The 128,276-nt window shown below is 41.4% G+C and overlaps 9 protein-coding genes, 1 long non-coding RNA gene and 1 other non-coding gene across 16 annotated transcripts; 4 read left to right on the forward strand and 7 right to left on the reverse strand.

Annotated features, from left to right (window-relative positions):
* The first annotated feature begins 22,391 nt into the window (after window positions 1–22,391).
* Window positions 22,392–26,662, forward strand: prss23 (serine protease 23). Its single transcript, XM_085179567.1, has 2 exons — window positions 22,392–22,650; window positions 24,178–26,662. Exon 2 carries the CDS (start codon window positions 24,195–24,197, stop codon window positions 25,296–25,298), a length of 1,104 nt encoding a protein of 367 aa, XP_085035693.1. The 5' UTR covers window positions 22,392–22,650; window positions 24,178–24,194; the 3' UTR covers window positions 25,299–26,662.
* Window positions 26,663–27,943: 1,281 nt separating this feature from the next.
* Window positions 27,944–34,747, reverse strand: cfl1 (cofilin 1). The gene is made up of 4 exons (XM_085179607.1): window positions 34,606–34,747; window positions 30,629–30,939; window positions 30,466–30,542; window positions 27,944–28,971 (listed from the first exon to the last, which is right to left on the reverse strand). Exons 1-4 carry the CDS (start codon window positions 34,606–34,608, stop codon window positions 28,859–28,861), a joined length of 504 nt encoding a protein of 167 aa, XP_085035733.1. The 5' UTR covers window positions 34,609–34,747; the 3' UTR covers window positions 27,944–28,858.
* A 3,038-nt stretch (window positions 34,748–37,785) lies between these two features.
* LOC146524859 (atlastin-3-like) lies at window positions 37,786–54,464 on the reverse strand. The gene is made up of 14 exons (XM_085179543.1): window positions 54,260–54,464; window positions 50,941–51,164; window positions 49,690–49,824; window positions 48,308–48,412; window positions 48,173–48,223; window positions 47,773–47,829; window positions 46,472–46,564; window positions 46,184–46,322; window positions 45,952–46,079; window positions 44,527–44,583; window positions 44,356–44,427; window positions 43,992–44,183; window positions 43,619–43,858; window positions 37,786–39,896 (listed from the first exon to the last, which is right to left on the reverse strand). Exons 2-14 carry the CDS (start codon window positions 51,142–51,144, stop codon window positions 39,834–39,836), a joined length of 1,536 nt encoding a protein of 511 aa, XP_085035669.1. The 5' UTR covers window positions 51,145–51,164; window positions 54,260–54,464; the 3' UTR covers window positions 37,786–39,833.
* A 1,953-nt stretch (window positions 54,465–56,417) lies between these two features.
* Window positions 56,418–62,127, reverse strand: LOC146524860 (uncharacterized). 2 transcript variants are annotated; one of them, XM_085179559.1, is made up of 5 exons: window positions 60,607–62,127; window positions 59,332–59,954; window positions 59,044–59,165; window positions 57,983–58,038; window positions 56,418–57,628 (listed from the first exon to the last, which is right to left on the reverse strand). In XM_085179559.1, exons 2-5 carry the CDS (start codon window positions 59,917–59,919, stop codon window positions 57,297–57,299), a joined length of 1,098 nt encoding a protein of 365 aa, XP_085035685.1. In that variant the 5' UTR covers window positions 59,920–59,954; window positions 60,607–62,127; the 3' UTR covers window positions 56,418–57,296. The 2 variants fall into 2 exon arrangements, with proteins under 2 accessions (XP_085035685.1, XP_085035678.1); XM_085179552.1 differs by having other exon boundaries at window positions 57,959–58,038.
* Window positions 62,128–62,243: 116 nt separating this feature from the next.
* On the reverse strand, window positions 62,244–70,192 carry yif1a (Yip1 interacting factor homolog A (S. cerevisiae)). 3 transcript variants are annotated; one of them, XM_085179587.1, is made up of 9 exons: window positions 69,967–70,192; window positions 69,536–69,587; window positions 66,953–67,197; window positions 65,893–65,997; window positions 64,554–64,632; window positions 64,398–64,455; window positions 64,154–64,309; window positions 63,911–64,004; window positions 62,244–62,894 (listed from the first exon to the last, which is right to left on the reverse strand). In XM_085179587.1, the coding sequence occupies exons 2-9, from the start codon at window positions 69,564–69,566 to the stop codon at window positions 62,736–62,738; spliced, it is 927 nt and encodes a 308-aa protein (XP_085035713.1). In that variant the 5' UTR covers window positions 69,567–69,587; window positions 69,967–70,192; the 3' UTR covers window positions 62,244–62,735. The 3 variants fall into 3 exon arrangements, with proteins under 3 accessions (XP_085035713.1, XP_085035704.1, XP_085035721.1); XM_085179578.1 differs by having other exon boundaries at window positions 69,963–70,190; XM_085179595.1 differs by lacking the exon at window positions 69,967–70,192 and adding an exon at window positions 69,753–69,936.
* A 7,358-nt stretch (window positions 70,193–77,550) lies between these two features.
* Window positions 77,551–82,793, forward strand: fosl1a (FOS like 1, AP-1 transcription factor subunit a). Of its 2 annotated transcripts, none has more exons than XM_085130446.1 (4): window positions 77,551–78,106; window positions 78,432–78,686; window positions 79,555–79,662; window positions 79,756–82,793. In XM_085130446.1, the coding sequence occupies exons 1-4, from the start codon at window positions 77,993–77,995 to the stop codon at window positions 80,308–80,310; spliced, it is 1,032 nt and encodes a 343-aa protein (XP_084986572.1). In that variant the 5' UTR covers window positions 77,551–77,992; the 3' UTR covers window positions 80,311–82,793. The 2 variants fall into 2 exon arrangements, with proteins under 2 accessions (XP_084986572.1, XP_084986563.1); XM_085130437.1 differs by having other exon boundaries at window positions 77,559–78,106; window positions 78,429–78,686.
* Window positions 82,509–84,349, reverse strand: ccdc85b (coiled-coil domain containing 85B). Its single transcript, XM_085130457.1, has one exon. The coding sequence runs from the start codon at window positions 84,347–84,349 to the stop codon at window positions 83,651–83,653; it is 699 nt and encodes a 232-aa protein (XP_084986583.1). The 3' UTR covers window positions 82,509–83,650.
* Window positions 84,350–87,742: 3,393 nt separating this feature from the next.
* fibpa (fibroblast growth factor (acidic) intracellular binding protein a) lies at window positions 87,743–94,315 on the forward strand. Its single transcript, XM_085182238.1, has 11 exons — window positions 87,743–88,097; window positions 88,179–88,263; window positions 90,672–90,870; window positions 91,018–91,144; window positions 91,394–91,494; window positions 91,717–91,850; window positions 92,875–92,983; window positions 93,093–93,156; window positions 93,245–93,331; window positions 93,466–93,563; window positions 94,102–94,315. The coding sequence occupies exons 2-11, from the start codon at window positions 88,179–88,181 to the stop codon at window positions 94,169–94,171; spliced, it is 1,074 nt and encodes a 357-aa protein (XP_085038364.1). The 5' UTR covers window positions 87,743–88,097; the 3' UTR covers window positions 94,172–94,315.
* A 6,284-nt stretch (window positions 94,316–100,599) lies between these two features.
* Window positions 100,600–121,660, reverse strand: LOC146524865 (uncharacterized). 2 transcript variants are annotated; one of them, XR_014877495.1, is made up of 3 exons: window positions 108,618–121,621; window positions 106,506–106,806; window positions 100,600–105,216 (listed from the first exon to the last, which is right to left on the reverse strand). It is a non-coding gene; the product is annotated as an uncharacterized LOC146524865 (long non-coding RNA). The 2 variants fall into 2 exon arrangements; XR_014877493.1 differs by having other exon boundaries at window positions 100,600–106,806; window positions 108,618–121,660.
* efemp2a (EGF-like fibulin extracellular matrix protein 2a) lies at window positions 100,750–107,456 on the forward strand. The gene is made up of 10 exons (XM_085182226.1): window positions 100,750–100,889; window positions 101,497–101,545; window positions 101,634–101,822; window positions 102,297–102,419; window positions 102,891–103,007; window positions 103,905–104,024; window positions 104,098–104,217; window positions 104,375–104,501; window positions 105,004–105,199; window positions 106,623–107,456. Exons 1-10 carry the CDS (start codon window positions 100,788–100,790, stop codon window positions 106,794–106,796), a joined length of 1,317 nt encoding a protein of 438 aa, XP_085038352.1. The 5' UTR covers window positions 100,750–100,787; the 3' UTR covers window positions 106,797–107,456.
* Window positions 108,417–108,489, reverse strand: trnak-cuu (transfer RNA lysine (anticodon CUU)). Its single transcript has one exon. It is a non-coding gene; the product is annotated as a tRNA-Lys (tRNA).
* Window positions 121,661–128,276: the final 6,616 nt, after the last annotated feature.

Below are 128,276 nucleotides of genomic sequence, written 5' to 3' on the forward strand. Positions count from 1 at the left end.
AACTTTGCTAGCGAGAGACGGAGAGAGGCGTTGAAAGGCTGCTCCAACGGAACTTATTGTTTCAGAGGAAAACACGAACACGGTGTACAGTCGAGTCTTAATAGCTTACTTACAACTGGGCTCGTCAGGCACTCTTCTTGGCTGCAGTGGTTATTATTATATTTACATGCTTCCAGCTCCCGTTTTTGCTCGATGACAGCTCGTACTTTTCCTTTTTCTCCCTCCCTCGCTCACAGACACATAACGGGTATGGCAGTCCATTCTCCCTGCAGCACGGACTACACTGCCCATGATGCTACATTCTTTAGAGCTATACCTGTAGCATTCTGCCTGTTAGCTTAGCATAACAACAACAAAAAGGCCTCTCTCACCCAGGAAACACGCAGAGAGAGAGCGGCACCCTGTAACCATGGCAACCGTAACGCTGCCACCTGGAACAACAGAACGTAGCTGTCAAACAAAACCAAACAGGCCTGACCCGCCACAATATGAAACAGGGAAGTACCGCCGTGTAATCCATTTATTTCAACAAAGTAACTGTATTCTAAATACCACCTTTTTAAACGGTAACTGTAACGGAATACAGTTACTCATATTTTGTATTTTAAATACGTAACGGCGGTACATGTATTCCGTTACTCCCCAACACTGTCCACCTCATCCCAAAGGTGCTCTATTGGATTGAAACCTGATTATGTGGAGAACATTTGAGTACAGTGAACTCGCTGTCATGTTCAAGAAACCAGTTTGAGATTATTTGAGCTCTGTGACATTGCGTGGAATCAGACTGTGGTCATAGAAGGGTCGACATGGTCAGCAACGATACTCAGGCAGGCTGTGGCGTTTCAGCAGTGCTCACTTTGTACAAAGAGCCACAAAGAGTGCCTGGAAAATATTCCCCACAGTGTTAAATCACCAACAGCCTGAACCACTAATAGAAGGCAGGATGGATCCATGTTTTCAGTTTTTTTACGATAAATTATCGCCCTACCATCCAAATGTCTTAGCAGAAATCGAGACTCATCCCACCAGACAACATTCTTCAAATGATTTATTGTCCAACGTTAGTGAATCTACACAAGTTGTAGCCCGCGCTCTTCTGTTTGTGTGGTCTTCTGCTGCTGTAGCCATTCTGGAATCAGAGATGCTCTTCTGCATAGCTTACCTTGGTTCCAACGAGGGGTTATTTGAGTTAATGTTGCCTTCTTATCAGCTCAAAGCATTCTGGCCATTTTCTTCTGACCTCTGATATTAACAAGACACCCAGAGAATTTTTGCTCTTTTTCGCACCTTCTCTGTAAATCCTAGAGAGAGTTGTGATGGAAAATCCCAGTAGATCAGCGGCTGCTGAAATAGTCAGACAGGCCGGTCTGCCACCAACAGCCACGCCAAATTGAAAGCCACGTAAATCAAAGTCAAGCACTTTGTTTTCTTATTCGTCATATTTTTGTCACATGTGAGATGCTGGCAGCTCTACGTGTCCATTATCAACTTTCCCCTCCTTTGAGTCTATTTGTCCACACCAGAGGTCCTCTGATGGCATGAAATGAAAGAGTTCAGTAGGCCAGTGTGAAAACATACACACTCATGCAGGGGTTGAATTAACCCAGCAGGGTGTTAGCAAATGAGCAGCTTTCATGCTGCTTCCAGAAGCTGCTGCTGTCTCTCTTCATCTCCAGCCCTCCTTTCTTCTCCTAATTGGGAAAACGACACTGGTTCCTGGTTTCTGAATGAAGGGAATGTAACCGGGACTCTGAACCAGGTGTGTGTTTTACCTTTGATGTTTCCATAACTGAGCTGCAGCAGAAGCGTGACTGAAGGATGGGTCGGTTTATTAACCGTTTATTTTCCCAGATGGTCCCCAGTTTCTTGTAATGTGCTGCTGTGAGGGAGCCATGGCTTTAGCGGGAAGGTCAACCCTGTGCATGGGAGAGAGAGAAGGAAACCTCCAGGGCTCATATACAAGATGGAAATCTAAACACTTCTCTGCAGTACTTTGGCACAAGAAACCTTTAAAGGTGCAATAAAAAAGAAAAAAACAGACTTTTGCTGACTCCTTCAGGGAAAGAAATGGCCAAATTTCATGGCTGATATGCTTGTATATAATTTATAGTCTGAAAAATAATTCTATCATTATTCTACAAATAGTCTTTTCTGATTTGTGTGCTTGGGTAAAAGTTCCTTCAGTCCAAAACAGGGATGAACTTTGACCTCTTTCACATTATCCACAGGTTGCATGTTTGCACTCCTTTAATTTTAATGCGGTTAGATCCACATTACATATTAATGTACGTATCATATGTGGCTCATGTGACAAATAATCCGGCAATAATCCAAATAATCCAGAAAATATTTACTGGCATGCTTTAAAGAATTAGAATTTCAAAATAAGAGCATTCTGTTGAGCTTTTTAAACTTCTTATTGTCAAATATTTTGTCTCTTCAGCTTTTTTTTTAGCCACACCTGTTGAGTAGCAAACAACAAAATCAGCAGACAACAGTAAAAAGTCCTCTGAATTTCTTCCAGGCTGTGCAAAGTCTTTCAGTTTATTAATGGAAGATAAAAATGCTTTGAAAAATGCAAAATCTTACATCTTAAGCTTCACCAGACGATGCAAGAAGACAATAACTGGCAACAGCAACAATCAAATATCAGATTATAATAATAACGTTTAAAAAGTTTAAAACCTTCAGCACCAGTTATCAAAAGATTTAAGTGTAAAGTATATGTACATATATTTATGTATATTTGAGTCTGTATCTGTGTGGATTAGGGAAAAATCAAATAACCAACCAAAAATCCAAAATAAATTAAAACTTGCATCCAATTTTTGTTTTTTTAAAGTCATTAAAGATGTGTGCTGTACAATCATTCCACCCTGTCAAAACAGACAGTTTAAAGAAATTATTAAAAGCCCCAAATTACCAAAACCTTCATGCCTTTGATGAGTGTAAGTAAACTTCAGGTCTTCACAGTGCAGTTTTCATGCTCTAAAATGAACGTTTGCCAAAAAAATTCAAAGTTTAGCTGGAGGCTAAAGGTGTCAGTGGCAGTAATAAGGTTTTAGAAACCAGTCGGCTCATTGAAACTTTATTTTATAAGCTGCAATATTACACATCAGAACCCGATAGTAAAACCAGAATTGTAATGGCTCAGATGATTCCAAACACTAGAAATCTTTCCCCCACAGGAACGCTTTTATGTTCTTCTTGGCTCCAGAAATGGTGTCCTCATTGTTTTGTTAGAACAAGTGGTCACTGGAGGGTATTGGCTTCTCACCAGACCTTTCTGCCTTTATTTCCCTTCGACTGAAAAGCACAAACTTTGAGGGGAAACATACTAAAGTGATTAAACTCAGAGCCAAGGCCAAAATGTGGAAAATGGAGCCCAGAGTAATTCAGGCTTGCTCATTACCCATAATCTCCTGCTGATTGCTGCTTTGTTTGTGTACCTGCGACTTGGATACCTGAATTATAGGTCTTCTAATGATCACTGAATTTATACGCGAGCCTTGCTCAGCTCTCCTCAGCACGTGATCGGCCTTTTTTCCCTTTCCCTCCCTTTTTACGTTGAGGATCAAGGTTGCGATTTGTGTTCAGGTGTCTCCGATTTCTTCACCTTCATGCTCCAACACCCGCTCTGATCACTCTCCAGACATCATTAAAGTGAATAAATTTCCTGATCTCCGGATCTAGTCCTTGAATTATTTCTCGTGTTCATATCGTGTGTGATTATTGCTCAGTGACACCAGATGCTGACCCAGAGCTATGTTACCCTTCTGTAGGTCTGAGAAGAATGTAGACAGCCCCCCTCACTCCTCAGATTCTTTAATTTCACTTTAAAGATGAAGACTTGTATTAAGACTCATGAAGATGCACTGAACTATAATCTTTTAAAAACCGCCAAGCTGCATCTGTCCCAACTTCAGCTCTCAAAGTGTTTCTTACTGTTTAACATTTTCTGTCTTCGCTGTGAGCCGTCGCTTGTTTGAAGCGGTTTCTTTGCTGTCTGCAAACTCTGCTGCTCGTTTCAAATTTATAAGTGCGCCTTATTGGACTTGTTGCTGTGTGTGCATGTTGTTCATTAAGACATCAAAATGCTTTACAGTTCATTGCTCTTTTACACTGCCCGCTGGAGCCGGAGCTGTAATTCCAGTTAGTTAGGGATCAGATGGAGGTCACCGCTGGCCTGTTGGGGGGTTTGCAGTGCACCACACGTCCATCAGACCTCTCTGGACTACATTACAGCTTTTATCCTCACTAATGGGATCTCTTGGTGGGGAATCCCAAGGGTGGTGGGGATTAAGATACCTGGCCATGTGGGGCACAGCAAATATGTTGCACATGCTCAGACTTCTGCTCCTGCTGCTGCTCTAACCTAAACATCTTCTGGATACACAAAAGTGAAAGGGGGGTTACGTGCTCACACCCAGATTGTTAGGGATCTATCTTACATGCAGCCTCTCCTTGGACGTTTGCGGCATTTCTGCCTTTCCACACCTCTGACTCCTTGTGCAAGTCGCTGAGAGAGTATCAGATGATGGAGCGCTGGGACACCATCTGAATGTTAATTTTCTACTCTGTTTGACTTGAGTGACATTGTTGTATGTGTTCTGGGGTTTCCCAGCAATCCAGGCAGGGAGGAAGAAAGAGGACAGAGTGAGAAAAACTTAACTTGGAGGACAAATAAAGTGTTGAGGCGAAAAAAAGCTGTGAAGGAGGAGACCGGCTGAGAAAATCATCCCTTTTATCGAGATATTGCAACAGAGCAGGAATTGTTCCTCTCAGCTTGTCTCTGTCCTCTTTTGTGTATCTTAAACCTTCATCACGCTCAGTTGCTACAGTCTGTGTGAGTCACGACTTAACGCCCCATCTGTGGTTCACATGGCGTCTGGGCGACTCGTTAAAAGCAACAACACAGCTCAGTAATTCTCCACCTCCTCCTTCAGCGTGTTTGTTTCCATGTTGTTCATCAAATGGTTGATGAGAAGGTTGTGTGTCAATGACAGCAGCCAGTTATAATAAAGCACACTGTAGCACGTAGCTCGCGGTGCTTTCACACACTCCTTATTTTGTGTTGAAACAGCGCGCTCATGCCCGTAACCCTGCTGGGCTGCACAGATCATCAGACTCACACCACCCTGCAGCAGCAGCAGAGGCAGAGGCGCTCTGGTGCTGAGAGCAACAACAAAGAAAGGTCAGGTGGAGTCCATTGTTACAGAGCAGCAGGTTCACACTGTTTGCGGTGCCCTGACTCACCCACTATTTCCATATTTTCGTTTCATATACAGGAAGAGACAGATAAGATACAGACGGGAAACAGCATGCAGACCCTGCAGAGCGATTGCTGCACAGTCTCACTTTTGAACTTTAATCATAGCAGCTTTAGAGCAGAGCTGGAACTACTATTTACTATCAGTCAATCTGCTGAGGCTGTACTTGAATTGTTGTTAAAGTGTAAACATGCAAAGCATGGAAATGGTGCATGACAGAATACTTGATCCACATGTTAGCTGTGGATTAGTGAAGTTTAAGTAGCATCTAATAAATGTTTATGCTTCTTGTGAATATTATTCAAAAGAGGGGTTAAGAGCTTAATACGCTGCTTTTATAAACATCTTTTTTGAAAGAAAGTGTATTTACATATAAACCGGCCACTTTGTTTGTTACAGCTTGTTAGTATCTAGTTGTCTTCAGAGCTGCTTTAATTGTCCTTGCTGCCATGTAATTATTAAAGATTTGTGTTAACGAGCAGTGGAACAGGCGTGCCTAATGAATGAAGATGTTTCAGATAAAAGCACAAGAACATCTTGTTATTTGTGTTGAAATCACTGTTGATTACAGTATTATATGCTCTTGTCCCTGAGCTGTTTTTGTTTTTACAGCTTTCTCCTGTTTCATTTCTCTTTTGTATGGAAGTGACACGATGTAAAACAAAAAGAGTGAGAGAGAAATAAAATGAAGCATATAATGCCCATTTCTATATTTACCATTCCGTCTGCAAGTTACTTCTTATATTGTCCAATTCAAACCTGAAAAATAATTGGGAAGTTGAAGGAAGAAATTTACACTTTATTCTGCTGAACAACTAAAAAAAAAAAAATCTTCGAGTCGCATCTGTGAATGATCCAATTACCGCCATGTTGCATTTACAAGGTAGAAAGACTGGTTTGTGGTCTCAGTGTTGCTGATTCGTAGCAGTAGGACAGGGAGTGACACATTGTTCGCTAGAGTCAACCTTAAACTACAAATGCAACAATCAACTGTGAAACAGGGTGCTAAGAATACCACAAAGTCTAAATAAAGTTTTTATGAGCTGTTTTAAATATAATAATACTTGTAAATGTTTTTTTTTTGTGTGCTTTTTTTCACCTAATGTTGAGGACCTAATGACGGCATGGTTCAGGTTACATCCTTTGTGCTTTGTATGTGTCCCCAGGGGGAGTGACGGGGTTGCTGTGGGTGACTTGGCGGCTGAATGGAGTTGCTTTGGTTTTACAGCAGAGTTGGTGAACTGCTGCTCTTTAAGTTGACAGTCATTCAACACGCTGCCAAGTCACAGACTCATGATTCAGAAACACCTTCTGGCTCCAGAGGCCCTGCATTAGAGGAGAGGGTGACGACAACACAAACCCTGTACCCAGCGCAGAGGGGAGCTTCAGAGAGACGTAATGCAGCCTTTACATAATGAGTAACAGGTACAAAATATATACACTGATTAAATTAAAGGAGGAACCCAGAGGAACTTTATTGAAAAAAACATAGGCTGTTTATTTATGTGGACTCTGTATCATGACTTTTTCTGAAGATTAGGTTAGTTTACCCACAAACCCTAGAGCACATTTACACAATACAGGATAATAATGGGAAGCTAGAGAGAGCCAAAAAGCTTTCATCTCTTCTCAAATTTCTGTTTAAGGTCAATGTTAAGGTTAAAACCTGCTTTTATAGGCTTTAGCCCTGTTGCACAGTAAATCAGTATCAGAGTGTTTTTAATGCAAATGTATACCCGTTATAGGCTACACAACACAGACTGTATATAAAAGATGGTCATAGCTCCTAGGTCTGAAAAGTAAAGCCACCAAGGAAAAGCATAAAACCTGCAATTTTTCTAATGAACAGTAGGGGGCAACTGATCCACATGAGTGACGTAACCTCAGTATATGTTACCAATAAGTTTGTGATCTCAGTTATTACTTTCAAATCCTAATGGATGTAACATGGTATGTATTTTAGTCAAAGAGGAGGGTATCCTTATGGCGTAGCTATCTTGTGATTGGCAACTCGGCTGGGCGAAAAACCTCCAGAGTCTAACTTGAGTTGGCTGCTTTCGCAAAAACTACTAGTGTCAAAATTATTAGCCCACCTGATGCTAATAGTCAACTGTGCATCTTCTTTCTTGATAACACCCGGAAGTTGTTTGTTGTAGTTTTCAGTAAGTCTCCCAGTGCCTCCTGAGCAATTCCAGTCTGTTCTTTACGGTGGCCCCTAGAGACAAAGCACATACAAACTCCAAAGCACGTACAAACTCCAAAACATGTACAAACTCCAAAACACCATTGAAGTCCTTCAGGACACTAGGGGCAGTGTTGAGCTTGATGTGCAAAATAAACGGCAAGTTTGTTGCAAACACACGGAGTTGGATCAAACACCTGCAAAGATAGAACAACCACGCGTTATAAGACAGGATAATGTGCAAACTGTTGTGAAATAATTTATGCTTTCTATCTAAATGCTTTGAAAGAAAACACATGGGGAAAAAATCTGACAAAAATGTGCATGGTGGTGGCTAAATAATTTTGTCCTCATTGCGTGCATCAGCCAGCTGTCATCCTGCATTTCCATCGGTCTTATGAATGTACATCACATTGCACAAGTGCTCCCCAGCCAGTGCGCTTACTCAACGCATCAGGAAACCATTACTGTGCGGCACAAACCATAGAAAAAAAATGGTTACAGAGGGCATGCCATTTTCTATGAGAAAGGGCCCTCAGTCAGAAACACTCATCATTCCTGCATCCAGTGCACTGTTCACAGCAACACTTTCACCCGCCAGTGTGTAATTAGGCCCGTGTTTTATAGACGGTCTGTGCACCCAATTCACATCGCTGTTGACCACGCTGAACACACAAAGATGAAGAAAACAAAACAACAAATATTTTTTTATTACTTTTTATTACTAATTTTGGCCAAGCAGTGAAGCCCTTCTTCTATCGTTTCTTCTTCCTGCCATTGAAGTCTATAACAGCTCAAATAAAATAAATAAATCCTGATGTAACCATTGAAAGCTTGGCCCACTGACTGTGGATACTCCCTGACTCTTTTCACCGAGTTTCATGTCTGCACCTCTAGCACGAGCGTTTTGAAGTAAAACTATACCAAGTTTGATTCCTTGGATCAACCTGAGATCAGGGTTTTGTTTCTAATTCATGTAATTAAAAAAATCTGAATATTTAGGTCACAAATTTGTTCTAGCATTGGACATCTACAAACCTTATTTTTTTTGCTTGCTAACTGGATGTCCTGAAACATCCTCAGCAGAAAAGTGATGCAGCTGGTTTTGGACGACCTCAGAAGAGGCTTTCCAAGTCATACATCAAGCTTTGGTGTCACTACATGCTGAGATATGACCTAGCTTTCTTCTTCATTTGGCTGTAACAGACAAACGGATTTGAAAATCTGAAATCGTGTTAGCGTTTGTGAGACTCTATGGCCTGTAAAATTTTATAAAAATGTACTACGTTTTATAAAACATTACAGACTTAAAACAAGACCATACAATATAAAGGTCTTTAAATGATAATATTCAGTTATGGGACAGCTGTTGCTTGGTGTCTCTCTTTTTTCCTCTTTTATAATTGCTTTAATATGTGGTATAGTACATTACAGCATCGTCAGCTGTCAGTATGCGTTAGAGTTCAGTATGGATTATGAGACAATGGTCCCCTGGGCACAGTCAGACTCAGCCTACAGAGGAACAAACAGGATGTGTGCATCCTGTAGTTGATCCTACTGGTCTTTTTTGGAGCTTTTTGTGTCTCTGTGGTTATTTTTGCTTCCTTTTACTGCCATTTATTCTTTTTGTTGTTGTGTGCATTGTTTCTGGTCTCATTTGTGTTGTTTTGCATTACTTTCTGTTATAATATCAGGCCCTGTGCCAGGTAAAAATCCAGCTGAGTAATGTCTCAGTCTAGTGCATTAGACAGGCCTATTTATGATGCTAACAGTTTGCATCTGCATCCTTGTCCGTGTAGTTAAAATCAATAATGAAGCCATTTACAAATTGTGAACAGACACATGCTGCAGACACATCAATAGAAAAATAAAGAGCCCAGCTTTGTGTAAATGTATACCACAGTGCATTTAGGTCCAAGTGTCAGTGGGAGCAGGTCTTGGCTGAGTAACAGTGTTACTAATCTGGATCTAAAGGGGAGTTGAACATGAGGACACACAGCTGCAGCCCAGCCTTCTCTTAGCTGAGATCAGGCCTTGGCCACCTCGGCTGCCTCGTGCGTGTGTGTCTGTTTTTCAGTGCGATTTCAGACTGTTGTCACCCTTCCCACTGCCTGCTCCGTGCCTTCAGACATTTGGGCCGCCTTGAATGCTTTTGGGAAAAACAGGAACAATTAGTGTGAGATGTCAGAGGAGTTTCATCAGTGGGAGTAGGAGGGGGGTATCGAAGTGATTATCATGGGTTGTAATTTTTCACAGGATTGCACAATAGTCACTTACATAACAATTAGAGAGTGAGATAATTGTGAACAGTGGAAACTAAAATGTTTAATGGGTTCAGAAGAGGAGAATAAAATAGAGGAACAGGTAGACACGACTGCACACACTGGTTTTGGTGATACAGGACATCCCCGCCAACTGGATCTCCGGTGTTTTCTCCAACTTTTCTTTGGCTCTGAGTGTTTTGCATCCCGTCACATTATTATAAACAGACACGGTTTAGGAAAAGCTTTTGTGATCGCCACAAATCAAAGGCCTCTGAGCTGTTTGTTCTTTAGATAAGTTTACAATTAAACAGTTGTCGCTGGAATGTTTTGCAATTGCGCTGTTGTCTCTTTGGAGCTGTAAATCTGTTGCACCTCCCGTCTGCTGGATTTATAGACCAGAGTCAGCTTTGGATTAAAAGTTGGTCAAAACCAAAAAAAAAGCTCCAGCTGTGCACAAAGGAGAGACGTGCCCATGCTGGAATCTAATTATCAGCTGCATTTTCTTCATGAATCTGTCTGCAGCTGAAAGGAGTACAGGTTTGGGGGACAAAACACTGAGTCAAAGCTTTTGGCTGGTCTGCGCAGAGAGTGTTATTCTCGGGCAAATGAGCTCCGCTGTGTTCAGAGGTCTGTTACAGACACTTTGTTCATGTGTTTTATGCAGTGTTTAAGGATGAAACTGTGGGTGTGTAGTTGCCCTGAGCACTTGGACAGCTCTGAAGCCCAGTCTGCGGCTTCCCCATTCAAAGCTCACTGGGACAAGTAATGGACGGCCTTGTTATTCCCAGACGAGCAGGAAAAGGCTCCAGTAAAAAAAAAAAAATGAAATGCACGGCCAAACCTCAGTGAATTCCTGATGAAGGAAAGAATGCGGCAGAGGAAGCCACGTTCTTGTCCTTCTTCGACTGTTTTTCAGCGTTCTCGCTTTTGGCTTGCACAGCTCTGCTCATTCACTTGCACAGCTCTGGCATAGTCATGACCATAAAAATCCTTGGGCGGTGGGAGGAGAGAGGTGAGCGGTGAAATAAAAAATTGCTTTCATTTCAGTGAGAGCAAGCCCAACACATGCACTGGTAATTAAGTTCTTGTTAGGAACTTTAATTTGCTCGGTAGAGACAATGATTGGGGTTTGTCTGGCTCTTGAATCCAGCCCAGTGTTTTTTTTTCATTCACAGAGAAGTTGTTCAGTATTTTGTCAACGAAGTGATCCTGACAGCCGTTACCATCATGAATTTGGAGTTGTTTAAACAAAGGGAAATAACAGAATTATAGAAGAAACATACAATAAAAGAACAGCAGCTTTTTCAGTGAAGACGGGGAAATGCCAAGTGTATTAAAAAGCCAGAGGGCAACTTGCACCAGTGTGATGGAAGTCAGCCAGGGGAATTAAAATAAAAGATTTTTTTTTAAAAATGCTTGTGTGAATAATGCATGTTGTATAAAGTGCTTTGAGTGCTCAGGGACAATAGAAAAGCACTATGTAAGAACCGTTTACCACTAGCTTTCTGGGACGTTAGTTTATTTAAGTGAAAGAAATGTCTACATGCAGTAGGTACTTTCAGCTGTTCCCTTATTATCACATGGATCTGCATATTTGATTTTACGCCAAATGCCCCCCGCCTCATCCCTCCCTCCCATTTATCTGGGCTTGGAAGCAACACTAGGAGAATCCCTGAGGTCAGGTCTGTGTCTTCTCCTGGAATAGAGCCAGGGCTCTTTCAGGTGTAAGATTAATGTGTTATTCATTATTATCTGCATTACAATAACAATCAGTGTTATCTGAGAGTAACTCCTCTGTGTGGATATAAATGCAGCAGTTATCTGTGTTTAAAACTGACTTGTAACTCAGTTTTAAGTAGATGATTGCTCTTGATGAGGAATATACATTCTTTCTAAAATTATTTATGCTTTTCTGAAGTTACTTTAAGATTTTCTGGTTTGTGATTTAGTGAAGCAAACTCGGAAACTAGTTTAGCTGGTGACCCTCAGTCCTGACTGTTTTACAAGCATGAACTGCTTTATTTCTAAAAGGTGCTGTTGTGTGTTGTGTTTGGTGGGCTTGAGTAAACACACGCACACACACACACACACACACACACACACACACACACACACACACACACACACACTCCCTGGATTCCTCTCCTCAGTCAAAACTCCACACAGTGGTCGTTATCAGGTCTTCTTAGTTTCCCAGCAACCGCACAGTTCTCGTGGGTGGGCTCTTTGTGAGTTCTTCAGAGTGGAGAACTGTGGCGATAACATTCCAGAATGTCGCAGAACATTCCATTCAGGACTCAGGTACCCCTCCACCACCACCTCCACCACCACCACCCAGCCTCAGGCTTGACTCGGTGGATGTAACTGTCCACTACATGATGCAAGACTGAAAAAAAAATCATGTTATCGTTTCTGTTTTTTTAAAGACACGTTACTGCGTGAGACATGTAAACCTTTTCTCTAGTCTCCAATAAAAGCTTCAGCAAAATATTATTTAAAAAATTGTTTAGGAATTACCGACATTTTTATACAGGACCGCACTCAGCTACCTTGTTGTTTCATTACAAATGAAGCAGACAATATATGCAAAGTTTATTAATAGTGTTTAATTTGTGTTTTGTAATTTTAAATATGAGGACAAAAGAGATATGAGTGCATGTGGAGGAGGTCAAAGAGACAGCAAAAGTTTTAGCAAATCATCAGTCTGGTGCATTCTTAAGAAGAACGAATGCTCTGGCCACCTCAGCTACACCAAAAGGCCCAAAGGACCACAGAAGACAACTAAAGTGCATGATGGCAGAATTATTTCCATGGTTAAGAAAAACAGCTTCACAACATCAAAGGTAAAAACAGTCTAGAGGAAGTTAGGTATCACTGTCAAGGTCTACAATCAAGAGTTGTGTTCACAAATACAAGATGCAAACCACCGGTTACACTGAAGAACAGAAAAGGGCGGATTAGACTTCACCAGAAAAAATCTAGAAGAGCCTGCACACCAAAAACCAAATTTTAGTCAGATGAAACCAAAGTATACTTGCACCAGAATTATGGGAATGATTCAAGACATATCACAAAGTGTACGACATCTTCTGTCAAACATGGTGGATAGAGTGTCATGCCATGGACATGTATGACTGCAGACAGAAGCAGAGGGATGTACTGACACCGACTCACGGTGCAAGTGGATAACAACCCAAAGGAAGCTGCAAAAGCAAGAAAACAAATGAGATATTCTTCTATGGTCAGTCACCTGATCTCAGCTCAACAGAGCAGCTTTTCAGTGAATGCAGAAAGAAGCACCAACAGCAACTAAAAACTGTCTTTTTCCAGCAAATTAATGGCCTAACTGTATATGACATTTTCTATATTAACAACACATGCTTGTGTTTTTAAAACAGTCCACCAATTAGCACTGTTAGTAACTAAGAAGCTAAAGAAGTAGCGATTGTCATCTACTACTGGATAAGCAAATTAGTTAGTTCTAACACTTTCCCACTGCAAAGCTTAAAAGTTGTTTTTTTTTAGCTTGTTTCTATGTCCTTTATCAATCTATGCAGCCTTAATTAACAATTTATTTTGGTAGTGAATCAATGGAGCCCATGCATGCTTTACTCTTTGTAAACTTACTCATAAACAGTGCATAAAAAAGATTATTTATCTATTATCCATAGGCCTGAAGCTTTTTAACAAGACTGATTATACACAAATTGGTGATACTTGTTAAAGAATATCAAATATAATAAATTAAACTCAAAGGAGCTCATTTGGTGCTCCTGGTTACAAGTTTAGTTTCATGGAAACTTAAGCCGGTTTTCAGGGCAGGTAGGCAGAGATCTGAAGGAATATCACGCTACTCAGAGGGTCGAGTGAGGACATGCAGGTGGATCAGAGGGTATTTTTAGCAGCAAACTCATCAGTGAAACTCAGCTGCGCCTGTGCCTGCACGAGAGATCCACACAGCCAGAGTGTCAGTGGGAATGTTCACCCCGAGCCTGTAAATATTTGAGTGTGTTTACAGAGTCCTTCACACCAGACTTGTTCCTGCGCTCGAATAGCTTGAATGCTTTTTGTCTCCATCACCTCTGCAGAAACAGCTTTAGCTTTAGTGTGATCCATCTTTTGTGGTCAGATGGTCTGCAGTCGCCTGCACTGTGTTCCCGTCACAGACTCTTTTGATGATCTCTGGATATCCAGACGTTATTGGTGCGATGAAAGCTCCGCACTCAGTCGGCCTACTTTGCACAGCCTATCCACGCCTGTCTTTTCCTCCAGATGCTTTCGCTGTTGTTGACAATTGACAATTCTGCATTAAGTCTGGTGTCACCAAATACCTCCAAAGATTGCCAGCATTCCTTTGTCCTTCTGGTATAAATTACCCAGATATTCAGCTCTTTGGTGCCTGTCACTCTTGAGTTTTATCAAATATTCTAGGAGCGATCTTTTAATTTTGCTTATAGATAGCTAAGCTGAAAGCACAACTTATTTACTTGTTTTTAGGGTCAGGGTTTGTTCAGGGTTAAGATAAAACAAAAAAAAAGTGTTTTCTCGTGATGCAGCAACAACTAATGCAGCAACAATCTGGGAGGCGATTTTATAATGATTAGTGGATTTATTTTCGTCATTTTTGCTCCCACCATCACTTGTAACTTGATTAAACAAACAGATGCCCTTCTCCTCTCCATATATCCAGTTCAAAGGCTGTTAAAGGAGGCCTGAAATCGAGAGCCGGCTGTTTGGGATGACTTCCACACTCTCTGCCCAGAGTGGTTAGAGATATGAGGAGGTACACTTTCCTCCTGACGGATTTCATCGCAGTCAGTTTGCATTCCTCACTTCTGTTTCTGCTAACTGTGTTTCCCCCCTTTTTTTTCTCCTTTCCTCTTACAGCTCGTGCAGCCAAAACTGAAATGACATCATGCCGAGGAGAAGTTAGGCTGAATGCGTACCCACAAGGCCCTGCAGGAGAACCAGGGACTAATGGCAGGAGGAAGGGTATCTGCTCAACAGGAGGATGAGGTAGTTATCAAAGAGGAAAATCTTACTTCTGAAAAGGTCATTGGTGGCACAGATGAAACTTTTAGTGAAGATGGAAGCGCAAGGACTGAAATATGGAAAATATCTGCTCTGTTTTGAACAGATGATGAGGAGAGACAGATGGGATGAAAATTGCAATAAATATATCTGGATGGAAAAAGGGGGCGGGAGGGGGATAAAACACTGAGGCACAGGCTGGAGGGGAGAAGTGGAGCACTCTTTCCTTTCACAGCCCTGCTCTGTAAAAGAGCTGCTCTCTAATAAAGGCTCCAGTTTGTGTGTTTTGAAAGTGACAGGAGGGCCCAGCCGAGATCGTGTCAAGAGCGTCAGGACTGTTATGAACAGTTCATTCTAATGTTTTAAAGCTCGGGTAGTTTGTTTGAATTTGAAGCCAATTATCAGATTAAGGAGTGCAGAGAAAACCCTCTGATCCTGCTAATAAATCCCTCAATCTCTTAGACAGACTGTCGTGGGGCCCCCACAGCATGTCAGCTGAACGGTCACACAAGTCTTGATCTCTCGGCCCACCGTGCTGGCTCGATAATAGGCAAGGAGACTGCATGCTGGTTTATTTATTTCAGCCTGAAGTGCAGGTGAGGAGACATGTATTAGGAATGAACTCTGTTTGTACAGTATGGCGCTATTACAGGTTTTGACATGTGTTCAGTGCCACGGCACCACTCTCAAGACAATTTAAAGTATGCCTGCACACTGCTGTACTGAGCGTGAACTCTGCAGGCTGAATAAGCTCAGCTTGAACCGGGAGTAACAAGATTTATTAGATAGCCCTATTCAAACACAGAATTATAGATAAAAGCAAAAGAAAACCTGACACGCATACTTTCATTTTCAGTGTCCTGTATTTGTTTTCTTCTCTTTCCTCTTCAGGCAGTGGCAGACTAAGCACTGAATTCCCTTCACAGTGGTCAGGTGCAAAGAGGAGTGTAGAGTCAGGGCCTTTGTTTACTTAAATGAATCATCTTGGAAAGTGTGAGTGTGGGTCAGCGAGAGAGGTAGTTTTGAGAGCTCTGGGGTCAGCTGGGAGCTGAGCAGGGAGGTCACTGACCTTCAGGAGCCAAGCGTTAAAGACACAAACGTGAAGTTGAGGAAAAGTACACCAGGAAACTATGTTAAACATCTGAGATATGTAATGTTTAGTGAATTTCCACAACTAGTCAACAAAAAATATTTTTTTGTACTTTTTCTAAAATGAGCATTTATTGGATGCTCAGTAAAGCTGCTCTGTTTCCCATCCAGAGCAGAATCTACAGACTGGAGGAGAAAGTGCTCACTCATCTAAAAAGGACTTCAGGTGAAATAGGTCTCATTTAAGCAGTGTTGGGAAGGTTACTTTTAAAATGTATTCCATTACAGAATACAGAATACATGCCCCAAAATGTATTCTGTAACGTATTCCGTTACGTTACTCAATGAGAGTAACGTATTCTGAATACTTTGGATTACTTAATATATTATCATGCTGTTTACAACTACATGAATGTACTATTGCTGTGATTTATTACTGTTACTGAAGGTCCGCGGCTCCGAACCGTAGTAAAGGGACCTCTGGCTAATACGGTGGGTTCTGTGTCGGGCTTGTAGCCGAAAAATAGCTTTACTTTGTTGTCTGGGTCAACTTTGCTAGCGAGAGACAGAGAGATGAGTTGAAAGGCTGCTCCAACAGAACTTATTGTTTTTGGAGGAAAACACGAACACGGTGTACAGTCGAGTCTTAATAGCTTACTTACAACTGGGCTCGTCAGGCACTCTTCTTGGCTGCAGTGGTTATTATTATATTTACATGCTTCCAGCTCCCGTTTTTGCTCGATGACAACTCGTACTTTTCCTTTTTCTTCCTCCCTCGCTCACAGACACATAACGGGTATGGCAGTCCATTCTCCCTGCAGCACGGACTACACTGCCCATGATGCTACATTCTTTAGAGCTATACCGGTAGCATTCTGCCAACAACAACAGGCGCTCTCTCACCCAGGAAACATGCAGAGAGAGAGCGTCACCCTGTAACCATGGCAACCGTAACGCTGCCGCCTGGAACAACAGAACGTAGCTTTCAAACAAAACCCAAACAGGCCTGACCCGCGACAATATGAAACAGGGAAGTACCGCCGTGCAATCCATTTATTTCAACAAAGTAACTGTATTCTAAAAACCACCTTTTTAAACGGTAACTGTAACGGAATACAGTTACTCATATTTTGTATTTTAAATACGTAACAGCGGTACATGTATTCCGTTACTCCCCAACACTGCATTTAAGGCGGACTCTGATAGCACCATGTGGGAGACCATCAATGCAACGGACCAATCAGAAAATAGTCAAGTTTTTCTAAGAAGTGGTTTCTGACTTTTTGAACTTTTTGACCAGTTTGCAATGAGTCCTTGTTTACTTGAGACCAGTTATCACAAGTAAATTAGAGTAACTCCTTCATGCCTGACTGTTGAATCTGAACAGCTTTTGAATGTGGCATTTGTGTGGGTACTCCACCTTCTTCCCACAGTCCACAGACATACATTTTAGGTTAATTTGTGATTCTATGTCTGTCTCTCTGTGTTAACACATCCACTAGACTGGTAATCTGTCCAGGTTGTACACACTCTATGACAGCTGGGCTACTAAATTCAGTTTTATTTACATAGTACGAATTCACAACCACACTCACTTCAAGCTGCTTTATATTGTAAGGTAGACCCCAAAGTATTAGAGTGAAAACCCCAACAATCTGACCATTCCCTGTGAACTGCATTTGGTGAGAGTCTGAAGGAAAAATTCCTGTTAAACGGGAAGAAACCTCTGGCTGAACCATTTTCATTGAAGGAGCAGTCATCTGACACAACCGTTGAGGGTGACTCCTGGGGAAAGAGAAGAGCTGAAAAGAGAGCATAGAGAGAGGACAAAACTTAATGATATGCAGTAGTAAAACCTCCCGCCAAGGAGTCTGAGCCTATACCAGCATAACTAAGGGATGCTTCAGGGTTGCTTGATCCAGCCCTAACTATAATCTTTATCAAAAAGGAAAGTTTAAAGTTTGATCTTAAAAGTAGGAATTCAACTTGGGAGTTGGTTCCAATGGAAGGCAGGGGGGTACTTCTAGAAACAGTAGGAACTTCAAGTAAGTCTAAGGTTAAGAAAATGGATAGATGGATGGATGGTTGGTTGGATGGTGTAGTATATATACATAGTATAGTATATATGCTGTGTTGGTCAAATAGCTCTTACAGCTGGTCTGTGAAGGACCTGGTGCTTAGACAAAGAATTTCCACTGAAGTGAGGGTCCCACCTGGTGTCCATGTATGACAAGCATAATCTGTAACGTGGCGTTTGAGGTCTGCAATGCAGTGGGAAAAAAATCTGTCTTCTAACAAAGGCAGCAGTGTGTCAGCATCATTTGAGTCTCAGTCCAGGAATTTTCTTTCATGTGGAGCTGACGTGTTTCCTCCAAATAGCAAAAACATGAAACTTGGGCACTTTTACAGTCTAAAATATGCAAACTAGTCAGAAACGTGTTTATTTTCACTCACCAGCACCCAAAGCATACTGGCAGCTTGGTTTCCAGGCTTTAGCCCTTTGGGACCTTTGACCAGAATCGGCAGGTACAGCTTAAAGAATTGAATTAATGCTGGCAAGCATAACAAATGGTTTCGGAAAGGAAAGAATCACCACCATCTGTTTTTTTTTAACAGCTTCTTCCTTTAACTGAATATAGCGGCTGTTCCTTTCCCTAAATACTGAACCATGGACAAACTTTGAAACATGTGCTTAACAACGATCTGCTAATCAACCACATTACCAACAGCAGACAGGTGGGACACTGGGAGGCTTTTTATACACACTGATTTATGCAGGATAACAAACTGAGTAAATTGTACCAGAGAGTTTCAGTCATGTGTAATAAATTTGAATACAGCTGAACAAATACAGGCTGTAAAAACTTTTGGGGAAATCAGGTTTTCTGCTTCCTTTGAAGGGCATATTACTCTACTATAATTCTACTTTAGCTTTTGCTAACGCACACCTTTTTTCTTCAATTGAAGGATTTTTTTTCATATTTTGAAAGGTAAAATCACACCTTTTATCTTAGACCACACACAGCACCTCCAAAGTTCACTGCTTGTATCACATTTATTTAATTTGCTTTAAGTGTAGAAGGTGAAAAGTTATCTGTGGAACTTCTAAAGTGGTGTAAAAATACAAACTGTGATTGTTATTTTTATGCTTTAGCTTTTGCAGAGATTTTGTGTAGCTGTAGGGTCTGTTGGTAGATTTTATCCCTTGTGGTTAAACGATGGCCATAGTGGAGATGATACAACCTACTGACACGACCTTTGACACTGCACTCACACATTGTTTGCACACAAATGACCACCGGCTGCAGCAATCATCAAGGAGAGAAATAAAATCGTTCTTATTGAATTGCAGAAAACTGCAAAGCCAACAGTTTATATTTGATTGTGTATTCAACATTTCATAAAAAAGATAATGTTAAATGATTGTGTATATAATTAATTACTGCACTTAATAACAAAATTATGTACAGCTGGGTTGCACAATTACTGGTGGTTTATCTTTCTAATCATGCATGTGAACATTTGGCATGCAACAGTGATGGTTGAAAATATAGATTTACAACAATATTATGATGGTATTTACAAGTTTTGATAGTATTTTATAGTACTTGCCTGTAATTTGCATGAAGGCCACTAACTTGTCTGCAAACAGTCACCAGCTACTCACCAAGCAGTAGTTGTGTTATTGTAGGGTCATTGCCTTACAATATAAAGCGCCTTGAGGCAACTGTTGTTATGATTTGGTGCTATATGAATAAAACTGAGCCGAACTGAAATTGAACAGAAATAGTGGAACTGTAAAAAATGCTGTCCGAACTGGAAACTGAGAGCATTAAAACCTGTACTGTAGTGCTACAGCCAACACATTTGAAAAAGTGCAACTTTTACTTTGAAGGAAAATGGTCTCTGTTTCCAGTTTGCATCGCATTTTTCACAGTTTCACAACCACTTGGAGAGTACTTGGGGAATGTTTGCAGAAAAGTGGGTAACTTCCATGCAATTTGCCAGTGCCCAAAGCAATCACAGTGAGGTTTTTAAACCATCTTTGCAACCAATTTCACCTTGAAACTCCCGACAACCACTTGCCAACCAGATTGGGAGTACAGATTTGTGGTTGCCAGGGGATCACTGACTGGTCTCTAGGCCTGTCTGACTGGGGCCTGATCACTTGATAGTGTCACACGTCCAAAACAGCAGTCATAGTTATTGTTGTGTGGTTAGCAGTCATGTGACTGAACAGAAATTACCCCTTTATTCCAGTCTTTGTAGTAAGCTAAGCTAACGGGTTGGTGTCTGGAAATCAATACTTTGCAGAGGGCTGTTAATCTCCTCATCTCCGCGCTGGCAGGAAAACAAACAGTATTTTTCTGGTAACATGTGCATCTTCTGCCCTGTTTAATTTGAGCAGAACGTTTTGTGAGGAACATAGAAAAGAACAGGACGGAAAGAGAGAAATTCCAGAGAGAAACATAAGCCAAGCTGCTCGGTGCCAAACACACACATGCAAACACACAAAACGTCTTGTGGTCGCTGCCTGTAGCACAGAGACAGGCAGTGATACCATCTTGCTTACAGAAATCGCATCAACACTTCTCTAGCTTTTTGCATGCTATCTTTCTTACCATCCTTCATATCTCAGAGGGAATATACCTTACACTCAATCTGTCAGCACCATAGTTTTCCCTGAGCACCAGCTGAATGTCTAATTACAGAGATGAGGAGCGGGTTGGGTAGGTGTTCTTCTCGGGTGACATTTGCTCTGAGGACAGCAGCGACAGACAGACTTCTGTCTTTGGTGGGAGATTCTTTGGCTTCCCTGAAAGCACCGTCTCTGTGACTGGGAGCTCTGTTTTCTGCAACAAGTCGTCGAATAGTGTCACTCCAGGGCTTCCCAAATTCCACAGGTTGACAGATTCAAAAGACCTCTGGAAATCAAGGTCAGAGGACGCGGTGAACTCTGCAGCTAACGTGCCCTAACAGTCGTCTGCCTGCCAGCTAGAGTGTCTGAGTGCGCTGAAGTTGGTCTTCAAATTTATCTAGCTTTTGGCACGCATGAAAAGTGTGATGCCAGGAACAAGATTTTTCTTGCTATGGTGTAGCTGTGGGCTACAAAACTCAACACCAGACACTTATTATGATATAAAATGAACACTTATATTCTGTGACTAAGTTGTTAGAAGAGAAACAGTAATCAGGAATGGTGATTCATGGAAGTGAATGTTAAGTTTTCATGTCACAACAGAGCTACACTAAAGATATTACAGCGGGGAGAGTGTTATGGAAAGAAACAGAAAGAGTTTTTCTAATAAAGGGAATTTCCCATTCCCTCCAAAACAACATATATAAACTACATGTCCAGTGACACTTATATAATTTCCCCCATGCAACAAACAGAATGCTCACATATTTAATACTAAGTCATATAATTATATGTATAACGAAAACTTAAAAAGTAGGCTGCTTTTATTGGCGATTTATATACAGTTATGCTTGGTAGCTTACATGCACTCACCATGGGCATGAAGTTTGAAGACCAGACTTTAAAAAAGTGGTGACAATTCAATTCAATTCAATTCAATTTTATTTATATAGCGCCAAATCACAACAAATGTCGCCTCAAGGCGCTTCATAGATACAGAGAAAAGCCCAACAATCATATGACCCCCTATGAGCAAGCACTTTGGCGACAGTGGGAAGGAAAAACTCCCTTTTAACAGGAAGAAACCTCCGGCAGAACCAGGCTCAGGGAGGGGCGGCCATCTGCTGCAACCGGTTGGGGTGAGAGAAGGAAGACAGGATAAAAGACATGCTGTGGAAGAGAGACAGAGGTTAATAACAGATATGATTCAATGCAGAGAGGTCTGTTAATACATAGTGAGTGAGAAAGGTGACTGGAAAGGAAAAACTCAATGCATCATGGGAATCCCCCGGCAGCCTACGTCTATTGCAGCATAACTAAGGGAGGATTCAGGGTCACCTGGTCCAGCCCTAACTATATGCTTTAGCAAAAAGGAAAGTTTGAAGCTTAATCTTAAAAGTAGAGATAGTGTCTGTCTCCTGAATCCAAACTGGAAGCTGGTTCCACAGAAGAGGGGCCTGAAAACTGAAGGCTCTCCCTCCCATTCTACTTTTAAATACTCTAGGAACAACAAGTAGGCCTGCAGAGCAAGAGCGAAGTGCTCTAATAGGGTGATATGGTACTACAAGGTCATTAAGATGGGGCCTGATTATTTAGTGTTATATAGCTAAAATTGAATGAAATTGAATTGAACTGAAACTTTCTTGCTTTAAATTGAAATTTTTGGGCAGCCTGAGGAACATTCAGTAGAAAGATGATTTGTAATTTGACATTTAAGGAAAACTTTATAAGCCGTTTAAAACCAGTACCATTCAGCACCATTCAGTCAAAAAGTCCGTTTAACTTTGTCTTATGATTAAACCTGTAAAACTACAGCGCGTGCTGCCCCTCGGCACCCTGGCAGGCGGGAAGTAGAGGGGCACTAGGACCGCGAGGCCGGCCGGTGCATGAAGAGAAAACACTTGTTTTCAGGCTCGAGGTTTTATTTGTGGCGCTCAGGCTGAGCAGAGCAGGTTTCACGGCACGCCCCGAGACTCGCTCCACACCTGGAGCTGCATGTGCACGCGCTGTAAAAGAGCCTTTGAGATTTACCTGTCGGAGGTGGGAGAAAGTAGCTAACCTGTCAGCGCAGAGGTGGAGGACAACCTGGGGAAATGATCCCGAAGGAGTCGTCTGATGGGGAGGAGAACTTGACTGGGATGTAAACACGGACTATCGATCTCTAATCAGGAGGTAATAATGGGAGGCTTGGCTGGGAACTGCTGCTGTGTCTCTACTGGGATACATAAAGCGCTAAAATCGAGTTACATTCACATTTACGAATTATTTTTGTGCGTGAACAATTTCCTGAATGAGGTGGTTGAAAGATTTTCTAAGAAGTTTTTTAAGCAAACTTTAAGCTACGGTCCATCTCACTGCAGCATATGATCTATATGGACTAGATCAGATGCTGATCGGGAAGTTTTCTGCAGGGTTTTAGATAATTTCCTTGGATGATTGTAGATATTTAACTGTTCTAAATGACTTGTTGACCTATAATCAGCTAAACAAGTCTCTCACGAATGATAACCAGACATTTCAGGAACAAGGTAAAAGCTGAAATCAGTTTTTGGCAAAGTGATTTTTATATATGCTTTAAAAAAATCTCATTGAGATTAAAAATCTTCTTTTCTGGAAAGACCTGGGGTCAGCAGAAAGGGCAACAAATATGATATAACAGCTCTATAAATATATTTTAAGCGTAAAAAAAAAGGAAATGGATTGTTTGTAATGTAGGACACAGCCATTTCTTTATCTTATCCTAACTGCTTACCAAAATAAGTAAAAACAAATCCAAACATCAGGACTCACTTCCTGTAAGGGCTGGACTTTGATATGCGATATAAAAACTGTTTGCACTTGGTCTGCTCAAAGACACACCGTGATCTCAGGTTACTCGTAAAACATGGATTACGCGTCTTCCCAGGCTGTTACCACTTTGAATGTCCTCACAGCTGCCATGGAAGGATATTTGTACTTTCTCAGCTTACAGGACCCCTTTGTTGCAGCTCTACCTCCGTTACAGTGCTTTATGGGGCAGCTCATAGGTGTGTGGACAGGCCCCACCCTGTCTTTAGTTAGGAGTAATGCTCTGTTCTGCGGCCCTGCCTGGACTTGTAGCCTTTTTACTTTTTTTACACACCTGCTCTTTTCGTGCCATGAGTGCCTGGGGATCCACAGTCTTTAAAGGGGATCAAGTGTCTGTTTATCCCTGATAATCTGCCCTGAAAGCCCGAAAGCCTTGTGTACACTGTAACATAGTTAATGTGTAATGAAAAATACCTCCTTACATCCGAGTGCCTTTAAAAACTCTCAAGTTTGTTAAAGAAGTTTAACAAACTCAGCTTTTTTTTCTGACTCTTTCACTGACTTTTCTTTGTAATTTGTCATACATTAAACCACGTCTCTGCTTCCACTGGGCTGAAATCCCATTTTCCTGGTAATCTATATTGAAGGAACAAGAGGTTCATTGTTGCCTCTCCACACCACATGAAGTTCAGGCCTGCGTTGCAACATAAAACTTTCTAAGCCGACCTCACTTGTGGTGTGATTTACAATCAATAATCATCAGAAAACAAGTGCAGATTTATGAAGGGATTAGAGTTTGTGTATTTCTGGGGCATCTTGTTTGGGAATGTTTTCCACATTTGTCGTTCCTGGCAAACGTGTAGGAATCCATGCGATCTCAGAGACGCCTGATCATTTTCTGTGTCCTTTCAGTGTTTTCCATCACCACCATGACGCCGTCCGGGAGCTCCCTCCTGACTCACCTGCTTCTTCAGCTCCCCCTCACCTTCTCTCTCCTCCACCCTCCTCCAGCCCACGTCCCCACGCTGGTCCCTCACGCTCCGACGCCTCTCGCCCGCTCCCGCTTCAGTGCTCACGCTCAGCTGGATTTCACCACTCACTGCAACGCAAGTTGCTTCCACAGAGGAGAGCAGGAAGAGCAGCTCACGGAGAAACTGGCATTCGAGACCTTGTACGCCGACGGCTCGCGCACTCTCACCACGGTAGATGTGGAGGATGACGCAGAGTTCGGAGGAGCTCACCCTTCGCCCCGGAGAGTGAAGCCCAGGCGAGTGAGACGGCAGATCTATGGAGCGGATGGCCGCTTTAACATACAAGGTGACAACTTCCTGTTGGATTACCCCTTTTCCACAGCTGTGCGGATCTCCACCGGCTGCACCGGCGTTCTCGTGTCTCAGCGGCACGTCCTTACAGCTGCACACTGTGTGCACGATGGGAAGGATTATGTCAATGGGGCGCGAAGGCTCAGGGTGGGCTTCCTGATCCCTCCGTCTATCAACGGCACAAAAACACACTTCACTTCTGCCAAGAAGCCTCTGGTCCACTGGGTGCGGGTGAGACGCACCCGTGTGCCAAAGGGCTGGATCCAGGGTCCTCAGGAGGTTAGCATGGAGTTCGATTATGCCCTGCTGGAGCTGCGTTGGCCTCACCGTCGTCCCTTCATGCGCCTCTCTGTGGCTCCGTCCTCTGACGATCTGGCAGGCCATCGCATCCACTTCTCCGGTTTCGACAGCGACAGGCCCGGGCAGCTCGTGTACAGGTTTTGTCCCGTGGAAGAAGAGTCCAATGACCTGATATATCAGCACTGCGATGCCCGACCTGGAGCCAGTGGCTCTGGAGTATACGGCCGAGTGTGGGACAACAACTTAGAGCGCTGGGAAAGGAAGGTCATCGGCATCTTCTCTGGACACCAGTGGCTGGAGATAGATGGCGAGAACCGGGATTACAATGTGGCCGTGCGCATCACTCCTTTAAAGTTCGCTCAGATCTGTTACTGGGTTCATGGAAACCGGCTAGACTGTGTCCAGGACTGAGAAAGACCAAAGCCAGGAGGTTTAAAGCGGAGCATGAAAAACACAATAAAGGTCAAAATGACTTAAAAAAACACACAGGGTCAAATATCTGATCCATTTCAACACTGAGTTATTTCTCTCCTGTCTTTAATTTGCTCCCTGTAACCTCTGGGCCTATTAAATAAAGCAGCCTGTGAGATCATCAGAACGGCATCTTTTAATATGTTTTCACTCGCAGTCAGATTAATAAGTCAGTGTTTCCACAGCATTAACAGAAGCCACTTTTAACGAGAGGGGGAAAAAACACTGTAACTCATGTGAGTGTCAGTAGCTGCACATTATTTTCCTACTGTGGATAAATGTAATCCACCAAGGCTGTATTTGCATCTTTCCTGCTCTGGCTTTGGGGACTTGGTTTTTGGTATCTTGAGAGCGGAGACAGTTTGCTGTTCTTGGTCCGGACTGGAAACACAGAGTTTTGACTTTATTTTATTTTTAAAAAATGCTTGGTATATTTTAATAAACAGAGATTTATAACTGTGCGTGTCCATAGTCTTGACTCTGGTTCAGGAGTGGTGCTGTGCTGCCCTCCTGTGGTCATAACACCTGCTGCCGCTGTGGAGGAGTGACGATCCAGTTAGAGGAGTCTGCAGAACTGCAGAACAGAAGAGGCCGTGCCTCAAGCGGAGGCTCAAACCCGTCTGACGGGCTTTGCAAAATGAAGGCGGTGTGCATTTTGGACGGTTCTCATACCAAAGCACTCGATACTACAAACCACATTCACTCACACATTTATTTGTTTTAGTCTATGCTTTTAAGCACTTTCTAGCTATCTTTCTTTTGCACTGGGTTCAGTGTCTTACCCAAAGCTGGAGATCGAGAAACTCAACATGTGATCGGTAGGGGACCAACTCTACTCCACTCTACAATGAACCATTAAAGACAGAAAATTATGGTTTTTAAAGTCAATAATCCATAAAAGTTGTTTTTCTTTTCTTTTTTTTAATTGTGGGGCAGAGTTTAGGTAATGAGCTGCCAGTTATTATGGCAGCATTTCTTTTTAATGTGCAAAAACTGAGACGTCTTACTCTTATTAAGATATCTCAGGCTAGGTGGGTGTCAGTAGTTGACATTTAGATGTTCAGATGTGAACATTTTCAAAATCTATTTAAAATTTGTTACGCTTAAATAAAGACAAGCAATTTTTTTTTAAGGGTTATTAAGAGATAGTTTCGCAGGCTGATCCTGATTAAGACAATTTAGGCTATATGTGGCCCAGGAACTAAAAAAAGATCGGCACTCCTTGTTTTAGGCTGAGAAATCCAACACAGGAGTGTCAACGTGTGACCTGGATGGCTATGCAAACTAAAGACATTAGTGTTAAATTACATGATTTTATTGTATTTATTTTATGATCCGGATCATTTTAAGGCAAACTGAGCTGTCTACCTGGCTCAGAAACTGCAGTCCAAATTCCAGGTTAGGACACTGTAAAATGCAAATAAAAACAGAACGGTTAGCAAATCTCATAAAGCCATATTTTTTTACAATAAAAAGGCTGGGCTAAATTGTGAAGATTTTTGAATATCTCATTATCTACAGTACATATTATCATCCACAGATTAAGAGAATCTGAAGATATCTGTGTGCACAAGGAACAAGGCTGAAAATCAATATTGCATGCCTGTGATGTTCGGGGACTGAGGCAGCGCTGCTTTAAAAACACCCACGATGGAAATCACTGCACAGGCTCAGGAGCACTTCCAGAAATCATTGTTTGTTAAAAAAAGTTCACTGTTTAGTCCACAAATCCACAAATTCAGCTTAAAGCTCCATCATTACATGAAGCAATGAAAGCATACATTGCTTCATCTTTGCATGATGGAGCTTCATTGAAAGCTTGCATATTTCAGCAAGACATTGCTAAACCACATACTGCTTCTATTACAACAGTATGGCTTCACAGCTGTAGAGTCCGGTTGCTGAACTGACCTGCAGCCCAGACTTGGGAGTGGCTGAAGCTCAGGAGGTAGAACAGATCATCTGTTAATTGGCAGGTTGCCATTTCGATAACTGGCTGCTCCAGTCTGCAAGATAATCCCAAGTTGCTCTCTGGATCCATCGGTGTGCAAATATTAGATAGAAAGCACGTATGGGTGTGTGTGGGTGAATGACACAAGTTACATAAAGTGCTTTGAGTAGAAACGTGCTATGCAAGAACCAGTCATTCGACCGCCAACGGGAAACATTTGGAGACTCCATGACACAAAATAAATGAGAGGCTGATGATCAGCTGGAATCTTTCCTGTGTTCTTTTGTGAATAAATTTTGTGTTTAGGATTTGCAAATCATTGCATTATGTGTTTGTTTTTTCATTTTGATTCCCTCAGTGGGTTTATTTTGATTTTCACCGACTCGTTTTGCTGGCAATATGTCAGTAAAGATTTTCAACATGAATATTTCATCAAGAAATATTGTTCAGTACATTAACTGAACATAGGACACTTTCATGCAAAATGATATACATTTTCTTGGACTGGAAATGCAGGTTGTGCTTTAAATACTGGTCCTCCATGCCCATGTAGCTACTAAAAATAATTCTGCGTCACGCATCATCAAAAAGCCAAAACACTGCTGAGAGTAAACAAACTCAAGAGCAGCACGTGTCAGTAGTTTAGTGCTTTTTATTAGAGATAAGGAGACGATACAAAACATCCACCATTCAGTATTCAATCTAAACTCTGACCACTGGTCTTTCATATACACATTGCTCCCCATCAGACCTTCATAACACCAAAGTTTTTAAATTGAGGAAATCCTGGTTTTAACGAGTACAAGGAATGTCTGTTCACTACATCAAATGTCATGTTTTTTCTCACCCGGAACTGGAAATATAAAGGAATTGCTCAAGTTTTGGAACCTTTCAAAAACAAAAAAAAGAACAATGGAATAACAAAACAAAGAAAAGAAATTATATATATTTAACCGTGTTCCCCCAGAGTGTTTTTATACAGCTCCTGTAATCAAATGAATTAGTTCATTACTACACCTACTCAACTATACACACTTACAAAACTTAACTTGTTTTTTTTGGCAAAAAAAACAAAAAAACAAACAAAACAAAAAAACGTAGTTGGAACAATTATCTGTCAGGATTCAGTGGTTGGGAAACTAGAAGGTTTGCTGACCGTCTCTTTCGCTACAGTCAGTCAAATGGAACCTGGAAAGAATGAAACCCTGTCCTTAAACATGAACTGTGTGTATTTAATTTTAATCATCGTCATCATTTTCCTTCTTCAGTTGTATCTTAATGTTTTCCTTTGTGTTTTGTTCATAATCTTTACGTTGCATGAACTGGAATGACAGTCGGATTCGTTGTTGTTTTATTTTTGTTGTTGTCGTTTTTTTAAAACTGTCACTTGACCCCAAAAACCCACCCATGATATCCCTCCCCGAGAGTCCCACGAATTGATGCTGGTTCTGCTTTTGCCCTTCTCCACACCACACTGGAATGAACAGCTAAACCCGACAGATGTGTCTGAAAGGCCTCAATCGAAGCCGGAGAGGAGGGGGAGGGATATTTATAAAGGAGCTCCTTCCAGACTGACTACCGATGAGCCACCGAGCTTTTCTGCCAGAGTGTGCCGGTCTTTAAGGTCTTCAAAACCGTTCACCTGCCATTCGTGCTTAATACCTGCAAAACAGACAGGCAGAGGCATCAAGGGGGAAAAAACTCAGCAGGTGAGCTCATTTGATGAATGTACACTGACAAACAAGTTTAACAGGAGAAAATATTCACTCATCCTACAAACAATGCCTGACATTTGGAAGCGTTTCAAATCCACTTCATTTTAATACAAAATTACTTAAATAACAAACAAACAAACAAAAACCTAAGGTGGACAGACACACAAAGTCCCAAATGAGCTCTTCTAGAACTCATGGTATCATATTATCCCAATACAGCAGTCGCCTCTCAGACTGCAGCCTTACTTGTGGTTCCTGAGTTTCTAAAAAGTAAAATGGGAGCCAGATTCTTCAGCTATTAGACTCCTCTCCCAGTTGGGTTCAGGGGACAAACACTCCTCTCTGCTCATAAGATCAAGCATTAAACTTGGTTAGAGCTGTATCAGCGGACCCTGAACCACTCTCACTTACACTGCTATAGACTCAGACTGCTGATTAACTTCCCATGATGCACTGAGCCCTATTAGATGCCACTACAGCATGCCATTAATTCTTGTCTTTTCTCTCTCCTGTAGCTTGGCCCTGTTAGTTTCTCGTGTTTTCTGCTCTTTTCATTTTCTTCTTTCATCTTCATGTCAACCATCACCAAGCATTTGCTCATAGGGCAGTGGTTCTTAAACATTTTATGGCTTGCAAAAAACCAAACAGAGCTCCTTCTTGTGTCACAAATCTTGTTTTTAACCTTAATAAAATACGGGGACCATGATGAGTTTAAAATCATATAAAAGCTGGGTGCGACACCATCAGCAAACTTATTGACCAAAAGAAACACTTCAAGTCATGTTTCACTTCATGATCGTCTCTGGCCGACTGCAGCCCAGCAGGGAGCAGCTCTTTATAGAAGTGCACTGTGAAAATGACCCTCTGTTCCCTCAATCTGAGACCTCAGTAAACACATCCCAGATGACTTTACAGACTTGACCACTAATTTCATATGTTAATTAATAAAACATGCAACTTGTGATCATTATTAGAATCAGAAAGCTCGTTGGCTAATAAAATGACAATCATAAGTCTTGTGCAGTGCTGGGTTTCACCGTTATATCCACCCTCACTAAACACCACAATTGCAACACCGTCTCTACTCACCAAAAACCTTATTTTCATCGTTAAGCTCACATGTGGCCACATTTAAAGGATCCACCCATCACATCTATGAACAACAACATCCAATACATAATTTCCCTATGGATTAATAAAGTATTGTGATACTGGGGACGTGGGGCTCGTCACTTATAATACTGACATTATTAAAACAATATTAAAACAATTAACTCAAAGATGCATTCATCCTTTGTGAGCTGAGGGCGAGAGCAGAGTCAGGTGATACCCTCTGTTGTGTTGTCTCGAGAGTGTTTACATAATTCAGGTTTGAGTGTGGTTCAAGATCAAGCGTGAATACTTGTTTCTGATGATTCTCTGATCACAACCAGACACTCACCTTCAAATTTCCTCTTGATGGCATCTTTTGAGCTGGCATAGATCATCTTACTCTTCAAGGGAGCGCTATCTGGAGCCCTGTGATGTAAGGAAAACAATTTAGCTCTAATGTCAATTTAATGAAGCTCAAAAACGTTTAAATGTGTAATAACGGTTGCTTTCACCAGAAGATAAAGACGAGGTCCTCCTTCTTTGTTTCTTTGGTCTCGTAGGTGGCGTCATACAGAGCATAGCGGCAATCGTTTGGGGGCAGCATCTTCACAAAGTGCTGGTATGGGTCCTGCACGGTGGTTCCCAAGTCGCCCACGAGGATCTCTTTGCCGTCGTCCAGAACAATGTTCTTCAGGTCCTTGCTCAGGCAGAACAGGATGGCCTTCTTCCTCTTCTTCTTCTCGTCCTCGTTTGGCTGAGCCTTACGCACCTTCATGTCATTGAAGACCGTGATGACTTCATCTGTGACTTTCACACCGGAGGCCTAAGGATCGAACCATGTGTTAATACAGAGTCTCATATATCAAAATCACGACAGCTGCCCTAAAACAACTCTTGAAAATTCAAGTAATTCCCTAACATGCCTGAATAGCTTCAGTACAGTATATAACTCATAATTCACAAAATATGTAGCCACTAGTTTATTAAGTTCCAAAATTAAGAACAAAATGTTATTAATGTGAACTGACTAATGCTTCTACTCATCAACAAGTCTGCAAAAAATGCCTTTAACTTTTCAAATGTGAGTATTATCCACATAATAAAAGATCGATGCAGCCACTGATGTCATCCACTAGTTTATGAAGGCTTGTTATGAAGCCTTAAACTAAGCGTCTTTGCCATCACCATCTTTTGAAACCAGATGCAAAAAGCAAGAGGCGGATCTGACAGAGAAACAGGTTATCCAGGATATTACCTCATTAGGAAAGTTGTGATAACAATGTTTTAACAAACTAACTAATACTAAAAACTAAAAAGCCATTTCCTCTAAATTTGTTTTTCATTTTGTTTAGTGTTCCAAGTTCATATACATCACTTGAGGTAGCTTTAATGTTTTTTTAAAGTATACTTTTTATTTCAATTGTTTACAATGAACTAAAAACCTTTTTGATCATTCAGAACATAAACCAAACACTAGATTACACAAATATGTTATTCAGACTGGAAAAACATCCAACCGAGAAAGTTCAAAAAAGGTTCCCAAACCTGTTTCCTCGCCCATCACTGGAATCATTATTAATCTGTTTGTCTGACTCTGCACGAGTTTTTTCAAAAAACAATGCCATGAACATTTTGGCATGTAAAATACCCACATTAATTTTTATTATAATTGTGTCCTCCCTGATACAAACCAAGCAGAAATGGCTTCAGGTCTGCTGGAATTTCTTTTCTTCAAAAAAAACCCTGTAATTTTTCAGCCCCTCTGCATTTACTATAAAAGGTGAGGGTATATTTTTATAGTAACTATTTAACTTGGCAGGAGATGCACAGGAACTGAATGTATTTTAAGCTGGAGTCAAACAAAAGGGTGGGTTTTTGTCACTTTTCTATAGTCACTGCTTCGTCAACGCGAGGCTGTGGTCTTCAACAGGCCAGACGTGACAACTACAGTAAATACAGACATCGTTAGGCTGAAGAATGGCCTGAGAGGGTGGCATGTGACCATCACACACACACACAGAGAGAGAGAGAGAGAGAGCAGGAACACTCCCAGTGACTGATGAGAAGGCTTGAACGCACAAAAGATGTGGTGATTACCAGATGTGGGCTGGATAAAACAAATCTGAATATTTTCACGAGTTTCAATTAAATAAACACTGATGATTTTGTCATAAAAACACAATTTCCTTAATAATATATAACAAGGGAATAGTGAAAACAAAACGGCAAACTGTGGCCAGTCTAGAAGTCCAAAGTCCACACTGAACATAAAAAACCCTATAAGTTCAGCTAACAGGTGTGTCTACACTTCTGTGAGTATGACTGGACGAGCAGTTATAAAACATTACCCAGCTTCGGCCTTTCTCCACGCAACAGGCATCTCTGCTATAAAGATGACCACGTGGGTGAGGGTGTGGTCAGGATTTGAGTATTTCAGTGTCGCCCTTAATCATGAACAATGAAGCTTCTGTTGAAATGTATAATACAGGCTACCCAAGCTCACTGTCACAATCATGTCTTCTGACTCTGTTTAAGGCCCCTAACAGGAAAGGAAAAACAGATCCCCCAAGCAATAGGAGAGAAAAAAAAAGACAATGAAAAGGAAATAATGGGGCAGGAAACACGGAAAACTGGGGGAGCAACCCGGGGCAGACATTGTATGTTTGCTCAGGGCGTTAAAGGCCAGTAAGATAATGAGAATTCCAGAGTAATAATTAACCAGTGAGCAGCCCTACTTAATTAATAAAGTAAGACTGGTACTGCACCATTTCTCCGTGCCTTTGCAGTTTGGTCAAGTTCACACACTATTTTGCACATGAGAAAGCACAGTCATCTCACTGCATTCTTCCTCGAAGGAAGGGATAAGAACTACAACCACCAAACATGGCCTGCAACTGTTAAATAATAATAAAAAGAGATGGTACTAGTTTTTTTGGGTTTTTTTTTTTTTTTTTTTGGGGAACCGTCATGACTGCGCTCAGACCCAGCTCTAATCTTATCTAATGATAATCACTGACGCCAAGGTTCAACTGAATCAGTACAAAGGAGTCACAGTCCAAGTCTTCCTTATCAGGATTACAGGCCTCTCACCTTTATGCTGCAGGACAATTTCACTGGAAGACCACGGCAGGCTTATGTCTAGACTCTCGGGGTGATTTAGTGCACGTCTGTGAGGATAGCGAGGAACATGGCGATAGTACTTAGATAAACATTATTTTTCCCTTTGGGGGCGGTGGGGGAAAACTATTCCTGCTTTTCTAGTGTTTCACATAGGAATGAATGAATGAATAGACATCTATTTATTTCCCCCCCGACCCGCGTGAGTAAACAGCTGTATGAATTAGATGCGCAACGCAAAATAAAAGATGCGCAGCGCCGAACGTGAAGAGACAGCGGCCCCGCTAGCTTCTAGTAAGCGGCCCCTAACACTGCCAAATTGGTGTTTCATAACGGTAATAATCCGGTCAAAGATGCGGTTCCTCCCTGAAGAAACGGAGTAAAGCTAGGGGGGGGGGAGTTGCGATAGGTCCAATCTAACTGCTGAGACATAAAAAAAAAAAAAATACAGCCCCAAACAAAATGGTCTTTGCACCAAATTCAGGGTGGGGCCATGAATGCAGCACACGCACATGTGAACGCTAGCTTGCTATATAAGGCAAAACTGCTCTAAAAAGGACCGGTCGTCTGTCAAATCGCACATTTATTCTCACGACGTTCCTCCACCACAATCATGCGGTTTGTGCTTTTGCCCTCACTGTGGGATAATATAATAATAGAAATAATAATAATGCTTTACGAATGCACCTGCACTTAAAACAGCGTCAGTATGGGAGCCGGGTACAGACAAAGAAGAAAATTTCAGCTAGCGCCATAATGGGTGTCATTTCTGGCTGCACTGTAACGCAGCTACTCCGGCTAACAATACAGCTAGCCGGGCAGCCCCGGAGGCACGGGTGCTGCTGCACCTGCCAGCGCCGCAGCTCTGTGATGCGGGAACACGGGTGAGCACAGGTGAAATAACTGAAACATGATGCAGTGGAAACACCGGAGCAGTGTCATGGCAACGGTGCGGACGTTAACTCAGACAGGGGCCCCTCGATAAAGCGGCTTTTTGTCGGCGAAACACTTGGGAGATGAACGAAATGGCGCCAGTGGCTTTTACTTAAAAAAAAATCGTTAGTGATTAACCTAGTCTGTTATCTCCATCGTGTGAAAATTGCCGCTCGGAAAGTTCGCTGAATGCGAACAGTGAAAGACCACACTGCGTTACGGTAGTATTAGCCATCCAGTTTCCTAGTCAGCTCCCCAGCCTAGCCAAGCGCTAGCACAGGCTCCTGCGGCATACAGCCGGCTCGAGTGACGCTAAAACACTTACAAATTAAACCCAGTTAAAACTCCCCGCGGGCTTAAACTGAGTCATTATTAGGCAGAAAAAACATCGAGAATGCATAAATAATACAAAAGTACGAAAAGACTGTGTTAAACCTACCATAGCTGTAGCTCTGGATTCGTCTGCGTCTGGTAGAAATTGAAAGGGCGATTGAATCGTCGCTCTTGCTCACAAACACTGGATGCGAAGCGTGAACGCGCCCCTAAGCGCGGCCCCGGCTAGACCAAAGTGCACGAGCGGGAGTGAATGTCTGTTAACCGCGGTAGTCCGGCTGTTGTGCCTACTGGTCATTAACAAACATGACGATAACACAGAGAGGGCCTCGAATCTAATCCACGCAAAATGAAACCAGGCACTAAGTGGCGCCTGGTTTAATTTTCAACTCATTTTTAAATATATAACATTTTTAAATATATAATATGTATCGTTTCACAATTTTCCCATTGCCATCTAATATATGTATATTTCATTAGGGTGGTGGCGGCAAGTGTACGTGAACAAATCAAACATACCAAACCGATAACAGAGTGCATTATGGGAATATGTGTTTTTCTTAAAATGTGGAAAAACCTACAAATCTCGGCAAGTGAGACCTATTTCACCTTCAGTGGCACTTAATGATGAGTAAAAGTAGCACGACTGCAGCGTTTATTCCAGTTGCCATTTTTAACTGCCCTTTAAAAGCCGTAATAATTATTACATAAACCGCGTGAGGGGTGTTTGATAGTTGAGACCAGTCTGTCGCTGTTTAATGACCGACATTCATCTCCCAGCTGGACGCGGAGCGGGTTTCCAGAGTGGGAGGAAAATCTTCATCATCCATCCTCTCTCCTCTCCTCTCCCCTGCCCTCCCCTCCTTGCGGTTTTTGTCGAACTCACTTCCAAATATGGAAGCGAACGATGAGCGGCGGCGGCGGTTAGTGCACGCGCCTCGCTCACAGTTTTAGGGAGGGGCCAGGCTGCGACGCTCATCACCATATAAGGAAACAAGGGACCAGAAATTCGCTGTAGCGGAGTTTTTGTACGGACGGCGTCGGCACGCAGTCAGGGAGAGAGGAAAGGACGAGGGGCAGATGTTCAGGCAGAACGAAGCCAGCGTGGAAAATGAATGACGAGAATGACACGTGAGGCGGATAGCAGAGTCGGTGCATGTATACAGGGTGTGAAATGAGGCAAAAAATTTCAGTTCGTGCGCGCAGACTTATGCGGAATATGGGTCGAGTTACGGCGATGCTATGTAAACACGCTGCTTGCAAACTGACCTACATTCATTACGCGGAATAAAAACAAAGATGGTGTCATGGCCTTTCATTCATTGTTTAATAAAAGAACAACACTATATATACATTAAAGACTACAAGAGAGGGCAGCAAAGAGGTGGACAGGACAGTGTTTCCTTTATCGCTGTGGATCTAAGTCATTAAAATGAAACAAATGTCAACAAAGCTGTCCTTTCTTATGGCTTGTATACATCCCGAGTTCCCTCACTGGTGGGTTAATGCTTTCTATGAACATATAAAAGGAGAAGTAAGGCTTTCACTTATTCAAAAGGATTATATTGCCTATAATTTTAGGCATCTCTTTTACTGCCAGCTGGGAATGGCTCCAGGAGGAAAATTTGATATATTTTAAATACAACATAATTATTCTCATGTGATGTTAAAGTGCTACAGAAATGAGTGGCTATTAGTGGAATATCTTTCCCTTTATGTGGGGAGTAAAACTCTTGAAAGGATTAAGAATTTTTATCTCATCTGCAAGTAAAACTTACTATAAACCCCCTGCTTTCTAAGGGCCTAGACCAGGGATGTCAAACTTTTACATTATGGGCCACATTTCAAGTGGGCCAGACCATCTAAACTCCCCTTTCTGTCAGTGTAAAGAATTTTAACTACACATTAGAGTACTGTTTTTAGTAGTAAGTTCAAATTAATGAAATAAATCTGTCAGTGGGACTCTTTGGACTTAATTTGTAAGAAATAAATGTGTAAAATTACAAACAAACAAACAAACAAACTGTTGCCTCATTGCCTAGACTGTCCTGTAATAAACAAATTCGGGTACAAGTTAATCTTGGTTTTATCTGCCCATGCGTTTCCTGGCAAAGTCTAATCTGGTACATTGTTCCAAAACCTCTGCATTTCCATTCATGAAGGTGTGGCTTGAATTTAGACCTTGACAATGATACACTTACCTGCTTGAGAGCGTTCCTGACTTGGTTTGATGGTATGAAGGTGTTTTTCTGAAGCATGGAAACAATTCTGTCATCATGCACTTAAATTTTCTTGTGTGGTCTTTCCAGCCTCCTTCACCTGTATTGACATCTCCTTGGTCCCCATATTTAAAATTAAAGCCAAAGCTGTAAAATATAAATTTCACACACTGAATCAGGTTCACACAATGTTTGCTTCATTTGTGATGAAATAAGAAGGACCAGGTTTAACCTGGCCATGAAAATAATTGTCAGTCAACTGTCCAATTAATTGTTATCCTCAAATATGGGACTGTGTATAAAAAGTATTGTAATTTCTAACCAGTTAATGCAACACTTCAGATAAATATCCTGAATTAAAGTCTAAAATCCAATCCCATATTGATTGATTTAAAATTCACGTGGTGGGGTACAGAGGGAAAACTATAAAAAATACAGTTAGTTTGTTGGACAAAGATGCAACACAGATTAATGGAAACAGCTACAATAACTCATACAGTAGCCTACAATTTATTATTGTTCATATTGTAGCTACATACCTACCACATAGTACCCACTTTGTATTACTAGTACATATACTTTACACGCTACATGACATACTGTATTGACTCATTGTTTATGTGCATTACTCATTCATTGGACTGAATATTACATAATATAAACTGCTTGATTATTTGTACTGTTGATTATTTGTACTGTAAACACACATGTATCCTGTCATATTACACTTTCTCTTTATCAGTGTTTTGCTCATTTGTGCAATAATCCGTGTTTAGAAGACCTACATTCACTTGAGTACTGCTTGCACTATGTAGTTTTATGAACAGCATTTTGCTAGGCTCTCGCTGCACGATGACAACAGAGTTTAATGTGATTTAATCTAATCCAATATCATTCAAAAGCAATGTGGCAATCCATTCTTTGGCTGCGCAGTTCCATCAAATGCAATGGCGATGTAAGAGCTTTGCATAAGTAGCACTTTTGTAACTGTGCTGATTTGCTTATTCACAGAGGCAAGCCTGCTGGTGGAAACGGCAGAGAAATAAACAGACCAGAAACGCTGGATCAACAGTTTGAGGCTCCTGTTTATTCTTTATAAAACAGCACTTCTCAAGTTAAAGCCACCATGCACCTGCAAGAGATGACTGCATTAGCTGGGACTACTTGCATGCATTTGCTCGCCTTTGGAACAAGCTGTGTACAAAAAGCACCAAAGAAGAGGGGAAGTGCAATAATAACTGCTTTTTTTAAAAACTATTTAAACAGTTCCCTCCTCTTGTGGAAAGAGACAGAAATGGAAAGTGCAAAATGATGGTCAAAAATCACAAATATTCAATATCATATTCAATTTGGAAATTTTTGGCCCTTTACATGTGGATTTGTATCATTAAGAGTAATATGGTATCACTGTGAGAATAAAGCATCACTGTACAGCTTTTTGGGGATTTTTTTTTTTTTGGAATAGTTATTAAAGTGCATACTGCTGCATAGTTACAGGAGCCATCTTCACGTTATCATGCACGTTATCATATTTAGAGATGTAGGGCATAGCTACAAATAATCATCGTCCTTTAATCCACTACCTGATTTACTCTGAGCTGGCCGGAGCAGCCCCTGCTTGGCCCCACAAAGACAAACTAAAATATAATAAATCCACTGAGTGGTCCAGCTTTTTATTCCTCAGTATAACTTGCTGATTTGCTAAAGATTAAATGGTTAACTTGCTGCATGCAAACAAGAATGTAAGAATCAAGTTAGCTCATATTGATTATTTTTCTTTCGCAGTAAAAGTCAGTCATATGAAATGGTAGTTTTGAGCTGAACTGGGAGCCAGCTTTACCTCACACAGCTTAACAAATATTTAAACAGTCTTTTTATAGAACAAATTAATGTGAAGCAGTTTAAACATTCATTTAACTTACAGCTATTTTACCAGTGGGGCTTTTGAATAGGGTGGGGTGTCACAATGTTATTTCTCTGCTGACAGTATAGACGATTACCCGTCACTTAAAACATCACAAGATCATTTGAGGGGAAAGCATGACTAACAATATCATATGTTACATGATAATAATCCGTCTAAGTGTTGCAGCCCCTGGAAAAATGAAACACTTGTACAAAAATTCAGGATGACAGCTGTGCTACAATTTTCTGCTCATTTCTCCTGCTTTTTTGTTCTATTCATACATTTTGCTTGCCATTAGTTTCACGCATGTCTCCAATTAAACTACTAGCATGTTTAAATGTCTTTAAAGAGACAGAATTATCCTGGTTATGCTTTGGACTGTATTATCGCTTAAACTCACAGATTTTTGACATGATTAAAATTTTACATTAGCGCTCACAACATAATGAAAGCAGTTTATTTGGTCAATCAACACTTATCAGCATTCTAATACTGTCTTTCCTTTGGAATTTTTATGGAGTGTATATTCCATGTGGTCTATTATTTAGTACTCGGATCAACAAAGGATAGCATGTTTCCATAAAAGAACAAACAAGTGAATCTCCCATTACATACAGCCTCCATGCTGTGCTGTGTAGAGCAAAAAACTGTGTTTACTCTCCCCTCAAAGCAGTGCCATTCAGCCTCCCAAGAAATGCTAGTTTATGTTAAAATATGAAGCCAATCTACAAACAAGCTGGAATGTTTTAAAGTCAATGAGTGAAAACAAAGAAAACCTCACAGAAACCTGAATAAATGTATACGCTTTAAAGCTAGCACTTTAGGAAACTATTTAAAGATACACTGCAGAAACCCTGTCTGAGCAACATACGGCCAACGAAGATGCATTAAGCTTGAAGTAGAAAATAAAAGTGTTTTTAGGTTTAAGGTAAACATTGACTTGTCTATTAAGACCAATTGTAAACTTGTAAAGTGATGGCAGTGTCAATTTAAGACATAAGATACAGTTTACGTCCCTGCCTTAGAGAATAACAGAACCGTTGACAGGCAGAATATTGTGCATAATAGAGATGCTGGTGAAGTGGCATCATCTCGCTACCCCGTGTCAGTGTTGTTGAGTTTGGGTGGCATGATAAGGCTTTGGGTGCTGACTGTGTGTTTGCTGTGGGCGCCGTTTGCATTGCATTATGAAGAGAGTGTGGAGGTCTTTTAACGGGTTTTCTTGTGCTCCACCATGCTTGTCCCTCTCGACTTGTTCAGCATCACAGTGGCCTGAAAGGAGAAAGAACAGGAGAGAGAGAGCTGATGTGAGTGCTTGCAGTGTTCACCGACTTCAGTTCTGGTTGCTGTATCCATCACCGTTTTTAAACTCTGCAGCGATGGCACGGTCGAGGAACTTGTAAGGAAAGTGAACTCAAGATTCAAGAATGGACTTCAGACAGCCTCTGAGGGCTGGAACACTTTCATTTTCTGTTTCAGTCCTTTTTTATGTTGGATACATACATCATACATTTTTATTTCTATCTGTTCTTAATAATCACCATTGTTCAGCAACAAATATTTGTGAAAGCATTACAATAATCCACAAAGAGCACCATCAAACTGGCCTTCAGTAGCTCATTGTTGAGGCTTCGTGGGTCACACATTTACTGCATGGTCATGGTTCAGTCTCACCTCTCTTATCAGCTCCGTTACAAGAAGTAACAGTCGAGCCACTTTCAGAAAACAAGCCCTGATAAGTCTGCTGTATGTAGGCCATCAAGCTCAAATGCAAATAAGTGGTAAAAACTGGCATGTGTTATACAGTTGGACCACAATGTGATAACAAATATACTCCTTCAGCTTCAGCTGCTCGTCAGATGGCTCAGCAGCTTCAGACATGTCCGCCCCGCACAGCAGCTCAGTGTTGGACTGCTCCAAGATGAGCTCTATCGACTCTCTATCAGCTCAGGCCCAGCCATACCCAAACACACAGACAAATTAACTGTGTACACTTATATAAACAAACATGCAGGCCAATCATTCACACACACACACACCAGTGACACAATGACACATACGCATCCCCCCTCTAGAGTGCGAGCGAACGGATGCACCCTCTGAAACAACATCCCACCCCTACACCGGGTAGGGTGCAAGAAACAGGGGTGTAGCACCCCGTCCACTCCCCTCCCCCATTGGTGTCCCCGGTGTTAGACTTTCTGACATTCGTGTCCACGTCATACTGGTCTGCTGTGGTAAAGGCGTGAACGCAACGCTGTCCATAGACTAGGAGATCTAACTCACCTATGGCCACGAGGGTAGGGACGGAAAGAATGAGATCACAGATTTGAGCAGCGGAAATTAGCTTCCTCTGGAGCAGGGGTATCGACATAAGGCCTGGGGGCCAGAACTGGGCAGGCAAAGTCTCATGTCTAGCCCACTGATGGCTTTGAAACAACTAAAGGATAGCATTAATTTTCATAAATTTCGCAGCTTTTCCAACTGATAAGGGACCTTCCCCACTGCCATGTCTGGACAGAGAGCTACTAGAACTTTTGTAATTTTACAGATTACATGTGTACATATAGTTACACACGTAATCTGTAAATATACATTTTTATTTATTCATACTGACAGATTACCCTCATTTACTGCAGCAGCAATTTTTTATCATTAAAAAACTGTGATGTACTGCTGAAAATGCACTTCTTTTTCTTATATTAAATAGGATTAAATGGTTAGTTAAATGTCTGTACACTAATAGAAAATGAGTTTTGCTGGTCTGTCCCACTTTATATCAAAATGGGCTGTATGCAACCCACAATAAAGTGAGTTTTGACATCACTGCACTGAAGGGTGTCCGGGTTCTGCTTTAGAGATGAGCAGCTCAGTCAGAGCAGAGCTGCTACTCCTACACAGCAGGTTGAGGTGGTTCGGGTATCTGACTAGGATGCACCCCAGGTGAGGTATTCTAAAAGGAGACCATGTAGCTGACCTAAGATGACCTATAAAAAAAATTGGCTTTAAGTCCCTCAGAAGAGCCATAGGCGAGAGTCCAGTGGGCTGGATATCCACTTCATGCTGCCACCAGCCAGGTGAATGAAGGCAAGAACATGGGAAGGGTTTAAACTTTTCCTCTCACAATTCCTGCCTGGTGAACAACCAAAGCCAACGATGTTAATGTCTTCGTGGAGAAACCAGAAAACACATGCAGCTATCTCCATAGGTCAGTCACATTTGTGTGCAGTTTGTATCAACTACAAACAATTTTGCTTTCTCACGTGGTTAAAAATAAGAAATAGTCATTTTTTTTGTAATTTATCAGCCTTAAGTTAAGAAATGTGACCACAGGAGAAGTTTAGAGGGCAAAGAAAAAAAATTCACAGCTTTTTGGTGATTATCAAGTAATGAAGCAGAGTCGTTTAAACACTCAGTTTAACAACTCGAGGCGGTCAGCTTTCTAGCAGCCCACATAATTAACCTGTGTGGTCCCATATTCTTTTTGAAGGAATTTATAATTTTTGTACAAAAAATGATTCCTGATGTTTCTGATTCTGTCATTTTTTAAATACATTGAATGTTTTTCCTTTCTTCACCACCTCCTTATCGATTTTCCGATTAAAATCAATTCTCGCTTGAATAACATGATATCGATTTATTAAAATCCAACTTTTAAATATAAATTTATTTTGCCAGAAACACCAGAATCTCAGGTTAAACCTCACAAAATCTCGACAACCACCAAACAACTTAAACAGTAAATGAGAGCAGGTACGAGGATTCTGCACAAAGACGTAAACACAAAGCGCGGACCCACTGATGCATCAGCATCAGTGAGATGTGGCTTTCTCACCTGACGGCATGGACACGCCGCTGGGGCTGAAAGCCGACAGCTCACAGATTCTGATGCGTTGGCGCGTCCGCACTTTGTGTTTACCATTTTTTTGCGCTAGATTCTGAAGCTGCAGGTTTTGTCTCTCTCCAACCAAAATTGATTGAACCAGCTTCACATTTCGCTTTACATAAACATCGTCATGAATTCTCTCTTACTTTTGCTTCCACCATGATAAAAATCACACTTCCTGCACAGCTCTCTCTCTCTTTCTCTCTCTCAGTGTACTTCAAGAACAGTTTCCCATCTAAAAATCTGTTTTCTGCATTATTCACTTTCTTATTACGCACCAGTCTACTGTTGTTTACAGCACTGTCGCTGGGTTTTTTTAAAAAATTTAAATGATTTCCAAAAAGAAAGCCTAATTTCTGCTGTTCAATACTGAAGTTATGCAAAAATTGCAAAATGCATAGCTGAGGCTCTAATTAAACCTCTGCAAACCTTTGCTCTGCATCACTTCAGCAGCATCAGGTAATGTTTGTGTGTTGATTCATGGTTTTCTTCCGTTTTTGTTCTACTGCGAATATTTTTAAGGTGGTAAAAAGCCAGGCCAGGAAAATCCCCTTTGGGGTTGTGTCAGGAAGGGTCTCCAGCATAAAAACCTGACAAATCAAACATGCAGCGCTACCCGTACAGACCCCCTTGTTAATAAGCAAACAGCTGAAAGTAACGTCTACTTTTACAGGCATTTCAAACTTTCAGGCTTCACGTTACCAACACTTTTCAAGATCAGCTTAGTGAGGGAGCTCCACTTAGTGTCTTCGTTGCTAACGTTTTTCAAGTTTACTCTGAAAAGGTTTGAACGCACTTTATCCAGGCTCAGGAAAACCGCTTTAACCAGTTTGTGAACTTTCCCCAGATCCCTCTCACACTCATACTGTCAGTGAAGCATTTAAGCTTAACATAGGACAAAGCTATCTGCTCAGACACACTATTCAAATGTGTTGTATAAGCCGTTTTTATTTAGAGAACCAGACTTTTTATTTTTAATCCTGGTGGTTTTGTTGCTCTCTACAACACCAAGCGCTCCCTCTAGTGGCTGTAACTGGTGCATTACACTAAAACAGAATCCAGCAATGAAAGCTTTGAGACACAAACGCCTCTCTTCCTTTATTCTCACCTGCTCCAGAACGACGCCGGCAGCCTGGTCGATGGCTCCTCCCACATTTCGGTACCGACCCGAGTAGCGGATAAAGGCCCACGTCAGCATGGCCACCATGACCGCACCGAGAGTGCAGTCGCAAAACATGGCGAAGGTGGACAGGCCGATAAAAAGAAGCAAGCCAGAGAGCACGTAGAGGAGGCACACCAGGACAAAGAGCACAGCAGGAGTCCGGAAGGCGCTGAAGAGGTTTTTGGACTTTGAATACAAAGAGAAAGAGCAAGTGATCAGGAACAAAACTGAAATTAAATCATGTTTGACCACATTTTACCTTCATTAATTGATTTTTATACTTAGATAATAAAAGAGGGTAAAACAAACCACTCTTTACCTCGTTGTGCTTCAGGTATGACTCCCACATTTCCAATAGCTCCTTTTCCAGTTTCTCCTGGTAACGGTTACAAAACTCCTGTCCGCCCATCTTCTTGGTGGATGCAAAGACGTGAAGAGCCTCCCGGAAGAAAAACTGATGTTTCTCTTCCAGGGAATCTGGAGAAACATAAGGCAGGTCTCCTCCACACACCTTAGTAAAAGCACAGAATCATAAAGAGGGAGGGTGTTTCAAATTCAACATTACAGACGATGAATGTAACCCCATTTACTCTGTAGATTACCGAGGCAACAAGCACGTTAAAGTAGTGACTAATAGGAATGATAATAATCAGGGATCACCACAGAGATTAACATGAACTCACCTTCTCCATGTTCCTGTAATACTGGTCTTTGGCTGACGCCACAGCTGCCAAGTTATTGGCCTCTGCTGTGGCCTGGTGAGACAGACACACACATGGTAAAGATGATAAACAGTGACCTACTCAAGAGCAAAACTAAGTGCCTGGTCAAACTGGCGTAAACAGTATACGTACCATGAGCATAGTCTTTGGCTGCGGTAGGTCTTCTCCCTGATAAATCTTGATATAAACCTGGTGACACAAAACAGAAAGGACTGTTCAGACACAGATATGGAGAACTCTGAGTAGAGAAATCCATGACAGCAGCTGTCTAGAGAGACAATCATCTACTTTGTAAGAGCTTACCCAGGAACCATATAATCCACTAACACACACATCTGTTCACAGATGCTGACCGTGTTGGTGTAAATGTAACATACAAGGAAAAAGTTTAATAAAACTTAATTTGAGCTTTTTTAAATATCCTGGTGGCTCTTGAAATCACAATTATGGCGTTCTCCCCCCAGTGGGGACAGGCTCCAGCGCCCTCGCAACCCTGAACTGGGTAACTGGAATAAGATGGGTGGGTGGACTTCCTTACTACTTACTTCCTTACATACTTGATCTTGGTAGCTTGAAACCTGTCCAGAGCCATTGTTGAGATTCCTGCTACCTGGCAAGACATGTTTCTATTTCTACAACTGCAAAGCAGAAGGAAAGTTTCTAGAAGTAGACGAGTTGTTTGAACCCTTCTCTCACCCCTACCGGTTGCAGCAGATGGCCCCGCCCCTCCCTGAGCCTGGTTCTGCCGGAGGTTTCTTCTTGTTAAAAGGGAGTTTTTCCTTCCCACTGTCGCCAAAGTGCTTGCTCATAGGGGGTCATATGATTGTTGGGTTTTTCTCTGTATCTATGAAGCGCCTTGAGGCAACTTTTGTTGTGATTTGGCGCTATATAAATAAAATTGAATTGAATTGAATTGAACCGTAAAATCATAGACTAATATTTAGTTACAAAAAACATGAGGATTTTGTGCCTTTTCACTGTGATCTATAAACAGTAATAGACACAGGATGGCAGTAGACTCAAAACATCTGGCAAATTTTAAAGGAAGTGGGCTAAGGCAGCGGTCTCCAACCTTTTTTGCGCCACGTACCGGTTTATGCCCGACAATATTTTCACGGACCGGCCTTTGATGTGTCGCGGATAAATACAACAAAATAAAACTAGTACCGGTACCGAAAAAAAGAAGATTTATTCATAACACACGTGAAAAGACCCAGGAAAACCGAGTTAACGATCAAAACAATAACAAAATAACGCTGAAAACCATACATTTCACACCTGAGCCTCAACTCTCGCGGCCCGGTATTAAACGACTCACGGACCGGTACCGGTCCGAGGCCCGGGGGTTGGACACTGGGCTAAGGCATGTTTTCCATTGCCCCCCCATTGTTTCTTTTTTAAACCCTGTCTCTAGCTCAGGCGAACAGCTTCAAAATGAGCTTCTTTATACTCAGAGAAAGAGAAAACTTCAGAGCAGGTAAAGTAAAGCAAATATTTAACATTTCTAGCCAATGAACTAAAAAAAAGGGGCCTGTAAATATCTGATTGTGATCTCACCTTGAAAAACTCGAGCAGGCCGCTGCATGTGACTTTGTTTCCATTTATTTCTTTCTCCACCAGACGGTCTGGATGCAGCAGTTTGGGAATCAAAATCTTCAGCTGGTCTCTGAACTCAGGACCCACATCTGACAATAAATAACAATAAATTAAAAACAAAAATCTAAACTGAGGAGTGCACTCTGCTGAAGGCCATCCAACTAAAAATATCACAAAAACCCGAGGACCTTACCGCAGAGCTGTCCCTTAAAGGCAGGACTGGTGGCAACTTTTAAACCAGGGTGAGGTAAGAGGAAGCAGGATATGTTGGTGAAGCATGAACGAATGTGCTCCCTGACTGTTTGCAGCTCCTCGTGTTGAGCCTCCTTAACCTAAAAAAACAACCAACCAAGCAAACAAACAAATAAAAAACAAACAAACAAGCACTGCTGAAACTCATCATTTCAGATCATTTACATAAAGATTCACAGCCACAGTGCATTTATGATACTCTGCCAAATCATCAACACGTGGCTGGTACCTGTAACCGTTTATCCAGGAATTGATTCCCGCCTTTGAACCCGTAGCTGTACTCGTAGGGAAAGCTCCAGTCCCTGATCAGAAACATCAAAGACTGCAGGAGGAGAGAGAACGTGTTAGAGAACAAGAGAACAAAAAAACTAGGGCTGGGTATCGTCACTGATTTCTAGAATCGATTCGATTCCGATTCGATTTGATTCGATTCGATTTGAATCTGGGAAATTTTGCCTCAGACAGTCAGAAATATTAGAATTCAGATCAGTACATTTACATATTTTTGTATCTATAAAAAGGAAGCTGACACTCGCAAGACTTTATCAAAGGTGTGAGCATCACAGCAGATGCCTTTGTGTCAAAATAGATGAAGATAAAACAGAAAATCATAAAGGTGATTTTCCTGTTCTGGGATTTTATAAAAATATTCTGCAGTACATCAAAAACGAAAGAAAACCATTAATCAACACATGAACATTACCTCTGAAGTTACAGCGGTTTTATTAGAGACAGCTAAGCGGTTTGCATTTTGCATAATTTTAAAAAGTTTAAATTTGTTCAGAAGCCTGTTGAACGGCAGAAATTAGGTTTTCTTTTCGGAAGTAAGTAAAAGGGAAAAAAACAGCGGCCGACAGGCTGTAAACAACGGTAGACTTGTGCGTAACAAGCAAGCGAATAATGAAGAAAACAGATTTTTAGACGGGAAACTGTTCTTGAAGTACAGAGAGAGAGAGAGAGAGAGAGAGAGAGAGAGAGCTGTGCACAAAGTGTGATTTTATTGTGGTGGAAGCAAAACAGTAAAAGTCAGAGTGAATTCATGACGATGTTTATGTGAAGCGTAGTTTGGATCTTCTTTTGCTGCTGGTTCGGTCAATATTGTTTGGAGAGAGATCAAACTAACAGCTCTAGAATCAGCGCAAAAAGGGCGTAAACACAAAGCGCGGACCCACCGACAGATCAGAATCAGCGAGCTGTCGGCTTTCAGCCCCGACCGTGTCCGTGCCGTCGGGTGAGAAAGGCAACATCTCACTGATTCTCATCCGTCGGCGGGTCCGCGCTTTGTGTTTACGTCTTTGTGCAGAATCCGTGTTCCTGCTCTCATTTACTGTTTTAGCTGTTTGGTGGTTGTCGAAACTGAGATTCTGGCGTTTCGGGCAAAATAAATTTATATTAAAAAATCGATTCAGGATTTTAATGAATCGATATCACGTTATCCAAGCCAGAATCGATTTTAATCGATGAATCGATTATCAAAACCCACCCCTAAAAAACCCCCCACAGATCACTGAATGTCGTTGTTTCTCATACCTGAAAGGGCTTCTGAAAGATCTCATCCATGGCGAGACGACCATACTCGGTGAACAGCTACAGGAAGAAAGAGGAGGAGGCAATGCCCATAATGGAAAATTAACAGTGAAATTAAAAAATGTGGCGCATGACTAATGTTAGGCAGGGAAATTACTTCCATTAGATGCAGAAAAACTTCAAGTATGAAATAAAACGCATGAGCATAACAGAGTACACCAAACAAAACTGTTTAAAAGTTGATTCCTTAAAGTAGCTGCTGTGAATGAATGAATACAATATCAGAGCCAGCACCACGAGGAAAGTATTATGTGTGAGAGTCTAAGTCTAAACAGTAACTAGATTTAATCGTTTGGAGCTTAAAATCTTTGGTGGGATTTTCCAAACACCAATCCAAACTGACCTGCAACTGCTGCAGGTCGTCCTCCTGGATGTTCTGTGAGAGATTGTAGAGCTAAACAAGACAAAAACATGTTGGCACACTTTACAACAGTATCAAGAAAATACTGATTTAGTGATGCTCAGAGCAGATCGTCACCTGTATGGAGCTGGTCATAGTGCTGAGGGCAAAGATGGTGGCGCAGTCCTTCACAGTGGACTGGTCGTCAAACGCTCCCTGAGTGTCCATCAACACCACAGCCACCTGCAGCAGCAGAGAGGGAGAAGATACGCAACATGGGGTAAATGTAGGAATCACGTGCTATGACATGTGCTCAGATTTTAGACTGGCTCCAGTTTCGCTCTGAAACCTCAACAAGCTCAGTGCAGTGGCATATGAAGCAGTTCTCCACCAGCTGCTGGTACAGCTTGCAGCGGTTCAGAGAGCAGAACTACCATCGCAGTTCAAGACAGTGGCGTTAGAGGGCATCTGACTGCAAGATAAGAGACTCTGCATGATATTGAGGACCTGGGCAGTGAGCCAGACAGGAGTGAAACAGAATGAAAAGGTTTTGGACAAGCTAGTTAGCAGTAATAATAATTTACAAATAATACTGAGGGGATCTTGACCAAATATGGCGATGGATGAGAAATTAGACATAAAAACATTTCTAAAACAGGTTTGCCAAATATACTTTAACATTCCTTAGTGGACCTAGGCAGCTTGGCAAAGTTAACTCTATGTGAGCGAAATACTGAATACAAGGAGGCACAATACTCCAAACAGTAATGTGCATTAATGAGTCACTGCATCTGAACCACTGCCCAACCTTGCTTTCATTCATTCAACTTTTATACTTATCTGAGGTGTGGCAGAGAAACTCAAATATGGAGAACATGCATGCAGAAATGAGGAATGCAAGGAAAACAACATGATTATAGAGCTTACAGATGTCTGACCTCTAACCTTGAGGTCAAGGTCATCAAGGTTGTGATTGGGTATAAAAAGTCCATCTTAGAGAAGCAGAGTTTCTTTAACGTAATTTTTTTATTTATTTTTTTTACATTAAAATGACAATAAGAAAGTCACCAGATTACCTGTTTAGTTAGGGAAAAAAATCCTCCCAGAACAATTGCTTTCAGAAAAAGCAGCTAAAGACGCCTGTAGACAGATGAACTGCTTGGTCTAAATTTAGAAGATTGCTTTTAAACTTTGCTGGAGGCTGACAGAAACCAGCTCATCTCTTTGTAGCAGTGACTTTTGCAGCATGCAGGGATCTGTCCACTGCACTTATAAACCTTTGTTATATAAAATACAAACCTAGAAAATGTGCTTTATTCTTATACAGCTAGAGTAATAAAGTCATAAGCACAGACTAAAAGTTAGAGGAAAGGCTGAGACCAGAAATGACTGTGGCACTGAAAATCTAAAACAATGAATGAACATCAACTCAATATTTCAATATGAATTCCATTAGTAAATCTGAGTGCTTACATGTTTACTCTCTTAAAACAAATAATCACACATAAATGTTCGAGTACCTCTTCACCATCGCTCTTTTGGACAAGGAAAACTTCGCTCCACAGCTGGATGCCTGATGTTTCCGGTTCTGACCCTCCTCTCCAAGAAAACCCGGTCAGAGGCTCGTCATCGTTACCCATCCATTTCTCCTCGTCCTGATACAGAAATGCAAACTTCACTTTTAAACCCCCATCACAGCAAAGCCGAGGCCTTCAGGTGAAGCTTCGGTGCTATTCACTCAGCCATAACCTAAATTATGAATGGAGATCCCAATTGTTTTGAATAATTTACATAACAAATAAGTACCCAGTGGAGTGTAAAGTGTTCAGTGATTCTACTCCTTAGTGGTCATGGCAAAATTCTTATTTACTCCTAGTCAGTAAACTAGTTAGTAGGGGTGGGGGAAAAAATCGATACTGTGTAGTATCGTGATATTTTGTTTGCTAATAATGTATCGATACAGGGGCAGCAGAAATCGATATTTTGTTACAAAAAGGTTTTTGTGCTCTGACTTCAGAGCATGTTGATCCTTTTTCTGAGCAAGAATCCTGACATTCCTTCACTGTCCAAATGTGTTTAACTTTTTTTTGGCAGCAATAAACATGACAGTTTACTTATTTTAATTTAAGACATGTTTTATTTTAATTAAGTTTAAAACGTTTTTATTTAATGCAAAATTATATTTTGTTTTAATTTACTTTCAAATTCTTCAGTTGCTGAAGGGGCTGCATAGTTTTCATAAACTGCATAGTTCAGAATAGCTATAATTGTACCAGATGGTTGATTCAGTTAAATTGGACTAGACTGTAATACAAACCGTTCAGTTTGTCAACAATAAAACTGAAATGAGAGAAAGACTGAGTGCGAGACTTTGATATTAGATAAAACGAATATTGATAAAGTTTACCTTCATGTACAGAATCTGAATATCGCAAAATATTTTTAAAAATTGCAATAATATCGTATCTTGCGTTAAGTATTGTGATAATATCGTATCGTGGGATGTATGGTGATTCCCACCTCTACTAGTTAGTTCACATGTTAGTTAGTCCTCATGCAATCCACACACCAGGACTAATTCTACAGGTTATCACACCTTTAGGACAAAAATCAGTCTCTAGCATCCTGCTCTGAAGCTTAGCTTCACATAGTGAGAGTCCAGCATCTGATACTGTAAGTGCACTTCAGCTGATCTCTGAAGTGAACTTCAGCTGATCTTACAGAGATATGGTGATGAGACACGTGAAGGATCAGGTTACAGCACAACTTACCAGTCTGTGCATGTATCGAAGCATGAAGTCGAGCAGAAAGCTCTTCCCCTTCCTGAAGGCTCCGGCCACTGACACCACCACCACACGTTTGTCTCGGACCTTGGGGTTCAGCAGGATCTTACTCAAAGCCTTGATCTCCAAGGTGAAAGAGTGATCGTCCTTACAGACATTGACAATCTGAACTGGGCCTGGTTCGCTCCCCATTATTCTTGATGTTCTGGTCCCTGTGCGAGATCACAAACAAAGAAACACCAAAACAAAATCAACACTAATTATTAATTTTTTTTATAATTGAATGTTTTTCTTTTTTTTCTTGAAAAAAAGAAAATACAAGTTTATACTATGCCATTCTTGAACAGTAAATCAGAGAAAAACTCATGAAGCAACAGATGAAATTCACCTGTGACACTGCCACATGCAACATGGCACGATATACTCCAACATATTGGGCAATAGATTGGTGCATCTTAGCTGAACATTATTATATAGCAACAATCATACTACTTGGAACATTAAATTGTTCTTGGTATTTCAGAAACTGCTGATCTACTGGGATTTTCCCACATAACTGTCACGACCCTGTGCCTTCTCGGCTGACTCTGTATGGCTACAAGTGTTTTTGTTGTGCTGCGTCTCTCTCTCCCCTCCCGCGCACTGCGGTCTACCAGGGCGGAGTCATGACGGCTCCAGCCCCTGGCTCGGACACCTGCAAGCAATCATCTCATCTCATTCACTTCTTAAGGCGGCTGCTGAGAGTGCTTCCTCGCTGGATTATTGTGTAACGCTCGTCAGTGTCATTTCTAGTCTGAGCTTTTTCCCGAGTTTCTTTCGTGCCGCAACTTAACTGTTCTTCCTCCCTGTGCCAGATTTCTCGCCAGCCTGAGTACCGCCGTTTGGTGAGCTAAAAGCCGGAGTCCGAGCTACCTGAGCTTCAGTGAAGGATTGTGTACATAGCCCGTCCCCTTCCCGTGCCTGTGTTCCCCGGAGACCCTCTTCCTGTGCCCCCTCACCTGTATATATCCGCACCTGGTGTCTGTGTGTAAATAAATTGTGAACTTAAGTGACGGTCTGCCTCCGAGTCTCTCCTGAGCCTGACAATAACCATCTGTAGGGTTTGCAGAAGATGATATGAAGGATCTTCAGGAAAAAGAGAAACTATTCAGTCAGCAGCAATGTGCTTGGTGAGGCTGGAGCAGAAAAACAAGACTGTCTGGAGATGACAGGAAGACATCAGTAATAAGCATTTGTTACAACAAAGGTACGCAGAGGAGCATCTATAAATTTATCTTGTCATCCTGCCATCACCCCCAACCGGTTGCAGCAGATAAATAGGAAACCGGGGCTACAATTCACAGAGGCTCAAGAATCTTGCCGGGGCTGATGACGAGTCTCGATTTCTGCAGCAAAATTTGGATGGAAGGATCAGAATTTGGCATAAACACCAATAAAGCACAGATCAATTAACAGTTCCAGCTGGTGGCAGTGATGTAATGTTGTGGGGGATATCTTCTTGGCATAGTCTCCCCTCCTTAGGGCCAGCTGAGCGCTGTTTAAATCACAGCCTTCCTGAGTGTTGTTGCTGACTATGTCCCTCCCTTTATGACCACAGTGCAGTGCATCTTCTGATGGCCACCTCCAGCAGGATAATGCAGCATGTCACAATGCTCAAATGATCTCAAAGAAGTTTTCTGAACATGACAATGAGTCCATATTTGGCCTCTACACCATATTGAAGCCAGCAGAGCACCTTTAGGATGAAACAGGAGATTCGCATTATGGATGTACAGCCAACAAATCTGCAGTAACCGTGTGATGCCATCATGTCAACATGGACCAAAATCTCTGAGGAATGTTTCGAGCACCTTGATATGCCACGAAGATTTAAGACAGCTCTGAGACCAAAAAGTAGGTCCAACTCAGTAATAAAGTGGTCAGTGAGGGTAGTAATAAACTGATTTTTAAATTCTGGGCCTCTGTATGTTTTTTGTTCTGTTTTTTAATCTTCTCCTTTTTACCAGGAAAGTGGTTAAATTGTCTTTACAAATAAATAATACCTCAACTGTATTAAAGCCTTTCAGTTCTTTGTTGCACTTGTTTTGTAGATTTTGCCCACAAAAACCTGATATACCGAGTTACAAAATCAGCCAACATATTTGTGCAATGCTGATACAATCCTATGACATTTGTGCTAACAAACTAGCGAAGCTAACGAGAAAATATCTCCTATGTCTGCCTATCACCAGAAAAGAAATCATTCAAAAATGTGTTCAAGTTGGTCACGAGAAAACCATTAGGAAAGCTTCATTCATCATTAGTTATAATTATGATGACAACAGACTTCTCCAGCTTCACAGACTTCTCCAGACAATATTGTTATCTCCAGACTGCAAACAATATTGTTTGCTCTGGGTCTAAACAGAGCGCGTTGTGTGTGACATTTCTTTTGCGCTTTGAGCGTTCACACTAGAGAGCGTTTGCTGTCGCAGTTTATTTGTAGTGTGAACGAGCAGACAAAAAAATCGGATTTGATTAAAAAATCGGAATTGAACATTAAGACCTGCAGTGTGAACGTAGCCTAAGACTTTACTTATGCTTCCTGGGCTTGCTGACAGAAATCAGGCATGCACTGGTCCCTCCATCAGGGACAATATCAGGCTCTGTGTGAAGCTGACGGAGGGCTCCTCTTATGGTGTCACGCTGCTTTGCCTGAAGCATGCTTTCAATACACTCCACTGTCGCTGATTTTGCGGGGTGGATGTCTTCTCCCGCGATGAGTAAGACAGGGAGGTGTCTGGATATAAGTTCATAATACCCAGAAAGCAGGCTGCTTTCGGATAAAGCTCACTACCTCAAAGGTGTGGCGGCGAGGAGCAGCATACCAACCATTTCTCAGCAGTGACTTTGTTCATACGCCTCGATGCTAACAAGCAGAAAAAAAATATGCAGTTCAGACAAAATCTGCTTGCACTTTGCAATCTAAACACGAGATAGATCAGTCTCGTAAACTTAGTTTATGATGAAGCTACATGATATTAGCGCTAAACTGACAGCACTGCAAAGAGCACAGCTAAGCCGAACTGTACTGACATCGACGTGAACTTCACCGAAAAGCTAAATAGCAAACTACAGCTCGCAACCACTGAGCTAACATACAAGTTAACGGATGCAGCTAAATTCTTGTGTGGCTACAAGCTTTCAAACACCAGCAAAACGATGACATACGTTACCGTTGTTAGCTAAAAAAGTGTTAAAACATCTGAAACTAGCTTTTAAAAACGCTTCTGCGCTCTTTAGCTCCTGTTTAGTGATTTAATGTTACCTTTGGTGTCTCCAAACGGCTTCGCAACAGTCTTCTGGGAGTCGCCAAACCAGAGAAACGTAACTTTTTACACTGGCATGAAAATAACCATGAGAACTTTTTTCCATCAACAAACTTCCACACACTTCCTGCCTCCAGCCTGCGAAACGCCACACGGGAAATGTAGTTTTAAAACAGGTTTCCCTGCCGGCGCTCCAGTGTCTCTGTGAACTACACGTCCCAAACAGCCAAACGTCCAAAAGCTCTGGGAAATGTAGTTTTTATCGTCAAGTTACGAATACGGAACTACCAGACAGGTAATGTAAAACAGTGCCAGGTGTTTTGCGTTTATACAAACGATAGCCTAAGGATTTGCGCAGATGAAACCGAACACACATAGCAGGTTTGCAAAAGGGCTTTGTTTTGTTTTGTTTGCGTTGTTTTTCATTGTCATATATGTGTCTGCGTTAAGTAAGCCGTGGCTTTTGCGCCCTCTCACGGTGCAGCCGATCACTGTTTCTAAAGCCACCAGATAAAGCTCATCACACAGACACCGAAATTTATCCAGCAGCATTTTAAAGCAAATCTGAAGCCGACAGACTCAGAAAATTAACATTTAAAGCTAACAAGATTATTATTTTTAAACAAACAGTCAAACTAACTAGAAAAGAAACAAAAACCAACCACAACGACATACAGAGGGAATCGTTCCTTCCTCATACCTGTAGTTACTTTGTTTTTTACTTGCCAAGCTGCCTACTGATTTATAATCACATTTGTATTCACTGGGCTCTTTTATTTTAATTTTCCTGTTTATTCTATTTATGGATTTTTCTAGCTATAAACCCATAGCCCATTTGGGCTTTAAAATATGGACTACTGGACCCTTTATGTTATAATTTTCAGTTAAAAACAAATATTGAACTTAAATTTTTTTTGATTTGTACAGTTCAGGCATCAAAAGTGTTTCAGTCGTGGATGCTTGGTGCATCTCACCAATACCCGAAGTAGACAATTTAATTAATGATAGCATACTTCATTACTAAATACTTATTCAGTTTCCGATAAAACGTAATTTATATCAATTTAAGAAAATTTTGAAATCTAACTTTTCAAGAGTCGCACGTTTTCGTCAGTAATTTCTGTATTTATTTTAAAATCTTTGCTCAAATACAATCTTTTATATAATAATTAAAGCTATTACAAAGGCAATAGTGGTAGTATTAGTGTTTTCTCAGAAAAAAAACCCAGATGGGATGTAATGGACTGAAAGTCAAGGATAAATGTAGTTTTTAAAAATAAAGGAACCTTTCATTTGTCCTCTTCTGGTAAATTGGGTAACATGGTTGCATTAGTTACAGTGACACATTCAATCTAATCAGAAAAGTCAAGAAAAATGCAAAAATGTCAAAGAGAAGTGACCTTTGGTCTACCCATGATGTTCATGCCACTTCCTCTTTGCCATGCCGGCTCACTATTTATCTCTTCCCCTTCCAGGCTACATAAGTTTCGGTCATAGGGTGGCACATATGTTGTGGGACATAACTTGCAGTTCATAATTACTGATCTTTAAAATATGTTGATCTCAAAGAAATCAGCAAAATAATTATAAGTGTAAACAAAATATTGAAACAATTATATACGACAAGTAATTTAGTTATCATGAAGTTGGGCCAAAAGATAAATGTCCTTTTTTGAGGTGTTGAAATAATATTTTGGAACCACTTTTTCAACTTCTGGGTCTTCATTTTGTCTCAGGTGCACACAACAAATGTATGTTCAGTATTTTGTGCATGGACTATTTTCAAATTCATGGCTGGAAAAGAAAATGTCCCATAATTGTAGAATAGCTCTTAAGCTGTTTTAGGGCAAGTGCCTGATTTTAGGCGTTAGCCCACAGAGCTACATGCCCACCACTCACATGTAGGGGTCCAGTGCGGTACACAGAGGCACTGGTGCACATATTAAAACTGTGAATACACTGACTGCACAAAATGTTTTATTTGTCCTGTACAAATCTATTCTGAATTTCTTAAATCATAACTTTGACATTATCATTAATACTAAAGACTTATTTTAACCAAGTCAAACTAAACCAAACCAATCAAACTCACTGAAGCAGAAAACAAACATTAAAAACAAAATCAAAACAAAACTATAACAACCGATGCACAGCTCAGAAGAAGGGCATCACAGATTTTATTTATTAGATTATAAAACCCAAAGCTGTTGTAAATACATACAATTTATGAAGAGAATTCAGTGTAACCGACATGTAAAGTGGTTAAAATGGCAGTGAGTCAATCAAACCTTTCCTGATTGAAGACATCGTGCAAATAAAATAAACTCAAGCAAAGATAATCTTGAAAATAATGGACATTAAAAACCATTAGAAATAAAATTCGAAGTACTTATTATAACTGAGAAGTGCTTCCCTGTACTTCTTAAGTACAATCTAAAATCACAGCTACATTATAAATTATTTTTTTATCTATTGTCTTCAACTATCAAAGCAACAGTGTTGCTGAAAACAACAAAGACTGTCAACTACAGTTTACTTTGAATGTCCTACAGAAACTTTCTTAGAAAGAAAAGATGGTCACTGCTTAGAACAACTGAAAGAGGGTAACACATACTCATATTTTACTGGTAACGATGTGGAAGTGAGTCAATGTGCTGTTCGCTGTACATTAAACGTGAAGATTTCAACAGCGTGTTAGTCACACCTGAACTTGGGAAACCTCTCAGTCGAGAAGCAGCACTCTGTATTGAGCTCGAAGCACTCCTTCCACCCCTGAGAACGATGTTAACATGTTAAAAAATCACTGTGGAATCACTTCATTTTTAATACTTTTGTCTCAGTTCTACACCTTGAAGGCTCTGTTCAGGCTGGATGGGATGCTATGGTGATATATTCAGCTTGTGTACTGGAAGCCTGAAATTATGTGGAACGATACTCCATCAGTTAATTCGATCTATACTTTAATATCACTACAGGGCAGCAAACAGGCTATAGGGCAGTGTTGTCATCCCGGGAGGGTTTCTTTGAGGATCTGAACTAATATCCACCGCCTGCGAGGTCCAGCAGTGACCCGGCGGCCTCCTGGGCCTCGGCATCAAGCTGCAGGATCTCCACAGTCTCCAGGTCGAGCTCGGTGTCGTCCGGCAGCACAAGGTACTGGAACTGCTGAGACTCGTAATAGTGCAGCTCGATGTAGCCGCTGTCAGACAGGGGGTCCTTCTCCATGTCTTCGCACACCTCCTCCTGCTGGTATTCCACAGACTCCATGGTGACGAGCTCCTCGTGATCCGGGGTCAGAAGGCACAGCGGGTTTTCGGCTAAAATCGGACTATCGGCGGTAGACAGGAGGAGGGAGTGAGAAAGAGGATCTGCATGAGAAAGACAACATTAACATTAATAACCCATCGTCCTGCAGCTTGGCTGAACAACCACTTGCGGGATTCTTTAGCGAGGACGTGGGCCCGTATGGCAAAGAGGCTCGGAAATAAAACGGGGGTGTGTGGTGGGGGCACTCATAAAAAGCCAGGCTATTGCCGGGTTGCCAAGGTAATGGAAGGCAGTTTCCATGAGAACAGAACACAAACACAGGAACAATGATGCATGCTGGGAAAGCTGCAAAGCTACAGACAAGCTGCAGGTGATAAAAGTGTCACAGAGGGCTGTTACTCTGCAGTTAAACCACTGAAACAATTTCATACCGGGTCCAGTATGTAGGTCCTGACCTGATATTTCCATCGAATCACACTCAGCAGGCATCTTGTAGCTTTCTCCCTCCAACCTGCGCACAACACACATCACAGCAAGAGAGCCATTAAAATGTAAAATTATTTAGAAACACTCCTCTACTAGACGCATATTAGATTTTACTGATGTGGTGGTTAAGGAGAGAAATATACTGTGTTAAAAGAAAAATAGCATGTACGACGACAGCTGTAGATGATATTTCATCCTACTTCTGCAATATATCAGTGAATATGTTTGCCAATTTTTTTTAAAAAAAGGCAAAAGATAGTGAAGGAATACCCAAATATTCAGTTTAATAAAGTCAGCGTTTTGCATCACCTTCAGTTCCAGTCAGAGGAGACTCCAGTGCAATGATTCATTTACAGTTGCATCAGCAATGACATGGAGACCAGAGGAGTTGAGAAAGGTTTAACCTGGGACCATTGTCACTCGAAGTCACTGAATGTCATGACTTCTCTGAAAACCACATTGCTGCGAGTCACTTCCTGTGTGGAAGCCCCTTAATGTTTCACCAGCACCGTGTTAAAAACTCATTAGAAAGGCAGCAAATCATTAAGAGAGGTCGATGCCTGTAAATGTTTGCATATTTTTCTTTTTAAAATTGAAGCTCCTTTACACATCAACTACCGTATCGTGCAAAAATACTGAGCCACCCTCAAATCGTTATTTTGCTTCCATGTAGCCGAATTTACTGTAATTTTTTAAATTAGTCTTGTCCAAAAGTTCTCGCAGCTCTCTGAACGTCTTTCAAAGTTTTTCTTTGGACGCTGGCTGCCTTTTCAGTCACTCACACTCCAGGTTTTGTACCTGACCGTTTTCAGAATATTTTTTACGTTGACCTATGAATCATTCAAGCCTTAAAAAGTACCCATATTTCCATGTATGTCTGCACATATTTCAATATATCTCTGTCTGTATTTCCCCATTTTCAGAGTAAAATATAAAGAAAAGAACTGTGACTCGTTTCTTGTTGAACACTTTGGATTTTCTGGCCGTTCCTCAGTATGGGGCACTACAAATCCCTATTGCAGATACTCACAGTGCAGGCTTGTGTAACAGGTTGCTGTTATTGCTGTGATAACTGTGGGTCTTCCTGAGCACTTCTAGGAGCGCTGGCCGGTACTCTGGACACACACACCACAGCGATCCCTTCCCCACTGACTGCAACAAACAAACAAATCCATGTAACAGATGTTAGTCTTCAAAAACCCTGCACGAGTCATTTTTGGGAGTTGTAACCAATGTTTCGAATTCAGACCATCTGGATTCAATGAGGAGTTCACTTAGATCAATGAGTTTGGTGCTGCTCTGTTATTTAAGCACCCACCTGGCTCTTGTCCCTCTGAATGCGTCTGAAGCTCTTGCTCAGAGACAGATTGTGTCTGACAGAGTTCCTCCAGCCACCCGTTGCCGTCCTGTAGTAGGGGAAATTGTTCACAATCCATTCGTAGATGTCCTTCACTGGAAGCCTCTTTTGTGGCGAATCTTCTATTGCCATGAAAATCAGACTGCTAAAGGAGTACGGTGGCTTGGACGAAGCAGCGGGAAGAAGCTGGGAAGCCACGGAGGGCTCCTGCTGAGGCAGCGGTGTCATTTTGGTGAGGGGCTGCAGTGGCAGCAGATCCCCTCTTTGATGCAGCCAGTTGAGACAGGTGAGGTCATCTTGGTCAGCTAGGCTTTGTCCTTCGAGGCAATGAGACACTGTAAAGTGTGAAAGAGGGGAGCAGGAGTGAACAGACTCTGCTGTTGCTGGAGAAAATGAGGCTGGGGATGGCGGGAAAGAGATAGGCGAAAGTGGCAGTGAAATGCGACCATTTGAGGAGGTATGCTGGGGCGAGGAGGACAACGGCAGAGGCCCTCTGATAGTGGCGGGAGAGAGGCACGAGAGTGGCAGTGTATGAGAGCTGTTTTCCATCTCACTCTCAGGGCGAAGCTTCCAGGGTCATGCAGCTGAAAGATGAGGTTGAAATGAATCAGAGAGAGGAAAGATGAAGTCATCAAGATACAAATTGCTTCCAGGACAGGCAGGAACAGCAAGGACTGTACCTGTATTTGTGAGTTGTTGTTTATTCTTTTCAGGTATAATATACCTGACTTTAACTGCTACCTCTTCATAGATTAAAAAAAAAAAAGCCAAACATACTAGATCACCACACACACAAACAAAAATAAGAACTCCATAGCAGGTAAATGTTTGCCACACGTTCCCCTCTGATGAGCATCCACTAAACGTCCAAAGTCCACTCCTACTGCTCCAGTTTAATAAAGGCAAACGAAGTCAGAGAACAAGTGCACGTCCCAGAGAAAGTTACTGCTCATCGTAGTCTACTGACCATGACCAAGATTATTAAACATATTTTAAAAAACAAAACAAAACTAAGGCCAATAATACACGTATAGCATGTCTAATCTACTCGTATAAGGCTCTGGAGGTTTGTGTCTGAAGCCACATGGTTCTACAAAGCAGTTCAGCGGGGAAATGGCGGAACAATATAAAGTTTCATTTAGCTATTGTAGAAAGCCGCCTTTTCCCCCCTCACAGGTGACCCGCTCGGCGCTGTTAGCTAGTCTTTCAAACGTATATTATAAACTGGTTACTCACCAAATCACCAAAGCAGGGACTTTGGTGGGAACTGCCTCCTCTTAAATGTCGATGTCGTTAAAAAAAAAAAAGTTAAAGGTGAAATCCTGATGTTCAGAAGTAGACTTTCATTCGGACACCTTTCACTCCGCTCTCTGTGGCGGTCCGTGGTTTCCATGGACACCATAAGGACGCTGTGCAGGGTGCGCGTATCCGGGCGCGTTCCCGCAACATTTGGTCTGACACCAGCCACAGGCGGCAGACAAGGGATATTAAACATACGGTCCTGGGGCCAGAAACGGCTCGCCAAAGTGTTCAGTCCGGCCCACAGGATGGCTTTGAAACACGTGAAAATTACAGAGCAGAAGGACATACATCTTAAACTCCTGACTGTATTTTGCAGCTACAGATGAGTCACATAATAAGAGTCTGAACATCAGGAGCCAAGAGTCTGAAAAGTGGTTGTTTTACAGGTTTCTTACGGACAAAACCATCCCTTATAGCCTACCATACTACACCAATATATAACACATTAAACAGGAAATCCATCCATCCATTCGCTTCCGCTTATCCTTTTCAGGGTTGCTGGAGCCTATCCCAGCTGTCTTAGGGTGAGAGGCGGGGTACACTGGTTCTTTTTTATTATTCATTTGTAGAAATCATTCTAGCTTGATGTTTTATTGACTGGTATTTTTCATTTTTCATAGTTAATAATTACAAACTCAATAAGATTGTAAACACGGGTTGTAAGATTGGATGTTAGCAACTTTGGGAGTCATGAGTACTGAAAAACAGGTGAGACATCCTCAGAGATCCATCACAGCCTGTTCATGGTGGATTCACTTTACTACCATTAGCATGGAGGTACACGGTCCAACCTCTGCCAACATCTTGTGGCCAGGGGACTTGTAACTCTGTAGAACAAATCCAGGTGAGAGTATATGATGTAGTGTGATATGGGTGTCACTTACACATCGTCATTTGCTTTTTGGTGATGTTACAGCAGAACTTTCTTGCCATTTATGTCTTTATTGTTGGTAACTGTGAGGTCTCTACTGTTGTGATTACATTTGATAAAAGGCACAAATGGAATTTCCAAAAGGACAAATAAATCTAAATCTAATGCCAACAATTACATTATATTACACTACTTGTCTCCATGTTCTGCACTTGCAGAATAACAGTGCTCTGAAATTTTAACATACTGAGGATATCTCAGGAATTTGTGGTTCAAACAACATTAGTTAGGTTTACTTTTATATAACATGCTAAATCATGTGTAATTATTAATTTATGCATTAATGTCTTAGCAGCAATTTTCCAAATGCAGGTTTGGATGTTTTGCATCTGCAAATGTCAACCAAACACCCGGTTTAAGGTAAAACTAACTGCTGTACGGTTCAATTAGCACTAAATGGAAAGAGAAGGCAATTTCTTTCAGCTGCTCACTTCTTTACTGAGTAGACGCCACCGCAGCTGATACAAAATACTTGAGTACAATTCAAGTAACACCATTATAGTCAAGTCCATAATTGAATTAATGAAGGTTAATTTCACCTCTAGTAAAATGAATGAATTCTAAATGTAGGCTATTACACCTTACATTGCCATTTATACTGTTTAGACCTGAAGCAAAAAGCAAAAAGAAGCAGTCTGAATTCAGTACACAAAGCTAAATATATTTATTTTTTCTAGAAAAATCCAAACATTGTCGTGCTTTGTCAAATGTAGATAAATAAAATAGAGGATTCAGAAGAAAGGGAGATAATGCAGCAGCATTACCGTTGAAACAAAATATGTTACTGGAATCATGTGTGCAACGTCAATACTGAAAAGCATGTTGCGAGCCTTCATACAAAAGTAGATCTGAACCATATCGGTTCTGATTAAGCAAAGCTCTCAGTGAAAGCCCTTTTGTTCAAGGTTAGGTGGCGAAAAATAAGCGTCTGTACAGTTACGGTGGATGAGACAATTTCTGTTTCACACTTTCTTGTTAAATCAACAACAAGCTCAGTGCACGCTGCACTCAACACCATCTATGTATGCTTTGAGTTTAATGACAAAAGAGCGTATAAAGGCAGGTATACAAACACTCAAAACCACATTTTTTTGGGGTCCACTACTCCTGGACTATATTGAACACCTCACAGTCACCTGACCAAGTGAGAGGTTAACCAGTAAATAATGATTGGCTGAAAGAGCGCGGATGCGACAGTGATATAAAGACGGAGCTGAGGTTTGGCATTCGATCCCATTCCCATAGAGTCCGAGGACAGCGAGGGGAGGATCTTCATTTTCAGAGAGCGAACCTGTGGAAGAAGGAAAATATTTAGAAGTACATAGATTGAAAGCAAAGGTTAAACAGATATTCAGTCTGTGTCTAACAGCACGTCAAAGACAATACTTACCAATGTGTGATAGCAGCTTTAACCTTTATGCAAACTGATAGTATCTTTAATGAGTTTCTGCTGACTGATTCTCTGCATCAGCTGTTCCCATACTTTAAGTCTTTGCTACTACTATTACTCATTCAACTTTTGACATGAGTAGGGAATGACATGCAGCAACAGGTCCCGGATTAGACTTGAAGGCGGCCTGCTGTATTGAGCCTTGCAGCATGCAGTCACCTGCTCAACTCAATAAGGCTAAACTGGCACCAGCTATTATTCATTCAAACATCAATACAGACCCAGAGCTTTACAATCAGTGTGCCACTAAAGTAAACACCCCATCACATGATAAACTGGAAAAACAACAAATATCTGAAAAATGTATGGATGTGTACGCATGCTGCATGAATGCAAATGTTGGTTACTAATCTGCTTTTTCTTGCCTTTTTTCCATTAATTGTAGTTTTAGTGAGTTAAATGATAAAAACATAACTTTGAAAATAGCAGTTTTTATGCCGGAGGCCCTTCCTGATGCAACCCCAATGGGATTTTTGTCTCCTCCTGGGATTCTGCTTGTTAGGCAGTCCGCCTGGAATTTTATTCAGCCCACTGCACGGCTTTGCAAAAAGAGAAAACGGCACGGGAGCGCGCAAAATTTGAACTTTGTACTGTCTTTTGTGCCTAAGTATCGGTGAAGTAAGAGACAATTAAATAACACAGGAAAAAGGAACAAGAAATGAAATAAGGGCATTTTTTCTTTTTAGAAAAATGATTAGCAGACAATAGGTGTAGCAGTGTGACTCACTTTACAGTCGGGCCCAGGAAATCAATTAAACACAACTCATTTAGACTGACGAAATGTAAATACTTCAGTCCATCAAACTTATAAACTTTAGATTTGAAGGATGCCGTCAATACAGACTGAAAATACTCACAATGAAGAACATGAGAGCAAAGGAGGACCAGGCAAACGCCACAAAATAGCCATCACTGCCAAACAGCAAGCCACACAACACTGTGAAGATCATCCTGGACGAAGACATAAACAGACACATTCCCTCAGTAAATTCAGCATGATTTATTTAAAAACAATACATGACTGGAAGAAGCTTTCGCAAATAATTTCTAAATAATAAAGAATCATTTTGCAAATATATGTGCATCTGTGATTTATTTACCCAACATATTTGTATCCACTGTAGGCGATGAGGTCAAAGGTGGAGAGGTCGGTGTGTACTGTCAGCAGATATAAACTCAGCAACATCACCAAGACCTCGATGATGACCCACACGAGGGCAGTGCTGGCACACAGGCCGAGGACCTCTGGACTGAACCTGCACACAAAGTCAACATTTGGCTTATCTCACATACACCAATTCTCTGTGAGTCATAAAACAAATGAGTGGAAGAAAGATTAGTCACCTTTTTTGAATGCCAAGAGCCATTCCAGCAAGTAAAATGTAGGTGATAAAAGCCATTGCTAAAAGATTAAAAAAACAAAAACAAAACACTTAATATGTTACACAAACATCCCAAAACATTATGCCTGGAATGATTTTGTGTGTACATGAAACTGACTTGGTATGTAAAGGTCTGATGCATTCACATCCTGTCTTGGAGTCAGTGGAGTGTCGCGATGATAACGAACTTCCCAATCCTGCCAAGAAACACAAATACAAAACACAAATACGACATGAATCACCCTCAGAGAACAAACAAATTCAGGTCCAAGTCAGCTTGTTTTAATTACAAGGAAAGCAGAGTACTGCAGCTTTTTTAAATTGACAATCGAGCAGTAGTAGGCCCGTTTTAGCTCAGCATTTGCAGCAGCAGGATGATGTCCAAAGTGAACTTTAATCCGCTGTTAACCACAGACATTAAAAAGTAGAGATATACACTCAAAGACTCCTGAATGGAAATTTTTATGGGAATGCCTTAACCCCAAAAGCCAAATCTTTTGGTTTATAACAGCCAAATTGAGACACCATTGTGTTGCTGTCCAGTTTCACATGTACTGACTCATGTCCATATTTGCATTGGATGGACTGATGGAGTGCATCATTTTGCCTCTCTAAACAAAAAGTTCATTTCCAGCAATAGACATGATGGCATTTTATGTTTCCTTAGGATTATTTTTAGCACATTCTTAATTTAAAATGACGATTTTATGTTTAGGATTATAAACAATTCAATTAGGTTTGTTCATGGACAACAACTTGGTTAGGTTCATAAAAAGCTCTGGGTCCAAATACAGTGGTTGCCATATCTTTTAAAACTTTTTGTGGTTGTCAGGGTGACACATAAAAGCTGATATACGTATTGAAGACACAAGCTTCTTACCAAAATATAGCAATTTCAATTCATGTTGACCATCGTGAAAAACAAACAGATAATGTGTGTCTGTGAACACAAACAAATGGAATTGCCAGTCTGTGTACATGTGTTTTTAGAGGGCAGTCTATATGGAATAACCTGAAAATGAGCTACAGTTCTTGTGTCTCGGGTGTTGGATGTTTGTGAGACTCAAAGCAGTGGTGTCCCATTTTGTCCCTATTGTTGATTTTGAGCAGCTTATAATCACTACATAGCAGTTAACTGTAAATACAATGTGATCCTGGTCTTTTAAGGAACATCTGCATCCTGTGTAGGCTGCATATTATCAAAGCACATATTGTTTGGAGTGGTGTCACATTTACAATCTGAGTAAGTTACACTGTGCAGGAACTGAATGAGCTCAGTGTGTCTTTATACCCAAACAAGTAGTCAGAGCATAATAATGTTCAAAAATGAAGCTGCAGAAGTGATAAAGTGTCTGATATGTGTTTCAAAACATATCAGAGAAAATTATCATGCCGTCTTAAGTTTGATAAATGTCATGTAGTCTCCCTTATGTTGACTCTGAGAAGGCTCAGATTACCTGATGTGTATAAGGGAACATGAGGATCATAAGTTTCTTCAGTACATATCTGGTGTCGACAGCAAAGAAGTATTTCAGCTTGTTCACAGTCATGAATCTGCTGATCTGAAAGCCAGAGGAAATGCAAATATTAACAAAAACAGACATGAAAGTCTGCCAAAACTAATAAATACCGTTGAGTCATAATCATTTTTACAAGAGGTTGTTCCTTTTCTCAGCATTATGCATCATTCTGGCATGTTGTGCATCAAAGCTGCCAAACCAGTAAAACAACATCTTCATTATTGATATGCTGCATGTTTTTAAATTGCTCTTTCCCCCCAAATTGTTAAGATAATCATCAACTCTTATTTAATATTAAAAAGCAGAGCAGAAAATAGTGTAGTTGATGGAAAACGTGTCGTTTAAAATGTCAACCCCAACACATTAAAGTTTCAACCGTGAAATGGCTTTGGATATGACTAACACCAGAATGTTTCAGAGTACAGGAGAGTAGCTGGAAAGCAGGAAACATTACCCCTGTGTCAACAAAAATAACTCATCTCTGTGCTCGTGTGGGTTGGTGGGAAATACATTATGAACTTATGAACAACATCAGGAAACACTTTAGGGAACAAATAAACAAAACAGCACAAAAATAACCATCTACACAGGAGAGTGCATTAGTTCTGTCCCTGCTGAAAACGAAAGTGCTGTATTTAAGATACTCTAGTCCTACTTAGAACCAATATCCTAAAAGATCCCAGACGTGTTTTAGATGCCAAAACACTGAACACAACCTATACCAGAAGAGCTTAAATAAAGTACAGTAATTAATTAATTAAATAAAATATGGCAAAACAAATAACTCAGCAGAGGTACAAAAGACAGAAGATCAAATTAATAAATAGCAAAAAAATAAAAACTACAGAGAAAAATGTGTGGCAGCTTTAAAGCTGGACCATTTACCAGTCCAGATCTTGATCTTAATTACAAGTCCCTTGATTAGCACCCTATCTTCCATTCAGTCACATTTGGTGCTACGTATCAAGTCTCAAACGGCCCCAAATAGGAGACTCACCTCTTTGTTTACCATATCCTTCCCCTGGTTGGCTAAGGAGGAGCCGTACATCATCGCAGCATTGGCCATAGGGTCAGCAAAGAGGTTGTTCATCCCACCACCTCCTTGCATGTCATTTGAGGGTCCTCCCATATTGTACCCAGAAGCGTAATACCCCTGACTGTTCATTGCAGGAGCTGCTGAGCTAGTGTCTTCAAACAGGACGGAGTCACCTGCGGGGGGGGCTGCACGAGCTCTCGGCTTAGCTGTGGAAAAATGGACACAGGAGGGTAAACGGAGAGTATGACAACATTAATATTTAACTGACTGAAACATTCAGGCATGCCACTTATTAACCACTGACAGTGAAATCCACTATAATATGTAAATGAGATCACAATTTAGTACTTCTCAAAGCAAGAGAGGCATTTTAGTGGAGGGCAAGATAACAGGTGATTAAATAATAAGAAAAGATATCCTTTCCTCATTTAAAAAAAAGAGGATTGTTTTACAGCAGCCAAAACATTAAAACACAACCTATAAGAAAATAGCTTAAAATAAGAAGGGCTTAATAAAATAAAAAGTGGCAAAAAACAGCCCAATAAGATAAAAATTTGAGTCAAATTTAATACAAAGAATGGAAATGAAATACAGTAAAAGAGTATCTAAATATAACAAGGCGCTTAATAAGTGAAAATCTATAAAAGAAAATACAAGTGCCTGTTTAAAATATTAATATCAATTTCCCAGTGACCCTCAAAGTCCTCCAATATTTACACCTAGTTAGTAGTAAAGTACACAAGAGGAATTGGGAACATCTTTTCCCTAAGCAACATTAAAGAACAAGCCAAAAGCACTTCTGGACATGACACCTTTAGTTATTTATTTATTTTTTGCTTTGTGTTAAACTCCACTAGTATCCAACCTAGATCCACAACCTCATTAGACATTTTCACACAATCCAACAAATGTCCTTTCTGTATATGATGTTTTGTGTAATGTATGTATGTATGTATGGTCGGAGGGTAAGATGGCGCCGCCATTGCGTGCAATAGGTCGGCAGCCTTATGAAATTTCCCCTTGTGGGACTAATAAAGGTATATCAAATCAAATCAAAATCAAATATGGTTAAATATGGTTATGGTTGCTCTTTTTCAGAAGGAAGTGTTTTTCTAAGTAGTAATTAACTTCCCCCAACAAATGACGCACTTAGGCTGAGGCCCATTGACATGCCTGGTCCAGCTGAAGCCAGACAGGTAGAGACAGGTAAGTCTTTCAGTAATTTTCAATGTCTTGAGTTGGTTTTGTGTGGTTATGCCCACACAACAAAGTGATCCTTTTTGCTTTACCCGACCTTTGACGTACACTAATAACCATAAATGTCCTTCGTTACTTTTTCTGCAGCTCCAGTAATAATGATTTGTTGATGCAAATTTCCTGAGATACAGCAGGATTGCTTCAAGGCACACCAGTGTTCCTCATCATTTTTTAATAGAAAATCCCACCTACAGCAATTTCCTGTTTTGGGTTTAATTTGCCTTGCATGATACTCTTACGTCAAAGCAAATATACCAGCCATTTTGTTAGGTATATCTCTTCAACTGTTTGTTAACTGAAATATTTAATCAGTTTATCAAGTAGCAGAAACTAAGAACATTTAGGCAGGTACACATGGTCAAGAAAACCTGTTAGTTCAAAGTTCAAATGAGCAGAAGAATGAGGAAGAAAGGGGATTTAAGTGACTTTGACCATGTCATGGCTGTTTGTGTCAGTTGGGCTCATCTGGCTATTTCAGAAGCTGCTTATGTCATGGGATTTTCACACACAGCCATCTCTAGGGTTGACAAAGAATGGTCTGGAAAAAAAGGGTAAATATCCAGTTAGCAGCAATTGTCTTGGTGAAATTGCTTTGTTGATGTCAGACATGACTGGCCGAATGGCTTCATGCTGAAAGGAAGGCAACAGTAACTCAAAACACCACTTACCAAGATAAACAACCCTCCATCTATAAGTGCACAATAAGATATGTGCTATTCTCATGGTAGTATCTGAATATAGTGTAAATAAAATGAACCATGGCTCCATCCTATATTGTGTTAATGGTTCATGCTGGTGGTGATGATATTTTCTGAGTACACTTTGGGCTCCTTGGTGCCAACTCAGCATTGTTTAAAGTAAGCATTGTTCCTGACCATGTCCATCTTTTTACAAACAGAGTGTCCTGGTCGTGCACTCAACAAATCTGCACTAACTGTGTGATGATATCATATCAACATGGAGAAAACTCTGTGAGGACCATTTCCAGCACCTTGTTTAATCTGTGTCACGCAGAATTGAGCCAGTTCAGCCAGCAAACCACACTAGCAAAGCAGACCTAAAAACAGTGGCCGGTGAGCGTATATGGTAATCGTATGTAGCACTATGCGATCATATAACAGTTATAACCTACATCAAGACACGTAAGTGTACCAAATAAACTGGCATGTTTGATTACGTGACAGCAACCAGCTGAGTTTGGTGAACCCTGTGTGACCAGAAAAAAACAGGAAGTGAGGATATTTGAGAAAATTTTGCAAATACAACAATTCATGGTGATTCACTTACTTTCTCGGTACCCATGATGTGGCAAGTCCATTGTAACACTCGCTGACGTTAGCTTGAAATAAAGACAATGACACGTTAGCAACAGTTCTGCTTACTTAGCATTAAATCTCTGTGCATTACGCTAACGTTAATGCTGACATTGGGTTAACACCCTAAATGTTACAAGGGACTAGCGTTTCTCTAACACCTGCTAGGTACGCTGCTAACACATACTTACTGTTGCTTCCACTCAATGTTAACCAGATGCTACCTAGCCAAACTAGCTAAGTTAACATCATCCTCTTTTTAGCTCAAACTAGGCAGAACAAGGGAGCCGATATAAGAAGCTCTAGCAGTAGCGTTAAACATGTCCAAATAGTCTGTCTGGTCTGGGGAATAATATATTGTTTCAATTTTTAACGAAAATTGTGAGGATAAGAGCACTTACCTACACAGCTAACGTTGGTAGCTAGCTACGTGGCTATCAGAGACTGTAGATCCCACCCATCCACTGCGGTTGGTGGACCTCAGTGTGCCTGCGTGGCAGAAACGGTGTAAGTACAAGGCAGAGTACACAACACAGCACACAGTTCATAATACGAGTAGTTGAGTGTTTCTTTTCCTTATGTTGAGTTACTTTCAGGAAGCAACAACTTAAAAATCGGAATAATGCAAAATTACTAGCAAACGGAACCTACAGTGGAGTAAGAAGTACAATACTGTGCAAAAGTCTTGAGCCATCCGTCCTTACACACACACACACACATATATGTAAGCAGTGTTGGTCAAGAAAAAAGTAAATAGTTACTAATTACCGATTGCTTCTCCAAAAAATAATCCCGTTACTGATTACTAATTTTCAAAGGTAATTAGTTTCTTAGTTACTTTTTAAAAACATGATACACAAGCTGAATACCTAATAAAGCACTAGACCTTTCAGCCCAATTCTATTTTTATGCATAATCCATCATATAAAATTGAATCAAATGGAAAGCCTCTTTTTGTTTTATTAGTTTTAACCTTTTAATTTTGAACACATTAAGCAAAAAATAGATTATATGCAACTGTCTTTGTCTTGAATTTTTTTAAAAACATTTAAACCTATTTTCTGCATGTTTTGTGTTTACACTCGCTCTTTCTGTTAGATGCAAGCAAAACACAGCAAAATAAATAAATACAATCATAGATTCAGTCCTGTCGTTCTTAAATCCATTTTGACCCGTTTAACAGGAGTGGGTGGAGGATTGCCCGGTGCCACAGCGGTCAGTGGGGGCATCCGGGGTTTCTCTGTAAAATTCACATTCCCGTGGCGGCTTGCTAGGTGCTTGCTCAGATTTGAAGTTTATTTTTTCGCTGTAGAAAGAACTTTTCTTCCCACGCAGAGTGTACTTTTTACGGAATCAAACTCAAAGTAATGTAAGTATGTCCACGCTTTAAACGCTGCATGGTCGTACTCTCTCCCGCACTCCATATTATCTATTGTTTATCTACACACGTCTGTTGCTACCACTGATGTTGCACGCGGTTACGTCATTGTCACGAGACCCTCTCATCGTGACGGTTTAGTAAGGCAGTAACGCAACGTGCTTACAGGAAAGTAACAGTAATCTAATGACTTTTTTTGCAATAGTAATCCCTTACATTACTCATTACATGAAAAAAGTAATTGGATTACGTGTCACTGCCCAACTCTGATCTTGAGTCCAGAACTAAATCTCCATCCATCCATCTTCATCCGCTTTATCCGAGGCCGGTTCGCGGGGGCAGCAGCCTAAGCAAAGAGGCCCAGACCTCCCTCTCCCCAGCCACCTCCTCCAGCTTATCCGGGGGAACACCAAGGCGTTCCCAGGCCAGCCGAGAGATATAATCTCTCCAGCGTGTCCTGGGTCTGCCCCGGGGCCTCCTCCCGGTGGGACATGCCTGGAACACCTCACCCAGGAGGCGCCCAGGGGGCATCCTTGTCAGATGCCCAAACCACCTCAGCGGGCTCCTTTCGATTGTTTTTCGTGAATTGCAACCTTATCGTGGTGGAGGGGTTTGTGTGTCCCAGGGATCCCAGGGGCTATGTTGTCTGGGGGCTTTTGCACCCTGGTAGGGTCTCCCATGGCAAATTGGTCCTGGGTGAGGGACCAGACAAAGAGCGATTCAGAAGACCCTTATGAAAAGAACATCGAGGGAACAGTTTACCCTGCCCGGGATAGGGTTACCGGGGCCCCGCCCTTGAGCCAGGCCCGGGGAGGGTGCCCAAGGGCGAGAGTCTGGTGGCCGGGCCTTAGTCCATGGGGCCCGGCCGGGCACAGCCCGAAGAGGAGACATGGGCCCATCCTCCCGCAGGCCCACCACCCGCAGGCCCACCACCCGCAGGAGGCGCCATAGGGGTCGGGTGCATTGGGTGCCGGGTGGCGGCCAGGAGCGGAGGCCCTGGCGTACTGACCCCCGGCTGCCAAGACTGGCAATAGGGACATGGAATGTCACCTCTCTGAACTAAATCTATGAAAATATATTCCAAATATATCACAGATTGGCAGGCATAAAACAATTTTTTTGCACCAGCAAGGTGATTCCCAAAAAACTATTAGCTGAAAATGTGTCATATCTCCGCATGGTGTGCAGTGCCGTCCTTAAAATAATCTGAGGAAACTGGAGTGGAGGACAAAAGAAGAAGCAAAAAAAATAAATAAATAAATATCTAGAGTAGATGAACAGTGTCCAAAAGTAATGTCTTTGAGAAATAGAAAATAAAATCCAGCAAAGACCTGATACAGGACCTGAGAGATACATTTTCAGTTGAGTCATCACCAAAGCAAACGGTCTCAGTCAAAGCGTGGCTGTTAGGAGGAAATGAAACAGAGAGAAAAGGCTGAAATATGCCTAATTATACAAGAACTGGACTGAAAATTGGTACGAGCATTTCCTATGGAGTTCTGGATCCAAATCAGAACTCAGCATTATTGAAGCTGTTTGGGATCATCTTGATAGAGAAAAGAACAAAAGTCAACCGATATCTAAAGTAGAGCTTTGAATTTCCTTCAAGAAGCTGCGTTGAAGAATATAGGTTGTCATACGAAATATTGACTTTCAAGCTCATTAGATTTGTACAAACTCTATCTTTGCCTTTTATTCTGTAATTCCATCTATGTTTTTGGTGTTGAAAATAAATCGCTGCACCTATTTTATACTTTCCTAACAAAATATGAGGAAATAAGGGGTGACTTAAGACCTTTGCATGATTAAATGGAAATGCAAAGAAAACCACACTCAAAACTATACTGGTACAGGATGAACGAAACAGACTGGGTAACTAAGGGAGAAACTGTATCACCCACTTTCTATTTGCATTTAATCTCATCACTTTTTCTCTGAAAGCCAAATAAAACCTTTCCATCAAAAGATGTGATACTAATGACTTAATGGATTGCCAGCCACCTACACATTTGTATTCATTTGCAGATGTATTCACTTTTGTCCTGCTATCTGTTGAAATAGTGTAATAAACACAATTCAGCATAAATAAACCAAGTAAAGGGTTAACCTAATTCATCAGGGTTTATTAGGCCAGGTATTTGTTTAGAAAATGTTGGTTGTATTTGTTTCATCTACGCTTCAGTAAGAGATATGCAAAATAGGTAAAACTATCAAATCCCAATTCATGGAGATATTAAATGCAAATAGCCTGAAATATTTTTTTAAATAAATAAATAAACACTAGCCTATATAATGTGTTTAATTTACCCCAGAGCCACCTTTCCAAGACATATTTCTTATAAACAATTATTTTAATTCAGAATGTTACTACTATGACTAAAATGTATGTACAGGTATTTGTTACACTTCATTTCTGATGTGTCAGATGTGGTTGTTTGGTTGTTGGGAATTTTTGGAGCAGTTTCAATAGCATCACCGCTATAAACTGAGTCATTGCTTAATGGCTATTAGTTACTCACAAACCAGAACATTTGTTGGGGTTTTTCAAATTGCACTTGGGCTGATATTAAGAAAGCTGTGATTCATTGTATTTAAGATTCTTCAAAGTTATTTGTTTTTAACTTTTAGTCTAACAGCTGCTGCTAACAAAATATGTGCGTTACTTTTTCTGTTAGCCTTGCTCCTTTTTTACAACCCACTTTGATCCTAAGTGGGCTGCATCACTAAAACTATCACTTAATAACCTCTTTTCTTTTTCAAAAATACCTCCAAATCATTCATCATCGAGAAGTTGTACATGAATTATTTGAACCATTTGCCTAAGGACAAAATACAATGTAAAGTCCCAAATTTTAAGCCTTCCTCATCTGCAGTTTTCTCATTTTCTTAAAACACTAAGTGGCCTACTTTAGATCCCTTGGCAGGCCAGAGGTTTGATACCCTTCACCCAAAACTAGGTGCATCAAACTACTTAGTTCCTGGGCAGCATATAGCCTAATTTGATCCTAAATGGGTTTGATCTCCTAATTGGCTTAAAAAAAACAAACAAACTCCAAATTGTTTGTCTTACTTTTTGTGCAAAAAGGTTTAAGTGTATCATGAATTTCTAATAAACTGTTGAGTCATAGAAAACGGAAAATGAACAGAATGAAATGTCTTCATCCCATCTCAGTTACATGACAGAAACTCTTCTGTCATGTAATCCATTCCTAAGGACATAAAAACAAAAGTCCAAAAGCCCTCCTTCTGTTCCAGGGCAGCATAACCGGGTTAAGAAGTTTTTTCCCCTTGGATCAGCAGCACCAACCTACTTTTAGTTTCACTAACAGATTTTTTTTTTGCCAGTAGTCCTTAATCTTTTAATAGTTAATTATATTTGCTACATAGCCATCAATTTCATACCTCTTATCAGCTTTCTTACCACTTACTTTGTACTTTAAATATTAATCTTTTGATTTTCTATTTAAAATTTCAGGCTTACAACACAGAAAAAAAGAATATTCCTAACTATTTTCACAGCAAGAAATTTGCATTAGTGTTATATTTATATCCACTTACATCTTTATTTGAGACCTGAGACAGTGGCTGGTCTGTCAGTACGGTCCTGGCACACGCATGGCACGATTACTGTAAGATAATCTGCTTCATACTGTGTGATCATAAATTAAATAGGTGTGAAATGCAACACCTTTTAAATCAAATAAATTGAAGTTGCATGACAGTAGCGTTATACTTTGTGAAGCACGTGTGTGGGATGTGTGTGTGGGTGGGTGGGTGTGGATAATTTTTTTTTTCAGGATGAGTAAATTGAAATGGAATCTACACTTCCGCACTCCCCCCCACCCCCCCCCTTGCCCCTAACTTTTAGAGGGAAAAAGTCGAGTAAAACTGAAACCAACAGGTTTCACTCACACTAAGAATAAAAAATGTTACATTAAAGCACTACTTCCATTCTTTACACTGATGTTTATCTATTTCATAAATAAACCAGACTTGTCTTGATCAAATAACAAACAAACAAAACAAACAACTTCCAGCTGATGAATGAAGGTGTAAGTTCAGACAAGTTGTGGCATGTCCCAACAGAGTTACTGCAGGTGTGTCATCACTGCATTCCTGAAGCTTTAGTCATGTGACGCTCAACTTTATCCTACTGTCCCATATGACATCATAAACAGTGATTTCGGTCTTTATTATTACAGGGTGCAGTTTCAAAAATCTGAAACATTACGCTCATTGAAATGTGTCATTGAGCAACAGGTATTGAATCTGTAAAATGTCTTGCCCCGGGGCTGTTTCAGCTTTTGTTCACAGACTGTTGGTGAAATGAAATTTGAATCCAAACTTCAATGTTCAGTGTCTTTCTCTCACTCTTTTCTCTTGGCCACAGAAACACACGCATACTTTTTCTTTTTTCTCCCCAAAACGCACCTTTTCAAGTAGACAGCTATCTGTCTTTGTAATTAACCTCGAAAAATACTGATCCTGGAGCAAGCACTGGTAATATGAGAAACTGATGCAACAGTCAGCAGCCGGGAACTCTGTCCCCAGGGACTGCAAGGTCAGCAGCTGCTGGGACATGCTACGTTTACCAGCTCTACACCATGTATTTTTTTTTTTTAATCTTTACTAGCTAGAGATAGACATAGACTTTATTTGATCGCACACTGGAGAAGTTCATTTGTGACAGCAGTACAAGGGCCAGGAAGAAAAAGTGAATTAAAGATAGATTAGGAAATAAAAATAGAAAAGAAAATAGTGTTAAAAAAGACAATACTATGGACAGATAGTTGCTATATAAAGTAAAATACTCCAGAGTTTTGTTTTTTTTTTTCATATTTGTGCATAAAGTGGGGGCTGTAACAGTCTGCTGCTAAAGGAGCTGCTCAGGGCATCCACAGTGCCATGCGATGCAGGGGGAGGGTAGCTTGGCTAACGTCCTCCTCTTACCCACCTCCTCTAAGGCATCTAGGAGACTATCCAGGCCCTTTATACCAGTCTGTTAAGCTGTTTCCTACTATATTATCCTTTTAAGTAAAAAACAGAAGTTCAAATGTGTGGTGAAGTAAGTAAGCAAGCAGCTTTTTGCCGTTTGACTGACTCATATCCACAAGCATGCATGCACACTGATGTGGTTAGAAAAGTGAGAGCGGCAGCCAAAAAAGTGCCGCCAACTAACCCCATGGGATACATGACACATTTCAAATATATTTATATATAAGATATAAAAATGTGTTTGACTTATCAGAAGATTTATAGCTTACAGTTGTGCGTTATTAAGATGACAGCAGTAGGGTTTACCCCTGTTGTGTAAAGGTTTCTGTCGTAGTGATTTTTTGTTGTTGTTGTTAGGGTTATTTTTTAGGTAGTATACTTAAACTGTTACTGAATATGCTTAAATTATGTTCAAATAACTTCTAGAAACTTGTCTAATCTATCTTCAAGGATAATTTCAGTTGAAATGTGTGCTGTTTGAATCCCCATGAGGTGTAAGAACTCAGTTTATACAAGTGGAAATAGAGTAGTACATAACATATAAAAACAAAAAAAACATCAACCAAAAAAGTGTAAAATCAAGTTAAATTATCTTAAACAAAAGGAATCTGAGAGATCATTACAGAAAAAATAAAGTGCAAGTATTAATTTACATTGAGTTTAATGATAAAACAGTTTTATTAATCTCCTGTTCCACCACATCCCAAAGGTGCTCTATTGGATTCAGATCTGCTGACTGGGGAAACCATTTGAATACAGTGAACTCATGTTCAGAAGAATAGTTTGTGGTGATTTGAGCTTTGTGACGAGGTGCATTATTCTGCTTGAAGAAGCCATCAGAAGATGAGTACGCTGGTCAGGGATGGGATGGACTTGGTCAGCAACAACACTCATTACTATACTGTGGTGTTTATATGATGTTCAGTTAGAAAATATCACCCACATCATTACACCGCTATCAGTAGCAGCAGGCTGAACTGATTTAATCCACCTGTCCATTAGTGTTCTCCTGGTTGTCCATGTCACTGTGTCAGCAGTCTAAGCAGAGATGCCTAGACCTCTCCACAGCCACCTCTAGCTCTTCTGGGGGAACAGTGAGGTGTTCCCAAGCCCATGGGAACATGGAACAAGACATGATTTCCCAGCCCAAGAAAATTACCAAGAGGTATACAAGAACCACCTGCTCCTTAGCCTATCTCTAATGGAGATAAGGCGGGGAGTTATGTCACACTGATACTTTTAGTCACTGTTTCATGTTTGTTTCTAAACAGAAATGTCTTTAACTTTCCATAATCCCTGGAAATAGAGGTGCACATCAATAAAAATAGATCAGTGTTTTTTAAGTGTGAAAAAACAGATTGCTCAGGGTTTCTCACTGAGCAATCTGTTTTGTTTTTTCTGTGTGTGTGTTTTTTTTTTTTTTTTCAAACTCCAACCCTTATCTTAACTGGTTACACTTGTACTGATAACATGTACAAATTTCACTGCAGTATAAACAAAGAGTCTCCGTGCTTTGGCTTTCAGTTATAAAGTGTACCCAGTGCTTTAAGCCTCCTCCAGATAAGAGAAATCACTACAGAGCCAGTTTCAGAGCACGAGGTGTGGGCTGTCTTTGAGAGGAATCCCTGTACTAGTCTCTGAAGGAAACTCTCACCAAATATGGTAAATGACGTCACGACACGTGGAGAGTTTCGTGAGAGGTTCCAGACAACACTATTTCCCGTAAGTACAGAGGGGCGTGGCACGCATATACTGCTGCTTAAAGAGTTTACAACCTCACGATCATTCCCAGACTTCCGATCCTGGATGTACGACTGAGGACTACCGCGAGCGCTGAAAGTTGTTTTCGAAGGTTTTTGGACGACTGAGGAAAAAACAAGGAGATATTTCTTTCCTCCCTCCCCCTTGAAGACTTCTTTGGACTCTACCGAATACGCAAGTCGGTGGGCTTGCCCCCTATTTGAATTAAAACACACGACTCAACCACTTAGTTTTGTGAGAACTGAAGACTATATAGCCACAGCTGGATTCAGTTTTCTTTTCACTGAGAAAGAGAGGATGTATCGAAACTTTGGGAGTCAAGAAAGAGGCAACCCACCGTACACAGGCACCTCTGGGACAAACCCTGCTTCCCTTGGAAATACCAGCACTTCAGCCACACAACAGGAGCAGGTAGGTGTGCTGTCACTGACTGAACTGGGCAAAAGGTTAGGGGTCAAATAAGAACAATACGGTTAAAGTTTTGAGAAATAACTAAAAATGTTCTAGCTAACATTAAGGAATACAAATTTAAAGCTGTTAAATCATCACATTGTAATTTAGTTTAGTTATACAAGTAATAGATAAAAAATAATAATATTTAATAATAATGGTTATATAATAGTTACACAATAATATTAGTTTACACTTTTAATCCTGCACTTGTTACTTATCGTGAATATTTCATTATGTAAAATCTTCTTCTTTCAAACTGTTTATTTTTCTTTTTCCCTAGAAGTTTGCAATGGCAGGGGCCAGTCAGTTTATCCCCAGCCTCAATGCCATCACAAGCAACCAGGACCTCCAGTGGCTGGTCCAGCCCTCGCTCATGCATGCACCAGGCCCTTCGCGATCACCAGTACCTCCTTACCCAGTCCACCCAGGGGCGAGGCCACTGGTTCCACCACCTTCCCAGTCTCACCTTCTCAGGACAGGGGTCATAAGAACTTCTGCAAGCAGCCCATCTTCAACAAGGCGCAGGAATGATGAACATGTAAGCACATAGCTCACAAATGATTGTGGGTTTTTTGTTTTTCCACTAAGAAACAAGTGAATGAGCCCTCTTGGAAGTTGCATTCTCCCTCGAGGGAATGTGGTGTGGATGCTGAGGTGTGGAGTGTGGCTCAATCACTTTTGTGTAATCAGTGCGTAATGTCCTGTAACTCTCTGTGACACAATAGTGCCACTTCCTCTAGATGTATGGAGAAATAGGAAGAAAATATAAAGATATGTTTTTTAAATCTTTTTCTCAGCTCTGGAGTTAAACACACACTCTCGTACTCTCCTTTTTTTTTTTACTGAGTTTTTGTTGACAGTAAAATTAACAGGTGATTATCAGCTTTTTCTTACTATAAAAACATCACTCCATTCAAAGTAACTTTACATTTAACTTCCAACACACAGTATAATTCTGTACGTTTCCGCAGGCACGCGTTGGCACACATCCTCGTCATAAAGTTGTAATTTCATTGAACAGGAAGTGGACTGTCATGTGACTCATAGGGGCAAGTCATGTTCTGTGACTCACACCTGAGTCACTTTAGAGGTCTGAGCGTGACTCATCACCCCGAAAGGGCGGGAAATGTTGGATTAACTGCAATTATTCAGTAGAATGTTGGATGAAGTCAGAATTCGGGTACAAAAGCCCAGACGCTTTTCAATCCTGCAGCTGCCATGGCTGTGATGACTCAGTGTGCACACATGGTGGGAGTATTTCACCTGTGTCATGCTGCCTGTGGTGGAATTTCACTGTGCATGTGATGTTTTGAAATTAGCTGTTTGCCTAAAACAAGCCGGATTAATCCAGTTCAGGAGTTTAGGCCGCCTTCATGTTTCGTAGTAATTTTTCTTCTCCTCTTCAGTTATCTCAGGAAGAAGTCGAAAGGCGCAGAGTAAGAAGGGAGAGGAATAAACTGGCAGCAGCAAAGTGTCGCAATCGGAGACGGGAGCTGACAGATTCCCTGCAAACTGTGAGTGATCTTTAATATAATATTACTCCAAGTGTAAGGTGTTGGTCTCAGTCAGGCATGAATGAATCAAACTCTGTCTTTCTCCTGCTGTAGGAGACAGACATCCTGGAGGATGAAAAGTCCCGCTTGCAGAAGGAAATAGCTGAACTACAAAAGGAGAAAGAGAAGCTTGAACTGGTCTTGGAAGCTCACCGACCCATTTGCAAAATAGAGGACTCTGATTCGGATTCTGACTCAGGTCCATCCATTTCCTCTTTGGCAGCCATTAAACTAGAGCCAGCAGACTCCTGCAGTCCTGGACCCTCAATCAAACCACCCATAAAGCTGGAGAAGCCCAGACCAAGGATAACTATCCCCACAAAGCCTGTAACATCAACCGCCTCTGCTGTTGCTACTGAATCAGAGTCACTCCACACCCCAGTTCTCTCCACGCCCTCTATCATGTCCTTCACAGCTGGCACAGTTTTCACCTACCCCTCTGCCTCTTTAGACACCAGTGCCTCCAGCACATCCCACGTTACATCACACCAGGGAAGTGTCCAGCAGTCTCAGGCCCCACAGCCCTGTGGGATAGCTCATCGCCGCAGCAGCAGCAGCGGTGACCAGTCAGATCACTCCCTGCACTCACCAACCATCCTCTCACTGTAATCGACGGCCCTGCCTTCCTGGCAATACACTAAGTTTGATTTCAGCGCAGTCACAGTGCACGCGACAAAGGATGTCAAGGAAATGTGATGGAAGTGAAAACGACGGCTCTTATCATTTCAAAACGAGCAACGTGCAGCTGCTCGATTTCTTTAGAAAGTTGATGCTTTTCTTAGATAATATGCAAATCTGTGGCATTATTAGAAGACGAATGTTACACTTTTTTTAGTTTTATATGAATATAAAGTCTTTATATTTCTAATTTTCAGAGTTATAAAATAAGAATGAGTGTGTTTGAGGTTTATTGCGAAAGCACTGCATGCAGACTATATTCTCTAATTATACAAACGTTTTACACATAACTGTGATAACTCCATTTAATCATATTATTAGATATAATACATTATAATGTTCCCTTTGATAAGTTACTACATTGTTACAGTGTGTTGTGAAAGTCCTCAAAAAGGGAAACGGAGTGCTTAAACTAACAGGTCCATATTTATGTGTGGACCCTTTCAGAACCCTAATATTATCTTTATACAAATTACTGACCACTAAGGCTGGGCCATAGGAGTTATTATAAATGATATAATCACATATTTATTATGGAGAATATAATATATTTTTTGGTACTGTTTATGTTTTCTGTTGAAATGAACTGTTTGGAGGGCAGTGCCTTAAATTTGTCTTTGTTTAAAAAAAAAACCTGATAATAAAGAACAAAGGTGTGTGCAAAGAGAAATGGTGTACAGTTATTGGCAAAATAAGCAAGAGACTGTGACTGAAAATCATCTGAAAAACAGCCGATTACTCAGAGTCGATTGTCTGGATCATTCGAAATGTGTGAAAGAGATTCAGAACTGTAAATGAGACGTGACAACGCGACTGAAACGAGGATTCGATTCATTGATCAGTTGCCTGATTGAAGTTTAATGTTCTAGTAATTTCTTTTTAATTGAGCAGTAATGCTGAATATTCTCCAGGCGCAGCAGTGGTGGAGTCAGACAGTTTTTATACACTTTTTTTTTTTTACTTAGACTGGGACGAAACACAAACTGATGGAAAGTTGTCTTTAGGTCAAAACTAAAATTTTTGAGTTGCTTCTTTCCACCATCGACATTTTTCTGCCATGCGAAGACAAAATTTTGGTTTATCTCAAAATTTTTGGTAATAACACAGCATTTTTACTTATAGATGAAAAAATTGTTCATTTATTTATTATTTTTTAAGTGGCAGAAATAGGTTTTCACACATGTAGACATGTACACTGTGAAGACTCGTATACAGTCACATTTTAAATCATTTTAAAAGAAATATGCAACGGTTGCTAAGTTAATTATTTTTTAACTGTTAATAAACATTAATTGATTGTTAAAATTATACCCAGCTGTGTCTGATTACTTCTTAACTCCTATGATTATGTGCGAAGAACCCCCCAATAAGCTTCATTATTGGTTCTAGGGGCAGTGCCACCCCAGACCACTGCCTGGCTCCGCCCCTGGACTGCAGCTTCTCCAGGTTTCTGTGGTCTTTGATCTTAACATCTTCAGACTGTTGATCAGAAAAAATCCAATACTTTGAAGACATTACCCTTTGACTCTGGGTGTTAAGGCCATACTTCATATTAGTTAATTGAGAAAATACCCGACACGGTAATAAATACTGAATTAATCATTAGTGGCAGCGAGTAAGAGAGTTTGATTACTGCACCATGCGCTGACAAACTCTGCTGGCCACTCTCTGACCCTCCACTCTCAACACTGTGGCCTCTGTTACCCTAAAATGAAGTGAATCTCTTGCTAATACATACACGGCTCAGAGAGCATTGGATTGCTAAAATGGGATGAGCGAGGCAGAGAGGCGGAGATGGAACAAGAGTCAGATTGAGAGCTGGAGAGCAAGAGGGAGAAAAAATCTGTATGTACGCTGCTGTCAAAGGACGTCTGTGCATCACTAAGTGGGTAAAAGCATCACCCCCCTCCACCCCCATCAGCTCTCCAGACTGTGCAAATAGGGCTCCAAAAATAAAACTGATGAATATCCATAACGTCAGTCAGTGTGGCATGAAGGCAGCATCAATCAAGCGCAGTTGGTTCAGACACGAAGGTCAGAACAAATGCAGAAATCAATTTGTCGTGTGTGTCATGTTAAATGCATGTTTTCTGCAAGGCAAATACACAAAGAAAGGTCAGAACAGCCCCGAGTGTCATAGCCACTGTATTTAAAGCTTTTCAGTGCACTACGAGCATAGCCCACCAATAAACAGCTAACAACAAAATAAACCTCTCGTAATCCAGGTGCTATGGTTTAAACTGAAACTGGTTAGTAAAGCTAGTTAATACAGACAAATCAAGATTAAAGAAGGGCTGAAGTTAAGTTTGCTCCTAATGTTACAGATTAAATACAAAGCATGAGTTACAGAAGAAGAAGCTAACAAATCTTATGATAATTCAGCAACAACTTCATTTAAAAAAAAACAAAGAAAAGAAGAAATTTAAACAGCTCGGCTTAAACAGAATAAAAATCAACCAAAACTTGTAGACCTTCCAGTTTGATACAAAGAGTTTTCCAGTTGAATTTTAAAAATAGTGACAGAACTTATTTTTCAGTTCAGCTCTGCGTGAGGTCCAACAACATCTACCATGCCTGATCCAAAGTGAGTGTGTAGGTCTGCACGTGTTACATTATTCTCAGCAGCCCCACCCCTCAGGAAACCTAAAGGGCCTTCACGTCAGGCTGCTTCACAGGCTTTGTTACAAATGGTGACAATCATCATGCACACATGGCACTCCAATCCTGTCCTGAGGAAGCGAGAGTGCATAAAATATTACACATCATTAGCAAAAAAAGCAATTATCAAATAGTTTCCTTTGTTTCAGTGCTATTGGAATTCAGAGGACTAAATATGGCTCGAAACTGGATTGAAATGAATCTTTAGATCTGTGTTTTCAAGATCCAAGATAACGCTGTCCAGTGCAATTGAGAAAAAGGCTTCTACCAGTGTAGGCTAATCCAGTGCATGAGATAAATTTATATATGTGACCCACTTTTTTGGTCCCATTTTTTTCTCAACAACAGACCACTGAAAAAGGAGAATTTTCAGGAGAATCTTTAGAAAAAACACTGTAAAATTTAGACATGTTATCATCTGGCAAACATCTAATAAATGTCTTTGTAAAGTCCTGAAATGTGGAAAGAGTCTCAAGTCTAGTGGCACACAAATCTTTGCAGCATTCAGAAAGCCCTAATGCTTTTTTTTTTTTAATCCTCCAGATTAATTTGTACTATCTGACAGAGCACCTTTGTCTCCCTCCAGTCCTCAGCTGCTGACACACACCTGCCATCAGTCATCAGGTGAGCACACCAGGTGAAGCTGGTCTGGGCTTCCCACGCTGCCTGTGCTTGAGCTCCCATCTCCCAGGTCCCGGGCCACCATGCAGGGCAGATTCAGCTCGGTGGAACCTCCTGGACTGGAGTCACTCCTGCTCACACACTCCTCTTCCAGGACCAGGCACAGCTCCTTCAGGTCCAGATTCTCCTTCACCAGCCCGTCCTGCATGCGCTCCAGGTCAGCGAGCTTTTTCAAGTACCCGCCCAGGTCCTCCCGCATCACTTTGGCTGCGTGATGCCCGAACAGCTGCCATTCCCGGGCCAGCTTCTTCACTTTGAGCCGGTCGTCGTCTAGGAAGCAGCACAGGTCCCGCAGCTCCGTGTTCTCCTCCTGCAGGCGCTGATTGATGACTTTCAGTTCCCTGATTTCGAGGAGGTGTCCCTGCAGCTGTTTATTTACCTCTTTGATAAGCCGACCGCGCTGGATCAAAGCCGTTATTTTCTCTGACTCCTCTTTACGCAACCGGCTCACCAGCTCCTCTTTGGAGCACGCCAGCAAGTCCTCGTCAGACATCTTTGACAGTTCTCTGTTTATTATCTCACCTTCGCTACCCATTTTTTCTTCTTTCAGTAAAAAAACGACACCTATGGGTACCTGAGAATCTATTAAAAGCGCTGAGATGTGGCTATATTTAATGCTCAACACATGCATCCGCTGTAATCCAGATGTAATGTATTTGATCACCGGAGGTAAAATCAAGGCAGAAACATGTGGTGTCTTTTTTTAGATTGTCTTTATCTCCAAGGCTGTGACTTCAGTCCCTTTTTTGTGCTGTTCTTCGTGGATAACGCCTTAATGAGGTCGTGTGTGAAAAACGCACCGCAAGCCCCTATTAATGTCAATCTGTCATCCTCTCAGCAGCAGGCTGCTTTCTCCAAAGGCCTCCGGGAGCACAGCAGCCCTTATTTCTCCTCCCCGCGCAGGTTTTTTTTGAAGGCAACAGCCGCTCCGTGGGCTTTTCTGGACAAAGGCCCGGTGAGTCCACGGAGGCTTGACCAAGCACACCCTGCAGATGTTGTGATTTCTACACCGCTGGCATCGTCTCATCGGGCTGTGCTTGTCTCGCCTCAGCTGAATGAACTCCCGTGGCTGCAGGAGTCCGCGCGGCGCAGCAGCTTTCCCCCCTTTTTCTTTAAAAAAGATTCATTGTTTAGATAAAAAATAAATAAATAACAAACAAAGCTCACCGCTCAAAATATGTACATCATGATCTGTGCTCATCCTCCGGAGATGGACCGTTACCACAACAATGTCCGCCTCCGCCACTTTCACGGCTGTGACTCCGCTAAGCAGCGAGCTGCGCGTGAAGCTGGAGCTCTGACGGAGACCAGTACAAGCAGCCTTCAAAATAAAAGCTTCCGATTGTTGTTTTTACGAAAAGAACAGTCAAAAATGTTGCTTTGAGAGCACCGCTGAACTAGATTATATATTTGTAACGAATGACGCCTTTTAGTTTTGGTCGCGTTTTAGTGAAGCCGCGATGCTCAGCAGGGATGCTTTTATTTTGTAGAGGTTTTAAAGGAAACTTTACTGCTTTATCAGGATTTGTAACTTGGCAAATTTCCTTAGATAAGCTAGTAATCAGAACTGTTTGTGGTTTTCTCTGATGTTCGCAGTGTGGCAATTCCATATTGCGTTATTTGAGCCTGTTTTGTAGCCGTAAATGGCAACATTTAATAATCTAAAGCTCTGTGGTTCATCTAATTCCACTCTAACTACATTATAAAAAACGAGATTTGACATGGACGATCCTCTCTCCATGCGCTCCCTCAATGAGGAACGTGTGCGCCCCCATTTGGATTCAAACCCATTTTTTTAATTTCTTTATTTTATTTTTCTTTTCTTTTTTCTTATCCTTTTCATGCTATGAAACCAAAACAAGTTGTAAATGTATGAAGGAAATTGATAGGAAAAGCCTATGTAAACCCACTTCCTTCGGTTTTTCCTGTTCATTAGAATGATCTCATCCTCAAAAACCAGATACATGTCTATGACAGTGGAGTGCATGAGTGACTCCTGGTTGTACTTGTTACTTTTCAAAGAACATTGGCGGAAAGTGTGACTGCAGACCCTTTTTTTCCATGGGTTTATGCTGAGGCATTCAGCCACATCCTTCCGCCCTCTGTCCCACCTCCATTGTTTCACTGAGGCCACAACAATGTAGGGTGTTAACCGCGCAAGGGGGATCTGGGGATGGAATCAGGGTGTCATGTGAGGTTAGAAATGAGAGTGTTGATGCGCAGCAGGAGAGTCGACAAAAAAGGCGTGTTTGGCTGATTCGTTTTCACCCTCCCGTGTTGTGATTTTTCTTTTTTGAAGGACACATGCAGAAACACAGAAAGGGAGGGCGAGGAGAGGGATTTACGAGGATTTATTTAGATTAATCGTCAGAGGAAAAGAGCAGATTGTGTAAACGCAGGCAGCAAGCAAAGCGCACAGCACTGTGGGGCCCGGTGCTCACAAAGAAGCCTATCTGTGATCTGACACATTTTATAATAACTTAGGGAACAAATGATCAACAATAGGGTACTGTGTGGCTGCCAGGCGCAGTGCTGTAATTTGAGTCTTCACATAATCGTTCATTATCTTTCGGATTTTCTTGTCTAGTCACTGAAGTCTTTCTTTCTTTATATGAATATTGTCTGTTGAGTTACTGTAGGGTAATTCACCTCTAATCCACCCCTTGGATGGTCAATCAAAGTAGGCGTTGGCTTAGAAGAGAGGCCCAACATTGAAGAAATAAAAGAAAACTGCTGATCCTGAAGGCCATTTGTCAAGCTTTCAATGATAATGATTTTCTATGTATCTAAGCACTCTAATATCACAGAAGTTACTATTACGTATTCACTTGTCAGAGCCACACCTTAAAAGCACATAATCAGCTCCTAAAAAACTACAGATGAATGGTGTTTTATTCATATTGGTAATCCTCAGGGGCGTCTCATAGTTGTGTCACATGCTGCCCACAGTCATGTGAGACGTCTGCAGTAACTGTTAATGGGAAAAAGAGCAAGACCCCCCCCCCCCCCCACCCACACACACACACACACACCGAGATAACTGATGTTTAAGCCAATGAAAGATAATTGAAAAATATAAAAAACACGGGAAGGGCTGTGCTATGGTGGTAAAGAGGTGACTCCACTGGAGTGGTTTAGAATAAAAGCACAATTTACAAGCAGTCTATAAGTACAAAAAACAAATGTAGATATAGCAAAATCCTGCAAAAATAAATAAATAAATAAAATAGAATCACCATAAGAGAGTTGGTGATGGACTTCACAAGGAAGAGGACGTCTATTATACGACCCGTTTCTATCCTGTGACGGGGAGTTTATGTGGTGGAGGAGTACCAGTACCTGGGTGTCCACGTCTACAACAGGCTGAACTGGAAGACCAACACAGAGGCTGTAAACAAAAAGGCGTGCCGGGCTCCTGAGAAAGGAGATATCCTATAATATGTGCAGCAAAATTATTCTCTTTCAGTCATTTGTGGCCACTGTATGATCTTCCGGGGGAGCAGGGGTATTATTATTATTATTATTATTATTATTATTATTATTATTATTATTATTATTATTATTATTATTATTATTATTATTATTATTATTATTATTATTTGCCTAGAGTGTGTTGATAGAGGTGTGAATGAGTTGCAAAGAAGTATGTTTCTGTATTAATATGAATATATATATACTATATATATAGCCTACTATATATATACTATAAAAACACATTTATTTATTTAATATAAAAAGCAGTCACGTGTACATTGAATGTTTTCAGTGCCTGAGTTTTGTGATAAGACGATGACATAATAGGTATCTAAAACAATAGCTTTATTGCAAGGAAGGTAATGAACATAGCGGACATAAACGACCAAAGGAATTTCACACGATACAAAAAAAGATGCGACCGAAATACAGATTAATAGAAAAAAAATGGGAAAGAAATTAAAAATGCAATTAAATTAAAATTAACTAAAATTAACTTAAATTAACCAAAAAACAAAAACATATTTTTAATTCGGGAGCTTTTCCTGTGACATCATAGAACCGGAAGTATCTGATACGTGACTGCTGTTGTTGACATTACGCACTTGTGTCTCTCACGGGCTGTAATATTTTATAGACGTTGTTGCTGTAAATTCAAAAGCTCCTTAATAATCGTGTCATATCGTCACATTAACGTGGTCTTAATTCGCCGGAGTGCTGCCCGTTTATTGGCCGTCGATAGCTGTGCAGCTCGGCTAGCTCCGGAGGCTAACGTTTTATGGAGGAAGTTAGCTAATCAGTAAGCCATGGAGAGCAAATTTAAGCCCAGCTAATAGAATTAAATAGTTCACTTTGCAGACACGATTTTATTGCCGCCAGCTACCTGAGAGAACACTGAGAACAAGGTATAATATCACCCTATCAGCTATATGCCGGTGATACCTGAGCTAAACAATAAACATGTTTTTCTTGTTTGTTTTAAGCAGATGTCTGTAGAGCTGGATGTGTTCGTGGGTAACACCACCATCATGGATGAGGAGGTTTACCAGCTGTGGTTGGACGGATACACAGGTAGGAGTAACGCTAAACACGTGAGAGTCTGGGTCACAACGATCCTATTAATAGATGCGTTTTTATATAAAGAGTGTGATTACCTGGAGTTGGCGGCTAACACAGTCAAAGCAGAGGTGCCTGAAGGTCATCCACCTCAAGTATCACAGTATATTTTAAAGGGTGGTTCAGAATAATAAAGCAGTCCAAAAATAGTAATAACATGTAATAAAGCTTCAACATCACCATGTGACACTTTGTTTTGCAGACAGTGATCCAACTCAGTACAGACATAGAATGCAAAATCCTACAGTGAACTGAGGGAAATGGTTAAAAGTTAAAAGTTATTTAAAACATACAGCAGGAGATGGAACAAATGACTGCCTGAGTCTATTAGTGCTAACTTTGGGGCGACTTAACCTTCTCTCTGATAGAAACATGTGGTTGTTAATATGTAAAGGATGCTGAGATTCTAAAACGACAGTCTGTCCCTTTGAGAGGACTCTTGATTTCACACAGATACTGAAATTCACTAAAGGTGGTGCCGGTAATCTTACAGGACAACTTAACCGTTTTCTCTACTTTTCACCAGTTTTAAAGATTAAGGCTTTGCCAAATAAGCAAGTCACAGAAAATAAAAGCACAGACTCAGTAAAAAAGAGAATAAAGCATTTCCAAGATACTTTAAAAAAACAGCCGTGATTGCCCTTTCTGAACAATGCATCTGTATTTGAAACAGCATTTAATTTCTCTTCCAGGTATATTCATGGCTGCACTTCTCCCAATGGGTCACCTTTATTGAGAAATGGTGCAGGAACAGGGGGACTTGGCCTCCTCCAAAAATCAATAAGCGTTCTTTGGTCTGAGCCACATTTAACTGGAGGAAATACTGATCACACCTCTTAACACATTTGTGAAGTGGGCCATGATTTTCCTACACAGCCTGTTGAAAACGTATAATTACAGAGTGACTGGCTTCCTTTAATTATATAAAATAAATGAAAGTGTTGAAACCAAACAGTCGAGAGGGGATCAGTGAAGGACCTCAGTATTTAAAACTAATGAATGTTCTTGTTTTTACAGAAAATAAGATACTTTTGTGAAATACATAATGGTTTCACATCTTAGGCGTCTAAAAATGTTCAAATGAAGCATCTGAGAAGGCAAGGGAAAAAAACTACAGTGAAGACGATTTAGTGTAATATTTAAGCTCAGACTTGGCAGTTAGGCTGCAGCATTACAGCAAATACACATAATAAATAAAAAACAAACATAAAAACATAACCAGACTGTAGTAGTTTGATTGCAATAGGAGCTATTGAGCATTTGTAATGATTCCACCTAATCCATAGTTTGAGCTTGAAGGCAGAGCTCTGCATACAGAGGTCGATCATTCTCTGAGAACACAAATACTTCAGTCAGGCAGATCGTTTTCTGTCTCCTGTGATCTGCTCACTGTTTCTGATAGTGCTGTTGAGTGTTTCAATTTAGTTTATTTCCAGGCTGTGTTTACTCCTTTCAGTTCACGTTTTTATTAGTTTTGTTATTAATTTTTAGTCTGTGTTAATTAGGAGATTCAGAAATGAGGCTTGATATCCTCATTGGGATCCAGTCAGAAAGCACAAATGATGCTTAAAGGCTTAATTGTTCAACTTCAAAGTAATTGCAGTAATGAATCTGAACAAAGCAAACAAACACACGCTGCTCTGTCTGTAAAGAAAACGAACAAAAAAGTTTAGATTGCTTCCAATTCTTGAAGACAAAGTTAGAGAGGCGAGGCTGAGATGGTCTGGAGATGTGCAGAGGAGGTATGAACAAAGATTAATGAAGATGAAGCTGCCAGGCAGGATTTACTAAAGCTAATTACTGGTTAAATTAATTTAGGATAAGTAACACAATGTATAACTCTCTCTTGGTGTAACTGCCACCCCATGTGAAGGTGAAAAAGTGTGTTATCTCTAAATAATTTAATCGAGTAAGTGGAGAACAGGTGTTAAAAAAATACATGTGACATACAGTCATGTAGACATCCCATTATAAATAAAAATATGCACCAAACCCTCCTCATGAATCCATCCACTGTTGCCATTCTCATCAGTATTAAACAGAGCAGTAGGTGTTCTCTCTTTGGAACGGGGTTTACTGGTTAGGTGTGGTGATTTCAGGTCAGCTGCAGTGTTTAAACACACGCACGTGTCAGCTTCTAAGTATCATAAGACTAATTTAAGGAACAAGTAAACTTTAAGAATCAAATATGGTAAAGAAATTGGAAATACAGGGTTTAATGGCCAAATATGGTGCAGCAGCTGTTTCAGGCTGCTGATTATTCACAGCACAGCAGTGATTGTTCATTCATGTTCTCACACTTAACTTCAGGCATCATCGGTTCATCAACCCTTTGAACTGCGCTTGTGTGATTTATCCAACAGTGAACGATGCAGTGAAGGTACGCATGGAGGGGGGAGTGATGGACGAGTGTGAGGCAAGTAAAGATGTCCTGCTGAGTGACACCATGGACCAGTACAGGACTTTCCAGATGTGTGAGCGCCTGCTGCACAGTCCGGCCAAACTAGCCAACCAGCTGCTGTTCCAGATTCCACCTCATCGGCAAATCATGCTCATAGAGAGGTGCAGCCATGATGCTATAATTAAATTAACCCATTTATTTCAGAGGAGTCACAACTCTTTATTCCTGTATTTATTTGTCAAACCTCCTCCTTTATGCTACGTTTCTTCTCATGGCAATTTGTTTTTTGTGTCTCTTTCCTTGTTTAGATACTATGCCTTTGATGACACATTTGTTCGTGAGGTCCTGGGAAAGAAGCTCTCCAAGGGAACAAAGAAAGACTTGGACGACATCAGCGCCAAGACAGGTGTGACACTAAAAAGCTGCAGACGACAGGTAAGTCTTCACTGTGCATTGTAAAGATTGATATTTTAAAGCTCCGGCAGTGTGTTATTGAATGGTAGGATACAGCTGAGTGTTGAAACAAACAACGAACCACGCCGGAGCTCCTGTTGTCTGCCGGTTTCAACAATTAATTTGGTTTTATAGCTCTGGGTACATTTTATTAGTTGTGGTGGGATTTCTGATTGTGGAGCAGATTCTTTCAGTGTTAGTAAATCTCTTGCATTGTGTGTGTAATTTCAGTTCGACAACTTCAAACGTGTTTTCAAAGTTGTCGAAGAGCTGAAGGGACCCCTGGTGGAGAACATACGTCAGCATTTTCTTCTGTCTGACAAACTTGCAAGGTAATCAGCGACAGGCACAGAGCACAAGCCTTCTGCCTCAGGCTTATGTTTTACAGCAGTTGTAGAACTTAAAATCTGTTATGTTGTAGTGTTGTGATGAATTAATGTGTTATTTTGCAACAAATTCTAACGAAATACCACAGGAAAAGGTTGGGTGCTCTGATTGCTTGGTTTTATTTAGTGTTTTTTTTAAATGCCGTGTGTTTATTGTCTTTATCACAGGGATTACGCTGCCATCGTTTTCTTTGCCAACAATCGGTTTGAGACGGGAAAAAGAAAGCTGCAATACCTCAGTTTCCAGGATTTTGCTTTCTGTGCCGGTCAGCTTATCAGCAACTGGACAGTTGGGGCTGTTGGTGAGTGCTTAGTTTTGTTTCCTTTGGCCATTTTGCTGACATAACATATGGGGGCATGTGTACCCTATTTTCCACTTTTAATGTTTATTAATCAAATGGCAATGTCTTAATTTGTCTTTGTGTTTTTTACAAATTGGTAAAACATTAGTGGTGAACAAAAAACGAAAAAGTTCTTAAAAGAACGTTTACTTTTGAGAACAGAATGGATGCTGTCTACACTCACCAGGCCACATTGTTAGGCACAGGTTGCTTAGTTAGGCAAATATGTAATTGGAGGTCACTTGGCGAGATACATCATGTACATAAGAAACTGAGGCTCCAATTCACACAGGCGCAACAAAATTGAACAATAGAATATTGGAAAAATGTTGCCTGGTCTGATGAGTCTCGACTCCTGTTGTGATGTTCTGAGGTAAAGCCAGCATAGATCCATCCTGCCTTGCATAAATGGTTCTGGCTTGTAGTGGTTGTGTGATGGTGTGGGAATATCTTCTTGGTACTTTTTGGGCCCCTTAGCACCAGCTCAGCATTGTTTAAATACCACAGCATTCCTGAGTGCTATTGCTGACCATGTCCATCCTTTATGAAGATATTGTACCCATCTTCTCACTAGTAACAAATCTGCAGCAACTGTGTGATGCTGTCATGTCAAACCTGAGGAATGTTTTTAGCACTTTGTTGACCCTATGAAGAATTAAGGCAGTTCTGAAGGTAAAAAGCTGGTCAAACCTGCTATTAGGAAGGTGTACCTTAACAAAGCCGGTAACTATATGTTAGATCAGTGGCTCTGTCAGTGAGGTTTACTGACCACCAGAGGTCCTTCAGGCTTTACTTCATCAGGAAGAGGATGAATTTTAAATTCCCAGGTTAACAATTAGGAGAGTGAAAGAGGGAATAATATTAGGTAGCATCTGAGTCATTATACTTAATAACCAAGTAGTTATAAGAACACAAATATTTACAATATAATTTCTAGAAAAATTTCCCATTAAACTAACTTGACAGCGTCTGAATTTTCCTGTAGACAACATGGTGGAAGACATGGACGTCGATCTTGACAAAGAGTTTTTACAAGAACTGAAAGAGCTGAAGATTTTAATCACTGACAAAGATCTGCTCGATCAACACAAAAGGTAACAGGAACACGCTTCCAGACACTTCCATGTTTTGCTGACTCCTGAAAAACCTTGTGAAAATAATTTTATCTGTTTTCTTTTTCTTTCTTCTCTTATTTCTGCTCAGTTTGGTCTGTACAGCCCTTAGAGGAAAGACGAAAGTTTTCATTGAGATGGAGGGTAGTTTCAAGGTGAGAGATGATAAGTATCTTTATGATATTCCGTGAGAATAACTGTGAAGAGGAAATAACCGTTTCGAATGTAATTTTGTTTCTGCAGAATCTTTCCAGAGGCCTCATCAACATCGCTGCAAAGCTGACCAACACAAAAGATGTCAGAGATTTCTTTATTGATCTTGTAGAGAAGGTGAGATTTTCTTAAATATATATATATATAAGTAAAGACGGCTCACCCAGCCCGAATACTTTAATGTCTGTCCCAGCATCAGTCTGCCTTTGAGGCTTTATGCTGTAACCTTCTCACCTCCTTTTGTCCCACAGTTTATTGAGCCGTGCCGTTCAGACCGGTGGTCAGCTGCGGACATGAAACTCTACCTCACTCATTACACCAACTCTGCACACATACTCGACACATTCAAGTGAGTTAATGTGCTTTTATTCTCCGAAGCTTATCAGTCAGAGCCTGGCACCGACCCCGCCAGGGTTATCAATTCCCCCGGGGTATCCTGTGCTAAAAATAGAGCTGTGATTTTCATAGAGAGCTTTTGGGGAAAGCCGAATAAGGATATGCATGGTGGTGTTAAACGCTGCTGAAGCGTGAAGCTGTATGTTAAAACCCTCCCAAAAATTGACGCCCTTGTTCTGCCAGTGGGTGTCTCCCTATCTTGCTCATGACTTCTTAAACTGTAGTTACCTTGTTTCTCGTGCAAACACTCAGGAATGTAGTTAAGGGTTTACACAGCCCTGAACCACTACAAGCTTAACAAAGACATATTCATAAAAAGAAACATAGACCCCCCACTCCCCCACGCGTATACACAGGGGGGACAGAGATTGCCTCATTTACTCTCTTCACTCTGATTTCACAATTACAGTCTGACATGAAATTTGGAGCACCTCTTTTCACTCCTTTTACTCACCGTTTGCTCTCGTTTTCTTTCTCTTTTCTGCCCTCAGACATCAAGTCGTGTGGGACAGATACATGGGCGTCGTCAAAAGCTGCATCTTCAAAATGTATCACGACTGAAGAGTTCTCCTAGCGGTTCACGTCTCCTTTCAGTTTGCTTCTTCCGTCATCGCTGTATGTTTGTCTGCCTGCTTTGCTCCTAGCGTCCCCCAACGTTGTCTGTAAATTTGGTTTGTAAATAAAATTAAGATTTTACATTAAAAATCATTCTGTTTTATTTCCTATGTAATGTTTCATGTTTATTCTGGAAGGAAGAGATGTTGTGATTAACCCCCGAATCGGGAGCTTTCACCGGGGGTTGGGGGTTGGGTGAACCATACTTAAGAAGTGAAAACAGCGGATTTGATATTGTAGTTGATATTGACTCCAACTGAATTAGCGTTTTATTCACTAATTCTCTTAAAGAGGACCCGTGGATCACATGCACGACAGGCTGTGACTCCAGTCAGTGTGTGGGGTGTCTCTGTGTGTGGTTATGGGAATAGGGACCAACTGGATGAGGGGTGGGGGCACAGTTAGTCCAGCCGGGACTGTGATTTTTAACAACACCCCCTGTAGTGACAGCTGCCATCTCTGCCACCCGACAAAAACAAAAGGCAGACAAATAAGCTGAGGCCGAGTGAAGGCTTTTAAACCAAACACTGGGGGGTAGCTGGAGAAACCGCCTCCCATCTAAAAATAAAATGCAGGGAGCTATTTTGCAAGTGATGAGATATTTTTAAGGAAAATTAAGACTAGCGCTGCCGCTGCTGTTGATCCCAATTTGAGGATAGTCTGAATTTGTGCCCATTAGAGTTGAATGAGACGGAAACTAATGAGGATTAATGTGAGTTAAGCAACATCTTAACCCGTTTGCATCATGACAGACTACAAATTTTGCAAGACAACATGCTGCTGGAAATGATTCCAAGCGCAGTAACGCATTAGTCACGCACAAACACGAGAAGAGCGTGGGTCAAGACTTATGATACTTCTTTATTTTTTTTGTCTTTCGTCCCAGAAAGCACCGCTGGTTTATTCTGTAAAATAAAAAATTTTCCAAACACGTACACACACACACAGACTGTCGCTCTCTTCCACTCTCTAATTTTTGTCCGCATTCCATTAACTTCCCTCTCTCTGGCTATAAATATCCCTGCATGTCAGATTGGACGAGCGCGAGGGCTTTAGTGGCTTTATGGAAAAGAAAAAAGGGGAGTGAGAGATGGGGGAGGTAAGTATAGATAGATGGGGGGTAAATGGGAAAAGGGAGGGAGAAGAATGGGTGGGAGAGCTTGGGGATTTTGCGGGGGTTTGGTTTAAATGAAACCAGGTGTGTTGTGGGACCAGTGAGAGGGTGAAAAGACGTGGGGGCATGTGCGTGTGCGAATCTGTGAGTTGTGCCTGCGATTTGGACGGGTTTGGAATTTCGGTATTTGGGCCGCAGACCAGGAATTTGCATCCTGGGGGGTCAGGGAGAGGGGGTTTGGGGAGTGGAGGATGGCAGTGCAGGGGGCCAGAGGGGGGGTAAGGGGGCTGTTCCTCTCCTCCCTTTCTCTCTCTCTCTCTCGCCTCTGCCTGTCTTGCTCGCTCCCTCTCTCTCCCTCTCTCTTTCTCTCTCCCTCCCTTTCCATGTGCTGCTCCAGCTGTCGGTCTCCCCACTCACTCTCTCTCTCAGGGTCATACAGGCAGGAGTTTAAGGGACCACTTCTGTACGCCAACTCGGCTGGGACGACCGCAGCCAGCAGGAGGGACACACTGGTCAGACGGAGACTGAGAGACAGAAGATTCCTCTGTGAGTTTTCCTGTGCTTCTTTAGCCTCTTACACATATCAAAGAATGGCTGTTTGTTAAAGAGAGACTTGCTGGATGACTTACTACGTTTTGCGAGCATTTTAGGGAGACGTAAGGGAGGTGAGGTGTACCTCTTACCCACTTTTTCTAGTACAGGCCATACACGTCACACTTGCACCACTGCCCTGCTCTCTGCTCTGCTCTCCCAGCTGCACTTGGCTCCTTATGAGAGCCAAGATAACGTGGCTAACTGTGTCTGAGTAGTTTACTTCTTGGCTCTGACTGTAATATGGGGTTAGACAGGAAGAGAGGCGGTGAGTCACAGGGCACATGTTATCGTACTGTAATATTGCAAAACCCTTCCGCCTCATCCCTCTTGTACAACTTTTAACGTCAGTGTCACAAGATCAGTTTAGTCTCTAGGTGGGGGAAGTTCAAAATCTGAAACACAAACAGGTGTCAACATGTAGACGAGTTCTCTAAACCTGGATGACCTCACAGGGCACAACTGCTGTTTCACTTTTTGTGTAATCAATTTCCTGCAGGTAAAAGCAGATGTTTCCACTTTAAGGTGGGGATTAGAAAAAGCAAGCATGTCAAAGTTTTCTGAACTCTAACACGAAAGCATCACATGTTAGAGTTCAGGAGGAACATGTTTGACCTTGTGAGCGAGTTTCTCCGACAGGGCGTTATTTCTGTCTTTACCTGTGGAGCTTCCCGGAACAGAAGTCAGGCCGAGTGTGAGATGGAGACTCGCTGATTGTGGATATGCAGGTTCACAACTGTGACTGAGCACAGCTGGTGGAGCGCGCTGGGTCACCGTGTTCTCAGGCTGCTCCACGCACAGCCGAGCACATCAACGCAAACTTTGTGTATACACTACAACAAGTGACCATCCTGGAGTCTAAACTCTGTGTGTGTGTGTGTGTGTGTGTGGTCCAGCTGTTGGTCTTTTTTTGGTTTCCATGTGGTCATTGATATAAGCCGCCTGACATTTTGCTTGTTAAGCTGTTATAGCTGAATGTGTGAATTTAAAAATGGGTCACCTGGCAGTCCTGAAGCTGAGCCAAGTTCCAAATGAAACTAAGATTGCGCCTTCATAAAGTATCGATGATTTGTATTTTTTATTTTTGTGGGCTAGTAAATGGTACACTTGTATAAAAAAGAAACCCCCCACAAGTTCCCAGAGTCCAAGATGTCGTCTTCAGATGTCTCGTTTTGCCTCACTAATAATCAAACCCTGCTGCATATTTGAAAATTTCAGAAAAAGCAGGGGAAACTGCATATTTGTGTAGTTGCTTTCACTTTTTTGCCGGAAAACGAGTCATGAAAATTCTTCCTGATTCATTTTCTATGGATTGACTCATCAGTTATTCAAATCGTGTATTTTCCCTGTCAGTGGTGGTCGAATGCAGACAATGAAGTTCTGTATCAGAGCCGCATTCTCTGACATCCTCCTACACATCCTCCAAAGGGATGGGAGGTTAGGGAAGAGTGGCTGGAGGTCTGGCACCAGCTGTCCTCTTATGTGAACTGTGGGGGGTTTCCCAGAACCCGATACTCTGGGAACCACTGCAGTGGCAGGGCATCCCAGCTGAGAACTGGTGCCCACATCCTTGCCACGGGCATTCCAGAGATCTGCCGCCACTTGATCTCCAGCAGCAGGAGGGAAACACCCATGCATCCTTGCTGCCCACACTCAGTAGCCAGCGAGTGACTGGACCCCAGTCTGATGGTCAGTTTGTTTTTGGGTGGTTTCGGGTCAAATTCTTGCTGGTTGTAAGTCACCGTTGGGCCAATTCAGAGAGATCACGCACTGCGGCTGTGTGATTGCACGGTGGTATGCGCTACCGTCTGAGCTTACAGTGTGAGAGCATATTTTTCTGCTTTTCACCACTCAAAGGTCACGGTGATGTCATTCCTCGAGTATTTCGGGGTGTCCAAGTCACCCTGCGGCCTTCTGTTTGTCTCAGCCTGAAATAAAACAATAAGCAATGCCTGCAAATGTGGCCTCGGGAGTTTATATCAGAGCGTGAGTGTATGCACGTAGACAGGCAGTGATTATGACCTTCCTCCCTGTATTTTAACTGGAGCTCACTCACTTTGCAAACAAGACTTGCTTAGGATTTTTTTATTACTTCAATTTGTCTGTTTTTTTCCCCCGTGTCTTTTTGGTCTGGCGGAGATGGAACAGGCAACTTGTTTATGTTTAGGCTCAGCTTAAACACTTATAGCTTCTTTCAGGAACATTAACCAAAGGATGGCTGTGTCATTGCTGCCGGAGAGGCCCAATCCATCACTACTGAACCATGCAATATAAACCTTAAAAATACACTACATGGTACAGAACAATGTATTAAAGTAAAAATAGTAATATCAAAAAATATTCTACTATAGGAAAAAGTCTTGCAAGAGGTGTGGGTAAAAGACCCCTGTGCATACAGTACTAAGACATCAAAGATAGGGCTCTTAAATAGTGGCCACAGAGACCCTTATATTTTGATAATATATTATAAACATTTAGTCTAAAGCATACTGGAAGTTGATTTAAAGAGGCTAATATGGCAGTTAAATGGTCATGGCTTTTAGTTCTTTACATTCTCATGTTGATTAATAGTGTTTTGGTTAATTTGTTCTACAATAATCCAGGCAGATAAAATATAAGTGTTTATAATGGCCTGATTTATGTTTTATATATTGTCTATTTTTACTGAACAACAAAAAAGCCAGTTGAATTACTTAATCTAAAAGTAACTAAGATTTATGTTTTACATACATCCAGGCGGGGTACACCATAGACAGGTAGTCAAGTTGCTGCAGGGCAAATATATTTTAGATTTTAAATCTATATCAGAAAATAGTAACTGAAGCTTTAAAATAAATGTAGTAAATGTTGTGCAGATCTTTTTACCCTGCACTGGTCCATTGGTTAGATTGAACCCTGTAACCCTGTTTAATTGCACAACTCTGAAGTAGTCATCATCTATCAGTCTCTTGCATCATTCTGGAGGTAATCTGTAAAAACTCTTCTTTCATTCATGCACGGCTCTCTGTTTGATTGTCAAACAGTTTTTCACAGTAATGCGTAAAGACTATTAAAAGCCCACCACAGGATTTCAGTCATGTATGAATGGCCCAGCGATTATTTTCTTTTTCAGCCATTGTGTTGAAGATGTGCTGCTTTGCTTGATTTCATTGTCCTCTCCCATGATCCAGTTTCAGCCCAGCTCTAGCGGGCAGACTGCCTTACATGTGACTGTGGAATAACTTGGTATACAGGGGAATTCATGGTCCACTCAGTGACTGCAGGGTGCCCAAATCCAAATAATTACCCCTCCACCACAGTGACAGTTACTATATGAGGCATTCGTGCTGATATTCTGTGTTTAGCCAAACATCTCCACTTTGGGCTGACCTGTCCAAAGGACATTATTCCAGAAATCTTGTGGTTTGTTCAGAAGCAACAAACTTAAGCTACAAACTTTTTTTTTCTTTCTCTTCCAAACAAGCCATACTTGTTCAGTCTTTTTTTTTACTGGACTGCCATGAACTTTAACATTTAACTGAAGCCTGAAAATTTAAAGTTTCTGTGACCATTGCACAGATTGAATTTGCTTGTCAAACCGGGTTAACACACCTAAACGCTTCAGAGCAGCAAACTGCCAAAACATCTGCTTTTATAGAGGTGGTCACAGCTGCTCATGATCACCCAATTCAGTCCATTTCATTATCAGCTCCTGGCTGCTACTTAAACTTTTAATTCTGATAGAAGCAGTAAAGGTGTTTTATAAAGTTTTAAATATTTCTTAAATAATAAAAGTGTGATTGCACATACTTTTTAAAAGATGTTCAGTTGCTTTCTCTGCACAGCTTTGCATATAAACCGAAACAAGCTCACTTAGACATATAACGACATAACATGTCCTATAATCCATAAAAATCCCTAACGTTTTATAAGCAATGTTTTTGTTAAATAAAGATTCATTTACTGAGTACAAATGTTCCCTGTGAAATGCAGTTTAGCTGAAAGTGGCATAAAATTGGAAGTTACGCAAGTAAAGAACCAAAAATTCTACTTAAGTGGAGCGTTAAATGTGTTTGGTTATTTTGGCAAAGACAGATTCCCCCGTCCATTAAACAAACATGACTCTGATTCTACATAAAATAAGTTTGGTAGGTGCAAACTAATGTAATCTGTGAGAGTGAAGCAGCTGAGCAGGGGAGGCTTCTGTAAAAAAAAAAAAATTGATGTTCTGACCTGGATTTATGCGGGCCCACGCAGCGCTGATACACTGTAAACCGAACCTCTGGAGGCAGCGCTCAGCAGGACTGTCACCCTGCCGGCTGCCAGCGTGCAGACATAGAGAGCTTTCTGTGAGCAGCTAATATGAAAGTATTTCTGGGATGTTGACTTTGTTATTTTCAGCAGAAACTTGGAGGACGTCACAGTGTTTATGTTCTTACCTGGCACAGTGATTCACTCCATTTATTCTCGCTGCGATCAAGGGGGAACTGTTTGGTTGTCAAACGGTGAACCGAGTCCAAGAAACGAACTGTTTGCATTCTGACTGACTTCTTAAAAATTGGCTCTGGTGCCTTTGCTTCCAGTTGATTTATCCATCTCAGCTGTGGGAACAGCTAACAGCACAGGAGAGTTTTGAGACAGAATCAAACCGTTTTTGTGATTTTTGAGTTTCGAATCTTGTCTTTTGATGTTTTTCTTTTCTTCCCCCCCCACTCCTTCTTTCCCTCTGTCTCTCTCCGTGAACACAGATACCACTGCTCTGCACATCACAAAGGCTCGTCTTCAGGGCACCGCTACCTGCCTGATTGTTGTGTGTGTGTGCGCTTGTGTGCATGCTCCAGTCCGATCTCCCAATCTCCCATCAAATAGTGCATTAGTATGCAGGGTATTTGTGTGCCAATCTTGTGTGTGTGCATATGTGTGACTGTGCTCCTCCGCAGTGCGATTTCACAGCCACGTTCAGAAAGTGACACCTACACGGTAAGGATGGATGAATCTCTCTCCCTCTCCTACTCCTTTCTTTTTTATTAGCATCTCTTTTCCACACCTGTCACTTCACATTACAGGTTTTGTGTTGAAATGCTGGCCTCCAATCCTCTCTCTGTTCTTTCTCTGTGCTCTTTCTCATTGCCTCATCATCATCTTCTTCAAAGTTCCACATAAATGTTTCCTTCTCAGGACTTTACAGTGTTCATTGCTGGGGTTAAATTTGGTTTTAATACCATGTTTCTTCAGGCCTCTGGTTTCTCTTTCCATGCAGGTTACAGCAGCATTTTTCCCTTTTTCCAAACAGTGGCCTTAAATACTTTTTTTGTTTTTTAGGGTGACATTTTGCTTTAGGAAAGTAGTTTACATGTCACAAATCCTCTAACAGAAGCAGGCTTCTTGTCTTTTTGGCTTAGCAGAGGAAACAAGTTTCTCTATCCTCCCCTTTTTCTTTTCGTTTTAATTTTTTTACGCGTCTCACTACTGGGAAATTTATTATGTATTATGAATACATTATGCAACTACTTGGCACGGGGGGGCTGTTCACATCTTTCTTTCCATCATTTTCTCACACACGCATTGTGCCTGCTGCGTTTTGCAGGAATGCACAGATGGGTATCATTGGGACCCTCAGACTGAGCACTGCAAAGGTAAGGCTATGTTGAATCAAGTAACACCTTGATTCTCCTCTTGCTTCTCAAATCTCGCCCTGTGTTTTACATTTCAATCTCCCATCAGACATAAACGAGTGTGAGACCATTCCTGATGCCTGCAAGGGGGAAATGAAGTGCTTCAATCACTATGGAGGCTACCTGTGCCTTCCCCGCTCTACGTCACTCATCCCTGCTCCAGAGCCTCCCATTACACCCGCTGAGCCCTTAAACCCATGCCCTCTAGGCTACGAGCCTCAGGGAAACAGCTGTGTGGGTGGGTGTCTGGTTTGTTGGTCTGGGGGTTGGAGGTGGACAGGTGGCCGCAGGATGAGCGATTGTTAAGCAAGTTTGTGTGTGTGTGGTTGTGTAAACTCATTGTTGGCGGCCACAGATTGTGAGGGACAGGTGGCTGCAACAGGTGTTAGGACTGGAGGCAGCATGTGGGTGCAATCTGTGAGGGTGTGAGTGAGCATGAGTCCACGGGAGGCGGGCAGACAGTGCAGGAATTTGGACGATTTCACACGAGGACAGCTGCTGTGTTTTAAGACTTGTAGCGAGAAAGTGGCCTGCATGACACAGCAAACATGACTCAACGTGATGTTCTCAGCTGCTGGGTGCAAGTGAGGGGAACGTAGTGGCCAGTGGCATGTAACACTCACACTGTATATGTCAGTCATGCTGCATGATGGTGTGTTCGCTCGCAATAACGGCGTTTTAAACGTTTGTATCACCACACCCACAAACGCAGACATCGATGAGTGCGAGAGACACGAGCACGACTGCCAACCCAGCCAGGAGTGCATCAACTCGGTGGGCGCCTTCACCTGCCAGTGTCCGGACGGATACCGGAAAGTCGGCACAGAGTGCATTGGTGAGATATTTTGAATTTCACCTTTAATTGGTGTAATTAAGCGTAACTGGGCTATTATGCGTTTCTTTGTTTTCTCTCCTATATACAATGGTGGATTTGAGTCTCAAATAATGAAGTCTGCATACATAAAAGTGTGAGCCAAGAAGTCAGACTTCAGACTGCTCTAAATGCCCAGTTTCCAACTGTTTTTTCTCCTCTTGTGGGAGCAAATGGCAGCTCAGCAAAGACCTCCTTATATGGAAATAAGGCGAGGCTTACAAGCACTCTGTTAACAGCCCATGGCCCTTTGAAACAGACAGAAATAAATAACAATTTGTTTGAACTGTGAATCAGTCAAAGCTACTCAAGTTGAGTCCCAGAGTAAGAATATGAGGCTAGAAAAGAGCATCATAGCCCCCCCTCTGTGGCAATATGCCCAAAAATCTTTAGAAATTGAAATCTTGTTCTTAATAACTCTTGTTTGTCTCGCAGATATTGATGAGTGCAGGTACAGGTACTGCCAGCATCGCTGTGTCAACGTGCCCGGCTCCTTCTCTTGTCAGTGTGAACCAGGTTTCCAGCTGGCAGGAAACAATCGATCTTGCATTGGTGAGTTTTAAGAGTACAGCAGTGTGAGTAACAGTCCTGCATTTCTAATATTGACTAACAAAAACTCTGAAATAATAACAATTTAAAGTAAAAGTATGTTAGGTTAACATCAAGAATTGTAATAGTTGATGTGTAATGATGCCAGTTTTTTGGATGTTTTGCTTGCAAATGTATCCTGCTGCCTCCCTCTCTCAGTATCACTCCCTATTACTTCTTGTTAATGCTGTAGTTAATTTAAACTTCTTTATATTTGTTTGGTAGTTTAAGCTATTTTTTTAAAAAAATAATTAGCGCTTTAGTAAAACAGTTAATTACATTAGTTGCATAGTTTTCGCCAGATAAGTTGCCTATTCTGTAAAACAAAGGCTAAAAAAAACTTTCCAAATGCAAAATAGAAGCAAATGGCAATACTGAATTGCCCCCAAACTGTACGTGAGTACAGTTGTCACAGCTACTTTCAAAAGTATACAGACAAAACATCTGCACCCAGCTTTTAAGTACAGCTCTTAAAAGCTTGAGTGAAACGTTCAATATTCATGATGAAATGAGTAGTTATTAAAATTAAGTTGGAATTGTTTATTGAAAAACTCAGCTGATCTCCTTCTTCTTCATCAAATCCATGTGAGTTAAATTTGATGGGATTTGGATTACATCATTAGCTTATAACTCCACAACTGTCGCTACATAATAAATCATGTTGTTAAAGTTTAATCGGTGCTTAAACTTCATGACATCACCTTTTTCCACCAGATCCAGTCTTACGTTAAATATAAAACTGGAAAACTGCATGTTCAACACACTGACATGAACACAGAGTTTGGGGTTTTTAACTTTATTAAAATCCTTTGATCCAGAGCCTACAACAGACCTCAGATTCTCTGCTTTTCCTCTTTTCAGATGTGAATGAATGTGAGATGGGTGCCCCCTGCTCGCAGAGATGCTACAACACATACGGCACTTTCCTCTGTCGCTGTGATCAGGGCTACGAGCTCGGGCCCGATGGCTTTGAATGTAAAGGTAATGAAGGACAAAAGGATCTTTGCTACTTAGTGATCGACAATTTATAAAACCCAACCTTGTGAATTGTTAGACATCGATGAGTGCAGCTACTCCAGTTACCTGTGCCAGTACCAGTGTGTGAACGAACCAGGGAAGTTCTCGTGCGTGTGCCCAGAGGGATACCGACTGCTGGGCACCAGAATGTGTCAGGGTGAGTGCGCCCGCCTCCATTTCCTCCTGAAACTAACACCTTCCCCTCTGTGCTCTCAGAGTCACAAATGGTGCACTGAGTCAATGCCTATTCATCCTTGTTCTCGAGCCCCTGTCTGCTGTTCAGCGAAACATCACAAGCTGTTTGCTCGCTTTAGATATAAACGAATGTGAAACGGGAGAACACGCGTGCACGGAGACGCAGAACTGCGTGAACATCCACGGACGATACCAGTGCGTGGACAAGAACAGCTGCCAGGAACCTTACATCCAAGTGTCTGACAAGTGAGTGACACTTCGTGAAAGCTTCTGTGTGCGTACGCGAACGTGCAACTCCACACACCTTTTCTCAATTACTCAAATATGTGCTGGCCATCGGCTCCGAGTATAATCAGCCCCTGTGCTGAGTTTGGCTCAAACTCTAAGATTACCCCAATTACTTTTTCCACGTATGAGTCCAGCTTTTCAACCTTTTTGTTTGAATGTGTTCCAATGCAATAAGAAAACCATTACATCTGTGAACAAGTGCTGGCTCAGGAACAGGTGTGGGTCACTATTAACATATCCCTGAAGATTTAGTAGTATAAAATAATTTTTTTTAAAAACACGAAGGAAAAAAATGGCCACTGTTCAATATTTGTTTAGGTTTTATCCCTTTGCTCTCAGTCATACTACTCCCTCTGCTGGCTCATTTTCTAACTGCTCATGATGTTTTCCTACCACTAACGCACAACTGTTCTCTTAACTGTAACCGTTTGCTCCTCTCTGTGTGCATTTGCACATCCAGCCGCTGCGTGTGCCCCGTCAGCAACCCCGCCTGTCGAGAGCTGCCTTTCTCCATCGTGCACCGCTACATGAGCATCACCTCCGAGCGCTCCGTCCCCTCGGACATCTTCCAGATTCAGGCTACCAGCGTCTCTGCGAGGGCTTACAACACCTTCCGCATCCGCTCCGGTGACGAAAACGGAGACTTTTACATCAGGGTGAGGAGAGCGGGATCCTGTAATCACAACACCAGATGTCTTTAGGTCTAAATACTAACTTTAGACTGGTCATAACAATAATAATAATAACAATAACAGTTGCATCGCACTTCACAGTTTGAATGAAACCACACTTGAAAAATAAGTATACATGTTCCAGCATACATACACAGAGGAAACATATGGTCTTATATTTATTCCCATATACACAAAAATAATGGTTAAAGAAAACCTATCCTATAAAAATAAGTTTTTAAAACAAACCACTGAATCAGCTGACCTAAGAGCGTGAAACAGTTAAGACCCTGATCACATGATAGGAGAGGCTGACCTCAATAACTGAGTGATATACCCAGGAGCCTGGACATGTAGATTTTATATGCCATCCATCCATCTTCATCCGCTTTATCCGAGGTCGGGTCGCGGGGGCAGCAGCCTAAGCAAAGAGGCCCAGACCTCCCTCTCCCCAGCCACCTCCTCCAGCTTATCCGGGGGAACACCAAGGCGTTCCCAGGCCAGCCGAGAGATATAATCTCTCCAGTGTGTCCTGGGTCTGCCCCGGGGCCTCCTCCCGGTGGGACATGCCTAGAACACCTCACCCAGGAGGTGCCCAGGGGGCATCCTTGTCAGATGCCCGAACCACCTCAGCTGGCTCAATATATGCTATTAGTACAATTTTAAAAGGCAAGACTCACTTATTTTAAATCCACTATGTGTTTGGCATTGAGTATTTGTATTCCTCTGCACATGTCCATCATCTGAGCCTCGCCTCTCTAACTTTGTCTCCGGACTGCTCAACCTGAGCTTTCCCTCTGATGAGCTCCTTTCTAATCCTGTCCATTGAAAACCTCAACATCTTCAGCTCTTCCTCGTGTATCATCTCCAAACCATCTTTTAAACTGTCCTTTCCAAGCAAAACTTGATAAGACATGTAATGTTGGGTGTTTTAGGTGCAATGCCCACACACCCTCTAAAATCACTGAAACCTCCTCCACAGACACACAAAACAAAGGTACGATAAGTAACCTCATCTCACATTGTTTTGACTTTTATAAGCACACGTGGTTCATTACACGTATTTCTTCGTATTTTTTCTTAATGTGCCGCCTTTGTTCTACTTTTCCCTCACTCGTCTAGTTTTCTAGCTCCTGTTTAGGGCAAAACTGACTCTATGACCATTTTTATTGGTACATGTACTTTGGTAAGCGCAGCCCAGTGTCAACCTGAGGAGAATTCTAATCAGCTGGAATAAATGAAAAACATCTGTGTGGATGTGCAGATTCTTGAAAAAAAAAAAGAAGCTCACCTCATATAGAGGTGATGAGACGTTTTAAAAGAAGACACTTTGACATGTGACAGTGAGAAGAGCACCGGTGTAAATGCCACTCTGCTTTAACACTCCATTATTTTCTGTCTTCCCCAGCAAATCAATAACATCAGTGCCATGCTGGTGCTGGCCCGTGCCGTGTCAGGGCCCAGAGAGTACACGTTGGACCTGGAGATGGTGTCCATTAACCCCCTGGTCAACTACCAGAACAACTATCAGACAAGCTCCGCCCTCAGACTCTCCATCTACGTCGGGCCGTACACCTTTTAAAGAAGAAGAGCTGGAGGGGACACAGAGAGCGAGACACAGACACAAACAAGGAGAAAGAAGCTGTAAAACACAAGTGGTGGATGCAGTTCAACCAGTCACTGTGATGTTAAACTAATAGCTTTTTATACTGTGTTGTCCACAGAGAGTGACAGTTTTCTGTGTAAAAATATACATGCAGTACCGTATGCAAACACATCGTAGCAGCAATGTCTCACAGATAACCAGCAGCCTTAAAATAATTAGTCCTGTCAAAGTCATTCCCCGTTTTCCTGTTATCATGTTTACGGTTATTCAGTCATTCGTGTAGAAAAGAGGGTTTTTTTTCTGCATTCATGGTGATAACGAATCCGTGTCTGCCTTCAGGTGGAATGATTCACGCCGGGCGTCGCCAGATTTATCTGTTTCACAGTTTACACCCTTATCTTCTTCTGTTTGTCACTTTATTCTTGTCAGCCCTGTTTCCTGTTGACAGACGTGATTCAGTAACCACTCACATCAGACCTCAGCACCCACGCTCCTCCTTCGCCCGCCGCTGTTCATTTCCCGATGAAATCTCCGCCACTGTTGTTCCTGAGTGTTGTACTTTGTTTTTTTTGTTTTTTTTTAATTTTTGTTTTTAAGATTTGAACCCAAATAAAACAATAAACCCTTTCAACCATGTGTCAAGAACTAAATACAGTTTCTTTATTTCAGGTCCCTGTGGAATTTCTAACACGCTTAGCGAGCTGAAACAAGTACTCGGTTTACTGATAAATTAATTGGTGAGGATTTTTTTTAACCTTTTATATATTATATAATGGATTATGTTTGGGTTTCAACTGCAAAATGGAGCGCCATAAAATTAAGGAGTGGTCAGCAGATCATAAATATTAGAAAACCTAATATTCTCTGACAAGCATAGTGAAGTACTGGGAAATTGCTTTGTACTTCTTTATTGAACCCACACTAACCCGTTAATCCCGATCAATTTTTTTTTTTCTTTTAAGAAGAAAAGAAGAAAACAAAAAGTCTATTTAAGGTATAAACCTGACCATTGTGTCACTTGCTGGGTTGCCACTGGTGGAAAAACCACTATTACCAGTGAGGGTTTTCCATCCCTCAGTTTCAAGAAGCTGTAATGAGCCTGTTACTCGACAGACTGCCTGTCTACATCACATAATTCATACTTTTTTTAATCAGCCTGAAACCCAAGTGATGTTTTTATTATTTCTTGTCTGGGTTCAACACAAAGACATATACTTTCTATTCAGTGATAAGAATCGGATTAATAAATTACATCCAACAACTTTTATGACCAAAATATGTACTATATCTTCTCTACAAATGACCAAATAATCTCACCCCTGCCTCTCTTTCTTTATCAACAGCCTGCTCTCTAATGCACTCTTCTTATTAAACGTTAAACTTAGCAGAAAGTTCCTTTCGTTTTCGCCTCTACTTCTTTGGTGTCCTATATCTATTGCTTTTTAAGCCCAGCCACCTTCGCTGCTCTTTTCATTTTCACAATGAGACCTGTTTTACTGTCGCCACATTCCTGTTGTGTTGAGGACACATTCGCTTTTCCAGGCTGTTAACTACTCTCACCATGTCAGTTGTGATTTGTGTGGTTCAAAATGTGAACGCCCAACGTGGGGCTCGAACCCACGACCCTGAGATTAAGAGTCTCATGCTCTACCGACTGAGCTAGCCGGGCTTACGGAGAGACATACAGTTAGCCATTTTGGCTGTAGTAGCCTAACAAAAAGCTAGTTAGCCTAGCCTGGCAGCCAAATACCTAAACAATGCATCAATAACAAGAGAAGTGAATAAAAGGAAAATTACCCGTTTCACAGAAGAAAGGACCTAGTCACAAAGACCACAACAGTTTTCTCTGCTATGCTGTGAACCCGTTTTTTCTGCCAACATGGTGAGAATGGACTCCTTGCTGCCACCCCCAAGTGGCCACTAGAGGAACTGCAGTTGTTTGTACTTAAACGCTTGGGAGTTTCTGCTTGTCATCAAACAAATGATTAACTAACCCTCCTCCTGTAAGTAGCAGTGCAGTGTCTACACAGGACCGTCTCCCGCACAGTGGGGAGTGTCTTCAAGCTGACATTTAATTGCACTTTCCCACAAACAAGGAGTCCGCAGCCGAGTTTTATAGCTGCACTGCATCTGCCTGGTCTGATCATGGCTGAGCAGCTGACGTACTGCTTCATCTATATGACCTGTAGAGTTCATCCTCCCTCTTTTAGCCTTACAGATTCTTACTAGTTGGGTCAGAAAGTTTTAGACATTGCTCTCTGACCTAATCCCTACTCCTACCTGAAGCAAAGACCAGCACTCCAACCTGTCCCACTGTATCCCTCTGTCTGCCCCGTGACCCTTCACGGCAAAGAAAAAATGATGGTTTCATCACACTTTGTATGTCAGGAACTATATGAGTGCAGGCAGGTCTACAGGGTCATCTCAAAAACTGCTGTTTTGCTGAGTTGGACCACGACAGCGAGAACAACTCACACAGTGTGCTCAAACGTCCCGGAACCACCTCCTCTTTACCTGCACCCACACACTCAGCACGAGCCTCCCAAGAAAGACGTGTACAGAATGTGCTCCTGTTTTCAACATCATGGCAGCTTTCAGCCAGCTCTCCAAAACAAACTCGGTGATGAAAGACAGAGAAACTGCTCTCCCTTTTTGTTACATTCATTAATGATATGGATATTCTCTATATCTACACAAAGACGAGGCAGATGCATCTCATACGCGCTTCCTAACATCCTCAGGACCTCCAGCCTTGTTTTAGTCAAACACCATTGGAGCTCTGCTGCATCTGCTCCATTTTTACTGTCACAGCAACTTCACTGGAGCAGTAACTGATTCTCCTGACCCACAAAAAAAGAAAAAAAACTGAGGAAAAACAGACAGAGAGAGGGAGAAAAGGGAGCGAGAGAGGGGGAAGCCCTTATTTCACAGTCCACTGCTGTTTTCTCCGCCCAGTCCTACACACAAACACACTCACACACCGAAACACCACGCACACCTCCCATCTGTCCTCAGTGGGGGGGCGGAGAAGGAGGAGGAAGATGGGGGGTGGGGGTGATGATGACTCACCCACTGCCCTGTTTTATGTAATCGGAGCAGACAGGCTTAAGCCACCAGGGGGCAGCAGATCCTGCAGATCTCATCTGCAGAAGGCCAAGAATAGCAACAACCAGAGGAGACGGTGCTTGGTTTTATAACCTAATTGACTATCGGGCCTACATTTTCTCCCATTTTCAGCGAGTCATGCACCTGTAGGAGGAACAACTGATGGGAACTTTGTCTACTTTTCACAAATAATGTACTATACAGCAATTTAGAAGCTCATTTCCCCCCTCCCCCTGCCCCCTTTGTATAACCTGACATCATATGATGGAGAACAAACATGTGTCTGGTGATGGTGTTAAAGAGTGCAGCAGAGTAGGAGGTGTGTGTGTATGTTCAGTTAAGGGAAGAGTAGCCCTGGCATTTCCTGTTGGCATTCACACAGAAATAGACCCCGACAGGGGCAGAGAACATAATGGGTGAATTTCTCAGCAGGACTGGGGTTCAGTGGGTAAGCCGGCCTCTGGGCTTCACCCGCAAAATTTTACCGAGCGTGTCACAAATCTGCAATAAAGAGAAGGTTCATAAATGACTACAAATAGGTGCAAAAAAGTCAGAAGGGGATGCAAAATTCCCACAGAGACACCCAAGAGACCATAAAGTAATATAAAATAACCAAAAAAATGATCCAATATGACAAGAAATGATCTCAACTAACATAAGGTGAAAACTGGGTTAAAGTAGATGAAAGATGCCAGCAAAGAGACCAAGCAGCCAAAGACAGAGTAGCTAAAAGAGCCCCAAAAGATGAAGACGATGATTAGAATGAAGCACAAACGTCTGGGATGGTGTAGATGGTGTAGCGAGGCCTTGTGTATGTCTCATAATCCATATTTGCGGGGTGTAATGGTTCAAAGGATCCACAGGAGAGTGCGTGAGTAGATTTGTGCGTGCATCCAGCATGTATTTATGTTTATGTGATTATATATATGTGTGAGTGCAAGGTGTGGGTGTTTACATAGGAGAGCATGTGTTTGAGTGTCAGTGCCCACACAGATGAGGGGGAGGAGTGTTTGGGGTGGCAGAGGGGAGTGTTGGAGCATTTGGGCCTCAGTTTTTTTTGGCTCCATGGATGGAGTATGATCTCATTTCTGGGCAAGCCGTGCCCCGTAGGCCACAGTGGGGGAATGGTGTGGGTGCGGAAGCTCAGAATTGAAGCTTCATGTGGTGGTACCAACCACTTAAACGCAATGGAACAAACATGGCCGACAGAAATGCTATTTTTCCATGTCGTACAATCATGCTCTGTTCCTCAATTTGAGACACGTTGCCATGATGGAGGAGCAATCTTTTCCCCTTTGATCTCCTCCTGTTGCATTACAAAAAGCTCTCAAAGCCTCCCCCTCCACTACACTACAATGCAGGTGTTATATTTATGAATGAAAGCGCGAGGTGGAGTGTCATTTCCCTCCACCCACAACCCCGAACACTGAATGAGTTCATTAATGAAAAGAGCGGGGAACGAAATCTGCAGGACATGAAAAACAGGATGCACAGTACAAGGAGGGCTGAGTGATTAGAGAGTGTAAATTAGTGAGGGCATGAGGCAGGAAATGGCTCTCTCCTCTGGATATTTGCATGGAGTATATATAGATATATGGAGAGGGGTGATCAGCGGGGGAGGGCAATTATGAAATATAACATAAACAATAGCATCAAGGACTAATTTAAAAAAAACAAAAAAAAACAAGACATGGTTCTGACTCTGGATACTGCCATTTACAGACAGGTTATAAATCAGACATTGTTTTGTTCCACAGAAACAACACAGTTCATAAACAGAGTGCATTAATGTACTAATGTATTGCATTTTGAGATGCAATCAAACATCTCTGATTGGAAATAAAAACATACAGCCTAAAGATGGTTTAAACTAAGTGCAGTCCTTGCATCACTAATAATATCTCGGGCTGTGTACAGCAGGAAAGATAGCAGAGCTAGTTTGCAAGAAATAAAACCACTCCATTAAAAGGAAAAAAAAAAGAAAGAAGTAATTTTAAGTCCCTTCCTTTTATTTTTGGGCTCTAATAGTGTGGCTTTGAATGATTAAAAGAAAAAAAAAAGGTAAAAAAATCTTTACTTATCTTATGGTGGGCCTTGGTACATCCCTCCAGTTGATCCACTATGTTAGCTCCTCTCCCTTTTAAAACCACCTTCCCTTTAAGGTAACTTACTTCTAAATGGTTGGCTGTCAAAAACAGAAGGCTTGAATTGGAGGTGGGTGGAGCCCAAACTCCCAGGGTTACTTTTAGATGGTTTGGTACATTGAGTTTGGTACAGTGACATCATGCAGACAGTCTGGAATTGATAATTTAGAGCAGTTAAAGTTCTAGGACCAGAGTTTGTATGTTCTTCCTGTGTCTGCATGGGTTCTCTCCCAGTATCCTTCCTCCCATAATGCAGAGAGGTTAAGCTAATTAGTGATTAATTGGTTAGCCCTGCAACAGACTGATGACCTGTGTAGGATGTACCCTGCCTCTTACGCTATATAACAGCTATGATATGCTCCAGCGCAACTGTGACCTTGAATTAGATAAGTGGAAGAACATGGGTAGATAACTTGAGGTTTATCAGTAGTTTATTTATTTTTCCTAAAAACTGAGAATTAAGTTATTAGGTTGTGCATTATGGTGTGAATAATACTATTTCAGTAGATTGTATTATGATGACATGGTGGGGTCAGGGGTAGAAACACTTATTAGCAATGCCCAGATATTGTAATACCTCTCTAAAGTAAGAACATGAACATGAACCCTTCACATTAAGAGGTTTGAGACTCTGAAGAATTCTTCCTTTTAATATATGATAGTAACTCTTAAATTTAATTTGATTCTTAAAAATCTTCTAGTTTTTTTGTCTACTAGTTTTTTCCCCCACTATATATAAAAACTTTATTTAACAAACTACTTTTTTCATACTCTCAAAGATTTTGTGCTTAATTTCTCCTGAATGCCCTGCAAATATGTTTTAAAATGCCTTTAAAGACGATCTGGCTAGAGAATGACATTTGAAAATTAGCCCGTTAGCTAAGAGTAGGTAATTGCCCCGAAGCTAATCAAACAAATAAACAAAATACACCTTCACCAGGATATATTTAAAGACAGATCAACTGAGTTTTAGATAAGAAAAAGCATTAAGCATTAATATCTATAAGGTTAAACTTCACTGTGCTATAAAATCTTGAGCTAAATGCTAGAGCTAGCATGGTAACATGCTAACAATCATAGATTTAAAAGGTAATTTAACATATAAAACACATGCATTCCTACTAATAATAACATGGAAGATACAAAGGAAAACCACTTTTTTATATTTATATATCACCCAGTATTTTTTTTTCTCTGTGTGAATCTTTTTCTGTACAACAACACCAATATTTCCATAAATAACGGGTGCGGATAAAATACAAAACTTAGCAAAGATAAAGAAAACAAAAGTGTCTAAGGCTCAAAATTCAAAATTTTACAGTTGAGTTGGTAGATAAAAGTAAATATTTTGTGCAGACTTTTACTTAGAATGGCAGCATTAAGTTACTATCTATGCGTTCTCCACACAGAGTCCCATGAAATTGGCTAATTACTAAAGATACTCATTAGGGAACTCGAATAAGTTAGATAAAATATTTATAAAAACCTAAATGCTATTAAAATGATTACAAATGCCTTTGTAGAAGACAGTAAAATAAGAGGGAAAAACCCCTAACGCAGAAAAAAAGAAATATGTGCATCAACAGTTTTCTGTCAATGTGACTGTAAGGATTCTACCATTCTCATAATGACTGAATTAATGATAACATTTTTTTGCACTCATAAAGCTTTCCATGTTAATCATGGTGGTTTAGCATGGTAGTGTGGAATTTATTTATTTCTGCAGGTAAAATTATTGAACAAAATGAAGATTTTATTCAAAATTGCAAAATTAAAAAAGAAATTGGGATAATCGCTCTATCAATCTGAACAGGAAAAGTGGATGAATAGATAACTGTTGCTAGCATGGATATATGCGTTCAATGACCTCTTTGTTAGGTGCACCTATTCAACTGCTTGTTACCGAAAATATCAGCTAATCCTATGGTAATTCAATAAATGTAGGTATGCAGATGTATTTAAGACGACCTGCTGATCTTCCAGCTGAGTATCAGAATGGAAAAGAAAGGTGATTTAAGTGACTCGCGTGCTTTACAACACAACCATTGCTATGGTTTACAGCGAATGGTCCGAAAAAGAGAAAATATCCAGTGAGCAGAAATGCTCTGGTTGAAAAAGTCTTGGTAATCCCAGAGGTCAGAGGAGAATGGCCAGACTGCGTCAAGCAGATAGAAATGCAACAGTAACTCAAGCACTCGAAACAGCCAAGGTATGCAGAAGACTGTTGCACGGTGACTGTTGCATCACAGCAACAAGACCCTGAGTTTGACTCCACCGCCTGGCTGGGGCCAGAGGTTTGCCCTGTGTTTGTGTGGATTCTGGTTTGAACCAACAGCCCAAAGACATGCAGAATAGAATGGATTGATGTGCTACAGCAGCACACTGGGTGCCGCTCCTGTCTGCTAAGAACTGTAAACTGAGTCTACAATTCCAAGCCTGCTCAGAACAGTTTTCATTTCTGCTGCGATATTTGGCATAAACTCCATCCTCCCTTGTATCAATGGTTCAGGCATGCAGTACTGATGTATTGATAGAGGATATTTGCACTCTCTGGACTCCTCAGCACCAGTTGAACATTGTTTAAATACCACAGCCTGTCTGAGTATTGTTGCTGACCATGTCTATCCCTTTATGCCCACAGTATACCCATCTTCTAATGGCTGCTTGCAGCAGGATAACTCATTATGTCAAAAAGCTCAAATCATCTCAAACTGGCTCCCTGAATATGACATGTGACTGTACTCAAATGGCCTCCACATTCAGCAGATCTAAATACATACGATTAAGACCTGTAAGGTGTACCCATTGAAGTGTCTGCTGACTGTATTTGTCAACAGCGACTCCATTTTCTAATCTAGTGAGTTTGTGGCTTTTCTGTTATTCGGTGGGATAGTCTTCTCTGTAAAACTGATCATTAGAGCATACGTGACTCAATTCTATAAGACAGGAGCTTACATGTGAAACGCTCTAAACTGTCATTCTGTAATACAACAAGAGTCACTTCTTATTAGCTCTGGAAATAATTATCTTATCAGTCTGGTCCAATTACAGGTTCAATTGCTGGGTTTGTTCACTGCCTGGGGTCAATGCAATCTCCCGCGAACACTCTGGGAATTCAGAGCGAGGTATAGCAGCGAGCAGGATATTGGGTCACGTGTCAGTGATTAACAACAGTGTTAATTAAAAATATGACTGTTCAGGAGTCTGCACACACACCATGCGCTGTGAGGGAAAACCATGCCGCAATACAGGTGCAAACAAGAACACAAAGCCCCGTTCAGAAGCACGCAGACAACTTCTTGCAGCTTCTTGAGCTGTTCGATTACATAAAAGCAGCGGAGATAGATTTATACAAGGCTCCAAGCGAGACCCGTGTCTACTTTACTTCCAGTTTCTTTACTCATTGCGTAAATGTGGTTACCAAGAGATGTGTTGCTATGGGTGTGTGGGTGTAGAGCGGCAAAAGGGACCGATGCTGAAAAGACATTCAGCCCTGAGAAAAATAACAGAAAAGAAAAAAAATGAAAGGTATGTGAACTGCAGGAAACAGAAGGCTGGAGAGAGTTTCTGTGAATCACAAAACACAAACTGACTGTGAAAGAGATACTTGGGCAGCTGCTGAGGCGCTAAAAAAACAACTCAGTATGAACTCACCAGAGTACTTGAATAGTTACTTTTCAAAAACATACGGTGTGTGAATAAACTATGATCTATAGATCGATTTTGTAAACTAGATTTTACACTCTGGCTGTGTGTGAAGTTGTAGAAATTAGCCTTGATTTTGCAAACAGTAACACAAACTTATCCATCGCAAACACCAGGGTTGACAAAAATAAAGGTTTCATTAACAGACAAATTATCCTGTTGATAAGGAAATAATAAATAGAGGATGAGGCCAACATGTTCTCAAGATCTCAAGTGCTGCCAGACAAATTATGCACCACCCACTGCAGGGTTAGTGGTGATGCAGAGGGAAGTATCGTCTGTGCTAATACCTCTACTCAAGCTAATTTGACCTTTGCTTGTTCTAATGGAGTAACAGACCAGAGTACTTTGTCCACCGTTGGATTTTAATCAAGTGTTACCGTCACAGTGTAAAGATCCCAGGAAGAAGCTGCTGGACGGCTGTAGATGATTGGATTTCACCACTTATCCATTCATTTCCTCAACCACCTCACCATTTCAACCCAATTCGAGGTCAATCTAAATGGTAGAACTATGTCAAAAGCTTTACAGCGTCACACAGTCGGTGCAGATTTGTCAGTTGCACATTCACGGCCTGAATCGTGAATCAAGTGACATCTTCCGCTCCACCACATCCCAAAGGTGCTCCATTGAATGGAAGTTTGGGGTATGTGGAGGCCATCTGAGTACAGTGAGCTTGTGGCCATGTTCATGAAACCAGTTAGAAATGATTTGAGTTTTGCGACATGGGCACGTCCGTAACCATATTCAGGCAGACTGTGGTGTGTAAACAATGCTCACCTGGTGCTAAGGGGGGTGAAGTGCGCTTTAAGATTCGAAGTGCTGCGCATTCATAGATGCACATTCCTAATATGATGGGCTGACATCATAGCAAACCCTATGAATTAAGAATAGGATTTCACTCAAGCTCACGTGTGTGAAAGCACACAGGCAAATACTTTTGGTAACATAGTGTATTAGTGAGACAATTAAATTAAAATGCTCCGAAAGGCACAAAGAACATTGAGAATATTGAAAGACTCTCTTCAATGACAGCTGTATGTGTCCTTTCCCACCTATCAGTGAAAGTGGCTACGCCTCTAACTTTAAGCTTGAACCAAATCTATTCTAAAAGTGGAGTCTAGGGGAGACTGACTTGTTGATGGAGCAAACTCAAGTGTTCACAAGAGGGACTTCCATTTTTTTGCTCTCTTCAGTCCCAAAGGTTGCTGATTGGTAGAACACAATCTATAAAAGCCACTCTATAAAAGTAAACACATGGATATTTCCAGCTGAATTATTGTGCTGTAAAATATGTTAATACTTTATTAAAACACAAGTGTACTACAGTAAATATATTTAGCTACGTCCCAAAACTACCCACGGGATCCATTACATGTGCTCACAAACAGTAAACCTAAACCTAAAATAGATAAAAAATCCCTCTGGCCGGTAAAAGCACAACAAACCACTAATATCCACAAGAATCAGGCCATTAAGAGACCACAATATTGGAATTATTTTTTTAATAGGCATTTCTGATTTAGTGTTACAATAATACAAATATAATAATAACATCCTGTAAAAGGCTTGCCTGTAACCTGCTAACTGTTTCCTAGCTTGTTGACCCCCACAGAGGTCTTGTTTGTGAGGTAATGTATTTTTGGAGCGCTATAGATAGCTGATAGTAATTGACCCCATCCATTCACGAATCACTACAGAATGAATGGGTCTGTATTGGATAACAGGGAGGGATTAAAAAAACAGAAGTTATGTGAGAATAGTTATTTGATTGGTATCAAAACACTGGGACAATGCAGATATGTTTTGAGCTGCTCTGCACAAGGACAGGGATTGAAAGGAGGAAGGGTGGACTGAGACTAAGAAAAGCATGCATTCAATCTGCTCCTTCCTCACTGCCTTCAACCACTCTCTGCTTTTGTTATGCAACAACTCGATCTATAGGCACATCTCCAACATACGTCCAGGTGAGATACATTAAAATGAACTCTTTGGCTGACAGCGTCCGTGTGTGATGTCCGCCGTCTTTGTCTTTTTTGCCCGGCTTTATCTGCGCTTGACCTTTTGCCTGAAAAGGAAAAAAAAGCGGCTGAGAGGTAATAGAGAGGAGCAGGACACAGAGGAGCGAGGGGAAGGCAGAGAGGGAGTCTCAATGAAAGCTCTGCTGCTCGGAGGTCTCTCGTGATGTAACACATCTACATCATGTCGCCATGGCAACCCCGCATCAGCACCAACTGGCTGTGGGGAGGAAGAGCCAGTGTCTGTGCTGGTATGTTACAGTACGGTACCCTGGGAGAAAAAGTCTGTATCTGTCCAGAAAACATAAAGAACCACGGGTACAAATTTCTATTTGATAAGAGTACCTTTCCATTTATTATATAAATGCCAATAATAAACATAGCAACTAAATGAATACTCACTGGTGACTATTTTCAAATGGATTAAAACTGTCCGCAGGCTTTGCTTGAATTCAAAGGTTTCTCCTTGAAAACTGCATAGAGCATTTAAAATATTCAGATCCTATCATTGAGCAAAGGCACACATTCAGCCTCATTCAGTATAATAAAGCCTCTCGTGGCAAACTCCGTCTTCAATAGAAACATCAGAGCTATTCACTGAATTATTGTCCCCATGTTCTCCAGTGAGTCTAAGTATAATCCAGGGACCTTGAGGAAACAAAACTCGAGTACAAACAAAGAACCACTAGTGAAAAACTTCTGCCCCCTGCTCAGTGCCCTGGCTGCTAAAAATAAACCAGATATTGAAAAGGGAAGAGAAAAGGCACAAGGCTACTGGCTCACAAAGCCAAACTGAGAGATGGAGGCAGGCGCTGATGGAGGCGAGGAGCAGGAGCGTGTGTGGGGGGAGGGAGGTGTATGTGGGTGTTTGTATACTTCATTTTCACAGGTTGAATCTGTCTGTCGGCTTCAAATCTGGTGCAGTCCGAAGGTGTTGAATTGGTGGCAGACAAGTTCAAAATTACCAGAGCTCTTCCACTCTAAAGTGGACTAAGTTTGTCTGCTTCCACAAGGTCGCTGCTGATTTACTTTTAGGACCATAATAAGAAAATTGATCCCTACCATCTCTAAAGGCATCATAATGAGATCCAAATCACCACCGATGGGGTTTGTGCAGTATCTTAGCTGCTCCTAGGACTGCAATCTTCTATTAAACAGTTATCTCACAGAGCTATATTTATAATGTGAGGTAAAGACCCTACGATATTTGAGAGAACACCCTAACAACCAGACAGCTTCGCTAAGAATAAGCACTTGGCGCGAGTGGGAAAGAAAAACCCCTTTTTGACAGGAAAAAAACCTCCAACAGGACCAGGCTCAGGGAGGGGAGGTCATCAGCTGTGAATAGTTGGAGGCAAGGGGAGGAAGGCAGGACAAAGACAGGCTGTGGAAGAGAACCTGAGATTAATAATAAGTAATGATTAAATGCAGAGTGGCATAAACACACGGTGAGTGAAGAAGAAACACTCTCCAACAGCCTAGGCTTATTGCAAAGCAATCAGGAGAGGCTTGGGGGTCACGTATGATTACTGGAGGGGTTACAGCTCACAATGATCTCAATACCACAGGTACCACTTTGGACTTTCCACATCTTTGTAGGTATCTATATTTGGATGATTCCTAATCAAAAAGGGGAAAATAAAGAATCACTATGCAAATTAAAGAAAGCACATTTCTATTCGCTCTCTAAGCAGAAGATTGGATGATGTGTATAAATTTCCCGTTTGTTGTAGCCAGTGCAGCTGCCACCATGACAGCACTGGTGGTGACAGCGTGCATCATCTGGTGCGTGTGTGCCGCTAAGTCTAATCGCCAAAAAGATGGCTTCCACCGTTTGCGCCAACACAGAGACGATTATGACGATGAGGTCCGGCTCACCTCTATGGGCTCCAAAAAGTCCCTGCTTGCCCACGAGTTTCAGGACGAAAGCGAAAGCGACGAGGAGACATTGTATGCCAACAAAATCTGAGGAACACAGCAAAAGTTTTTGTTTGCTCTGTGTTTTATTTGAAGTTCAGCCCCCTCCTCGCTGTCTCCCAAAGATCAAACCCCTGACCCACGAGGACCACCATAAACTTGACCTCCGTCTCTTTTTATGGCCAGTATGAAAGGGATGGAGACTGTTTCTGTTACACCAGTATATTCTGAGGACCCTCTCCCTGCCATCCTGTTGGTGTCTGGACTGCAGGGGCTGCAGTAATTTTCAGAACTCGTAATCTTTGCAAGTGCCCTAAGTCAGTCACTTCAACACAAAGAGCACAGAAACCGTATTACAGGAGGACTTTGGCTAAAACTAATTTGTCAGTTTCCTGTAAAAAAAAAAAAAAACACACCAAAGAAACTGTTTCAACAGATTTGTGATAAAATCAAGAGAGCAGATGAAGCTGACTGTGCAAATGTGCTCCACTGACTCGTGCCTCTACGACTTGTGTATTGAACGTGACTCCATCCACATTCACATGAGAGCAGAGGAAAATTTACCTCCACTTTTTTAGACTTCAGGAGGTGATTACAGCGTCAGCTCCCAGTGTTCCCAGTTGTCTCTCTGTACCCCTAAATGTTTCTCTCTCTCTCAACTCTTACTATTTACTCCTCATCCCCTCCCGCTCCGATGCAGGAGTGGGAGGTGTTGCTAGGCGACAGATTCGCTCCTTCTTTTCAAGAAAAAGAGTGCAGACCTTGACTCTCTGGGTGTAAAAATAAACAGAAAAAGAAAAGAGAGACTTGGAGAGAAAAGGACAAGTATCATTCACCTCTGGCATGAGAGCCACACTCTTTGTTTACCGTGAAAATATTTTCCATACAACCCCCCCTACCCCCCCGGAAGCTCCTCATCTACATCCTGAAGTGGTCCAAAAATAACCCACTTATTTATAGCTGCATTTACATCTGAGATAAAAGCAAGGCATCTCTCACTGTCTGTAATAAACTTTCACACTAGGCTATGATGGAGCTGTTGTGCTGATGATCTGTCCGCTCTGTTCCCTATGATGTGATGACTAAGGTTGTGGAGGAACAGGCTGCTCAGCCCTCATCCACAGTTTTACTCACTGCCAACAGCCAAAGCTGTGAAAGTCACACCTGTTGTTGAAAAAGTGTGTGCACAGAGAAAGCCAGAGTACTCCTGCCCGTTGAACATCTGCTCAGTGTGTGTGTGTGTATGTGTGGAGAGGACAGTGACAGAGAGTACACGCTGATCAACGAGTGCGTGTGTGCACATTTGAGAGCGGATGAGTGGGTGAGTGACAGCATGAATATGAGTGACAACAAGTGAGTGAACAGAGTTTTTTTTTTTTTTTTTTTAGCAAACGCTGAAGCACATTTTGTTAAACACTTCTAGGGCACTGAAAGGGATTCACACCCCAATTTTACACCAAGCAGCACTGAACTTAATTAATCACACAGAACTATTAAAGTCACTTTAACAATATGCTCATCACTACCGCCAAAATAAAATACTTTTTTTAATCACTGCTGGTGACATTTCTTCCCAGTGCTGCACATTCACTGTTGCACACGACAACAGTGCCACTTGTTTGGAGGCATGTTTCTTGACCCCGTGATGAATATCTGGCCCTTTAGCTGTTAAGCGCTATGAAAATAGTGATGTTTGTAAATAGCACTAATCTAAATCACAGCTACAAAGCAAACCACAAAAGCAAGTAATTAATGAAGTAAAAATATGAATAATATAAACAGGAAAGGAAACAAACATTATTCAAGACCATTTTTAACATGTTAAAAGGTTAAAAAGACATAATGTAAACACATTACATGCACAAGGTGCATCACTTTAAGGCAGCACCATGCAAAACTCAAGTGCAACATAAACAGAAATTAAGTAAAATAAGATTTAAAAGTTATTTTTAAAAAAATCTGATTTTTCTTTCTTTTTTAAAAGAAGGTCCTCAGATAAAAAAAAAAAAAAGTAATTTCAAACATGATTCTGATTGGAAGATGGAATTCTAGGAGATTTACATTTATCGGCCAGTTTATAAGGCCCACCTTGCTTGCACCGGTTGGGACGCCCTTTTGTCTCACAGAGCTGCTTTAATTCTTCGTAGAACAGGTTCAAGATAGTGCTGGAAATATTCCTCAATTCTGACATGATAACATCACACAGTTGCTGCAGATTGGTCACCTGGATGTCCACGATGAGAATCTTTCACATCTCTGGTGTTTCAATTATGCTAATTTGGTGATAAGGGTTCAAAATGTGCCACATAAATATCTACCAACAACAACAACTAAACTGTCAATTTAAGGTAGGTCGGATTCATGCTTTCATTTTATATCAAATTATGATTCTACCATCCCAATGTTGCAGGAGAAACTTTGACAATCTTATATTGTCAAATTCAGGTGAACTCGTGCAAACTCTAGCCTCAGTTTCGTGTTCTTAGCTGATAGGAGTGGCACTTGATGTGGGCTTCTTCTGCTGTAACGTGTTGTACATTTAGAGTTGCTCTTCTGCATACTTTGGTTGAAACAAATGGTTATTTAAGCTACTGTTACTTTACTATAAATCTAGAAGCAGTCTGACTATTTTCTCTGTCTAAAGAAGGATTGTTTGTACAACCAATGCAGATGTTTGTGAATGAAGTTGTGCTTAGACTCCTGATTGGTTAAAGAGTTTGCTTGAACGGAAAAGACAAAGATTTGAAAAAGCATGCATTAGAAGACAAAAAGTGTCTGGAGAGGACAAATTTCATTGTTTTTAGCCCTCATTTTCACTGCAGATGAATTCTTTGTATATGACAAATTCAGCCTTCTTGTGACAAAACAACAAACAACAGCAGACAAACAAACAAAAGAGCAGCTCACAGACTAGTTGTTCCTCAGATTTTTAACACTGCCTCCTGCTGAGAGTACACAGTGTTGTGGAAGTTTTCCACTTAAATAAAGTCTGCAGACGAGCGGTGAGCGGTAGCTAACATTCTTTTTAATTCCATGCACACAACATACAAACAAGCTTGTGAAGCCCCTGCATGACCACGGGGCAGGGTCAGCAGAGTCTCTCTGAGCCAAAGTCAACCTCTCAGTTAAATACCTTCTCCAGGAACAAAAGGCAGTACACAGCTGTTTCACACCTTAAGGTTCACACTCCCTTGCTACCTCCCAGAGTCCTCAAGAGACAAAAGACTGGTCCTCTGGAGTTCCTGTTTTCCCCCCAACATCCTGACTACACCCCCTACCATTTGTCTTAAGTATGAGTGTCAGACATGTTAAAACAATGAAATAATGTGATTAATACCTTAGTGAAAGAAATTCCTCTACAATCCCACCCTTTGATTCTAAAATCAAGAATCACATTAAAACCAGAATTTCTTTCCTGACATTCTGCATATTACATCAACATTATTGTACACTTAAAGGAGTTTCACACTGTGTATCCTCACTTCACTGTTCTCCCACCACCCTTTGTTCATCTTTAATCTTCCCCACAATCTAAGCTCTCACATGCAAATGGAAACAACAATGATACAGAGGAAAGGTCTTCTCCAGAGTGTCAAAGTACTTTGCATGGCAAAGTGAAACAGCATTAGGTGGTCAGTCTCTGTCACAGTTATGGCTCCTGGTGTCTGTGCCATTTACAGAGTCATAATTCCAATGCTGATCTTCCTTGCGCTGTCACTTTTGGAGCTTGGCACGCTCTCTCCATCCCTCGATTTCTGTTCCAACGCAGCTGTAGATTTAAGGCAGAGCACGTCGTACACCTTAGTTGTCTTCCTCAGCGTCAAAACTCTTTCATTTTATTTTAAGATTTTGCTGTTCAAAATCTCCTCATGACAATCCTTTGGAAGCCCACTGTCGTTTGTCTGTTGTCCTGCAGATGGTCCCTGCTTCTCAGTGGTCCTCTTGAAGCGTTCTCTCCTAGTCATAGTTTGCATCTGCGCCTCAGTCAATCCTTCCATATCCTTCATGTCATGGTTCCTGCAATTTAAAAATGAAAACTTCCCCGGAAAAAACCCTCTTTTGCCCTCTGTCAGCTTAACACAATTAGACATGCACAATAAAGTTGTGCACTGTCTCTTAAAAATTCTCAGGGCTTCTCCCCTAGAGTAGCTTTACTCCAGGCCCTGTTGTAAGAAAAAACATTAGCCAGTGGTGTGTCCTGCTGTAAATCATGTGATTAGATCATATGATTAGCTCTGCTGTGGAAAAAGTGATATAGATGTTAGCGCAGCGCGTCTGTATGCACACTTTCTCACAGTGACCTCTGCACTGTAAACAATACAAGGTCATGAATAACACACTGCTGGTAAATTCACAAAGACACAGAAAGTGGCAATTAAAAGGTTAAGTCAGCACGGCTCAAAAGCCCATGCAACCCAGGATGTTGCCTTTCTGCTCCTGTAAAAGAAACATACATATATACATCCACCCTTTTGTCTCTCTGGGTGGAGGTGCAATCTTGCATATTGGTGTCAAGTCAGTCAAGTTTTTGTCAGTCCAGTCAATCCCCGTGTTTATTGCTGATAGCAGAACCTCTCGTGACGCAATAAGTTTCTACTGCCAGCAATGACGTCATTTCAAAAAGGAAATAAAAAAGAATTTAGACTGGATTACCTCGCTGAATCCTTTTTGCCAGGGACTTGTTTTCTGATTGTCCCAAATAAGTGGCTTTCTCCTGAGCCCATTTTAATTTTGGAGAAGCTCACTTGCGATTGATCAACATGTTGTGTAGCGCTTTCGTTTCCGATCTTGCAGGCCTGCTTGAAAAAGAGAAAATTGCCAAACAAAAATCTCAGTGCACTGTTAAAAATCAAAAAATATGAAGGCCTAGTTTAGAAGTTGTCTAAGCATACTCCCTTAGAATGATGAAAAAACAAAACTAATTGGCAGGTTCAAAGTGGTACCAAAAGAAAATGCATCAGCCACGTAAAACTTTCATCCACCAGTCACACACCTCACACAACAGCAATATTCTATTAGAAAATGAGTTTTTGTTTTCCCCATGTACCCAGATGTGTGTCACGATAAGACCTCCCTCACACATCAGAAACCAGAAACTCAATAATCTATTGGTCCCCACTCATCTGACCCTCCCGCAGCATTCTGTTCACCGCTGATTCAATCATCCTTCCCCAAAGATAATACTAGTTCACTAGTCTATGTATCACTTCTTAACCTACTAAGCTAACCGGACAAGATGATGGTAACAGAAATGCATGCTTAAAATGCTATTTGGTCTTCATGAGCTTCATTGCATGTGTGTTTGTGTTAGTAGGATTAATGCATTTTTCTGTTTGTGTAATTTTATGTGTACCTCTCCTCTTTGCGGTGCTCCAGACACTTTTCAATTCTCCACGCAAGGCAGTCGTTTTTTCCTTCCCAGTTTTCCTAAACCCAAATTTTATTCCCACACTACAACAGCATTCCTCCATGTTGTCCCCTTCTCCTTTGACTGTGGTCTCATCTCATCTCTCCCCCTTGCAGCAGTCCAGTGAGAGTCAGTTGTCTTTCAGCTTTGTCCTGTTTTCCACGGTCTCATTTTGCCATTTTTGCGCCGAAAGTGGCAAATGTCCAACTCAAGCAGTCTTTTCAAAAGTCCATTCACACACAGTGAAGGTGCAGCTCGTTGGAAATGCACATCCATCCATCCAGTCATGATGATGCCATTTTTCTCCTTGCTGTCGCTGTCTTGCACAGCTGCTGCTGCTGGACCTTTTCTTCACTGCTCAGGATGCTGCTGTGAGCTCTTGAGATCCATCTCGTTGTTCTGGAACTGCATTTCTTGTCTTCAGGGAGAGATTCTTGGAGCTTGTGTTCTCAGGGTGACAAACACATGGAAGTTAAGCTGTAAAACAATTTAGCCAAAGCTTGGCTTGAGTGTTTCTAATGGTGTTAACCTATAATTTTCTTCCGACTGCTGCATGTGGAAAATTGATCCAGGTCTGCTCTTCACCTGCAAGTGACACACTGAGACATTTTGATCATTCTTCTCATTGCTTAAAACAACACATCTCCCCTCTCTGGTTCTGAACTCCCCTTTCTTAAAAACCCAGAGAGATTGTAGTTGTTCTACGTTGAAAAACACCAAACCCTCTTCCTATTTGCTTATTTTATCAACAATTCTGCTAAAAAAAAAAATTTCGTGTGTGTCCACCCTAGGGGAGCTGGTGGCCTGCAGTACCACCTTCTCCCTCTAGTTGGAAACAACTGTTACACACATTTCTACACTCCTCTCTCTTTTTTTTTTTTTTGTTTTTGTTCCCCATTTTCAACATTTTGTAACCCCGTTTCTCACTGTATTTTTACACACACATCAACTTTTCCCACACAACCATTCTCTGCAATCTTACACACTACACATTTACTCAATTCTTACCACAGTCATGTATTGAGTTTTGTCTCTGGCCGCCTGGTGGAAGGTCTGCCGATCTACTGGATCTAGATCCCATTTTACTACACGAGGCGTCCCCCGTGAGGCCCTTGCCTTCTACGGACCAAGGAACGAACACCGCCACTCCATGCACTATAGTACACAGAGATGGATCCCGACAGTGTACCCGAACCGCCGTTCCTGTGACGTACTTGGACCGAACACAGGTCTGGGCCGGCTTCTCCCCAACAACGTGCGCGAGCCACTGTCCTTGTGATGAGCCGTACCCAACACAAGCCTGGGGCCTCAAACCACCAGGTTTTTCCTCCCGGAGACTCGAACTCCGGGGTCGGCCAGCGTTTCCCCCCTCGGCCAGACAAAAAACTCCTCATAACTGTATCCAAAGTTAGCTACAACTCACCCATCTGCAGAAGTCCCCTCAAAATCGATGATCTCGGTGGTGACTGAAACACACGGCTCCGTGACTCCTCCATTTCCTTCGCTTCAACAGCTGGTAGGACAAAGGTACCTTTTCCCTCAGGGGTGATCAGCCCGTCCACGGAACCGTTGTTCAGCGACCACACGGACCACCCTGCTCGCAGCGCCATTTTGTTGTGGAAGTTTTCCACTTAAATAAAGTCTGCAGACGAGCGGTGAGCGGTAGCTAACATTCTTTTTAATCCTGTTTTCCCCCCAACATCCTGACTACACCCCCCTACCATTTGTCTTAAGTATGAGTGTCAGACATGTTAAAACAATGAAATAATGTGATTAATACCTTAGTGAAAGAAATTTCTCTACAACAGCTACAACCTAAAGACAAAGGCCTACATTGCTGAGTGTAGTACTTGAGGAAGAGCCCTGGCAGCAAATGCTCAATCTCCTTTAATCTGTAAGTGGATGTGGGAACAGTTAGCAAGGCTGAAGATTTCAACCTGGTCACTGGCTGGCATGGACAGCAGTTCCATATTCTGGACACAGGACATGAGTGAATAGCTTTTTGGTTGGAAAACAGCTGCCTGCAGTGCGTGAAAACACCCAGTAAAGCTAAATAATGTGAAGTCAAAAGGAGCCGGAGACTCTTGGAGATCATGTGATACATTATTTGATATTTTTATAGTTACAAAGTGATAAAAAAAATGATCCAACTTTGTTCTTTTTTTGTTTATTTACAGGCCTGCAAATGTCCAGAAACCATGTGATCAACTTAACAAGTGATAAATATGTAGATATATTTTCTGTTGTTCACATTTATTATCGGATCATTAGCTGATCATGCTAAAGCAACACATTAGTTACTCTTTGTCTCTGCCTTTCCTCACATCTTATCTATTTGCCACATATGAACAGAGATTAGATGAACTGATATCTTTCATGATAAATTGCCTCTTTTTTTCTCCCCCACGATTAGAGGACTGAGTAAAAAAAAAAAGTGATTTAATGAACAAATTCATGAGCATTCAAGTGAAGATGTGAGAGAGAGGGGACATGGGTGAATGAATGAGCGAGTGAGCATCTGAGTTAATGCGGGCTGGATGAGTGGCTGCACTAAAGAGGGCTTTAAGTCTAAATGAGCCTCCACATGAATATTGAGACAAACAGAAGTTTCTAGCACAAAGACACCACACTAATTGGATTCACTTGAGTCCATTTGCTGTCGGGGAGACGAAGCATTCATCCCTTCGACCCGTTGCTCTTCATCCATCCACCTCTCCACAGCCACCCACCAGCGATACCAACACAGCCTCGTCTCATAATGCCAGAGATTCTCATGACAACCACAACAATAGCAGCGCTTGAGACAAAACAGTGTGTGGGACACCAGGACAGCTTAAGTACCTGCGAGACTCCTGGCTGGAGAAAAACAAACAGCTTTGAGTGTTTTTGTTCTGGGAGCTCCTGAATAAAGATGTGTGCTATTTTTGCCCTGCGCGCTGCCAGCGATGTGGTTTTTTTTTTTACTGTTTTTGTTTTTAAGGTATCTCTGAAAACACTACATCTTGAAGAAAGTGACGTGTGCTTGGTCACAGATACCAAGAAAACAAGATTCCCGTGTGCAACAGCAGAGTGACGGGCGCGCTCTGTTCAGAGAAAAGAAGTCAGTGAGTAACAGTCAACACTGTTAGCCAATCAGAAACAGTTGGGTTAATACATTTTT

This window comes from Neolamprologus multifasciatus, chromosome 2 (genome assembly GCF_963576455.1).
Source record: "Neolamprologus multifasciatus chromosome 2, fNeoMul1.2, whole genome shotgun sequence".
Classification (NCBI taxonomy): domain Eukaryota; kingdom Metazoa; phylum Chordata; class Actinopteri; order Cichliformes; family Cichlidae; genus Neolamprologus; species Neolamprologus multifasciatus.

Bases quoted from the DNA above. Each gene is read 5' to 3' on its own strand.
- efemp2a (XM_085182226.1), top strand. From the start codon at position 100,788: ATGCAGGGTATTTGTGTGCCAATCTTGTGTGTGTGCATATGTGTGACT. The intron at 101,546-101,633 runs GTAAGGCTATGT...ATCTCCCATCAG, and splicing joins TCAGACTGAGCACTGCAAAG to ACATAAACGAGTGTGAGACC. The intron at 104,218-104,374 runs GTGAGTGCGCCC...TGCTCGCTTTAG, and splicing joins GGGCACCAGAATGTGTCAGG to ATATAAACGAATGTGAAACG.
- cfl1 (XM_085179607.1), bottom strand. The intron at 30,543-30,628 runs GTGAAAGCAACC...CTTACATCACAG, and splicing joins GACCTCGTCTTTATCTTCTG to GGCTCCAGATAGCGCTCCCT. The intron at 28,972-30,465 runs GTGAGTGTCTGG...TCTGTTTTGCAG, and splicing joins CATCAAGAGGAAATTTGAAG to GTATTAAGCACGAATGGCAG.
- ccdc85b (XM_085130457.1), bottom strand. From the start codon at position 84,349: ATGCATGTGTTGAGCATTAAATATAGCCACATCTCAGCGCTTTTAATA.
- fosl1a (XM_085130437.1), top strand. From the start codon at position 77,993: ATGTATCGAAACTTTGGGAGTCAAGAAAGAGGCAACCCACCGTACACA. The intron at 78,107-78,428 runs GTAGGTGTGCTG...CTTTTTCCCTAG, and splicing joins CAGCCACACAACAGGAGCAG to AAGTTTGCAATGGCAGGGGC. The intron at 79,663-79,755 runs GTGAGTGATCTT...CTCCTGCTGTAG, and splicing joins TGACAGATTCCCTGCAAACT to GAGACAGACATCCTGGAGGA.
- LOC146524859 (XM_085179543.1), bottom strand. From the start codon at position 51,144: ATGGGGAGCGAACCAGGCCCAGTTCAGATTGTCAATGTCTGTAAGGAC. The intron at 48,413-49,689 runs GTACTCGAACAT...CTGCTGCTGCAG, and splicing joins AAAAGAGCGATGGTGAAGAG to GTGGCTGTGGTGTTGATGGA. The intron at 39,897-43,618 runs GTGAGAATAAAG...TTCTCCTTTCAG, and splicing joins CCGGCGTCGTTCTGGAGCAG to GCCACTGTGATGCTGAACAA.
- yif1a (XM_085179587.1), bottom strand. From the start codon at position 69,566: ATGGACTTGCCACATCATGGGTACCGAGAAA. The intron at 65,998-66,952 runs GTGAGTCTCCTA...TCTGGCTTTCAG, and splicing joins AGGATATGGTAAACAAAGAG to ATCAGCAGATTCATGACTGT. The intron at 64,456-64,553 runs GTCAGTTTCATG...TTAATCTTTTAG, and splicing joins ATCAGACCTTTACATACCAA to CAATGGCTTTTATCACCTAC.
- fibpa (XM_085182238.1), top strand. From the start codon at position 88,179: ATGTCTGTAGAGCTGGATGTGTTCGTGGGTAACACCACCATCATGGAT. The intron at 93,332-93,465 runs GTGAGATTTTCT...TTTGTCCCACAG, and splicing joins TTATTGATCTTGTAGAGAAG to TTTATTGAGCCGTGCCGTTC. The intron at 93,564-94,101 runs GTGAGTTAATGT...TTCTGCCCTCAG, and splicing joins CACATACTCGACACATTCAA to ACATCAAGTCGTGTGGGACA.
- prss23 (XM_085179567.1), top strand. From the start codon at position 24,195: ATGACGCCGTCCGGGAGCTCCCTCCTGACTCACCTGCTTCTTCAGCTC.
- LOC146524860 (XM_085179552.1), bottom strand. From the start codon at position 59,919: ATGGAAAACAGCTCTCATACACTGCCACTCTCGTGCCTCTCTCCCGCC. The intron at 59,166-59,331 runs GTGGGTGCTTAA...TGTTTGTTGCAG, and splicing joins TTCAGAGGGACAAGAGCCAG to TCAGTGGGGAAGGGATCGCT. The intron at 57,629-57,958 runs GTATGAAATTGT...TTTCTCATGCAG, and splicing joins GGACCTACATACTGGACCCG to ATCCTCTTTCTCACTCCCTC.